General features: G+C 42.4%; 8 protein-coding genes across 15 annotated transcripts; 5 read left to right on the top strand and 3 right to left on the bottom strand.

Moving 5' to 3' along the window:
• Positions 1-1,768: 1,768 nt before the first annotated feature.
• Positions 1,769-34,278, top strand: furinb (furin (paired basic amino acid cleaving enzyme) b). Of its 2 annotated transcripts, none has more exons than XM_071528440.1 (14): positions 1,769-1,861; positions 7,257-7,352; positions 9,405-9,533; positions 9,780-9,856; positions 20,002-20,090; positions 22,492-22,664; positions 24,910-25,122; positions 27,580-27,680; positions 29,437-29,540; positions 29,972-30,089; positions 30,339-30,518; positions 30,987-31,114; positions 31,702-31,830; positions 32,376-34,278. In XM_071528440.1, exons 1-14 carry the CDS (start codon positions 1,832-1,834, stop codon positions 33,074-33,076), a joined length of 2,268 nt encoding a protein of 755 aa, XP_071384541.1. In that variant the 5' UTR covers positions 1,769-1,831; the 3' UTR covers positions 33,077-34,278. The 2 variants fall into 2 exon arrangements, with proteins under 2 accessions (XP_071384541.1, XP_071384550.1); XM_071528449.1 differs by having other exon boundaries at positions 32,383-32,538.
• Positions 34,279-36,114: 1,836 nt separating this feature from the next.
• man2a2 (mannosidase, alpha, class 2A, member 2) lies at positions 36,115-53,032 on the bottom strand. 3 transcript variants are annotated; one of them, XM_071528545.1, is made up of 24 exons: positions 52,942-53,032; positions 50,895-51,788; positions 49,968-50,225; positions 49,712-49,856; positions 48,196-48,367; positions 47,673-47,800; positions 47,166-47,339; positions 46,495-46,681; positions 45,838-46,015; positions 45,330-45,532; positions 44,331-44,513; positions 43,944-44,058; positions 43,753-43,823; positions 43,481-43,646; positions 42,392-42,628; positions 41,957-42,079; positions 41,523-41,637; positions 41,016-41,149; positions 40,599-40,740; positions 40,084-40,217; positions 39,695-39,772; positions 38,887-39,081; positions 38,623-38,733; positions 36,115-38,392 (listed from the first exon to the last, which is right to left on the bottom strand). In XM_071528545.1, the coding sequence occupies exons 2-24, from the start codon at positions 51,024-51,026 to the stop codon at positions 38,240-38,242; spliced, it is 3,534 nt and encodes a 1,177-aa protein (XP_071384646.1). In that variant the 5' UTR covers positions 51,027-51,788; positions 52,942-53,032; the 3' UTR covers positions 36,115-38,239. The 3 variants fall into 3 exon arrangements, with proteins under 3 accessions (XP_071384646.1, XP_071384654.1, XP_071384662.1); XM_071528553.1 differs by lacking the exon at positions 39,695-39,772 and having other exon boundaries at positions 38,623-38,736; XM_071528561.1 differs by lacking the exon at positions 39,695-39,772.
• A 3,170-nt stretch (positions 53,033-56,202) lies between these two features.
• On the top strand, positions 56,203-64,051 carry unc45a (unc-45 myosin chaperone A). 2 transcript variants are annotated; one of them, XM_071528469.1, is made up of 19 exons: positions 56,203-56,344; positions 56,527-56,719; positions 57,434-57,609; positions 57,724-57,813; positions 57,977-58,144; positions 58,486-58,654; positions 58,819-58,989; positions 59,348-59,519; positions 59,705-60,005; positions 60,116-60,210; positions 60,369-60,510; positions 60,951-61,091; positions 61,265-61,392; positions 61,484-61,550; positions 61,640-61,753; positions 61,849-61,964; positions 62,418-62,535; positions 62,833-62,988; positions 63,130-64,051. In XM_071528469.1, the coding sequence occupies exons 1-19, from the start codon at positions 56,321-56,323 to the stop codon at positions 63,415-63,417; spliced, it is 2,829 nt and encodes a 942-aa protein (XP_071384570.1). In that variant the 5' UTR covers positions 56,203-56,320; the 3' UTR covers positions 63,418-64,051. The 2 variants fall into 2 exon arrangements, with proteins under 2 accessions (XP_071384570.1, XP_071384563.1); XM_071528462.1 differs by having other exon boundaries at positions 56,524-56,719.
• Positions 64,052-64,214: 163 nt separating this feature from the next.
• On the top strand, positions 64,215-66,390 carry LOC139651608 (RCC1 domain-containing protein 1-like). Of its 3 annotated transcripts, none has more exons than XM_071528617.1 (8): positions 64,215-64,496; positions 64,670-64,858; positions 64,953-65,118; positions 65,210-65,331; positions 65,427-65,525; positions 65,693-65,863; positions 65,962-65,991; positions 66,172-66,390. In XM_071528617.1, the coding sequence occupies exons 1-8, from the start codon at positions 64,271-64,273 to the stop codon at positions 66,327-66,329; spliced, it is 1,161 nt and encodes a 386-aa protein (XP_071384718.1). In that variant the 5' UTR covers positions 64,215-64,270; the 3' UTR covers positions 66,330-66,390. The 3 variants fall into 3 exon arrangements, with proteins under 3 accessions (XP_071384718.1, XP_071384710.1, XP_071384701.1); XM_071528609.1 differs by having other exon boundaries at positions 64,646-64,858; positions 65,696-65,863; XM_071528600.1 differs by having other exon boundaries at positions 64,646-64,858.
• A 112-nt stretch (positions 66,391-66,502) lies between these two features.
• On the bottom strand, positions 66,503-68,553 carry LOC139651595 (calcium and integrin-binding protein 1-like). Its single transcript, XM_071528573.1, has 7 exons — positions 68,421-68,553; positions 67,997-68,031; positions 67,748-67,847; positions 67,391-67,544; positions 67,089-67,207; positions 66,847-66,935; positions 66,503-66,743 (listed from the first exon to the last, which is right to left on the bottom strand). The coding sequence occupies exons 1-7, from the start codon at positions 68,469-68,471 to the stop codon at positions 66,722-66,724; spliced, it is 570 nt and encodes a 189-aa protein (XP_071384674.1). The 5' UTR covers positions 68,472-68,553; the 3' UTR covers positions 66,503-66,721.
• A 1,159-nt stretch (positions 68,554-69,712) lies between these two features.
• Positions 69,713-79,331, bottom strand: LOC139651456 (titin-like). Its single transcript, XM_071528378.1, has 3 exons — positions 79,214-79,331; positions 69,768-75,730; positions 69,713-69,724 (listed from the first exon to the last, which is right to left on the bottom strand). The coding sequence occupies exons 1-3, from the start codon at positions 79,329-79,331 to the stop codon at positions 69,713-69,715; spliced, it is 6,093 nt and encodes a 2,030-aa protein (XP_071384479.1).
• A 1,995-nt stretch (positions 79,332-81,326) lies between these two features.
• Positions 81,327-83,087, top strand: gdpgp1 (GDP-D-glucose phosphorylase 1). The gene is made up of 2 exons (XM_071528629.1): positions 81,327-81,462; positions 81,717-83,087. Exon 2 carries the CDS (start codon positions 81,825-81,827, stop codon positions 82,920-82,922), a length of 1,098 nt encoding a protein of 365 aa, XP_071384730.1. The 5' UTR covers positions 81,327-81,462; positions 81,717-81,824; the 3' UTR covers positions 82,923-83,087.
• An 8,221-nt stretch (positions 83,088-91,308) lies between these two features.
• Positions 91,309-104,328, top strand: rhcgb (Rh family, C glycoprotein b). 2 transcript variants are annotated; one of them, XM_071528389.1, is made up of 11 exons: positions 91,309-91,639; positions 94,291-94,483; positions 95,356-95,506; positions 96,467-96,614; positions 96,828-96,994; positions 97,153-97,290; positions 97,746-97,882; positions 98,173-98,297; positions 98,682-98,755; positions 99,615-99,682; positions 104,142-104,328. In XM_071528389.1, the coding sequence occupies exons 1-11, from the start codon at positions 91,417-91,419 to the stop codon at positions 104,326-104,328; spliced, it is 1,611 nt and encodes a 536-aa protein (XP_071384490.1). In that variant the 5' UTR covers positions 91,309-91,416. The 2 variants fall into 2 exon arrangements, with proteins under 2 accessions (XP_071384490.1, XP_071384498.1); XM_071528397.1 differs by lacking the exon at positions 104,142-104,328 and adding an exon at positions 100,429-101,639.
• Positions 104,329-112,485: the final 8,157 nt, after the last annotated feature.

Here is a 112,485-nt window from a genome sequence, read left to right as displayed (position 1 = left end):
CCCATTGCCTGGCTTTGATGTTATTTCGAGGCAGGATCCATCTAAGGTCAATTGCTGATTGTGTAATATACTGAAGGTGTCACTTAAGTCAGCACCAACTGTGGTTTTGGCACCAAGCACAGCAGTGTCTCCAGTCCAGTGTTAAGAATATACTGTATATGTAATGTAAGATTACCGCTGTCTGTCCAATCCTGGGCTAATTACTCTTGCTTGGCATATTGACCCATCTGATCCTTATCTGGGAACTTGATTCCAGTTGCCAAAGTTATTGCTTGACTTTCATAAGTCTATGTAGGTTAAACTAATGGGGAGCTGAGCTGAGCAAAGCCTATTTCTTGTGTTTACCCGTGGCAAATGTTTTCTTGCAGTTACTCTATTTTTCATTCATTGATAATCACCCTTTTGCAAAGCTGTCTTTACACAAAAGCAACCATATTTATCTTGTCCACCCATAATTAAGCTTCAAGGGAAATAAAACATTATTTTTGCACATGAAAGCGTAATTCTGAGCTAAGATTGATGTATGCTCAATTTTTGTGGAAATCTTCTTAACAAGAGATTTAAAATCAAATCTTTATTATGGTTATTTGACAAATGAAGTCCAATTGGCTGGAGCCAAGCTCACAGTCTGAGCCAGGAAGCAGAGCTCAGTATCAGTGCTGCCAGACTGGGCCTCTGAGCTCCAGCCTCCTCCAGTCTGGTCGGCTAGCAGGCAGCCAGCCTGCAGAATCAGCCTGCAGCCCCAGGAGAGCCCTCCATCCTGCTGCGTCTGCTCTTCTCCCTCCTCACACACATCCATCCTGCTCGGCCGGCCTGTCAAAGCCTGCCTGCTCTCCCCCCCTCCCTCCCTCTTGTTCCTCCCTCCTTCTCTCCCCCCCTCTTCCTCCGCTCCACTGGGCTTGTGAAGGTGAGCCAGTCCCCAGTGGCACTACTGTACAGATTGGAATGCTTCCTCTTCAAATGGAGGCCGCTCTCCCATGAATACCTATGCAAAGAGAAGCCGGTCAGCTCCTCTTCCTCTTCCTGCGCCCTCTGGCTCTCTTATTTTCCATCTTTTACCATGCACTTAATCTGTGCCTGGCTCTCTGTATTATATCTGCCTTGCTCTTGTGTCAGCTGTCCTTGACCATGACCATGGGAGGGGTTGCTCCAGGTGCCACTTGTTCCAGTTAAGATGAGGTTCACAGAAAGGAAGCACTCCCTGAGGTTTTAGACCAGTCTGGTCACAGCTGTCTCCCCACTGCCTGTCCTTAAAAGCTCTTTTATGAGCAGGAGGTGTGAAGGGGACAATGACAGGAGTATGAGGAATGCTCCACTGTAGCTTTGTAATAGCGACTTTATCTCTAATGGATGTGTCTAATTATTTTTGATGGATGGTGTCCATCCGCAGTCATGTGTAATGGATGTCTTTGTCTGTGTAGGTGCCTATTGTAGCTGGTGTGTGTGTGTGTGTTTTTGTGTGTGTGTACGTGTACGTGTCTGGCATTGTCTCCCATCTTCGGAGGTGCGAGAGACATTGTCTTTGCATGTCTTTGTGTCCGCAGGTAATGTAATAGATGTAAGCGTCTCTGTAGGCACTGGTGTTCAAATGGATGTGTCTGTCTTCAGCTCTCTGTGAAATGAACAGTGCCTGCACATGAGCTCGCGTGCGCATGAATGCCTTTGTGAGCATATCTCTTCTGATGGATGTGTCTGACGACTGTTATCTGGACATCCTGTTGCTTCAGGTGAACTCATTGTATCTATCATTGTGTTTGTGCAGGTTTTTGGAGATTATTATCACTTCAGGCATCACGCTGTGGAGAAGAGGTCTCTGTCTGGCCACAGGGGAATGCACACCAGACTGCATAAAGAACCACAGGTAAGGCAGCTGTTGTCAGTTCTCACACAACTCATTGCAATACTCCATGCCAGCAACAAAAGGCCAAAAGACAGATTGGTTTACACACAAAGAGTGTGGATATCACAGGAGAATAAGGTGCCAGCACCAGTGACAGCTTGTCGAACTCTGTATTCTTTGCAGTCCACACTTATCCCTCCATCTGCCCATCTGACCCACTCTGAGGTACCACATAGTTGTAAATATGCAAAATAAATCCTCCCAAACAACACAACAACAGCTGGGAGATAGGGATGCACGATATGGACAAAATCTACGATATGCGATTAAAATAGTGGATATTGCTATTGCAAATGTCGTGTGATATTCAGTGAATAGTGTGCTATTCTAATGTCCTTCTTGTAAGGAGTGTTACTCTTAAAATGTGTATACTAAGCATGGGGTTAAATTATTTTCAATATTTTTTTATTGATTGTACATTTTTCTTAAATAATCTAGCATCAGCACATATCCACTACCCATACTAATTTACTTCAGTAAACACTTGACCAATAGCTAGATGTAGTCTGTGGCCCCAACATTGGAGTCTAAACCAGCCACTGATTTTGGTGACCTTCACAATGTTGTTCCCATTGTCTGTGGTAATGCAGACTTGCTGCTCCTCCATAGACTCCAGCTACCCAACGCGTTAAACCAATTTCTATATTTTCTCTGCTGTGTTCCTCAGGAAAATAGGCTGTTTGTAAACAACAATTTCTCATCTGTAAATCTTCATTAGTGAAGTGCACAGTGAGGCTCGTGTGCAGCTCTGTTGTTCTAAACCACAGGTCTGTCGTGCTGGCGAAATGCTCCATTTGCTAAAGTTCAAATTCGACTGACTTCTTGCATTTCTCATATAAATCCGGAATAGCAACTTGTGAGAAATCCATACGCAATGGAAGATGGTATCTCTTGACTTATCATATGGAGTCACGCAGGCAAAACTGGCAAAACTCTGCTTAAATGCTGTTGGAGATGTAATTTTTGGACATGCATTTTTCGTACAACTCCCTGTGGTTATTTTTAAGGTGGTGATACAAAGTTAGTTGTGTTACCTCTTCTTGTCGCCACTACTGCTCAACACATTTTGCATAACACCTGAGTTTGTGACACATCTCGTCGGTATCCGAAATGCTGCTATGCAAGTGATGCACCATTCCTTTTCATTACCAATTCCTCTGTGTGCAAATTCTCACCTGTTTCAGTAACATTCTCTCTCTGTTCACGGTCACTCATGTTGTAGAATATTGTACATTTAGTAATGTATATATAGTACATTTTCACCACCGGTTTTTCATGTGTTATCTGTTGTTATTACACTGGTATTCATTGTCTACGTCATGGACATGAGCCAGGAAGGCTCCGTGTAATTGGTCAGAATACGTTTGCAACTGGTTTGCATGCGTAGATTGGATTGTATGACTAAAATGCCCATAACTATTTATTTACTACTTATTTTCTTCTTATTTTAAGAAAAGCCAATATCATATTCACTGCAATGTGAACATTGCAATTTCATTTGCATTTCACATCGCGATGGTGATAAAAAAAAAAATCAATATGTCGCGCAGCCCTACTGGGACTGTTTCTGTGCTTGTGCCTTTTGTTGCCAGCCTTGTAAAAACATTGCTTGCACCTAGAGTAAATGTTAACGAGAGGGGAAAACTGGCATTCACCGGTCTGTTATCCAAAAACATTTTCCACTCTTGAATGTCAACTTCATTTGGACAATAGGTTTTGAAATTACACGCAGCCCAACCAGCAAACTCAGTTACACCTGAAATATTGAAAGTCTACAATTGTCAGCCTCTGTGTTTCCCAGATATACCCGAGTCAGCATTGAAATGCCAGCACAGATATTGTAAGGATTTTGTTTTTCCTAGAGAATCAGAGGTAGGTGGCTGGAGCTGCAGGGGGGGCAGTTATGGAGTGAGAACAGGCATGGGCCATCTGTAGCAAGCCAGGCCCACCTAGCAGAGCCCAAGGTCTTCTCCTGTGCCCAGGTCCAGCTGGCCGAGGAGTAGATGTGGTCTGACAGGCACCAGGCCCCAGGACATCATTAGTGAAAGATGGTGACATTCACTGGGGCCGGTGAAGTCAGGGGTCAGGCTAAATGGATGTTAACAAGGCTGTGGGAGCCTGCGGTTTCGGGGGTTTGTACCTGGGGGCTCGGAGTCCACTGTGGTAGTCGAACAGCTATAAAACTTGCTTTATGATCTCCAAGATCAACAAGATACCGAGATGAGATGCAGTATCGGATGTGGACGGTGACTGAGCCAGGGCTTTGGTCAGTCTTATTGAGGAGGATTTGATGATGCACAGTGCTAGATTTTAGATTTATATGCCATGGTATTGGTGAGGGACAGAGTGCAGAATGAACTGTAGGAGACACTATAGGCCTAATCAGAAACAGCTCAAGCAAAGTTGATATCCTCTTGATCAGAAGCCGGCAATGAATAAAATCAATCTGGAAGATGAAGCTGGGTTTTACTATGTGACTAGATTGCCTATTGCCTATATATATGTACATATATGCAATATATACCATCCAGTCACTTATTTAAAATACATGGCTATGAAGGAAGAAGGCAAAGCAAAAGTACAATTTCATCATTCATTGAAGCCTGAACAGCATAGGCAGTGAGGTGAAGACTATATCTAACATAAAGACAGTTTTGACAGAACAGATTCCATCTCACAGGTCCTTCTCAGTCCAGAGGTCAGTAGTTCAAGTTAATAACACACTTGAACCCCCAGCTATTCAGGGCATCAGGTTTCTGGCTGAGGAACAACAGCTTGTCCTGGGCAGCCTTAACTCCCACACACACACACACACACACACACACTCTAACAGACCGAGCCTCAGGCAAAGCATGACCACAGGCATCATAGAGCAACCTAGGCTGCCAAAAAACACCACAGGATAAGAGAGTGTGTTTCTTTGTTTGTTTGTTTGTGTGTATTCAAATGTGTATTTGTGTGTGAGAGAGCATCTGGCTCTTGAAAAAAGTAGGTTCTGCTTCACCTAGTTCATAGAAAACAGTTTTAAAAGGCAATGAAAACATAATGGCTGGGTTTGGTTTAGTCTATGCTAAGCTTTAAGCTTGTTTCAGTATTTCCACTCTGTAATCCGGCTGCTGTCTCTCACATTACTTCCATTGTCTTCTTTCCTCAGCTCTGTGGTGCTAACATGCTGCTTATCAGCGTCCCCTTTGAATAATCACACGGTGGAAAGATGACATTGGCAGCTGCATAAGCTTTCACCATTATGCTTACGAGGGGTTGTTTGTCATCCCCTCTCCTCACTTTCTCCATGAGGGGAAGAATCGATTTGTTTTGGGGTGGTTGCTGTTGGTTTTTAACAAACTTCAGTTTACTGCTTACTGCACTACTACTACACTCTCTCTCTCTCTCTCTCTCTCTCTCTCTCTCTCTCTCTCTCTCTCTCTCTCTCTCTCTCTCTCTCTCTCTCTCGCTGCAGAGTTAGTCTGCAGCTACAACAGTCCACTGTATCTTCAGGCACAGAGGCCTTATGGTTTATGTATCTCCCCTCTCCATAAACTGTGGAGATAGGGCGATTTGGATCTAAACAGAGGCTGCCTCTCTACCAGCCTTTCTGCATTAGAAACAAGTCCAGAGCTGCCTCTTCCTAGTCTCAGAGCAGGAAAACCCTCAGGACCCGGTGCGAAAGATGTAACAAATAGTTTATAGCTAGAGACAATTATGGACCCAGGTCGTGCGCAGACTCCTAAGTCTCTCCTTGTCTTCCCATGTTTGCTTGTTTGTGCGGTTATGTATGTTTGCTGTCTGTCCATGTCCCGGACCTCAGGGTGGTAGTTATTTATCTGTTCTAATTAGCCCACCGTCAGTCACTTGGTGTTCAGGCAGGGTGGGGTTGGGCCCTGTGCTCTCAGCCATGAAATGTTGCATCCCAATACTTTCCACACACATGCAAAAAAAGATTCCATATATTTTCCATAATCAATCAAACCTTTGTAAAGTTTAGATTACATCGCATCGAATGTCATTTTTTATTATCGAAGTCAGCTTTGAAATGAATGTGCTATTGTTTGACCATTGGCATAGATTGACTATATAAATTAAAATGCATCATTCATTAGATGGTGGTATCTAGATCCGCACAGTATATCACTTGTAGATTTGCTGTGATAATCTCATGGTGAGCAGTGGGCTGCAGTACAATGAGGTCAGTCATTTGAGGTTATGAATGTAATGAAATGAGCTAAATGATAATGAATTAGTCTAGGATCACTTGAACGAGGTTAATAGCTTCAGTCTCTAAGGCAAGGTCTTCAACTAGGCTAGCACCTACACCACCCTTTACAGCTGTATTGAACACATTTTCATACAGAATCATAGGCTTTGAGAGCATGTAATCATGAAATCAAGCAAGCAGAGAAACTGCCCCACTAATAGAAACAACTCTGACAGCCACGAGGAAATCAGCAAAAAAGGAAAAACCCATTTCAAAGGGCTAGAATATTGTTAACTATAAAATTATACTACAATCTGCTAGGCATTGTAAAGGAAATTTAGGCATTTAGATGCACTTTACTTTAGTGTTCTTGCAGCAGCACAAAAGTGGAACCAGTCTAAGCTTTTGTCACCTGCAGTGAAAATTCAGCAAAGGAAGCATTCATCACTGACAATAATAATGCACAACAGCATGTGCTTAATCTTAGCTCACTGTTAGAGAAGATAAGTGGCTCTACCATAATTTAACATCCATCTTTGTAAATACGCTCTATTAGTTGCTGCACCGCATGTTAGCTATCTTTCAAATAACATTTCAAAATGTGTTACTCTTTAGTTTACAATTGATCAAGAATAGGTGCCTATGGTTTCATTGGAAAAAGCATAGTGTGCATTTGTGTTTATCTGTGTGTTTGAATGATTCTCACAACTGTCAGTCATGCTCACAGGGCAAAAAGGGTGTCAAAGCATGTCAAATGTGTATGAAACATTGACATGGCATTTACAATATGTGATATTGGCATTTACTGTCATATTGGTATACCACCCACACCCACTGAGCTGTGCATATTCCAGAAGCCTCCAGCACTTTAAAGCCTACAACTGCATGGTACCCATTCTCCCCCTGCATCTTGGGAATCAAATAAATTAGATTTGCTTCACATCTCTCCCTCTCTTTCTGGTTATTACTTTTTTAACACAGCTGGGGCCCTGTTTCTCCACATCTACAGTCTGCGGGACATTGCAACAAACTCTGAAATTAGAACGTCGTAATAACACAATAGCCTGTGTAGGGGATAAACTGCAAGCAAACTGTGACTTTTTGTGTGTGTGTGTGTGTGTGTGTGTGTGTGTGTCGGTGCACGCATGTTGTTCACCCCAGGTGCAGTGGGCAGAGCAGCAGGTGGTAAGAAAAAGGAAGAAGAGGGATGTCTATGAAGAGCCGTCGGACCCTGATTTCCCCAAGCAATGGTACCTGGTGGGTAATGGTCTCTCATACTCATAGCTTCATCCTCGTTAATCAGTTATTATGGCTATATGTTATAGCTATATGGTAATTTTTCCTGAAATTATGCATTACCAGCCTCATATATATATACTCAAAAAATGTCAAATATATAGCCAATTCATTCCAAAATGGCAAACATAGTCTAATTTGAGCTTTTCACTGTATGAATGTTACATGTTTGTTGCATTTATCAACAAGGAAATTCAACTGCACACATTTAATAGAAGAGATTATGATTTTTGATCATATTCCATTCATTAAGTTCAGCCACTTTAGATTTTGAAGGTACAGATAGATAAGGTTCTTCTCTACATTCAGTTTGGTCAATAGCACAGTCTTGACCTGAACATTTTTAAATCTTTTTGCTATGCCATTATTTCTGATTAAACCTCAAACACCCCCTTATCCAGCTAAGCCAGAGCAGGACTGCACTCAATACTTTCAGCAATACAGAGGCCTGTGAGGATACCTGATTTAGAGCTGTGTTCAATATCACACTGGCAGCAATTATTAATTCCCTTATGGTCAGCCAGATAAGCATAAATTGAATTGCTGTCTTTTGGACTAGCCCTGTAGGTCTTAGTTACATCAGTCCTGTGTCTTCTTATAACACCACCAACACAACGTTTCCTACTCTGACTCAACGGTGTGATGCAAGCTAAGAGACACCAGGATGAAGTATAAAATTAAATGTCATGACACTACTAAACTATATCACCTGTGGAACATCGCATCGCAAATGATAATGGCACTATGTCCGTTTCTCCTTTCGCAGCCTTTCTCAGGGATGCTTCAATTTGCCCTAATCTCCCCCTTCTCCTTTGTATGCACTAAGCCTCTGTCACTGCAAATGGATTAATGACAACATTGACTATCCCAGACATAAATCACCAGTGAATGGGAGCTGTGAAACCACCTCTGCCATTCAGCATTAGACCTCTAATCGCCTGAGGACTTAAACCCTTTCTGCTATTTAACGTATTCCACACAACTCTGACTTGAAAACCAAACAAAGATGGTTTAGCTGAAGGAATATGCCGCTGATGCTGGATAACTCATCTAAAGGTCAGAATCAAAGAGAGGATGCAAGCAGGAGCAAACTAGTCGCAATAAACTATCCTTTTGTGTTGGTTTGTCTGGATACGACTGAGTGTAGACCTGGGCTGCGTCGGTCTGTAGTGAACCATTATTTAAACTGTGTATAGGAATGGTGTCAGTGCCAGCACAAAGCCCACATCCAGGAATTTAAGCTCCTTAGCTAACCACCCTGGCATCACACAGCAGTGCAGCGGCAGGAACTCTGCCCTGTGGAGAAGAATCAGTCGGAAACGGGGGGGGTGGACTGGGGCCTTGGAGTAGCTTTTCCCTCCTTTCCATCTCTCCATCTCTCTCTTTTTCTCTGTAATTTTTTTGTAACTTTGTCCTTATGAAACATCTCTTTCACCTCAAGCACTCTCTCCTCTCCCTACTTCTCACAGCACTTCTCTTTCGTTATTCATCCGAATCACTCTTTACCCTCTGTCTCATATTCTTCTCTCTCCCCCTCCTCTCACTGTTTGCAGAGTAACTGTTATTCCCTGTGTGAGCGAGGCCAATGCTCTCACCGAGATCTTTGACCTCCAGCAGCTTGTCTGTCTTTTTCTGACAGCGAACGAGCAGGATGCTCAGACTTGGCAGTTCAGTCTTGCTTAACAGGCAAACATCCACCGCCTCTAGGTGACGCATTAGAATGAGGTTTTGATTCTTCATGCACTTCCCATGAACTTTCTTTATGTTGTACCTTTCTTTATGGATTTGTTTTAAGTGTTTACATGTTTTTTTTGTATGTGTGTTTATCTTGGAGCAGTTCTTCTTTATATTGCAGTAAGTAAAAGACCTTGCATGCATCAGAAAGGTGATGTAAGATGTACTGATACTGAGAGACCTGTTCTGTTGTTTTGCCCATTAAGTATTTGACAAAGCGTGTTTGCCAGTCACAGCATGATGACAGCTGAACAAAAGCCTTCTTTGGTTTTCTTCCAGTCCAACCCAACTCATCAGGACCTGGATACCAAAGCGGCCTGGGCTCAAGGCTACACAGGGAGAGGTGTGGTGGTGACTATCTTGGATGATGGCATTGAGAAAGACCATCCTGATCTCGTCAGTAATTATGTAAGTCAAAGAATACAAATCAGGGACTGAAAAGCTCACTATTTTGAAGTAGCCCATACCTAAAAAGTACCTATAAAGTGCTATCTTATCTTATCTTACCTTGTGTTATCTTATCTTATCCTTTAAATGTATTAGTTTCAAAAACGTCACAGGAGAAGCTGGGTGAGGATGACTTAGTAACAAGAGCATGGAGAGAAAGAGGAAAGAATAAAATTGGTGTATTACCTTTTGTCACTTCTCTCCCAGGACCCCGAAGCCAGCTATGATGTCAACGATGGCGATGCTGACCCCCAACCAAGATACACACAGCGCAATGAGAACAGGTAATTTGGCAGCAAATGCAGCAATCTGGCAGCAGCATGGCTAGGAATGGATCTTAATTGCTACAAAATGAGCTTTCAAACTTTATGGAACTTTGACAAACTGCTGCAGACATGATTAATTTCAGTGTGAGTGTGGGCCAGCAAATCCATAAAAGGAAAAATAATTTGGTCTTGGCTTTTTTTTTTTTTTGTTATGCTCATCATGCGTCTGCCTTTATTCCCTAGCATCATCTCTGTAAAGGACGTCCCATAGATCTTTGACTCTGCACAGCATCATTATTAGCTCCCTATGAGGTTTGTTGACAGGGACTGAAACTAATGAGAAAGCACCAAGTCCAGTAGGCTTTTGGTCCACTAGTAGCTGAGTAGCATTTGCATTTAAAAAGCAATTATATTAAGTTGGAAAAACACTGGTGCAGTCATACTGCAAAGACTCAAAAGGCTGCTCCCTTTTTGAGAGAGCTTTTCTCCTTGCTTCAGTACATCAGCCAAGCTGCTGTAGCTGCATTTCAAGGTCCAGCCCCTAAAACCCCGGAGCCACTTCGGCACTTATTTGTTGTTAATACAATACTTGTTTACTTGCCCTCACTGATTCAAGCTCTTCCCTTCCAGTCTTTGGTGATCGCATTAAAACACGCTCGTCCCAATTTAATGATGGAACACTAAAGCTGTAGCTAGGGTGAATCCTAAACCTTCCTCCCCTCCCTCTCTCCCTTCCTCCTAAAGCTCCGATCCTCTGCCTTAGCCCAATCCCCCTGCAGCAGATGAGAAGCAGCATCCCGCCTCTGAAATGCGCAGCAGGATTTGTCTCAAATCTCTCCCGTTTCTGGGACAACTGCCACTAAGTCTTTTTGTTGTTGTTTGTTGTTTTTCTCCTTTAGTTTTGTTTCAAGTCTCAACATCCTTGTGCAGTTGGTCAGAGGGAGAAACCGAATGAGCTTAACAGCCTTTCATGAGACTGTAGAAACTATTGCACGGAAATGAAATCTTTTCCACGTAATTGTTCTGGTTTAAACTTTCATGTTCTCTGTCTTTTTAAGCCACTTCTGTTGTACACGTCGCATTGATTTTTTTTCTCTTCTATTCCCCTCTGAAATATGATTTATTTATCTAGTTATTTATTTAAAAAGAGGTTTGCATCACCAAGGTTTTGAGCACATGCCTTGTTTCTTGTCCTTGCCAGCAGCTCGAGCAGCCATGCTCAGCGACCCCAGACCTTTCTGTCAGTTTAAAGTAGATCCCACTCAGTCCTGCTGATGGAACAAAGCAGCACTGTAGAGGATTACTCCCTGCCTCTGGTTCACTTCAGCTCCTGGACTGCTGCATGCTACTACCTCAGAAAGAGACACACATGCAGAACACATAATAAAGACACACTTGTGCACACAACACACACTCTGCACACCCATTTCATTGGTATTGCCAAGGCAATTATTCTGGACGCGATCAATTTATGGGTATGAAATGAGAAGCAAGGGTGTGTCTCTTTGTCAACAGCGTTGAGCTGTGGGTGTTTGGAGTGACCTGTGGAGAAATGATACCCCATGAGTTCTGTAAATCACCACTGAGTAATGCGGACAGACACTGAGTAATGCTCACCACCCCTCCACAATAAGATTATATGAATATATTCATAGGAGAAAAAAGCGCGAGTCAGGGGCGGGCATTCCCCTAGCTGTGAAGGCCAGTTCATTTGTATTGGTGACACGTAAGGCTGATTTTTGAATTTGCATCTAAGAGTTGTTCCACAGAGATGTTTTGTACTCTTGCGTTGGCAGGATTGGTAGATATTGTTGGAGGGGGTTCAGGCTCAGTTGGAGCTTCCGCTTCTCCTCCATTGTGAAGATAGTATGTTGTGGCTGTAGAGGGTGAGGCCAGAGAGGAAGTTAGCAGGACTATCATCAGCTTCTGTGACACCTCCTGTCCACAGCCTGGTTCTATTTCTGCCAGCAAAGCAGCAGAATCTGTATCTGTCTAAACACCTCCACAAGTGATTGGCATCTACTGTAACCTACAGTGCCTTCAGAAAGTATTCAACCCCCTTGACATTTCCCACATTTTGTGGCGTTACATGAATAGATTTTTTGTCACTAATCTACACACAATAACCCATATTGTCAAAGCGGATTGTTTTATTTACAGATTTTTACAAATAAATAAAAAGTGAAAACTGAAATGTTTTCAGTCAATAAGCATTCATCCCCTTTGTAGTGATGCTGCAAATGGAGTTAAATGATAATCCACGAGATTCGTCATGGATCACTATCTTGCTTCTCTGGCACCAGGACAACTAGCATCATGGATCACAGTTGTGCTTCACTATCTTGCTATGCTGGCTCTATGGCTCCCATCATGGGTCATTATCTTGCTACGTTCCTCTATTTATTCCAATCAAACTGCTGTTACTGCTTCTGATAACATAAAATGCATCATCCTATGAGGATCCAGAGGATAGTTCCCCATGTTGTGCAGAGTGTGCAACCAAAGACTGCACCAGGTGATTTCACTGATTACCACAACTTCAACCAGAGAGGAGGAACTAATCAGTGAAATCACCTGCTGTAGGCTTTGATTGGAGCGCCAACCTGCATACTCTCGGCCTTCCATGGCAAACAGTTTGAGACCTCTAATGTGGAACAAAACACATACAGTATGTCTATTAGTGGTGTGTGGTGATGCTACTGTTTTTATTTGTATCTGAATTTGTTCAACGAACCAAATTATTTGTATTTCTATTCAGATAAATCTGGAAGTGAGTGTGGTTTATTTTGAAACATAACAAATTCCTAGGTTTTCATCCTCATTGTAATCATTATCATTGTTGCTATTGTTGAGATATTAAAGCATTCAACTTTTACAATGACCTGTCAATAATAAGAAGTATTAAAACAGATAGTTTGCTTTTTAAAGCTGTATTTAACAAACAACAGCCTTGAGTAACACTAATCAGTCACATTATAAACTGATGTGGGACACTGAACATTTATGAACTGGAGAAAAGAGTCTAGAGATCAGAAGTGCAAACTAAACTTTAACTTTTAAACCATATACTGTATAGCCCACTTTTAGCCTAGACCGCTACAAACCATTTAGACATCTTTTAAGCGGCTAATCAAGGAAAAATTGCTCAATGAGGTGTGTGTGAAGCAGGCAGGAACTCCACCCCTTCCCTTCTGAGTTCAATGCACAAAGCCAGTCAAGTTATTTTCAGTCGAATGTGTTCAACTGTGTCTCCACGACGGTAGGCATACCATAAAAACATCAGAATAATCTTGAAGTAATTCGGGAGGAACAAATGTTTGCGTCAAGCGCATTATTCGCGCTTTGCCGAATGCGGTATTCATAATCAGGAACATCCCTAATGTCGATGTAGGGTCCCACAGATAACCATGCATGTCACAGCAAAAACCACCATGAAGTCAAAGGGACTGTCCTTAGAATTCAGAGGGAATTGTGAGGAGGAAGGGTGTAAGAGAATTTATAAATTGGTGGGCGTTCGCAAGCGCACAGTCAGCTCCATCATTAGGAAATATAAAACACATAGAACTACCCACACTCTTGTTGTCCAATCAAACTGAGGCATGAAGGACCTTGGTCAGGCTGCTCACCAAGAACCAAAGGACGACTCTGACAAGAGTTCCTTGGGTGTGAAAAGAGACCGCACTGGAAGCACAACAGTCAGTGTTGCAGGAGGCACTGTATCCTTGGCCAGACACTGACAAGTGGCTTGTGGGAGAAATGATTTAAGGAGTAAAAGACATTTTTAATTAGAAAATTAGAAAAGATTATTATGAAGCACTTTTATTCTGAACTCTGGCAAGTGTCCCTCAATCTGAATTGAATGTAGAACATGCCATCTACTCGAGAGATAATTAAGTAAACTCCACCTTCAGTAATCTAGTAAAAAGGGTAATTGGATGCACAGGCCTCATTATTAGACTTTATTTGCCAGCACCTAACAGTTTGACAGAAGTAATAGCAGTCTCTAGAGTGGACTGTTTGTTTTTTGGGGAATGGAGAAAGAACAGGAGAAAAGGAATGAAACTGCACACAAAAAAGTTCTTTAATTTCTCTGGCCATCACATAACGTAAAAGAATGCCCTCCGCTGTTTACCTTGAACTTTAGCAATTATAGTCTACAAAGCTGCCGCCCTTCATCAGGCCTGTCTGCTTCTCCTCGTCCTGTTTATTCTGCCGTCGACCACCTGTTAATTTCCCAGACGGCTGGAAGGCGGGAGACAGACAGACGTTAGGAGGTGATGTTGGCAGGGCCGCTCACCCTCAGACCTGATTCCTCTCGCTTCCTATCTGCGTTTGTATCATTAATACACTTTATACCAATCAAGAGGACCATGTGATGGAAGGCTGCTGTTTTTTAGCCAACTTTAAGGCTTAGGCCATGCTGATTTGAGATGGCAGTCCAAGCCCCAATTTACCAGACATCACTGATCACCTGGAGTCCATCAGCATTAGCCCACTCAGCTGTCTAGAGACTGATGAATGGGATGTTAAAGCAGGTGTGTTAGCAGTGTGCGGAGGTACTCCAGTTGAAGTGAGACATTGTAAGCGATCTAATGTGTTTTTCTCATTAAGTTGCCTTGATTGCTTTTAAGCCATTTGAAACACCTTAAACCTCTTTTATTGTCTGGCAGGCTTTATCTTATCTGTTTCCAGTAACCCTCGTTGAGTTATTGCGGATCTCATTTGTTTCATTTATGTCCTTTCAGACACTTAATCATTTGGCTGCGGCCATTTTGACCACAAAAAGCCCATTGAATGCATTGATAAGTTAGTGTCATTTAACTTGGCTGCTGTGCTGCGTAGGCATAAAGCGGATGATAAATTTTATTTGCAGGCAGCGTGGTGGCACAGTGGTTAGCGCTGTCGCCTCACAGAAAGAAGGACCCAGGTTTGATTTCTGGCCCTGGTGTTTTCTCTGGAGAGTTTGCGGGTTCTCCCCATGTTCGCATGAATTTCCTCCCACATTCCAAAGACATGCAAGTCAGGTGGATTGGAGACTCTAAATTGCCCATAGGTGTGAATGTGAGTGATTGTGTCTCTATCTGTGATGTACTGACGACCTGTATAGGTGTGGTTTTCTCAAACCCAAAGCCACAAAATCTCAAATTTGGAACAAACTCATCTGATCTTTGTCTTCCCAAGGATGGGAGAGAGACCAGCTTCCTGGTTGGCCACACTTTGGAGAGATCTCCACTTCACAATCCAGAGTAACCATTTGAACAGGCCAGCCTCAGGCCACAGCTAAGCTGAGTGGAAAATAACCTAATCCTTTTAGCAGCTCCAAGGATCCAGCCCCATTCACTCCCCCTAAAACAGATATCAACCCACAGCGCTATGCCAAGAGACAGATCCTACAATTCAGCCAAACATGGGTTAGACATCAGTCACACTCGGTGATACATATTTGAGCACACACACTCTCTCACATTACTTTTGACTGTGTGATTGTGTTCATCTATACATCTGAGAACATAAATTCCCCCAGCTCCAATGCCTTTTTGTCTTTCGAGCTTTGCGTGGGAAAGAACGCCACGTCAAGATGCATTCCAAACTTTGTTAGTTTCCTTGCTCACCAGCTAATATAGAACATGACTTGAGACTTTTTCACTTGGGTCCACTACTCATTCATCATAGACCTAATCCACCATGCAGCACTTAGCCTACTTCAGTATAATGTCAACTTTTAAGACTGGCTTGCACTGCTCACTGCCCACCTCCCAAGGTGTCTTATGGTGGAAAGGGACAAAGGAAAAACTGCCAGGGTGGGTTAGGGTATAGAGTTAATTAAGGGATGGGTTATAATGAGTGAGCTAAGGTTTGGCATTTAGGGGGTTTGTTTTAGTTTCCAGGCTTAGGTCAGGGTTCATTTACAGGGTTCCATATAAGGATATAATTAGAGAGTGTGTGTGTGTGTCCGTGTGTGTGTGTATGTGCGTGCATGTGTACATGTTACACTGCATCATGTGCAGAGAGACGGCATTGGATGGCATCGCTACAATCCCCTGTAAATGGCAGGGCAAGGTTAACCAGAATATGGTGCCTTGTCCTCAAGCAGAGAGATAAAAGCATTACCTTACTCCGTCCCCCTTGCTGCTCCTGATAAGATAAAGGGGTCACATTGGCTGTGTGAATGGAGCGCCTTTAGTTCAGCAGTCTTTTATCTAAGCTTTGTTGGGTCTTTTCTCCACAGCCTCTGTCTAACCTGTTGAATTGGGTCTATATTCAGTATTAAGCAAACCTATAATTGGATTTCTCACACCTTTAACACAGAGGCTAACAGGTACATGGAGGTGACTTGGACACAGCGTTTAGTCACTGCCGTCTTCCAGCTCACACATACTAATTGTTCAATTAAATGCCTTTGCCAGAGATAAGACTGCACTTTTCTTCAAGTGTTTTGTTGTTTTTCCAGGTCTGTTGCACCAACTTTTACTTTCCCCTGTCATTGAAGCACACTTCTCCATGGCCTCACTTGTCATTCTGTCCTCTCACCCATTTCCAAATCTATTTTAAATGGGCATAGAATGGAGACATCCAGTAAAGTGTCTCGGAAATCATTTCATTTCATGGACGTTTGACAGATAAAAATGTGGCCTCATCGTAAACCCTTTTGTCTGCTCTGGCACGTCTGATCCCCTCTGCACACATTAAGCTGTCTGGCCATTTGAACTGAAACCAATCCAGTCCAATCACTCACACACACACACACCCACACGCACACACCCACATGCACAGAGTAATCAAAACAGCTGTTTGTTGGTCTGTGTGTATGGCCTCTCTGTGAATGGCTAGCCTCCAGAATCAGACATTTAATCATGTGAAAATGGCTTCCCAAGCTTCTGGCTCTGTGTTCAGTCTGCCCATCCTTGCTGGATCCCCTCCCTGGCACCACATCTGTGGCCACAGCTCTGTGGTCTAAGGATATTTGCCGTCTGCAGCACAAAGGCCATTTTAAGATGCTATGGATGGAACAATGAGCTTGCTGCTAGCCAGGAATGCAAGTAGAGCTGTGGGCCAAGCCTGCTGCCTGGCCAGTGCGCTGTGTATCTGGGTTTTTGGCCAGAGTGGACAGTGCCAGGCTTTCCTGTCTGTCTATTGAAGGACGATTAAAGAATGTGTTACTGTGTGAGATAAGTGTTTCTCTGTATTCGCTCGGCAGTGGTGTGCCACCACAGCAAGAAAATGAACAACACTCCTAGAGAAAATGTGGAATGAAAATTGCATCATAATTTAACTAAATTTTCCTGTAAAGCATAAACAAGTACAGTCCTGATGTTCTGTTTATTATGATAAAGTATTCTAAGAAATATGGCTTAAGAAATGCAACCTGCAGTACAGCTCTGAGTGTCAAAATGGGGATGGATGTGCAATAAAAATAACCCCCAAGCACCACTGCTAGGTGAAATTACAGAAGAAACACTGGATAAGCTTCTTGTATTTCTTCAAAAGTGGATCTGATTCTGATAATAAATTATAGTACAGGATTACTCTCTTCACCTATTATAGTTTTTATGATTTTTCTGTTTGGCAGGTGGGCAGAAGTATGTAAATGCAGTATATTTATTGTACTTAAGGTTGCTATCAAGTCACTATTCACTGCTGCTATAAATGCATTTTGAAATAAACTAGTTGGCAGTGCAACAATGCCATTTAACCTCTTGATTGCACTGATAACAATTTAATAGGTTGTGTGATATATTACGTCCTGCCATATGCTGTGACAAGATCCTTGTGTAAGGGCATATCAGTCAGTGAAAAATAAGGCTTGTCAGACCAGTTCATCACTTGTTTAAAAATCACTCTAATGCCTGCACTTAGTGACAGCCAAGGTCATGTAATAAATGACTTGTTATGAAGCGTCATTTAACAACCACCATCCTGCTTTTGTCTCTTGGTGTTTGTCAGTGTGAAACCTGAGCTTGTATTGTTCTCTATTGCAAAAAAAAATAGATTTCCCACAAATTCAGAAGAAAGCAACAGCGATGTGCTCAGTTGAAATTTGTTAAGACAGTGAACAATATTGAAAATTAGCATGTGGGTAATGTATCACAGAGCTACCTAGAGCCTAATCAGGATCCCAGCTTGAGACGCTGCCGTACTTTGACCCTGTGAAATGACTTCGTCCTCTGCCTCATCATCAAGGAGGTGGGGAGATTAAACAAGGAAGTGTGTAATTTCTGGTTCTTCCAAAACAATAACGTGGATGTAATTAGTTGTTGTTCTGATAACATTCGCACAGCACGCCCCAGACAAGGGTAAGAAACTGTGCACTTCCTAATCAGATATCTGCATTGTAATCAGGAAACAATCTTAATGACCTATGGTAAATGCCAAATGCTCGTTCTGTTCCATCCGTTCGCATTCTGATCACATCGCTCCAACACCAAAAGGCAGTGGAACAGATTAAAGCCATTTCATTAATGGTGATCACTTTTTTGCCTGAAGCGAGCCAAAGCTTTAAAGGTTTCAATTTAGATTTTTCACTGTCTTTTATGAAGTCAGTTCTCTAGTTATTAAAGCGTGCCTTTTGGGATGGGGGTGGTATTGGTTTGTGCAGTGTTGGTGTTTTCGATATCCAAACAACACTCTACAGGGGTTAGTTATTGTCGGGGCACCTGTCTGTGTCTGAAACTCAATAATGCTCATAAGTATTGATGAAGGACTAGGTGAATAATTCATGTACATCGATAACATCTCATATTTCATTTGGATGGCCTGCAGCCAGTGACTGTCAAGGTGAAGTCGGTTTTAGACAGGTCTTTGTCCTTTCATGTTTCACTTCAGTCATTTTTGATTGGAAGAGTTTGTATCCACCTTACTGTGGCTTGTTAATATAAGATACGTGTGATGGGAGACAACATTAGTAATCTTTGATTGGAAGAGTCTGTGTTCACCTCTCTGTGGCTTGTTAATATCAGATAAGTGTGATGGGAGACAAGATAATTATCTTTTTGCCTTTTCCCTCAAGGCTTATGAAAGAATTCTACATTGGGCCTAAAAGATAAGGCTTTTTCAACATCAAGATTTACCTCTGCACTTTTGTTGTTTTGCTTTCAAACTACAGTATCTGTAAAAACACAAATCTTGTGTACTCTATTTAAGAATACTGTCTGTCTGGGCATCTGCTCGCATCAGGAGGTTGGGAAATGACGGTGCTTGGAATTGCACGTCGTCCCCGCTCTGCCTTCCATTTTTCATGTCTCTACTGCTTTTTGAAGCAGAAATGCCTTGATATTAAAGAAGCCACAGAGCATATGTGGGTTTGCAAGCTACAACTAGCTACTTAAAAACAATTTCAAATCACATTGTAAAAGTGCAGCTATCAGCCATAATGCATGTCAGACAGGGTGCTAAATTTGGAAAACAAGATATGCATTTCCAATGATATGCATTCCAAAAAAAATTCAAAGGAGATCTACCTCAGATGTTGACATGAGTAGTCAAAGGAAGGGTAGACAAAGTAGTTCTTTAGATTTATCGTTGAGATTAAATGTTCATAATAAAAGAACATTCACATCCTTTCATCATGCGAATATTGCTGCATGAAAAATAGACATGATTTGTAGAAAATGATTCTCTCAAATGCTGTCAACCTTGATGAAGTTTGATACAGAGGAGAGGAATGAAGTGTCTTACACCTGACTGACTGGCCTGAATTTGCCTCTTGATGCTCACGATACCGTGGGGAAAAGCGAATATTATCTAGTGTGTCTTCCATGCTTCTAATTGCTTGTCATGTTCGCCATGAAGGTCGTTCTTCTTTGTGTTGTTATGCTAACTAATCCTTGAATTCTGAGGCTTTTCAGATGAATAGCCCTATAATATAGAGGGCACATCCGGCCTTCTGGCACTCACTGCTAATTCTCCAACACCCATGAGTCTGCAGCAGTTTCAAAAGAACCCGTGGTTTTATGTTTCTCTTGTGAGTGTGGCGTATTTTTAGCCACATTTCGGGAATCTATTTTTTAAGAGCCCAGCAACATTCAGGTGGTTACTGCGCCATATACAATGACCGGATTTGTTCATTTTACAGTCAATATTGAGCTTTAATCTTTCTCCTCTGTCTCATTACTGTCCTTTCATGGCCTCTCTCTCACTCTCTCACTCTTCTTCTCTCCTTCCAGGCACGGCACTCGCTGTGCAGGAGAGGTTGCAGCTGCAGCCAACAATGGAGTGTGTGGCGTGGGTGTGGCCTACAACGCTAAAATTGGAGGTGAGTAAAGCTTGCCACTGGGATGCCAGTAGGAGGTAAAACAAAGCACATTCAAACTGATCAATACACTAGTCTATTTTTTTCAGCTATGCTCTTTGGATTCCTCTAGCCTGTGTCCTGTCTTCAGAATCAGAGTTTTAGCTATGTCTCTACATTTCATTATGGTCCCAATAATGTACATTATTGGTTTGTTATGGAGTAGCGAAATGTAACTAGATTTTTTGTGATACTGAACGTTTTATTCAAACGTTTCCTCTGTAACCAGCACAAATCTTAACTGGCCCCAGCTGCATTTGACACTCAGCCTGCTACAAACTCCAGTCTCTCTCTTGTCAGCTAGGAAAAGGGCAAATTAGATTTCCCCTCCTAGTCCTATCTGACAGAAGAACAACCTAACCTGAGTATGATGTTGATGCCAAAATAAAACCTCTTTAACTCACTTTGCATTTGTCCCCGATTCCACTTACCACTGGGCGTCTATTCACCGTTGTGTGAATCATCTGTTATTAATAGCCGGTCACAGTATGACGCTTGGGGTAGGCTGTTGTTGAAACGTTAATAATTCAGCTGCCAACATAAGCAAATATCCATCAAGAAGATTATTCAAAAAAAACAGCCCAATTAGATTAAACCTGTGATCACAGATTCAGTCTCAAAGTTGCTTTTTGCGTCTTGAATATTTCTTCCGTTTTTAGAGTATTCCAAGGAGGCTTTTTCTAACTTTTGTCACCAAACAATCTGTCAACGACACGACGGCAGCCAACAAGACTCAGCGGAGCCCATAGCAGTCCCATCCACAGATGTTAGCCATAACTCTCCTTCTTTGTCTTCATTACCATTCATCTCCCGCTCTGGCAGCTCATTGGCCCTGTTCTGCTCATACATTATTCCTCTGTGAATCTGTTCATGTCGTGGGGTCACTGGATTGTTTATAAACAGCTGTGGCGTGCTCCCAAATACCAATGGTGAGTGTGTGTGTATGCAAGCACGAGCACTTATGTTTTTGTGTGTGTGTACACTTGTGTGTGTGTACATGTGTGTGTTTTACTTGGGGGGTGGTGGGTGGTTGGCTGAGCCTAATTGCAATATCCTTACTGCTCAATGATTAGAGATTAGTGTGTAACTGCTGTAATTGACCCTCCTTGGCTCACTCAGTCTTTCTTTCCACCTACCTGTGTTTCTCCCTCCTCCAGCACTCGCACGTAGACTCGCTCCCACCTGCTGCCTCCGACTTAGCTGGAGGGGAAGTCACACAGCAGTGTCTTAATAAGGGATTGCAGAGCTGCAGGAAGTTGATGAGAATTGTTACGACAGTGATCATCATTACAGCTGCAATACAGCCTGTGCATAATGATCATCAAGCAAACACTGCGCATTATCACGCCCATTTAGCCCAGTTAAGGTTGTGTTGTTGTTGTTTTTTTTTTTGGTCAGTATTCAAACTTGCATTACGCTGACTCCCCACAACACCAAAATAATTACAGCCTTGGCTCTATCCCCACTGGCGTGTGTTTGTGCCTGCAGGCCCGGGCAGGTTGTCTAGAATGGATTATTGAAGTCTTAATGTGGATGTCGCCAGTCATAGTGGTGCCTCTGAGGTCTGGGGGTCCTCTCACAGTAATGGACCTTATTTGAGGGTGGTTCATTTCACGCCTCTCTGCCGCCATTAATGTTCAGAGCGCTGATCTGAGGCAGCACACTTCAAAGGCTCCGACAGGGTTACGTTCAGGTATGATGAAAGGTGACATTTGGCGCTACCCTGCGGACACACCGCTCTGTTGGAAGCCCTGTAAACTCTGAGCTCATTTGTGTGTGTGTGTGTGTGTGTGTGTGTGTGTGTGTGTGTGTACCCTACCCTACCCTACCCTACCCCACCCCACCCGTCTTCTCCTTTCTGCAGTCTTGTAGATGTGTCTACTTGTTGTCCTTTGTTGTCCTTTCTGTGTGGTTGATGGGGCCAGGTAGCGTCCGTCCTTGGTTTAATGGCCGGCTGGGTTTTTGTTTATGTGACAATGAAAATGTGTATTATCTGTTGGAGCAGCGTATGTGTGTGAGGCAGTGTACAGTTACTCATCAAAGTGTTTTGTTTTTCCTGTGAAGTCTTCTGTTTCTCTTGTTATTCAGTTTCTATTGTGACAGCAGATAAAATGAGAAATTGTGGTCCAACGGATTTCTTTCTCTTCTCCTTGTCTGCTTTTATGACAAGCTTTGTATACATGTCATCTCATGCTGTCCTTTTTATGTTTTTCTCGGGTTTCAACATCTCTGCTCCCTTCTAAAGCTAGAATTCACACCCTCACTTTGTCTTTACCATCTGTCACTCTGTAACTCTTTCCCTAAAACTCTTCATGTCTCCACTTTTGTTTGCTAATCTGTTCTGCATTGTGTTTGCATACAACAGGAGTGCGTATGTTGGATGGGGAGGTGACAGACGTGGTGGAGGCCCATTCTCTCAGCCTCAACCCTCAGCACATCCACATCTATAGTGCCAGCTGGGGCCCAGAAGACGATGGCAAGTCACTGGATGGTCCTGCCAAGCTGGCCAAGGAGGCTTTTCTCCAGGGAATCACTAAGGTCAGTCAGAGCATAAGCTTGGACTTTGAATATACCGACGTCTGCCCGTTTGTATTTCTAGCATCATCATCAGAGTCACTGCAGCTCTGTAAGCAATCCATAAAGAAATTTCTACCAAGCTAGCAAAAACGATGCTATTGGAAAGGTCAGCAAGTCCTTTACTGACAAGCATTCCTGTTACATGAGTTAAGGGAAAAACAGAAAAGGTCAGAACATATTTTCTCCAAATGCTATACAATGATACCAATGTTTAATAGAGGTTGTTTCCTCCAGATATACAGTAGAATAAGACAAGCTCACCTCCCCCGCTAACTGCCCTCTGAATACGTCCTTTTGGGTTGGATGGAGTAAGCCATTAATGAATGTGACATATTATCTAAAGCTATTGTCATCGTTTCTCATGTGTCAGCATGCTACATCAACAGACAGACGTTAGCAGAAAAGCAAAATGGGAGATGGGAGAAAAGAGAAATGGAGGAGCAATCGCTGATGCAGAGCAAGATTTAGATTGAAAGAACCCAGTAATTGGCGTATAAATGAGTGAAACTGCAAATTTTCAATGGAAAAGAATGATTCATATATTGCATCCCAAGTGTCTAACGCTCCGCATATCATGGTGCGTTACTGAGAAATAATTGCCTGACAGCAGCACAACAGGACCTCTCTGGTTCAGCATCTGTTCTCCTGGCATTCAGATAACCTCTGGTGCTCCAGTACTATCAGTTGGCCTCTGTAACCCGCAGCAGAGTCAGGGTCAGGCCATAAATAAAGCTGGGAAGTTTTGGAGCATTACCATCACAGCTTCAAGACTATTTCTGTGGATAAGAAACAGTTCAAAAAGCGTCCAAATACAATTAGAGCCACGATTATCCCAACTCCTTATGAAGGTCATTTGGAAGATGAAGATGTTGGGGCTGTTTCAGCAGATGAAATGGATACTCATTTTGAAACACTCTGTATAAGCTAATTAGCAGCGCTTTTGGGTCCGTGTTTGAACAAGGAAATGCATATGATTACACACTTTCCAAGTTCGGTCAAACGAGGTCCTTTTGTACACTTACGAGCTTAAAATTTCTTTGATTAACTACGCCATAGAAAACAGCGCTGAAACAATGGTGATAAGGAAGCAAAGATTCCAGTGTTTTTGTATTCATCGGATGTGATAAGACACCCAGGCCAGACACAAGCAGGCAGAGCAGGAGACACAAGCATACACAAACTCACCACAAGAAGATTAATAGCAAAACATTCTCGCAGTTTTTTCCCTCAAATACGTAATGACCGAAAGTCTCGGCGAAGGTTTTTCTGTGTATGTAGGCGTGTGTATGTATCGGTGAGTGACTGAGAGGGAGGGAGAAAGAGATGGCTTGCATCTGTCTGTATGATACAATTTGCTCTTTTGATGCAAGCTCCTTAACCACGACTTCTCATCTCCGGCTCTGCTGGAGTTTATGGTGCAGCACAGTGTGGATTCTGTGCTGGCATCAGTCTCCACCATTTCCATTCCCTTTCCTGTTTTCGCTCACCTTATCCATTTCTCGCTTCCTATCAATTGTTGTCATTATCGCTGCCCTCTCTAAGTGGAATGTAAGAGAGCGCTCTCCACTTTCCTTTATCTGTTTCTTTCGCCCCATCTATTTCTTGTTCTTTTCTCAAAATGAATATGTTATCCACCCACTTGTGGCTTCCAAAAAATAAAAAGCACATAATAATTGTATTCTACAAGAGCCAGTGGCTGGGCTGCTGCTGTTACACTTTGATGGAAGACTCAACTTTAATTGTTTCGTTTACTTATGATGGGCCCCAGGTTAATGCTGAATGGAAATGTAACTTGTGAGAAGGATATGTACTTAGGAGATTGGAGTATACAATGGAGCTGCTTTTCCAGATACCATGTTGTCATTTATCAGTCCCCCAAATTATAGTCAGCTTGAGTAGATTTTGTAATTACATTTCTTCTGTTTGTTATCAGACTTTCTGCGGCAGTAAATTGCCTGGCATTATGATATATTAATAAGAGTTATGCCTACAGCAGTTCAGTGTTTCTGAAATACAGCACATAAGTGTCAAGGCGTTTATTGGTTGAGGGAAAACATCTTTGTCAAGGGCAATTTTTCACACTTCAAGCACTCTTGATCTCTCTGTCTCTCTCTCTCTTACCTTTTGTGTGCATGTGTGTGGATTACAACTGTGTGTGATTATATACATATATATATATATATGTATATATATTGCTGTGCTTCAGGGTCGCGGAGGACTGGGCTCCATCTTTGTGTGGGCCTCAGGTAATGGGGGTCGGGAGCAGGACAGCTGTAACTGTGACGGCTACACCAACAGCATCTACACTCTGTCCATCAGCAGCACCACCCAGTCCGGCAACGTGCCCTGGTACAGCGAGCCCTGCTCCTCCACCCTCGCCACCACCTTCAGCTCTGGAAACCCTGGGGAGAAACAGATCGTAGGTGTTAAGACACACACACAAACACACACCTTGAACATCTTTGTCATTGTAAACAAAATATAAACCACAAAAATGTCCTAATAAATAAGACTCTAATACATACTATGGCTTGACAGCTATTGTTTTTAAGTCTGAAGCTGATAATTAGGATTTAGATAGATAGATAGATAGATAGATAGATAGATAGATAGATAGATAGATAGATAGATAGATAGATAGATAGAAAAGAAGTAGCTGTCAATTCATAATATGTATCAGAGTCTTGTTTAGGACACTTTGTCCTATTTTTATTGTTGTGGTATTGTTGTTATTCTACATAATTCATCACTACATCCCCTGGCTAGACTAACTTCTCAACCTGAATTCTGAAACACACATACATTCAGCTATTTCGTTTACAATTGTTTTCTTCTCAAACATCTAGTACACTGTAAATGTCAAGATCACCAAAATAACCATAAGTGATTGTGCTGAAATCTCATTTTTTGTGCTGACCTTACCAGTCATCCAAATGCTGATGCCGTTATACCCCTGAAAGGCCAATATTGGTGCGGCACTATATTGGTCGGGCACAAATACACAGCCATATATAGATAAACCTTAAATAAGACAGACAAGAAAATTGTGACATATATATACACATTTTTCTGCCCTCTTTCAAAGCCAAAAAACAGCATCAACCTGTCAAAAATCGGAGTGGCTGATGTGTAACATACAGTGAGCAAAGCTGACAAACACTGAGAGACGCCACACGCTCCCTTCAAGCTGCTTGTCAGCTGTAGAAAGGCTCGCCTCGGGGACGCAGAATAACATGAAACACCCGCAAATCTGCCATTCCCTCCAAAATTCACCAGAGGCAAGCTGCAGGCAGGCAAACACAACTCCTCAAGTGTGTGAAATCGAAGTAATTTTTAAATGAAGTAGTTGCTCCATATTGTGACTGGTGTTTTAGCAGTCAGAAGCCACCATCTGTTGTCTCGTCGGCTTCTAAGGGTGTGATCACGCCTACCATTTATTTTATTTGGGCCAAACCCTAATGGAAAAGTTAACTTTGGATTTTTGTATTTGGTTAATTTGGGTTCCCACAGCTCAATTATAAGCAAGCCAGGGCTTGTAAACAAAGGTCACATAGACATGCAAGTAGCTTGTTTATTGGACAGAGTTTCTGTAACCTTTCATCACGCAAGGTTAGAGATTTTGCCGGCTGGAGGGAGTAAAAAAAAATCTGATTCCAGTCCCTGTAATTTTAGCAAAGTATGGTGAACTTGTCTCTGCTCTTTGCTATAATTTATCTTCTCTGGTGTTCATACCAATTAGGAACACATGAAAAATGAATATGCTGAATATGAGCATCAGTTGAGACTGCAGTTTGCCCTTGGTTCATTTTGTTATGCTAGGCTTTCCAAGCATTAGTAACTGCCGGCTATCAGTTGTCAACATCTATCTCCTTATACCCATAATACTGTGCGTTTTGGGGTCGTGTCCTGTAATTGGATGATTTGTATTATCCTATCTCTCCTAAGAAACCACACCACAGTTTGCTTGAAAGAGGACAGAGACGACTTTTTCAGGCGGTGTTGGTGCAGTTATTTGCTGTGCACCTGAGTTGGATGACATTGTTCTCACTTACCTAAATGAACTGAACTAGAGGAATATACCTCCAAAACTTAGAAAAGTGTACAGTATGTGTAAGGTACCGTCACAGGGAAAGTTGTCTCCTACTGTAAAAAGCTTCCATGGTATGGCTTGAACTATCCGTTGAATAATCTTAGATTGACACCGTCTCCCAATTCTCCTCAAAAAATGTCTTCTGCTGTCCAACACTGCACTTTATTGGCAGGACAGCTCCCTTGACAGCGTCTCGGCGTGCTTATGTACTTTTCCAAGGTGTAACAGTGGGCTTGTGTATGAACCCGCCTTGGCAGGTAGGCACCTTTCCACTCATCTCATCAGGTGCATTCCCACTCCAGCAGCAGATACAGGCCATTAGCGCCCCAAGCTGTCAGGCAGAAAGTTGCACACCAAGAATCTGTCCCTAACCTTCACAGCTTGCCTTGCCCAGTGGCATCTTGTCATTTCTGATGTGTCCTCTTCTTGACCCAAACAAGCCTCATTAACTTTCTGCCTTTGCCAGAGACCAAGAGCAGAGGTATACCCAATAGTGCTACCGTACTTTGTCTCAACATCCTGCCTGGCTAATCTGACCTGGCTGACATTCACTGCCCCGGCTGTGACCCGTTTGCCAGTGATCCACATACCTTAGATTGAATTTATCTGCTGATTCTGTCCTCCTTCCCATCACCGCTAGCTGCAGGCAGAACTCCCATTGTCGCCAGCCCTCCCCTGTCGAACACTCAACTTCTTCCACCGTGAACTTCACTCAGACTGAAGTGGGAAACTCACTGTGTCATAATAACTGTGTCTCTGTGCACCTCTCCCTCTCCTGTCTCCAAGGTGACCACAGACCTGAGGCAGAAATGCACAGACTCTCACACAGGCACGTCGGCTTCAGCCCCACTGGCTGCTGGAATCATTGCTCTGGCTCTGGAGGCCAAGTAAGTGAGAGTGAAACATCCTTTTTTTCTGTTAGGATGGAACTACTACTTTAGTAGGCTGTGTAGCCAAAAGCGTTTACAGTGCAAAATCAAAAAAAGTAAACACTTTGTCTATTTCACTATATTGTAAACTCCATTCGTTACATTGTACTTGGTGTTTGTGGAGGGTGTGTGTGTGCACGCACACACGTCTGGAAGCGTGCACACGCGTCTGGGAGTGAGCGCTGGCCTCTATCCCAGCCCACAAATTCTTTCCTCAGCAAATTAAGCTTTTGATAATCAGTTAATTAGCAAGGCAAATCAGCAGTTACAGCACACACAGACATCTGAATTCCTTTAGGGCCAGTAGAGAAGATTTCTGCTGTAGAATATCTCTCGTTATCACTCACTCAGGGCTCCAAGTGTCAGAATCCCAAGTTTCTGGCAGCAGCTCTAGTATGTTCTGGTACGGTCATATCTCTAGTTCCATTTGTGTGTGTCAGCCCCCTCATCAGTCAGCAGGCCTCTGCTCTGCATAATTCTCCATATTTCCTCATTAGGGATTGGCTGACAGGTGTCAGATCAGGTGTTACCTCACACCCCAGTTCCAGTTCTTAATAGTATATGCCAGGTATGCCTCCTCGCCATCCCTGTTCACCTTACTGCCATCGGTGATGTTAAGCCCTCAACAGGCCACTGCTCCACAGAGAAGGGTACTGATTTGCACAACTGAAGTTAAGTCTGTCTAGACTATCTCTCACTTTAAATGACAAACTAGGAGGCAATCTTTCTTGGTGAGCAGATCACCTTAGTGCTTCCCCCAGACAGGCAGCAGTAATAACAGGATAGCTAGTATATCTGAGTTGGACCACACTGGAATTCATAGAGATGGAATCATTTAATAGGCAGAGTGCTGTTTCGGCTTTCTAGTGTTTTTTTTGTTTTTTTTTTCTGCCTCTTCAGCGAGGTGACATTGAGTGGATGGGGGTGCTTGTCCATTAATAACAGATGAGAGGGTGCGAGATGTGAATGCTGATGTGGAGGGTGGCGAAGGTGAGGCGCCACAGTGCAATTCTGTGTTTCTATTTCTGTCTGCCATGCGCGGTTGCTCAGAGTGAGCATTAAAGCCATGTGATTCATGGTTTGATTATTTTAACCCGCCGAGCTGCTTTTTCTCTCATTGCCGACTCAAAAGGCTTCTCTGAATACTGCTCTCCTCCGGTGTGCCTCTCACTAAATCTGTAGAAAGAGCTTTTTTTTTTTTTTTTTTATTAGTCTTCTACTGTGCGGAAGGTGACCCATCCCCCAATCCCAGAACTCCTCATTAGAAAGTATCATTGCGGACAGGGCTAGACACGGTCCTCCAGGGTATTGTAGCCACTGTTTTACTGTGTTCCCTGACCTTTCAGCACAATAGGCTGTGCTGTACCTTTTATAATGGTGTTTTACACTGGTGTTAAAACCATAATGTGAACCCATATCTCTGTTATGGTTAACTGACATATCCCTCAGGGCAGAGTATGATCTTTTGGAAACTGTATGGCTGTCCTTCCTGTGCATGTTAAGCCGTATCAGTGTCATTGTCACATTCCAGGTGTGTCTACAAACTATGACCTTCTTCGTATCCTGTAACTCCTCACATTTCCTTTGTGGTATTATATTAAGGTTGAAGTAGGCTAAACCCGGCCGTCCTCAATACGTAATGCTGAATTATGATGCCTTTAGCAATGCCATGGCAGAAAGTTAATACTGTTCCTGTGTTTCCTTCCTTTCGCAGCATGAACCTGACCTGGAGAGACATGCAGCACCTGGTGGTGAGAACATCGCGCCCTGGTCACCTCAGCGCTGTCGACTGGAAGACCAATGGAGTGGGACGCAGAGGTAGGGAATGGCCACAGTGATTAGTCCAAATCAACCACCGGCACCGTCGCTTTGGCATCGCTGTGAGGAATGGACTGTTCATTGCCGCTGACTTTCTTTTTTTCTCTCTCTCTCTATCTATTTATCTCTCTATCTATCTCCCTCTCTCTGTTTCTCTCTCTCTCTCTCTCTCAGTTCAATTCAATTCAATTCATTTCAGTGTTTTGATAAAACATGTTGCCAAAGCAGAAAGAACATAAACAATAAAATAACAGAAAAATAATTTAAAAAAGCAATATTGAAAATAAAAAAATTTGTAATGTACAGTATGAAAAGAAATTGCCTCTATCTCTCCCTCTCTCTCTCTCACTCTCCCCCTCTCCCTCTCCCCGCCACCCTCAACCTGCCACATCTTTCCATTCTCTCTGTATCTGCCTATCTCTTTCCCACAGTGAGTCATTCGTACGGTTATGGGTTGCTAGATGCAGGTGCTATGGTGGCCTTGGCACAGAACTGGACCAGAATGGGGCCACAGCACCAGTGTGTTCACACCATGCTCGCAGAGCCAAGGTTAGCAGGGTGGCTTCGGGTTGTGTGTGTATGTCTGAAATACAGAGTGAGTTTTGAGAGAGCCAGTGAGTTTTAGTGCTCCTCTTGTACTGTCCAGTTCAGCCTGATAAATTTCACAGTTTCTTCCCCTGCTCTGGGAGAAAGGAGCTGGGAGAGTTGTGTGGATTTCTTGAATAGGTTATGGTCTTTGTGCCTGTTTCTGTGTCCACACAACATTAACCACACTCTCTCCACTTATCGACCCCGTAGAGATATCGGGAACAAGCTGGTGTTCAGCGTGAGCGTGGACGCCTGCTGGGGGCGACCGGAGCACGTCAGCTCTCTGGAGCACGTCCAGGCTCGCCTCACGATCTCCCACAACCAGAGAGGAAAACTGGCCATCCATCTCATCAGCCCGCTGGGCACGCGCTCCACGCTGCTTTCCGCCAGGTAAACAGTAAAACACAGCTAGGCCACAGGGAAATATCCCATACACATACCTAATCTTCCTACCCCTGTAAATCTCTCTCTCTCTCTCTCTCTCTCTCTCTCTCTCTCTATCCCTCTCTCTCTGTCTCTCTCTTTCTCTTTCTCTTTCTCTTTCTCTTTCTCTTTCTCTTTCTCTTTCTCTTCGTCTTTGTCTTTGTCTTTGTCTTTCTCTCTCTCTCTCTCTCTCTCTCTCTCACACATACACACACACATATAACCCAACTGGCCTCCAGGTAATAACACATTCATTCCATTTTTGCTGCAGCCTTGGTAAATGCTATGTGCGCACTTGTACTTAATTATATTTGTTCACAAACACTCTCACAGACGCACTCAGAAGTCAGACGCCTAAATACTCTTTTTGTGCCTACTAACTCAAGGAGAATAACTCCTGCAAACAAACACGTTGTCCCTCACCCTCTCGTTCAGGCCGGATGACTACTCCTCGGAGGGATTTAATGACTGGGCCTTCATGACCACTCACTCATGGGACGAGGATCCTCAGGGGGAGTGGACCCTGGAAATAGAGAACGTAGCAGTAAACGGACACGACTATGGTAACACAACGCATCGCCATTATCCTGTCGGCAATCGCTGTCCCCTCATCAACTCAAGTCTTCTCACGTGTTTTCACACTTCTCTGACTCCCCTCTCCTCCTTTCCACCCTTTGTTTCCCATTTCCTCTGTATTGGTACCAGGGGAAAGGCTCTCATAAGCACATCCGGATTAAAACCTTACATAGCTGCTGGGCAGAGATGGATCCATTTGCAAGAAAACAGTCTGCAAGCTTTTGATGAGGGCGCTTACTGTCAAAACTTCAGTCTCTTGGGAATATTTTTTTCCCAAACACTGGGCTACATTTTCTTTCAAAAGGCATAAGGCAGTACTAAATGAGTTAACTCGTTAGGTCCTAGAGCTTTCCTGTGGCACTGTTTACTCTGAGCGGCAGGGGAAATGAGCGAGGCACAGATCTCTTCCTCTGCTTGTGTTGATCCTCCCCCAGTGTTGTGTTGACTTCACTCATATTCCTTGTTTCTCTTCTTTCCACCCCCATATCCTCCCTGCGTGTTTCTCAGCCAGCTCACCCTGCTCCTTCTCTCAGGAGTTTTAACATCCCTCCTGTTCTCCTCCTCTCTCTCCCAGGTGTGTTGAGTCAGTTCACCCTTATCCTGTGGGGTACTGGACCCAGCGCAGTTAACCCCTCATCGTCTGACTTCCCTCGACCGTCCAACAACAGCTGCAAGACTTTTGATGCCCAGCAGATCTGTATAGGTGAGACTATTGGGCTGCTACTGGTACTGAAACCATGAACATGTTTTACACCCCTCCCATTTGTTTTGGCATTAGCACACAGTCTTTGTGATAAAGCAGACTATAGGTCAGACTACGTTCAGTACATCCAGTTGGGAGAGGTGATTGTTGTGAATACGGATTACCCATTTACAAGCCTGTTTTGCGGGCTATGAATATGCACATTGCCGTATGTTACATCAGTTTGAATCAGAGATTGGGACTTATGGAGTATCAGCAGGAGGGAGCAGAACTGTGTCACTGCAAGAGGTGCTGCGCTGTCAAGCAGCTGCTGGGGAGGGTGACTCCCCCACTGAAAGGCAGATGGGGTCACAAGCTCCTCGCTGGTACCCAGCATTTAGACACTCCCTTCTAATTCATTTCAAAGTACTTGTCAGAAATGTAGCAAAAATCTACATTTCAAGAGTCATTTGTTGTAAATTGTTGTTGTGTACATGTTTGTTTGAGAGTTTGTATGAGGCTCAACCCCTACTATGTGTTTGTTATCGCTCTGATTCCCTGTCCAGAGTGCAGCCCTGGCTTCTCCCTCTTCCTGCAGGGGTGTGTGAAGTTGTGTCCCCCAGGCTTCACCTCCGGGCCGCAGCTCCTCAACCTGTCCCTGGAGAACTGGGTGGACCTGTCCTCCGTCCAGGCCTGCCTGCCCTGCAACCCCGCCTGCCTCACCTGCTCCGGCCCCGGGCCGACCGACTGCCTCTCCTGCCCACCTCACAGCCACCTGGTCCTCACCTCCTGCCTGCACCAGAACCAGGTCCAGCGCAAATCCCCTTCCGGCGGGGGGGGGCTCCAGGGTGAGGCATCCCCGCCGGAGGAAGAGAGCCCAGCGGAAGACGACAGAAGAGAAGGAGTCAACCTCCCAGGGCTCAGCATAGCTCCGTCCTCTCAGCTGCCCGTCCTGCTGGCCGTGATCAGCTGTGCCTTCATCCTGGCTGCCTTCGTGGGAGTCTTCCTCTTGCTGCAGATGCGCTCAGGCGGCTCTTCCTGGGGCTGCAGGACCAAATTACCCTCCGTGGAGTCGGGGACAAGGGGAATCAGAGTGGGCTTTGGCTTCGGCCAGGGACGAGAGAGGAAGGCACGGATATGCTACAAAGGGATCCCCACTGTGTGGGGGGATGAGGACATGTTTGCCTATGAGTCTGAATCAGACAGTGAGGAGGTGGACTGTCACAGTGAGAGGACAGCTTTCATCAAAACACAGAGCTCGCTCTAGCACTCCGCTCTGTCTGAGCAGCGGCTCTGATACTGACGCTTTGTCCTGGCTCTCATCAGCGCTGGCTTAGATCTATGGAAGTGAAACATGAATGAGAACCACATAGGCTCAGCTCAATCATCTGAAAAAAAAGCATAGGCCTTACTATCTTACCAACATCCCATCCAAATGCATTAAAGAAAATCAATCATGTATGTTTTTTTTTATTTATTCATTTGCATTTGTTATTTTATCATATTTGATTAACACCTTGACGCTGGATGTATTCATTATGTATTTGCTTTGACACTCAAACACCAGGTTAAGTTAATAGTGTACTGTGGTTTTAGTGCATTATTTTCACAAATGTGGATCTAATTTGACCCCTTCTAATTTGCCCTGCAAGAACCCTGTATCTTAAAAAAGTCAGCCAGTTAAGAATAGATGGTTGATTATTTTATTTCACATTGAAGCTAATGCATTTTCTTTTATTTGATAGTACATTTAAATGGTTTGGTCCAAGGGAAGGAAGGAAGCTGACATCGGGGGGAAACCGTTAGCTGTTAATTAACAATATGAAAAAATTAAATGGGAGATTCAGAATTTCTGCAGGATATGTAGGGATAGTATAATAATGCAGTCTGGAGGCTGTTTGATAAGGACAATGTGGAGGTTGTTCTGTTTTCAATCAAGGCACGGTGGAAATTTGCTGATGCAGCATATAGGCATATGAGATATATCAGTCTCATTCTCTCATTGATTTGTGCAGTAATAGCAGTCTGCAGAGGAGCGTACACCGTTGTTGAATGAAGGGGAAAAAAACACTTAACCCAAAGCTGCTTGTCTGACCTTTTCAACATTTTTCTACTTGGTTGCTACTGGTAAGAAATAAGATCATTTTGTCTTCATTCTCCCTGTAGAGCCTATATTGATTTTGGGGCTTCTCTCCCAGAACGTCTTCATCAGGGTAAAGCGCTTTCCCTTTCTATTGCAAGCACCATGCATTTTGAAAGACAAATGTGTGCTATGTTTCTCATCAAGGACAATGAAGACTTGTGGCCGCACAAGTTGAATCCAAGCCTTTGGATCTAAAGGCCAGAATGGTTAAAATGATTTAAAATGATGAGTGAATGAAGAGATATTGTATTGCATTTTCTATGTTTCTTTTATATCCTTTTTTATTTAACTGACAATGGATGTTAATATTGTGGAGATCAATTTCATGCTGGAATAAAATGACTTTGTGTGTCATGCAGACTTTGGTTTTGGTGTTTACAGTCTGAGTTTAAAAGTTTCTGAGGGTTTTAAACACCTCGAGTATCAGCCAGTACACACACACACACAAACATACACACACAAACATACACACACACACACACAAAGAGAGCAGATGTTTTCATCACTTGTTCATGGCCATACATCACTGCAAGTGTATTTCCTTCACTCCGGGGCGCTGAGCTTTAACAGTGTGCCAGCATTCATCTGCTCCCCACTACCCAGATCACTGCCAAAAAGCCTTCCAGATACAGTTTCCCAAGCCGCAGATTCCACTACAATATGGTGGCCATTAATATTTAAATTAAATTAATATAAATGGAAAAGGTTTGCACACGCCAATAGCAGTACTGCATAGTTCATTAACAGCCATTTTCCTCTAGCACCCTACAGAGGAGCAGGGAGCCGGGTCCATGGGCGATGGTTCATTCATTCTGTGGCCGGTAATTAGATCTGCCGGGAGAATCCGCTGCTCCATTCACTGCCCCCTGGATGGGTCATGCTATGCATGATAAATATGTGTGAAAGTAAATGTGTGTGTGTGTGTGTGTGCATGTCTGTGTCTTAAATCGGTGGAAGAGTCTGAAAGCCACTTATGTACTTGCCATTCACACCCTCATTTCACTTGACTTATGTTCTGAATGGTGTGAGCTTTGATCAGTGTCCATTGTCTGTTCTGCATGTCCTTTAGCTTGGATTAGCTGGTCGGTCTGGCATGGCATTCTCTCTTCACTACTGCCAACTAAGTATCCTTGGCAACAATAAATTATTCAAATTAGATTTATTAAAATACCTAGAACACTCATAAATCACCTCTAGTTGATTTCAAATTCAAAATCTTTTGAAATACATAGATTCACGGTTTATCCAGTCACAGTATTCTAGTATTGCAGAGTCAGGTCTGATTTGTGCATTTGTACTGAACCTGAACTTCAAGGATGGAGTTGAGTCAGGTGTCCTGGCTGGAGCACAGACAGGCTGAGAAACACTGTCACAAATGGCACCAGAGACTGGAGTTCAATGCAGAAGCTGTATCCCCAGGGCTCCTCCACAGGCATCACCCCCCCACCCCCCCCACCCCCCAACTCTGCCTCCCCAGTGCCATTTTGTCACTCCCACCCACACAGGCTCAGTGCATTGTGCTGTCAGTGCAGTGGTGATCACCCTCTGGCCCCAGGCGTCCCTGCCACCACACTCTCTTCCTCCACTGTGTCCCTCAGCTATTTTTCTATAGTGTGAAAAAGAAAACATTTCTCTCTCTGTTCACCTCCTGCTCAGCACTCTCACTAATTGAGTATTCCGCTGCCCCTCAACACCTTTTCCTTGCAGCAGGTTAAAAGTGAGGAAAATCTTTTTGACCGCTGCAGTCAACTGTATGCGATTTACAATGCGAGAGCCTGTACGTCCGTTTCTACACCGCCAGACGTCCTGCCCAGTTTGAAGCCAGGTTATCTCCTCAACAGCCTCCCTGTGTGGGAGACCAACCGCTGACAGTTGAAGCAGCGGATAGGCTAAAAGGGCTGATATCTCTAAGACTTATCAGGACTCGGAGACTCACAGCATTTGTATGCGCTGCCTGTCCTGCACTCTCTGACTCAATGTTGCCCCCTGCTGCTGTACAACAGGAAGGATGAATGATGGAGTCTTCTATTGTTACCATGGGAGACGGGAGAGCAGCATGACAATACACTAAACCTTCATCATCACATTTAAATCAAATGTTTTGAGAGCTGATCATTCCCGATGCGCACAGAAACTGAACAGAAAAGAGAGGAATTGCTCAATGGATTTTTATTAATTCCCCTGCATCTCATCTGTAGTTCTTCTATGTATCTTTTGCTCACAGATAACCAGGAAGAGACAAATACAGGAGAGATCACACCTTCATATATTCCATCTCAACCAACAAAAGACAGTGCTACAACAAATATCACATAAAAAAAAAAAAAAAAAAAACATTTATACAGAGTGACTCAGACACACACACACACGGACAGACACAGTAGGAGAGAAGGTACGACAGTTACTAGACAACAGGAGAAAGTGCAATTTAAGATGCAGTGAAGTCTGGTCTTTCAGAAATGTTTACCACAGCTGGAGGGGAGGGGGAATCCGACGTGCTTGCTGTGGGAGAGTGGCATTTATTGAACTGCGGAAGACCAGACATTACACTATTGGGTCGATACGTAGTTCCAGAGTAGGAGCGCAACAAAGCAGACCTCCTGTGGAAAATGAATAAGATGACAGGTTAAGCGATGGACACAGTGGGCCGGTGTGAGACGGCGACGGCGGCGGGGCGGTACAAAGTGTGAGATATGTCAGGATGGGATGTCTGGCGTCGGCGCTGGGCACGGATGATAACATCTTCCACACCACAGTAAAGGCAGATATGCACCAGAAAAGGCAGAGCGCCTCAAGACTAGCTTTAGGATAAGCAGCATCTGTGGATCTGACATTTTAAAACAAACAAACAAAAATAACTAATTTAAACAAATTTGTTTTTTTAAAGTATGTTGAGGGATCCCTGTGTATGGTTTGATCCAACTTGTTTTTATTAAGAGTTTGGATCTTCAAAGGGATTCACCCTTTGAATGAATGAGGGAGGCAATGATATGACCGAGTACTCTATACACACACACACACACACACACACACACACAAACAATGCCTTGCAGTACGATGAATGGTCCCTGATAGTGTACTCTGTAACCTCTCTACACCCACAAATACTCTCAAGTATTCACATCAACATACTATATTTACACACATACACACACATACCGATATATCTGCCATAGGCTATGTTAATATGAGGTATAGTCTTTGTCTATTCTTCTACTGCATACAGTATAGTACACAAAACCACCCTCTCAACGATGATGTACAAAGCATAAGCACAGGAATGGCCGAGGGGGAGGAGGGGGGCATTTAAATACAACTGAAATTCCCATCGCGGACTTTCCACAGTTTACTGCTCAGGACGCAAAGCTAGAAGAAGCGCTGGGAAATAAAAAGGGGGAGAGTCTTCGGACTATCTACAAGCAAAAATAGAGAACAGCGGGGAACAGTCACCCTTAAGGAGGAGATATGATAACCCAAATCATAAAAAAAATTATTTAGCAAATGATGCTAAATTATTGACCAAAAAGAGACTCTTGGATTTCAACTTGGACGTACAACAGTTTCTGGAGCCGTAGCTTGGGAAGGAGATGAAGAGACCACACATTCACTTCGTACAATTACTCTGCTGCATTCGGCTCAGTCAGAAAAATAACATAAAAAAGACAAAATGCAGTCATCGTTGGATTTTACAAGTACAAAAACAAATAGTTGTGATGTGTTTCGACTGAAGAGGAAGTCCTTCACTGGTAGAAAAAAAAAGAAAAGAAAAAAACCCCATACACCAAATAAAGCTTTGTAAATTGCACTCCGATGCGGCACAAGTCCCAGGTCCCTGTCACTGTGATATTTACATTCAGTAGTAAGTCCAGGATGGAGCAGGGATACAAAGACACATTTAATAAAGTTCTTGAAAAAACAGAACTAAATGAGATTTCTTTTTCGGTAACTACTGCAGTGGAAAAAACAGATACTCAGTCGTATCTGATGAGTGATTCGGCCAGTCTTTTTTTTTTTTTTTTTGGAACAGCTGCAAAATCCAGCAGGGTTTCTTGCTCTCGGAGACGGCCACAGTAACAGCTATCGTCTGCCCCCTGCTGTGCAGTCAGTCCTGTTACAGTGGAACCTGCTTCTCCGAGTTGTGGTGTATGTGGTTCGGCGAAACACACGCCGACAAAACAGAGAGGCCCAGACCCTCTGCGCTAGTCTGAACGTTGGCCGGCCGGGGCCTGGTCTTGGTCCGAGTCTTAGCCTGGTGGGTTTTTATTGCCTCTGTAGTCTGGACTGTCCTTAGCGCAGTTTGAGCTTGAAGGCAGAGATCTCCATGGGATCCAGGCTGATGGTGGAGTCGTTGGCCAGAGGGGCGCTGGAGTGCATCAGAGTCAGAGACATGGGCTGCAGCAGCTGCAGGTCCAGGTTCCTGAACAGTCCCGACACGCTCAGCTACACAGAGAAAGAGAGAAGGGGAGGAAGACCGAGGGCATTAGAAAGACATAAAGCATGCAGGAACGAGTGGGAAGGACATCAGAGACACAGATATGGGGAACGTAGTACGCAGAAAGCACAAAATCTCTTTGTTCCTACATCAAGACTTGAGGGTGTGGAGTAAAAGTCAGCTCCCAGAACATTTATGGTGTTAGTTTGTGTATGTGTGTGTGTGTGTCTGCACTAACCTGTCCTTGTGTGGTGGTGCAGTTGAAGCCCAGGTTCTGAGCCTCCAGGCCGCAGTCTAGGCCCAGCCGGTGAAGAATCAGAGCGGTGTAGGGCGAAGGAGAGTGGGGGTCCTGCTGCTCACACACACACACACAGGACCACCATAAGAGGCAAATGTTAGTTTCGTCAAAACATATAATATGCAAGGTAAAAATCACCAAAACCTATTTGTAGCATTTATTACTGCCACAATATAATTTTTTATTTTTTTTTTCCTTTTTCACCTGGCTCTGGATGCTGCGCAGGTTCAGCAGGTGGAAGTCACAGGGAAGGATGGACTTGAGGGGGGCGAAGGTTTGCAGCGGAGGGATGCCACGCTTTTTGGGCAAGACAGGTAGCGCCAAGACCTCATGGTTCAAGATGGCACTGGTCATGTGACTGAGCACAGATGGGAAGCTGGTTGGTCCAATGTCCACCATCTGGGGGAGGGCAGAGAAGGACAGACGGATTAAAGCCGCTGTAGCAACTGACAATCATTAACTATCAGGACATCAATGACTCACCTCTGGAACTAGTTTAACTCCTTCATTTGCCATTATTGCACTACTTGAGGTAGACTCTAAGCTATAGAATTTACAGACTAACTCTAGTAACAAAAGACACAGTGCTAATCGATTTTGATTGGGATTTTCCATAGATGTGTTACAGCCACAGCCTGCATCGTGATGGAGTGCAACATCACAGTAAAATTAAGAGCATTAGTGTTTCAAAAACAACGCATGATGTCTTGTTGAATGGAGGACCATGGCTGGCCAGAGCAACTTCATCCTTTCTTGCATCAGCAGTTTTAGCAGTGAGTTGGATGATAAAACTGCAAGCAGGGCCTTGCATTTTCTCCCAAAGTGTATCCATTTACTTGATAAATGATATCACTTGTTACTTTCAATGCCGCTGTCGTAAAGATGGACTGTTGTGGCTAAGGCTATGAGGTGGAGGGAAGCAAAAAAAAAAAGGGAGGCTAGAAACTGGAGCTACAGCACAGACTATAATGCAGGCTAGCTAGCATCCTTACTGTTGCCAAGGCAACATTACCTCTTGAACTCCGCCTCTCAAGATTTGGGAGAGGAAAGAACGAAACAAGGAGGAGAGTTTGGCAAAGAAACCATCATGCTGAGGGTAATGGAGTGGAAAAGGAGAGAAGGAGAAAACAGTGAAAGAAATAAGAGAAGAGTGGAGAGGATGACATAAAGACAGATGACGGGGTGATGGGTAATGAAAAAAAAAATATGGAGAAAGGCGTTAATAAACACGGAATGAAGGACGAGACATTGTTCCATTCCAACTCAACAACCTTGCATAGATCTCCAAGCTTATACAGATTTGTTCAATACCACAGGATTTGATGTGGTGTGTGGGAATTGCAAGAGCAATAAACAGCAGTCACACAGGCTCAATGGCCACCTTACTGTCATCTTACTGACCTTGTTGCCGGTGGATCTCCTCTCCAGCAGCAGGCGGAAGCGGTTGGCTGTCTTCTTGTTGTCCTTCAGACCCTGGCCCAGCCCACGATTATCATCCTGCATCAGCCGCCGATCCATAATCACTTCCAGCTGACCTGAGGGAGGCGGGAAGACGACCGCAGACAACAACTTCAATATAAAGCCTGCGTACAGAACCTGCAGACATCAGTCGATGAAGACTTCAAGGCATTCTTCATATACAAATTTCTCTATTTTTCCCATAAAGAGAACCTAGAGATAAAATGGCTTGCTTAATACAAAACATGAAGGTATGAATAGTCCTGTTCTCTGTAAACCTTCTGAGGAAAAAAGACAGTAATATCTACTTCCAGCTTATTCCCTACAAGCCTACTTCAGTCCCGACTGTCGTAAAACTAGAGACAGGATACAAAGAAAAAGGCTGTCCATTTTAAGTAGGACAATAAATTGCAAAAAAAAGAAAAGAGAGAAAAAAGAGAGAAAGAGAAAATCCTGACCATTCTCCAGGCTGGTGACCCCCAGCGACTGAGCTGTGTGCAGGGTGAGGCGGTGATGGCTGTCCTGGATGTACGCCTGACTGGGCATGGGGTAGAAGTTGGCCTGCAGGGGAAGCTTCAGGTAGTGGCGGCGGGGCTGCATCTACAGAAGGGAACACACACACACACACACACACACACACACAGAAAATATGTCAGACACAGCCTGAAGAAAGATGTGAAACTCCACAAGAGACGATTATCAGGTCATGCATAGTTAACCTCCTATGTCTGCAGACACAAAAGAATAGATTCAATCCGTGAACTCAACCTCAAAACGATTATCAGCTAGACATCATTCGCATAATCAGAGATACATAATGTCATATTCTAAAACCATACGAAGGAAAGAAAAAAGAAGTCTAGTGGTGAGCTGACCTGGAAGCCATTGAGGTCTGTGTAGAAGACGTCCCCGCTCTGGATGTCAGTGACCAGTCGCATGGCCAGCTCTTTATTGGTCTGGTCTCTGATGTCCACTGTGGTGGTGATGTCTATAGACAAGCCATCCACTCCTGAGAGGACAAAACCATGAAGAACCAGAGTGAAGGGAGGTGACTGGAAGGGTGTGTGCACTTACTGCCAATCTGTGTCAAACACTATATGCAAATAGTCCTTAGCATTTTGTGTTTGCCTGCTGGAAGAACAAGATAGGTGGGGTTTACCAGCATCAGGACATCTCAGATACCGTCAGTTGAGAAAAAAAAACAGTACTTAACTGAAATGCAAATTATTTCCTGTTATAGTTTAAACATCCTGGCACTCATTGTCCCTTGGTGGCAAACCCCACCCATCTGTTGTCTGAGTAAGCTAAAACAAACCATAAAAACCATTAGCAAATACTATTTGAACGCAGCCCAATTGTACATTATTGTGTGTGTTTATTACCTGGCACATTGTGTATGCGAATGGCCTGTTGAAAATGCTGGTAGTGTGCCACCACCTCCGAGAAGAGAGGCCCCTCCACGACACGCACCACAGGAGGCTCCTTCTGGTTGTAGGGCTGAGAGCAGGAGGTTGCAGAAACATACAGAAAACAATAGAGTCGGGGAGAGAGATAGCAGGAGAAAGGGGGGGGGGGGGGAGAGGAAAAACGTGAGCAACAGCAGCAGTAGCAAGGTGTAAAATTACAGTACTGCAACTGAGCCCCTACACTCCTGTGCATTCTGTTGCTTTTCAGTGAAGGAAAAGATGAAGCAGCATACACCTCTCCCCTAAACCCACCCCCGAGCTCCGCAGCATGATACAATACACAAGGGAGACTCTATCAAAGCCTTATGATAGGCGAGCAAACAGCTGAGATAGAGGAACTGAGCGAACACCTTTGCTTTTCCATCGGGCAGGAAGAGGTACGCCCCGCTCTTGTCCTTAGAGGGGCGAGTGCCATACGTCACAAACTGCATCTGAACCTTCACCTCCTGTGGGTCATCCTTGCGCCGGATACTCTGAGGGATGAAACAGCCACGAGGGGAAGGAAAGAGAGCGAGAAAGATCCAGAAACGGAAAGAGTAAACGAGAGAGATGAAAGAGGCTGTTTGAGTGGCAGCAAGGCACGTCATGTTAACTTTGATCAAACAGCCGAGGTCTGTCGGGAAATCAAACTCCTGTTTTTCGCTCTTTCACTCATCAAGATGAAAGCTAAACAGAGGAGCTGATTCCCCGCTTCAGATATTTAGCGGAAAGGAGTCAAATCAGCAGCTCTTGATCTGAGTGGTTGAGCAGATAAAAAACAAACAAACAAAAAAAAAAACACTGACCTCCAGCAGGCCGGTGGTTCCAGAGAAGCCCAGCGTGAGAGATTGGCTGGTGATGTAGAAGGTCTGTGGGTCTGCCTGCTGCGAGCGGACAGGCAGGGGGTCCACGGCCCGGGCGCTCACCCCCCGTCCCGCCAGCCTCAGCAGGGTGTCGGAGCGCAGCGTCATGGGCGAGTCGGGAGCGTCGTACAGGTGGAACACAGCCAAGCCCAAGGCAGGCAGACGAACCATGAATGTTGCCTGGACAGAAGAGAGAACAGACGTAGATATGAATAAACAAAACCACGCTCGCATAAATAAGTAAACGATGGTTGCATTAATGAACGAATGCAAGCATACACACATAAAAATTTTACAGTGCTGGCTTCTTTTTCTGCTTAATCTCAATGAAAAGTGTTGACAACAAGGCATGTTTAGCACTCAGTATACCAGTCACTGAAAGTTAAAAACATTTACACTTTAGCAAAAGTGTGCTGCAATTAAAAAGGGCTTTCAATGACCCTAGAGATAGGAAAGTGTTTAAAGATGCACGAGGCAACTGGCAGCTCTAAATGGCAGTGAGAGGCAACTGAAAAATTTGCACTTCAATACGCAGAAATTATGTAACATTACATCAGTAAACTGCACACAGCACGCTCATGTTTGCCAATCTGGACATCTGTGATCACTTTTTAACACAGGATAAAAAAGGGATGAAAGAGGCAAAAGATCTAGCCTTGGTGAGTCCAGCTTTTTGTTTATATTTCAGTTCAGATTATATTTTGCTAAGTTTCGACTTATTACCTCCTGTGTTTGGAATAATGTCCATACCTGACACCAGAATTTCATTTGGGCAAATGCAGCAAACCTACAGTGTCTCAGTTAGGGGGATGAGACGCTCTTCTCTATTGCAGCCTCACTTTAAGATTTAGGCTGATGAGGTGGGTGTATTTTTGCATAAAAATCTTGCCTAGTGAAGCGAAAGTTTAAGAACAGGGCTTTCAGTAGTCACATAGAGACAGCTAGAGCCACACCTGGCCTTTCCCCTAACATCTCCTGAGTGCTGCCAGCTAAAAACACAGGTGCTTGGTTCACAGAGCCTTAATCTCTTACCTCAAATACCTCTGCACTCATTTGGCTAGAGGAGCTCCACTGAGCACTCAGCTGCACGGGGAGGGTCTGTCCGTCCTCGGTGAGCACCCGCACCCTGACCGTGTTCACCAGCACAGTCACCACACACAGCCGCTCCTGCTCGACGGGGTTGAACAGAACCAGGTACCTGGTAACAAGAGGAGAGGAGCGATCAGAAGCACAGCATGCTGCAGTGGCTGAGGAGCAGTTAGAAGTTAGAGGAGCTGAGGGATGGGAAGGGATGCAGGTGATACCTGGGTCCTGCTGGGTCCAGCTCAATGAGAGTGCGCTGGGGCATCGAGTCCTGAGTGGCACGCCTGTCATCCTACAGACACACAAAGTTACAGGTCAGGGGGGACACAGATTACCGACAGAAGACAATAGATATGTGTGTGATTCATCCAATTAATTCACTATCTGCAGGTCCCTCTGTGTTCCCCCTCACCGTCTCCAGGAAAGGCTCTGTCTGGTAGAAGCGATAGAACTCTTTGTTCTTCATCACCAGGAAATGAGCGGCATTGATGATCACTCTCTTCAGACCAATCAGTGAGCGCAGTAACCTAGAGAGGAGTGAGAAGATCAATGACTCACTACAGCAGTCACAGTGGACAGCTTGCAATTTTGTTTTAAAATATTGAACAGAGAAGCACAGCTTAAAGGGATTGAAAAAAAATCAAACCAGCTAGGCCCGCAGCTCTATAGATTCATTTACGTTTATTAAGTGGCCCTGAAGTGAAGGGATGAAAGAGCTTTCCATTTAATGAAAATTATAGTCATATTGAATTTGTTTCCATCCATATTGTCATTTTCTTTCTAAGTCTGAACTCCTTACTTGGTGCCGTAGTCGGTGACAACATTCTCCTTTGCGGTGCCAGTGATGCCATCGTGATGCTGGAAGAGGCCGACAGATCGTCTCGCATCGGCTAGTAGTGCATAATCTGAGACTGGGTAGCGCCCTTCCATGCCCGCGTGCCGAGCGTTCGCAACTGCCAGGCTGTAGAGGATCTCTGCCCCCCTGAAGGACATTGACAGGCACTCATCACCGAGGAGCAGTCTTAAAGTTCAGTCAGCTAAAGAGGGAACTCTAGATAGAGACTCGAGATGTCTAGTCTAGATATCGTCTGGGAATTTTCAAAATTTTCTTGCGTGTAAATATCTTATGAAAGCACAAAGTCATCCCCAAAATACTGTCACATTATCGATATCGAGGTATTCGGTATAAAATATTGTGATATTTGATTTTGTCGATATTGCCCAGCCCTACCTGCAACCGCCTTTTTTACTTTAATAGCAATAGAGAGTGTCCACCAGGTAGACTAGAAGTAAGTAGTAAGTATCCGCATCCGCTTTGGAAAAAGGCTGCACTTCTTATTTGCAATGTTCTAACAACATGCACTGAAACCCAAACCAGTGGTTCATGCAACATGCATGCATGCATCTATTGTTTGTTTCTCTAACCTACATCTGTTTTAGTTTTTTGTAAGTTTTACTTTATTTTGATTGTTCACATTAGACAGAAACAGGAAAGATGTCTGAGAGAGAGGGGGATGACAAGCAATAAAGGTCCCAGGCTGAATTCAAACACAGGTACATGGTCTACTGCACCTTAACTAAATGAGCCTGCAGGAAACTCGTACATCTAGTTTACAATGCAAACAAAATGCTGCTCATTAGCAGAGTACAGTGTCTGACGTTGTTATGGAGACAAAGTTCATGTTGCATGACCCACTTGTTCTTTGTTTTTCTACAATACAAAAAAAAAAGAATAGTGTGAACACATCCTAAGTTTTGGGTACCCGTTAACAGTGAAGTGTGATTAAATCCGCCCCACCTGAGGTGCGACTCCACCACTCGGTCCAGGCTCTTGTAAAAGGGCCGAGATGTGAAATAGCCGGTCCAGTAGTGGTCTTCGCGGTCTGCATAGGCAAAGAAGTCTCCACTAAGCACTGGGTAGCCTGCAGGCCTGGATCCCTGCGCCACTCCACCGGCTTTGTAAACAGCATTGAAGTAGTCTGTAAGAGTCCCAAACTGGGCCTGGAGATGCAGTCAGAAACAGGTGAGATGTGCTGTTGATTCAGATCTTACTCAAATATGCAGCTGAACAACAAGAAAAACATTTTTCATTATTATTTATGTCTGTTCCATCTTAGATGGCAACTTATAAACAAAACATCTAGTCGTGGCAGATACTTCTGTCAAGAAGCTGAAACAAAACCAATACATCATTCATTATCACCAAAAAAAGTTCTATACTGAGCCACTTGGTGCAAGGTGCACTGAGATGCACACAAAGCACAACTGGCATCACACTTGTGACAGCTGACAAAATGGCTTCTCACCTGTACATGCATCTCAGGGTGAGAATTCATGTAGTCAAAAAGCTTCTGGTAGTTGAGGTACTGCTGATCCCACTCTAGCGCCTTGTCATAGCGGAAGTCGTCCCCTAGAGGGATAAGAACTACCTTACTGCGGAACAGTTTGGACTTTTTACGGTACTGGTCCAGCAGCAGGTTCGCCCTGTATGAGAAAGAGACAGCGAGAGAAGGGGAGAGAGAGAGAGAGAGAGAGAAAGAGAAAGAGACAGAGAGAGAGAGAGAGCGAGAACAAATTGTTTGGCATCCAAATCGTGCTGCTTTGCATGTGTCCGTTTTCCAGGAAATCACAACGACCTTGGAAGAGGCAGATCAAATTAGACCTGGGAAGGGATTGTCAATCAATATAGTTCAGTGTACGAGAGGTGTTTTCCATTAGCCATGGGAATGTGTCCTTTGGAAAGTTCTACAGATGACATTTTCTAAAACTTGCAACTGACAACTGACTCACAGTGGCTGACTACAGAGCTAGCTAGCGTGACTTCAAGACTATGCAGTCTGTCTCTCCCTCTCTTGTCTTTGGTCTAAGTTTAAGTAACAAAGATCTAGACTAGCAGGCATCCCAAATAGCCTCTTCCACCCTGTAACTGGCTCAGAGGCAAGGCTAACCCCGGCTTGCCTCACCTCTCCGCCACATTGGTCTCCACCACAGCTTTCGGCGGCACCTTCCAGGGACAATTTACCCGACCACCTGGTAACCTCTTGAAATCAAACTGGCAGCAGATCTTAGGGTCAGGCCCGCAGGTGTGAGGCACATCATAGCTGTAGAATGGCATCATGTGGCAAAAGATGTCTGTGCCCGATGACGGGTCTGTCAAAGCAGGAAAAAAAAAAAAGAAAAGTACTCACAAAGATGAAGCCAAAAAAACTTTGTTTTGGCTTGGCTAGAGTTGGCTTGAAAGACTTGAAGAACTTAAACTCTACCATAAAAAAAACCTTAACACCATTAAAAAAAAACAGCTATTGGCATTGTACCTTGCATTTCTGAGCCCGTTTTATTGTTTGGTGGTGTATTTTTTTTTTATTCTCGCATATAACTGGCCAAATGTAGATGACGTGACTTCACATCGAAATATTTCCAGGGGGTACAACAAAAAGAATCCTCAGCAGTCACTTCAGAATTTAAAAAAAAATTGTAGGTAGCCCTTCTAAAGCTATTAAAGCACTGGCTGTCCTTCCAAAATTTCCAAACCCTCACTTTTAAAGGCCATAAAAAGTGGGATGACTCATCCAAAATGATCTTGACAAAGACAAGCACATGAATTGGACGACTGTATTGGCTCTGGTCCACTCACCCCAGGCCTGCCTCCACATGAACTCCAGGCTGCGGGTAGAGGCAAAGTGTTTTTTGATGGAGTAGTGGACCCTCTGGATCAGCATGCTGGTCAGGTTGGCCCTCTTCAGCAGGTAGGGCATGGTGGCACTGTGGCCGAAAGGGTCTATCGCCCACCCAGTGCGAGGAGTTATACCTAGGACAGCATGTGGGAAGACACAATTTAAAGTTTACCTTAAAGTAATGCAAGGAATGCATATGTCTAAAAATTATGCCCCTCAGCAGGTAGCATATGGGGGCACTGTAGCAAAAAGTGTTTATCGCCCACCAAGTGTGAGGAGCTACACCTAAGACAGCATATGGGACGACAAGTTCAGGTTTTACCATCAGGCACTGAGAGGAATTTTAACTTTATACTCAACTGCAGACGTAAATGTAGTGTGCAGAAGGCAAGTTACTAATCGCAAAATTTTAAGCCTTTAGCCTCCAAACCTGAATGAAGAAGTGAGGAATCTAATCCGGCCCATACCTAGGTTTCTCTCCAGCCACTGATGGCCTTCAATGAGCTGGTCTATCATGGCAAAGTAGTGAGCGTTGGCTTCATCCGTCATAACCCAGCCTCCTGTCACAATCTCCACCTGCCCTCCAAGGATCAGTCTGTTGAAGAAAGAGGATTAAGAAAGCAAGGTGAGGATAAGTGAGGGGGGGTGGGGGGGGGATCACATTATCCAGATAACATGCTATTCTGGGAGCATTCACTATCTCTCCATGAATACTTGTGTAAAATACTTAAAGGCAGCAGTGGAACATGTTTACAAGAGAAGCAAGAGAAGATAAATTTGCTCTTGTGCATCATAGAAATCTCAGCTAATTCTAAGACCTGGAGAAATGAGACGGCATTAACTTTAACTTTACAACAGACTGAAAGGTACAGAGAGGAACAGAGATTCAGGATGGGGGTGTTAAGAGTGAGATGATCTCCAGAAGACATGACTGCTGTTTGCCTGACACTGCCTTTCACACTCCATGTGCTCTGCTAAGCTGTGACTCACTTGCGCATGGCCTCCTGCTTCTGAACATCCACACTCTCCCACCACTTGGAGAAGAATGAAATCTCAGACCAGATGAACTTCCTGCGTGGGTCCTCAGCCAGCTTCACCACCATGTTGTTTAAGATATGTTGTGTCTGGTCCGTGAAGTACTTGTCAAAGGTCTTGATCCAGCCTGTCAAGATACAAGACAATTTCTGAGCATTTTCCACAAGTTAGCAGAATGACTGTACACTACAACATGGACTGCATCCAAATCAGTTTACTTCTATCCTCTTTATCTGGCAGGCCGATACCAGGGCATGAAGACAGGTCAGGTAAGAGACACGATTCTGTAGAAAAAGTGCTGCATTGGATCCAAAATAAAACTCATGTTTTATTTAACTAGAGCAGTTACCGTCAGAAAGCTACTTAACAGAGAGTGGTTTAAAAGAAAGTGACTGAAATGCACTTTCCATGTGCTTTTTAAGTGGACCACATGGTACCGCAGCCTATAAATATCCTGTCAAATACTTATCTCACATACGCTAATATATTTTTTACAGAGATCTGTACCGATAAAGCACAAAATCATCAAGAATAGGTTATGTAGAAGCATAGTGAAGGCCTTTCAAATGACCATGGTCTAGTGAACTAGTGACAGTGTGGTCAGAGCAGCTCTGCACAACCAAGCCAGCAGTCAGTTGGGGGTGGGGGGTGGGGGGCGGGGGGCGGGGGGGGTGCTATTCATCGCGGGTCTTTGTAACATTGTGCAACTCTCGCTGCTTGACCTACTTAACTCACCTGTAGTCTACTAAAACTCTCATAGTCCCATCTTTGCTTTGAGAGAGAGGAGCTCATTACCAGTAAAACATTTCAAATGCCTTCAATGAGAACTGACAATACCATTTCTGGTTGCATCATCTCGCCGCCTTATAGAAACCCTGAAGAAGGAATGCTGCAGAGGATGCTACTTGGGACAACCTTGCTGCAGAGTTTAATCGAATGCAGGTCCAAACAACTCCTATTCCTGTTGTTGAGGGACAAAATTTGCAGTTCTCTGCGACCTGACTGTCAACAAATCAATAACTGTCAAGTTAGCAAGCTTGTGGCAGGGGTGGTAAACAAATTTAATGGAAATGTCAGTCTAAAATAAAATCCCAGCCATTCTAATCTAAAAATAGCTAATGCCTCCTAATGCCAATATCTTTCTAATTTCATTGTTTTTGTCCAAGCCGTCAGTCATGTCAGCATTATGCTAATAATAATGGCAACGAATGAATCAAATTTTGAATTTTTGCTGCATTCCGATCCCTAGCCTCCCACTCAGATTAGGGCTCCCAGCAGCTGGCTGGTCCCTTTCTATACAGAAAAGACTAGTTACCCATTTGTTTTCTCCTGCAAAATCAGTCGGAAGTCCAAAAAAAAAAAAAACAGTCAGATCAGACAGGCTTTTAAACTAACTACTAACACATACTCATCATCAAGCTGTGCCAGCACACTGAACCCGCTGAATGTGCGGAATGCTTATGCAACTCACCTGGATCGTTGTGGGAGTGAGGGACCACGAACACTTGCAACGGTTCATTGTCCCACTCTCCAGGGTCATAAGTGATTTCAAAGCCCTGTTTCCACACGCCACCATCAGGGTTGTCAAACTTCAGGAGGGAGTACACATCCAACATCTAAAATGAAACACACACTCGTCAATACCAGTCCTGCATTTGTCCTCTAGATGCACTCTGAAAAGTAGCGTATGGCAACATCTGCAGTGTATAGTAGTGTGGCAATCTTACCTGAAGCTCTGTTTGATCACGGTTACCTACAGCAAATTGGCAATCCTGGGGCTTGACGGCAAGGAAGGTGGGGCGGCCATCGAAGGGTAGCACCCAAGAACCATTGGCACTCCTGAAGGGCAGGTGGCCACTGGGAGACACAGCTCCTGTGTCTGTGAGCTCCATCACAGAGTCCTTTATGTGGCTAATGATTTGGTGGTTTTCCTCCAGGAGCTGCTCCAGCTGCTCTATACGGTTCTGCAGGACTGAGATCTGGCTCTAAAACACGCACACACACACACACAAAAAGGATTGATTACAGAGCTGTATACCTTCGCAAAAAAATCTGTTGTCCATAACCAACCACAATCTGTTGTCCATAACTGAACGGACGCTTACTTTTAACACTAGATTTCTGACCATCTGTAACCAAAAATCTAGAGATTCAGCCAACATAACACATGGCACATTCAAGTTTAAAATATTTCACTAGGCCTTAGTGATACCCACAGCTCATTCAGCATATTTATTGGTGGTAGTCTTATTTAAAAACAAAAATGATACTTCATATTGACAAACCAATGCTGCTACCATAATGATACAGCAGTGGTTGTTTCCATGATGAGTGTTTACAAAACAATATATAGAATGCCTCTCAGGTTACAGGGTGAACTAAATTATGGATATATTGAGGTATATGAATTATTCAAACTAATGTGAACATTGAAATTGGGCCTTAGAGCATTGTTCATGTTAATTTCTGCTTTGATGCAACTCTTTATCAAAGAAAAAAGTGTTTACAAAAGTCGGTGCGTAAAAAGGTATCGCCTCAGACCTTAAAATAGTATCCCATGAGGCATACAATACAACATACACAGTGCCGCAAGAATAACTACAGATAAGGGCTTTGGGACATGATATGTGCACTACTATAGCAATTACTCTTACCCTTGGGAAGTTCCCGCCATTCTGTCGTCTTGCAGGGTCATGTTGGACTCGGTCCAGCATAAGGTAGAGCGAGAACACAGCCACACAGAATATGGCCCCTCCACACACTGTCACCTGTTTCCTCAGCTTCATCTTCTTATGGAGCAGTCTTATTTTCCAAGATTAAAAAAAATATGACCTTGAATGTGGCCTCTCTTCCCAAGTCAATAGAAAAAAGTCCTTGAAAAGCGCAAAAAATGACAGAAGGTAACCAGCTAAACCAGTATTACAAATTATTTAATTCCACGTCTGCACCGCCTCAAGCCTCCACTCACCATATTAGAGACCACAGTGAAGGCGGCTATAGGAGTGGCGGCAATGGGCAAAGGGTACTAAATCAGCAGTAGCTGGCAAGCAGTCTGTCAGCTTTGGCCAAACCACAGCCACCGGTGGGCTCCTTCAAAGTAGCCCTTGTGCTCAACCATCCAGACCTTTGAGATTGCAGGATAGAAAAAAAACAAGCGCCACACAGCAGGGGCTCAAACAGGGAGCCTACTGTCCCCGCAGCATGATGTGAGTCTGTGTGAGGCTGTCTGTTCTCTCTTGGTCCAGTCCAACTCGCACAGCAGCGTCTAATCCTCCGTCTAATACTCTTGTGGCCTCCAGGGCCACAAGAGTAGTGCACTAGGCTGCAGCAGAGCACAGAAAGGGGCTGAGTGAGACCAACTTGGCTTAAAGCAGCAGCTTTTTAATCAGGCCTCAACTCTGCTCAAGGGGCTCCAGGAATTAGAATGAGACAAATGTCACTCTTCTCTCCGTAGCAAAGTGAAATCATATCAGCAGTAGCAGCATGGGCGATGGGCTCGTCCTTGATTACAACTTCAAGTTGAAATCACATCAGAGGATCTTCTTCAGCTGTTAGGAAAATGTTAGTTAATGAATGATGAACCACGCAAAAAGACTTATTCCATCTGCCATCATGAGAGGAAGCACAAGTGAAAGGGAGTGTGTGGGAGAGTGAGAGAGACATGGTTTGAGTTGATAAGTAGAGGCAAGAGGAAAAACAATAAAGCTGAGACTAGTGGCCTGGATTTCTTCTCAGCGCTAAGACAGGTGTTCCCGTTCCCCTCTGTGTGCAAATCCAACATGATCTTAATCCGATCACTTCTGAGGGTGTGACTGATTTAGCTTTACCACAGGGATCTGGGATAATAACCTAGCACCTACATTTACACAGGCTAACTGAACAGCATCGGCATCAGGGGGGGAAACATTATAATTTTGTTAGACCATCTTGCGTTAGATGATGATTCAAATTCACCGAACATGAACGGCTTTGTTGAGCTTCCTGATACAGCTAACTGACTACAGCAGGTCCCGAGTTGCTCCTGTCATGTGGTGACACAGTCACGCTATTCCTAATGCCTTATGTAAAATTCAGAATTACACTGAATATTGCTCGGGCTATTGACCGGAGTTGTTAAGGTTTAACTTGTTTGACTTGTTTCCAGTCGGCTGTCGTTATGCAACTAGCCAGGTAACACTGGGTAGCTTGAAACTTAAGAGCACAACTCAATGAATATTGTGATATTTCTCAATCTTATACAAATTGATATTAGTTAACCCGTCAGTCGCATTACTCCGTATATCTAAGTTTGATCATCGCGGTTACTTTAGATATCGGACGAATTTAAAGAAAGCTTAACAAGCTAGCGCTAGCTAACGTAACGTTACCATGGGGGACATTACCACAACAACTTGACTGGTTTGCTAGTTAGGTTAACACGTCAGCCTTCGCTGATGTATGGATTGTCATTTTAACCACTTGGCCGAGACAGCTAGGTTAACAGCAGGTACCTTTCGTTTTCTGCAACATTAACTATCCATCAAGCCTGTCCAGCGCGACAGAGTCATACCTACACACGGTAGCAAGCCAAGTGTTGGCTAGACAACATTAGGTTATACGTGGCTGATATTTCCTAGCTTACCATTTGCTTTCCATCTAACGCTTGCTAACATTTATTTACGACTCGGGAGCTCTTCGAGTAAATTAATAATCTGACGTTACCCGTCAAAGGAGAGTAATCCGGAAGACTGTCCATCCCAGGAATGTGAGATAAGACTGTATGCTTTTGGCTGCAGACTGACAGATTACCAACTGAACTAGCTAGCTAACACGACTGAGCTGCAAAGCCTTATGGGAACAGTGGAGCTGCGCACACGTCGATGATTGGTCAACAGGCTCAGCAGGTTTTATTTGCTTAGAAAAACAACCAAGAACAACTTGAACGTCAGTGTAGCACTAAAGTTTAATTATTACCAGAACGCTGTCGTTTTATGAGGTAAATGTGAGTGTGCTATCTGAATTCACACAGTGTTTAATGAATAATGGATATGTAATATGAATATAATGGCTATGACTGAATAAGTGACTGCAATCAACTTTTAACCTGAATTAAGTTAAATGCAGCCCTTTTTGGCCTGACGTGCTTTACTGTGAAACACACATCAGCCGCATGCAAAAAAACAAAGATTGTACAAAAAGCCCACAAAAAGAATATAAAAGCTGTTACGAGTATTATTGATAATTCATTAATAATACATTATTAATAATTTCTTGAACCAGCCCACTCAGCCCTCTGAGAGTTAATGTATTTTTTTTTTTTAAATGTCAAGGCATGAAGTCCTTTCATTATTTCCATTATTATTAATTTCACTATGAGTTTTATAGGTTCATTTTCTCATTTAAACCTTGTAGTCACTTTGTAAAACATTAGTGCTTTGTGTTGTTTGTCTTGTATTATTTGTATTTATCATTTTAATAATAATGTATTTCACAGTCATTATTAGGAAATTAGTTAAAAATCAACATAATTCAACATAGAGATGGAGGCCATCAGGACACTATAGTCAACCATAAATCATAATAAACAAGGTAAATCTCACAAACAAGTTATCTTTTTCTGGATTTTAAACATTAACACTTTTCCAACAGCTCTAGTAGCCTATACTTATACTTATTACTGGGCTAAAGCTAAGGAAGCAAAATGGAATGACTTGAAAGTAAGTGAGTAGTATCTACCCTGTGATAATTGATTTGTACAAGCACTGCTAACAAATATTAACAGCTTTCTCAGAAAAAAACATTGGCATGAAAACGTTTCAACTGTGGGGGATTTGAGTAGTGACTAATTGTACATAGGCCTCTAATAATGTGAACATTCTCTTTAATGTTTTCATGTTTGGAGCATGGAAACCTAAACATTCAGAAAATAATATAGACCCAAAAAAAAAAGTGTGCATGAGACGTATGAGCAGTAACTTCCACTTTAATGCAAGCACACACATTGTTCCAATACTCACCTCTTGTGCAATCAATAGTCTACCAGTGGGTTACCAGTGGCAGCTTTTGAGTCAAAGTCTGTGCTCTTTATCTAAATATAATAGGCTCCACCTACATTGCTCATAGCCTATCAGGAAGAAAAAGATCTAGTGTTTGTTTAAAATCAAACAACATTTTAAGATAGATGCTCCTTGTATGTTCAGAATAATAAGAATTTTGGTTTTACGGGGAAAATATTGATAAACGTGGCTGCTCACAGGGGAATATACTGAAGATGCCCATTAGACAAATCACAACAATAGGATATCAACCTAATTAAACCATGATGGAGACTAATATGCCCATCACAGTTACCGCTCCCTCTGGCTTACCCGTCCTTTCTGTGGTGGTTTCATATCGGATGCAGGGCTATGCAAAATGAACGATAACTCCTGGGAGGATTCTCTGTGGGTGGCTACAAGGATTTCTCACATCGCAACAGTGTCAAATGAACCAGAACGCAGATCGATAGGGCTCCAAAGCGGGTCTTGTAGTTGATGATTTTATGGTGTCATTAGCGGGTAAGTCAGTCCTGTCTTGATGTTAATTATGTCACCCTGCTACCACCCAGCATTGTAGCTACTGTCCCTGCTTCTCTGACCTGTTGACCTGTCCTATAGCTGCTGGCTATGAGGGCTCAAACAGTGCTGCCTGCAGGCACTATACCAGCAAAGCATGAACACCAGCCTGACGGCAGTGGGCCCCAAACAACCAATCTACAGGGAAACGACAACCTGAGAAGCCCAGTGTTGTGTTGCAAGATGCATTGTTTCTTTGAAGGTCTTAGGGTGAGGTGCTTTAAATGGACCATTCAGGAACTACTTCTGTTTTTGTGGGAAAGGGAGCTTAGCTGAGACCTCAATCATTTATTAACAGGCTGTGTGGGGCACGACAGAAACAGATGGTATTGTTTTGGTTCTGCTCCGATCTTGAGAGATTGTTGACTTTGTTTTGGCTCTATGGAATCATTCCAAACACAATGCAGGATTGGGGTGTATGGGCTATTATTTACTCATGAAAAGTTGGATTTGGCTCCAGAAAGTATACCGGTGAATGAGGGAATCTTGTTTTGGAAACATAATCTCTTGCATAACAACGTTGTGATGAGGAGGAAATGTTTACACAGCTTTTGATTTTGACTCTCCCGCCACATGACGCTGATGCCTGTGGATTCTCTTGTGGTTCTGCCATGTAAAATATCTCACAGCAAGATTAGCACATAGGAAATATATCAACTGTCCACAATGGATATCTGGTTTTCTCTTCCACCACAAGTCATAGAGCTGCCATGGTAATGGGAGCAACTCTGCGGGTCTACGTGAGCACAAGGTCCCATGGGAGCCACCTGGTCTTAAGGCAAGGCAACAAGAGAGGACACACAACAATAGGGGAGCTTGGCTGTCCCATTAAAAGAGATTGCCTTAGGGGCTGATACAGGAAATTCCATGCCAAGCAACTTCATTATGTTGACTTGCCTCAAAAGGAGATAAAACGCTCATTCAAAGTGGTAGAGAAGGCTGTTTCTGTATATTTCCATCCATTATCTAATAGATTTTGAACTTGTAGGCATATTATCTCCATCCATAGCTTATTTTCATTATATATAGTAGAACATTCTGGAGAGATACACTTTTTCACTTTAAAAATGATATACTAAAAAAATACCCTGATAGACTTGAAGTAGGGCAATGACCTAATTGTCAGCTTAGAAAACTGTTAAAAATAATTCACACCATACTCTCTCTGTGTGGCCTGAAGAATGCCACTGAATGGAAATGTAACCAAATAAAGTACGAGACAGATGGGTGAGAGCAGATACTGTAGCTCTGTGCTCGGGAGCCTCTATGCCTTTTATGGTAATATATCGTAGGGGAAGGGGAGGGGCTGGCGCTGACACGTCATCAGCGTGCTCCCAACACCCGGAAGCGCAGCGAAATGTAACATGTTTAGGCAGCAGCAGTTAGCATAATACTTCCATGGTAGTTAGTAGTTTAGTGAACTAGAAGAATAAAAACAACGTACTGACCACCCTACGTAACGTCGTATTTTGTTAGTCAGCTCGAAGATGAGTGTCAGTGAAAAAGATAAGGTAAGTGTAAGAGCATACTGCTATAAAGTAGCGCAGTTTTGCATTGATAGCTAGTTAAACAGCCATAGCCTAGGGATCAGATGCATCCACAGTCATTTATGTCTGTGGTAACGCTATATAGCATTTCTGTAATCTTTGGCCCTCTGTACCCTGTTCTTGCTCTTTCCTCTCTAACCCAGCAGGACCCTGCCACCCTGAAGGAGGAGGGGAACAGCCTCTTCAAGGCGGGAGACATGCAGGGTGCTGCCTGCTGCTACACCCAGGCTCTGAAGCTGAGTGACAGCCAGGCAGACAGCGCTGTTCTCTACCGCAACCGCTCTGCCTGCTTCCTCAAACTGGAGGATTACACCAAGGCAGAGGAGGATGCCTCCAAAGGTGGGAGAGGGTACAGTCAAGCCACTGGACATTCATAGAGTGCACAAATAAATAAAGCTGCCACACATAAACACACACATACTTTCCATAAATGTCAAAATCTAATCTTAGTTTGATTTAATTGGATTTCAGAGGTGTGACCAAGTCATCTTTGCTCGAGTCCCATGTCAGTCTCAAGTCTTGAAGCACAAGTCTCAAGTCAAGTCCCAAGTCTAAATGTGGATTATTAAGTCAAGTGTCAAGTCTAAATGTAAAACGTCAAGTCAGAACAACTCAGTTGTCCAGTATCAATTTGAGGAAACGTAATGTTTAGGACTTTTCAATGCAGTATCATTTTAATAGTATAAAAACTTGGTACATACATCATGGGAGTTTGATTTCTATAATCAGTTTCAACTTCAATAAATTCAATCATTCCATACCAATTCTAAAAACAGAATTTCAATTCAGTCGTCTGGTGGAACAAATCTCATCACAAGTCTTTTACCCAAACACAAGATCTTTTGTCAAGACTTTAGAAACCTTTTCAAGTAATCAAAGTACAATTCAGCAGAACCCAAGTCAAGTCAAGTCTCAAATCTTCTCTTCATGCATCAAGTCAAGTCTCAAGCAATTAAAATTGTCATGTGACTCGAGTCCCCACCTCTGTTGGATAAAGCTTATGGATGTACATACTGTAGTCATATTGAATGTCGTTGCTTTCTCTCTCCTCAGCTCTTGATACCGACCCAGGTGATGTGAAAGCTCGGTTCCGCAGAGCTCAGGCTTTTCAGAAACTAGGTCGGCTAGACCAGGCGTTTGTGGATGCACAGAGGTGCGCCCAGCTGGAGCCCAAAAACAAAGCTTTCCAGGATCTGCTGAGACAGCTGGGAGCGCAGATCCAGCAGAAGGTGATGTGTCTTTGATGGTTATAGTGGTGAATAGAAATGGAGGCTTGTCTTATCTTTTAGACTATGTTTTGAAGAAGCTATTGCTGATTAGAGTCTTTTCTCTTATCTCTGTAGTCGATGCAGCTGAACTCCACAGACGCTCGTGTGCAGCAGATGTTCTCCCTCCTCTTGGATACATCTGCAAAAGAATCAGATCGACAGAAAGTAAGAATAGTTCATATGGCAATTAAGGCTCATAGTGCTACTGCATGACCAAAATGTTATTGTAATTGACTTTTTATCATTTTTTTGTTTCATTTATTTAATGTGTCTGCAAAGTTCCATGTCAACTTTCAGAGAAATCATGTGATTCATTCATCTATTTCAGGCTGCTCAGAATCTAGTGGTGTTATCTCGAGAAGATGCAGGAGCTGAGCAGATCTTCCGAAACGATGGAGTGAAACTGATTCAGAGGCTGCTGGCGTCAAAGCAGGAGGATTTGGTCCTCTCTGCTCTGAGGACCCTGGTCGGTCTGTGTACAGGGCATCAGTCCAGAGTAAGTGTAACATTGCCCTCTAAATTTAACCATCACGTCATCTCAAAACTTTTTTCATGGGGATGTGAACATGTGATGTTTTCATTCTTGGGGCAGGTAGATAAAATGTACAGGAAGCTTTTCCATAGAGAAAGCTACATTTCTTCACTTTTATTTTTGTGCCTTACAGTTCTTATTCCCTGTGAAGTCAGTTTGAGTGTAGTTTATTGACAGATGTTGGTCCATGTTGATGTCTGTCAGGAGAGATTTTACAGACAAAAAGAGAATGCTCAGTCCTTTGTGTAGATGAACTAATCATCATTTGGCTGTCAGACTGCTGATGTCCATTGTCTTATTCCCAGACTATGGCCATAGTGAATGAGTTGGGGATGGAGCAGCTGTGTGCGGTCATGGGATCAGGAGCCTCCACAGTGTCCCTGGCTGCCTGCCACCTGTTGCAGGTGATGTTTGAGGCTCTGACAGAAGGCATGAAAAGAGAGATCAGAGGGAAAGATGAGGCCATACTTCCTGGTGAGATTGGAATCCAATCATGTTTATATTTCTGAGCTGGCTAAACATGAAAGTACACCTATAACAGATGCTTTCTCTGTACATCATCTCTATGTTCTGTTCTTGAAAATCTTTCCGCATTTTCTGGTAATTTATTGTTAAATGACTGTATGAATTTGACACAGAACCATCCAGGGAGCTGCGCTCTATGCTGCGCCACCTGCTGGAAATGATGCCAGCGTCTAATGTGTCGGGTCCTGGCAGAGACAGCGCCATCAACCTGCTGGTCAAACAAGTGCCCCGCAAGTCCATGAAGAACCCGGACAACTCCCTCACATTATGGGTGATAGATCAGGGTACGAGACGCACCTGCACATACCCTGGAAAAAAATCCTTATGCTTGACGGATACAAGAAAGACTTATTGATATTCAGAAATTGATTTTAAGGTGCCATTGGCATTAGATGTTATGAGAGCATTTCAGTAACAGGGTGAAGCCAACCACTCGACAATTACCTTACCAAAACCTGTCAGGAGCCTCAGGTGCTTCAGTCCTTCCAGTTTTCAAATGTTGACTGAATTCCGGGGCTTTTCAAATTTGCATATGGCTTAAGCCTTTCCAAGTCTGCTGTTGACATTTACTGTAGTCAACAGTTTTTACTGGCACGGCTGTATCCCGGATGTACAGTATGAGCTCTGTTTCTCCTCCCGCAGGACTGAAGAAGATCCTGGAGGTGGCAGGCAGCGTCCCAGAGCTCTCAGACGGCCCGCCTCTCACAGACAACTCCCACATGAGCTGCTCTGTGCTGCTCAGCAAACTCTATGATGACCTAAACAGTGACAATGAGAGGGAGAACTTCAACAAACTATGTGAAGAATATGTCCAGTGAGTTCATTGCCCAGAATTCCCTTCTACTAATTACTAGTTTCGCTGATTCAGGCTGATCAATACCCCAACATCTTGTGAACAGGAAAAATTTGTCATTGGCAGTAAACAACAAAAACATTTGCTTATGTATTTCGCGACTAACTTCTAACCTGATGGAAAATATTGTTGTTTTTTCTGAGCAGGCAACACTTCAGCCGGTCTGGTCTGGACAGCAAGCTCCGGGCCATCCAGACGGTTTCGGTGCTCCTCCAAGGGCCGAGCGACGTGGGGAACAGAACTCTGGAGATGTCGGGCATGATGGATGCAGTCATCTCTCTCTGCGCCTCCAAAGACGTGACTCACCAACAGGTGGCAGTGGAGGCTCTCATCCACGCTGCGGGCAAGGCCAAGAGAGCCTCCTTCATCACCGCCAACGGTGTGGCACTTCTGAAGGACCTCTACAAGAAGAGTGAGAACGACAGGATACGTGTCAGAGCACTAGTGGTACGTGCTGCAACAAAGCATCTATTTAATAAGACTTTTTAGTGAAAGTTTGAGAAAGAACATAGCCAAAATGTAGTTAAAGTAACTGTGGGTTCTGTTTGGTTATACAGGGTTTGTGTAAACTTGGATCGGCAGGAGGGACAGATTTCAGCATGAAGCAGTTTGCAGAGGGATCCACGCTGAAACTTGCCAAGCAATGCAGGAAGTATGTTCCGCCTGTGTTTATTCTGAGGCTCAGGAATATTAAGACCGATGTGTGATGGTCGATCCCACATGGATGCACAACTTGATTTAAAAACGACAGATAAGGAGTTGTTTCCTGGATTTAAAATAAGAGCCGATGTGTATCTCCTTCTCCATCAGGTGGCTGTGTAACGAGTCTCTTCCCCCAACCTCTCGCCGGTGGTCTGTGGAAGGCCTTGCCTACCTCACCTTTGATGCTGATGTGAAGGAGGATTTAGTGGAAGACAAGAACGCTCTTCAGGCCATGTTTGAACTAGCAAAGGTTGAGCACGATGGTCTTTTTTTACCTGACTGTTGTATTTTATCTAAAGCTGCAACTAACGAATATTTTCATTATCAATTCGATTCATTATCACTTATTTAGTCTGACCAGCAGCAAAAAAAAGTATTCTTTTTATAATAATATGAAACAGAGAAATGCAAGCAGATCTTAGAATTTTTTAAGATGTAACAAGCAAATGTTTGGTATTTTTACTTGATAAATGACTAAAAGATTAATCGATTATCAAAATTATAATCGACTAATTTTCTGTCAATCGACTAATCGTTTTAGCACTAACACAATGTCACATTTAGTATGCCGCACCACCATGAGCATTCACACACAGAAATGTTCCATATTGGTCTTGAGAGAGATATAAAATTAATAAATAAAATACATTTTATTGAGCTACAGGAAATGTTTTCTGTGTGTTCCTGCAGTCTGAAGATAAGACGGTGCTATTTGCAGTGGGCTCCACTCTAGTGAATTGCACCAACAGCTACGATGTGGAGAAGCCAGACCCTCAGATGGTGGAGCTGGCCAAGTATGCAAAGCAGCATGTGCCAGAAGAGCACCCCAAGGTGCTGTTCCAGTGTTCTTTTTCCTTTTTTTTGTACATGTAACTAACCTCGCACAATATTGCCTTTAATATCTCAGAATAGCTCCAAACTAGGTGTTCTGAAATCCATATTAAAGTGTATTTTTCTGTTTAGATTAGCTGTTTCACATTAGATTGTTGTCTTTAATGTGTCAGGACTCACCTTCCTTTGTGGAGAAGAGGCTGGTGAAGCTGCTGGAGGCTGGTGTGGTGTCTGCGTTGGTGTGTATGGTCAAACAGGAGAGTCCTGCCCTCACTGAGTCCTGTAGGGAGTGTATCGCCAGGTAGGAAATCCATAGCCGTAACAACAGTATCGGTCACTGTTCTCTCTGCGCTGTTTCTCAGAGTATCTGCTGACTTCACTTCTCACTGCAGGGTTTTCTTGGCTTTGGTGGAACGACAAGAGGACAGAGGCACAGTGGTGGCACAGGGTGCTGGAAAGGTAGAGAACCCCGATATATATGCTTCATGGACCTGCACACTGATTCACACAACTGTACAGGAATTTTACCTTATTGTTTTCCTCCACAGGCCCTGATCCCACTGGCATCTGACAACACAGATTCAGGAAAAATCAAAGCAGCACAAGCCTTGGCCAAAATAACCATCACTTCCAACCCAGAGATTGCCTTCCCAGGGGAAAGGGTGAGAAGGCATACAGTAATAAGTCTCTTCAGTTAAATATATACATCTGTGTAAAGACCTTTTTATTTTACCTTGTCTCACTCTTCTCTCATCAGATCTATGAGGTGGTGCGGCCCCTCATCAGTCTCCTCAGACTGGAGTGCACCCTGCTGCAGAACTTCGAGGCTCTCATGGCCCTCACCAACCTGGCTGGCATCAGTGAGAGACTCAGGTCGGCCACTAGGGGGAAGTCTCTCCTAAGAATACATGTACAATTCACATAGTCAAGTGTGATAGGAACATGCTACAGAAATACATACTTGATTATAGTGTATACATGTATAGAATTAACTGCATAAACTAGAACCTCATTTTAATTATTTGGTTATACTCTTCTTGCAACATTACTTCCCTAAAAGGAAGGTGCAGCTGTCTTATGAATGTATTTTGAGAGGCGAGAGAAGTTTCACTCCCCATTGATTTGCATAAAAAAAATACGAACAGGATCCTGGTTTGGTTTCTCAAAAGCCAAAATGCTGTGAAAACATTTTTACTGTCCTAAAAATTTGAACATTTTTGATCAGTATAATTTGTTGATTGATTTCTCATGGATTCTGTTCCCCAACAACACAAATGTATAAATGTTTAGAGTACCTTTTAATTGATGGAGTAAATTGTTTCACAGACAAAAGATCATAAAGGAGAAGGCTGTAGCAAAAATCGAAGGCTACATGTTTGAGGAGCACGACTTGGTCCGAGCGGCTGCCACAGAGTGCATGTGCAACATGGTTCTGAGCACAGAGGTAAGTAAAGTAAATTCTGTGCCACAAAGCTATAGCAAAGTTAACATTTTATTTATTTATTTACTGTTGTTTTATTACCACTGTTTTCTTCTTTTACTTGTTTCTTCTTTTACTGTTCTTACAGTTATCATTGCTTTACTGTTGTTTTATTGCCACTGCATCTTGTTTGATTTTGATTTCTGGTCTGTAAAACACTTTGTAAACCATTTTTAGAAAGTGCTATATAAATTCAAGTTATTAAAAGTTATTAATGAATATAAACAAATTAATGTCAGTGGGCCTTTGCTTGGTGTTCAGGTGCAGGAGCTGTATCTGGCCAAAGGGAGTGATCGTCTGAAGCTGCTGGTGCTCTACAGTGGAGAGGAGGATGAGCGGCTGCGGAAAGCAGCTGCAGGAACTCTGGCCATGCTGACCGCCGAGCAGCCGGAGCTGTGCGCCCGCGTCCCTGGGACAGTAAGCACACTCTCCCTATCATCACCTCCATCATCCCACACTCACACATTTGCAGCGCTCTCACAGATACAACAGCGATTCTTGATTCCATTTAGGCCCGCACGATTCCCTTTTTTAAGTTTGTTTTCATTCTCTTTTCAGACGAGCCACTGGCTGGAGATCCTGCAGGCCCTTCTGCTTAGTGAAATAGTGGACTTAAGGCATCGCGGGGTGGTCATCGTTCAGAACTTGATGCAGGCAGAGAAGAGTCTGGCTGAGACGCTCATGGAGAGTGAGGCTCTGGAGATTCTCTCTGTCCTGGCCAAGGGAGGAGAGGCAGCGTCGGGCCCGGTCTCCAAGGTAGCCCAGCACTGTCTGGACCAGGCCATGGAGTATGGCATCATCAAGAGCAGGGAGGGAAAGGACATGGGAAAAGGAACCGAGCCCTGAGTGAGGACCATGTAGCAGTGTGTGGATACGCCTGATTGGAGTATAGAAGTACTTCTAGAAACTTGGAACCAGTGAAATCATTTCCCCTTTACCAGAAATCAGTTTTGGTTTGGATGTGTACAAGCTGTTTATTCTGAAATGTTTGTGTTTTACATCATTATATCAAAAACCCTGAAAAGCAGAGGAGCTGAATTTTCATGAGGAATTTATTGAAAATTGCTTATGGAAAACCATCATATTCTGACAGAACGGTTATGTAATCAATGTGCTTTGACTTGCTTTCATTGATTGTACTTATCTATATTAGAGGCACGTTAATCCACATCAAGCAAGAGTGTATCACTCAACTTGGAGACCAAGTACTTTATACATTCTTTACTGAAGATGGTTATTGAACTTTGCAAGCATTCTGTTTATTTGTATCCCTCTTTCCTAAAAAAATACTATTCCTTTGCACACCCTACGTTTTTATTTACCTTCTTGTATTATGATTTTTGCTCTATCACAAACCATTTCATTCACGTAACTTCGACTATTTATGTTGTGTGTCCTTTTATTCTTTTATTTTTTAATTGTTACATCACTACATTTCAAGTCTTTTATTGTTTCTAAATTAGACTTCAAACATCGGCATAAGAATAAAACCATTGTGGCTGCTGAATATTGTCATCTTACTGAGCACACCCATCCTTACGGCGCTGTCATTTGCAGCAACGCAGTGGCGCATGCGCAATCCTTTCCGCTGTGTTCACGAGTGTTTAAACTTTACAGACAACTGCGTTACACGCGCTAAAAACAGCTGCTTGAAAACGGCTCACAATCTCCATGAGAAACCAGCTGGTAGGTCGTTCCGATGAACTGGTTTGGATTTGGCTTCAACGCCTTCGGACAAATACGTGATAAATTGATAAGACGAGAGAGTGGTAGCACCGTTGAAGACGTCAAAGTGATTATTCCAACAGATATTAATAGTCATGTGGATGAATCTGAGGAGGGAACTGGCTGTAAACAAAGTATCTGCAGGAAGATCAGCCGAATCGGAGCAAGCTGGAGTCGAAGAGCATCTTTACATTTAGAAGGTGAGTCTACCAACTTTACTACAGTATATCAACAAATACGTCCTTACTGCATTGAGTTTACACAGGGTGTCAGAGCTTGTAACAGACATGCAAACTATTATTGAAAGCATATCTAAAAGTGAATATAATTATTTGTTTTGTTGTTTCAGGCGATGGCTGTGTGTGCTTCGCAGGTTTTGGCGCAGGAGTCCCCAGTGAGTGCTGTGGCATCTCTGTGTCAGAGAGCCGTGGGTGCAGAGATGCTCAGATCAGTGAAGGACACCTGACCCTTGCTTTCCCAGACAGAGTTGAGACCTGGAGCCAGGAGCAGAATGAGAAGACACGGATATGGAGCATGGAAATAAAAACACAGTCAGAGAATGGTATGCATTAATCTCCTTTGACAACTACCAGGATTATGTGTTAATAAATGTCAGTGTTTCAAAACTATACTCCCTTGTTGCTTTCCTACTCTAGGGCCCACTCTTAATCTCCCATTAGTCCCTGGGGGGTACATAGACACAAAACCTCCCTTCTACCACTCCCTGTCACCACAGCTGAGAGCTGTGAGCCTAGCACTGGGAGCAGAGCATGCCATCCTTCTCAGTGCCACTGGAGCTGTGTACACATGGGGACTGGGCAGGTAAAGTTAATACTCAGACATCTGTGTTTTGGTTTGATTTGACTACCACCTATAATGTGTATTTTTAACAGGCCATGTGTTTATTTTATAGCCATGGTCAGTTGGGGCACGGAGGCCTCACTTCTGAGGAAGAACCCCGGGCGGTGGAGGCTCTGTTGGGGATGCCTATGAGCTCTGTAGCTACTGGGGGCTGGCACTCTGCCTGCATCAGTGGTAAGCATCTTATAGAGACTTATACAGAGGGCAACACAACAGGTTATACCCTCAAATGATGCTAAGAATGACCTCAAAAACACTTTTGTCCACAGCTGGGGGGGATCTGTACATGTGGGGCTGGAATGAGAGTGGCCAGCTTGGACTTCCATCACAGGCTCTGAGAAAAGAGCAGCAAAGGAGTCAACAGCCAGGTTAGTCTATTCCATACCAAATATGCACTATTTGAGAAATAAATTGAACAAGAACAGGATTTCATAGAGATGACCAGTAATGCTGCTAGCAGGTGTGTCATTTTAAAGCGGTGATTAAAGTAACTGATAGTTCAACAACCACATGAAACATTAACTGTGCTCAACAGTAGCGTTGTGCCAAGATGCCAGCAAATCTACATCCGAAGAGCCACAGGAGGAAGAGGAACATGACGATGTGTTCATATCCATCCAGGCATTCCCAGCCCTACTGGACATCACTCAGTCATGTGAGATCAGTACAGTCAGCTGTGGCTCCCGACATACTGCTGCAGTAACAAGTAAGAAATCTCCCCTTACAATGTGTGTACATCGATGTACATTCCTGGCAAGTCAACGTCATTGTGATCTTTATTTTGTATTTCCTTTTATATTTCAGCCACAGGTGACCTCTACACTTGGGGCTGGGGTAAGAGTTTGTATTTGAAACAGTCACCTTATTTTCTTTTTTCTGTCTTGCAAATGTATTTTAACTTTGTAAATAGAACTTGTAAATATTCCAAACACCAGCACCAATCACATGAATCAGTAATGAAAAGATATACTTCAGTCTATGTTGGACTTATCTTTCCTTGCATTATTGTTCCAGGTGAATACGGCCAACTCGGACACAAGACTTTAATGAGCTCTGATGAGCCGCAGTGTGTGGAGTTCTTCAGGGAGAGCAACATGTGTGTGGTGGATGTAGTTTGTGGGGCTTGGAACACTTTTGCTGCTGTGGTCAAGGAGGAAGTAGCTCTGTCTTAAAATATTGCTGACTCTCCTTGGTATTTATGAACAGTGGACTTTGGAGCACATATCATCAGCTGTAAATACCTATGGATTAAATATATTTTAGATATGTATATGAATTCTGCCTGCCCCATTTTGTGTGTCTTAGATCAATAATAGAAAAAAAAATGGTAAGAGAGAAGTTTAAGTCAATATTTTTTTTATTTTTCCTCTGTATAGAAATCTTTAAAAAGTAGGAAAGCTCTTATATTTCACAAATATTACATATAACAGTTCAGACAGTAAAATCCACAGGTAAATATAAATTAAGGCAAATATCTAAAATTGTTCTAATTTAGTTGAAAAATAGCAACCACAATGTGAGAATCAAAGGGAGGAGATCCGTTTCCACAGCCTGCTATAGGTCTTCACAGCACAATCTTGAAAGAACTGTGGAGAAATGTTATTGTTATAGCAATCATAATGAACTAAATTGTGTGCATTGGGTATAATACAAATATTCAATGATAACAGCAATCAGAATACTATTCACCTGACAAAATCCGGTGATCTTGAAATGACGTGCTGAAACTCTGAGAGGTTCACTGTCCCATCCTTGTCAATGTCAGACTCTTCAAGAATCTAAATTATGGGCAGAAAAAAAACAACTGTTAAACCAACAGACACGTCACTATGCGCTGCAGATCGAGCTGCAACCATAGAGGATTGCTTCAACCAGCCAGTGTGTCTCCACCTCGTTTAATCGTTAGAGATGGGACGCCTCACTGAACTCACATTGTTAATGAGCTGTCTCATTTCCTCAGAGGTTAGTCTGGTGTCATCTGTCTCACCGGTCAGGCAGTTAACCAGCTTCTCCAGGTCCCCGCCATCCAGGGTGCCATCATCATCAAAGTCTGAATAAATCAAAACAAAACGATGTCTATTACACAAATCAATTAGCATCAAAATATTAACAACCAACATTAACATTCTATCAAGTTGTCATATTTACAAATCACACGTGTGTGTAATGTCTGAAAGAAAATTAATAAATACTTAAATGACAAAAAAAAAAAACATTCTATCAAGTTAATTACCAAAAATGCGGAACGCATAGTGGGATTTGATTTCCAGAGTAGCAGAGTCGCTGAAGGCACTTAGAAGGTCCAGGAAGTCCTCAAAGGTCAGACTTCCATCTTTCATGTCAGATGTTGAGAATACATGACAGATCCTTTTTCTGAAAGGGTTGGACTGCGAGAGTAGGTGGGAACAGGAACAAGGACAAGGGTCAGTAACACCTTATCAGTCTGATAGTCCTTACAGCACTTCCTCCAAGTACATCACCAGAACACACCAAGCACAGGACAGGACAAGTACAGAATCTGAAGGAAATCCTACTCATGCAATGAAAACATAATGTTCCCTCTGTTTCACATGGTTAAGTCTCTTATCACCTTGAGTTCTGGCAGAGTAAGAATACTCTCCATTGGCACTCTGGGGTTTGGAAGGGCTTTATCCTCTTTGGCGAGCAGTTCAGTGAATCTCTTGTGAGCACTAAACAGAAAACAAAAAATTCTCATTTCAATTGCTCAATTATATTTAGGAACTTACTGTTATACTATACTGTAATTATTACTATACTGTAACTATTGTACTATACTGTAAGTTAACTGTAACGTTATGGCATGTAGTCGGTCACTTACAGAAGAATTTCTTGCTTTGTTAGGAATGTCAACTCCTGAAAGTACAAATAAGCATCATTAGAATAATCATCACAGATGGGCCCGAGTTGGTGCCTCGTTATTTTTTATTCTGTCCATATTGGTACATCTGTACAACTCTGGCTATGTGAGGAAGCCAGTAAGAAAGGTTTGGTAATATTATAACTACATATCAACGATCGGCATGATGACAACGTTATAGCTCCACAAAGCTGTCGTTATACGTGTGTTCGGTTTTCTAGCAAAGACTATGCCTACAGGTAGTTTAAGCTAAATTGGCTAACTTACTGTAGCTATACACTGAGCGTAAACAGAGCTACTCCCTACCATAGACCGTAGTTCCCAATTTAAAGTCCACTAGGCTAACGACGTCAGCAGAGTTTTCAACGTTACGTTACAAACTTACTTGGTATTCTGAGAGCAAATCCTTTCCAAGTTGACTTGCTGTTGTTCCCATGTTGTAATTTTCAGCTCGAAAAGTTATTTGTGTTGAAGTTACTCCCAGTTCCGTTGACAGAAAACTTTTTGCCTTGGATAGTTCCGGTTATTTGCTAGCTACTTCCTTTTCCTGTATTTACGCACCGGTTCCCATAGTGACATATTTGCATATAAAGCGCAACAGGTGGCAAAAATATCTTGTGACGTATATTTTTAGGCACAACTCAACAGGTTTGGACCTCGGACCCACAACTTGGCTGCAGCCTGGGGGTTAGCTTGAGTTACTGTGGCCAGTTTGGTCAACAGAGTGAGATACTCTGCCATCCTCTTCTGTTGTTCATAATGACTAGGCTGATGATAGGCTGTCTTTTCGTTGGTTTTAATTTGGAGATAGAGGCTACCCTTTCTTTACATAACACACCCAGCAACAGCAATTTTTTTTTCACTTTATTGTAGATTATTTGTTTACAAATAGAATGAAAAATCAGGAAAAAACTCAAATCAAAAATTATAAGTTACTAGTATACAAACATTAAAAAGGCAACACTATAACATAATTGCCTTTATGTGGCAATGTATCCAAAGATTATAATCAAAGTGCATTCACTTAAATTGATCTCAAGAATTGAACACTATTCACAAATACTGCATCTAACAGAAGAAAACTGGATGAAGATGAGAAATGGATGAGGATCCAAGTCTTGACAGGAAGAGATGGTGATAAACAGGACGTTGGGAAGGAGACAAGGGAGCTTAGCTTTGCGACTTTGCTAAGCCGACAGTTCTAACTCCCAATTTGTTTGATCTGAAATGAAAAACAAAACTTTGTTACTCAGGAAATAGCATAATGTACATTGAAGCAATTCTAGTGCTTTACATCTAACTCTTCCCTCCAGCTATTCACATTACCTAGACACTAATCCCATCACACCCATTAGGTTATTTGTTACTACTTGACATAGTAACCCTTTTCATAAAGTACTTATGACGTATTCTTTCGGATTGATGTACCTGTCATCTTTGTTCCCTCCTTGGTCTCAGCTGGAACACCAATGCCGTACTCATTTTCACCGGTGACTCTGAAGAAGTAGACTCCTCCCTCCTCCAGGTCAGACACCTTATAGGACAGTCGGTGGCAGGTGTCAGTGAGCCTGCTCCATCCTTTCTTGCTGATCTCCCGCATGTCCACAAGGTAGTTCTTAACAGGAGCTCCTCCCTCATTCTCTGGGGTGTCCCAGGTAATGGTGGCAGAGGTCATGGTCACATCTTTAACTGCAACACGAGTTGGAGGACCAGGGGAATCCAAAACCCTCACGTTCAGGGTCAAACTGGCTTTCCCAGCGGTATTCTGCAGTTTGACCATGTATTTACCAGAGTCATCACGCGTTGCCCGTTCAACTGTGATAGAGGTGACACTGCTGGTGGTATTGATCATTCCTCTGACTCTCAGATCTACATCAGCTTTGTCCCACGTCACACTGGGAACAGGTTTGCCACTGTAGGGCACAGTCAAAGTGAAGGAGCTGCCATCTTTAACAAGGAGCGTCTTCCTCATCTCATTGCTAATGTCAAACATGGGCTCCTCCTCTCGTTCCATGGCCACTTCAGGATCCGTCTCAGGGCTGGGCTCGCTGACACCAATCTTGTTTATGGATCTGACAACAAACACATACTCCACCCCTGATGTGAGTCCAAACACTGCAAACTCTGTTTTATCTGTGTTCATAACGCTGACAGTCCAATCTTCCTCTGCTGTTTTTCTGTATTCGACTCTGTACCCAGTTACAGCTGCTCCACCGTCAAACAGTGGCTTGTTCCATGTCAGAGTGATGGAGGACCTGGTGGAGTCAATCACAGTGGGCTTTGCTGGAGGGGAAGGTAGAAACTTGGGATCCTCTGCCAGGGTGAGCGGGCATGGGACACTGGGATCACTTAGTCCAGCAGCGTTCTCAGCGAAGACTCTGAATTCATACTCGCATCCCTCGCGCAGGCTGGAGGCTTTGACTCGCAGGTCATAGACAGGCTTCTTATTGACGCGGACCCAGCGCAGGCCCTGCTTCTCCCTCTTTTCGATGATGTAACCACTGATGCTGCTGCCACCATCAGATTCAGGTCTCTTCCAGCAGATGGTCATAGCCTCACTGGTTGCACTTGTGACCTCAACATCAGTAGGAACAGATGGGACAGTAAAGGGATCCATGGCCTTGGTGGGCTCACTTTCCAGGGCCTCCCCATCGCCATATGTGTTCACCGCCCTCACCCTAAATAGGTATTCATTTCCTTTGAGCAGCTTGGTGATTTTGCATGTTGTTGCCATCATGTCTCCGTACACCAGGGTCCAGGCTACACGGCTGGTTTCACACTTCTCAACAATGTAGTGCATGATCTCAGCACCACCAGTCTCCTGAGGGGGCCCCCATTTCAGGGTGCATTTCTCTGCTGAGAGTCCAGACACTTCCAGAGGTCCAGCAGGTGGGCCAGGCCTGTCCAGCACCTTGCAGGTGATAGCCTGACATCTGGTACCACCTGTGTTCTGTAGGGTCAGAATGTACTGTCCCGAGTCTTTCCTGATGCTTTCTTTGATAAGTAGAGAAGTGTGTGTCTTTGTTGATGTTACCTCCACCCTTCCCTTGGTGTCAATCTTTCTACCATTCTTAGACCAGGACACCGTAGGGTGGGGACGGCCAGTGATATCGGCATCTATTCTCAGGAGGTCTCCTGCTTTGACAACCACTGCCTGTCTAAATCTGTCCTCCAAGCTAATGGTGGGTGGCTCCACATCATGCTTTACTGTGACAGCTCCGGTGTCCTCAGAGGGTGCACTGAAGAGTTCAGCTGCATTCTTCGCAATAACCCGGAAATCATATTGAGCATCCTCTGTGAGGCCTGTCACATCCAAGTAGGTGTCCAGTAAATTGGTGAAGTTGCACTTAAGCCAGCAGCCATCTGGGAGCTCTTTATGCTCAACAATGTAACCTGTTATTTTGGCACCGCCATCATATTCTGGTTTGTCCCAGGAGAGAGAAACTGAGCTATTAGTTATATTGGTGACCATGAGGTTGCGTGGAGGATCACACTGGTCTCTGGCTGCTACAGGCTCAGATGCTTTACTGCAGGATCCAACACCAGCAATGTTCTCAGCACTGACACGGAACTCGTATATCAGGCCCTCCTCAACGCTTGTTACCTTGAACTGGTTCTCGGTCACTGGGCTCCTATTTAACTTTGTCCACAGAATACTGCTTTGATCTTTGCATTCAATGTGATAACCAATGATAGGGCTGCCACCATCATTGTCTGGCTTGCTCCAAGCAGCCACCATGACAGACTTTGAGGCATGGGCAACATGGAGGTTGGTTGGTGGACCAGGGGGCTTGAAGGGATACTGGGCAACTACAGGTTCAGAGTCAACAAAGTGGCTCTTGCCATAGCGATTCTCTGCAGCAATGCGGAACTGATATTCAGTGCATTGTGTAAGACGAGAAATTTTGATTGATGTTCTGGCAACTGTAGCTGACACAGTCTGCCATATTGTGCTGGTTGTGTCTCTCTTCTCAACCACATAATTGTTGATTTGACATCCACCATTATAATTTGGGGGCTGCCATGACAGAGACACAAAGTCAGAACTCACTTCATCCACAGTGATGTCACTTGGTGGTCCGGGTCTGTCAAAAACATTAACAAAGATCTCAGCAGATTTGGTTCCAACTGAGTTGGTCAAAGTCACCTCATATTCTCCAACATCCACCCTGGTGGCATCTTTGATAATGATCTGAGAGGATGTGTCAGATGTCTGCACATTTACCCTACTTGTCTCCTTCAGTAGGTTGCCATCTTTTTTCCAGGCTACCTCAGGCTGTGATATAGCCTTGAATGGAACATCAATCTTTAAATCATTGCCTGCCTTCACACTGAATGTGTTGCACAGCAAATTAATGATGGGTTCAGCAGTACTGTCCTTTACAGTAACAGGTGCCAATAGGGACTTCGGTTCACTCTTTCCCTTGTCATTCACGGCTGTCACTCTAAAGAAATACTCCTTTCCTTTTGTCAGCCCGTTAATAGTTGCTTCCAGTGCTTTAATCTCTGAACATATTGTCCATTTGTCATCTTCCTTAGCCTGCATTTCTACAACATAGCATGTGATTTTGCTTCCTCCGTCATGATCAGGCTTCTCCCATGAGAGTGTCGCACTGTTGCAAGTAACATCACTGAGAGTGATTTTACCAGGAGGCAGAGGAGCCTCAGAAACCTTGACACCCTCAGTTGTCTCCACTGGCTGTCCAGCGCCAAACTCATTCACAGCCAGGACACGGAAATAATAGAAGCATCCTTCCTGGAGATTGTCAATCTTGTATGAGTTTCTCACACAGTTGCTACAGACACTTGTGAATGCCATTCTAGCCTCCTCTCTCTTCTCCACTATGTAGTGTGAAATCTTTGCACCGCCATCAATGAGAGGTGCCTCCCATGAGATCAATACAGAGTCTCTCTTTACATCCTTCACTTCAAAGTTGGTTGGTGCACTGGGTGAGTCCAGCACTCGAACATTGATGAATGCTGATTTGGAGCCATTGCAGTTCTCAACAGTCAACTCATACTTTCCTGTGTCAAGTCTATTGACATTTTCAATCAATAACACTGTGTAGGAGCTTGTTACCTCAATCTGAGCACGTCCACTGAGAGCACTACCTGCCTTTGTCCATTTGACCTCAGGCTCTGGCCTCCCTCTGATGGTCACAAGCAGACGCAGTGTGGAACAGGCCCGAACATTCACAATCTTCCTCAAGGCAGCATCCAACTCAATCTCAGGTGCCTCCAGTTTCTCAGCTGCAGTCACAGACCTGGGTAAATCCACATGCTCTCCAAGTCCAGCAATGTTCATTGCACGTATACGGAAGTTGTACTCAGCATTCTCTCTCAGTCTCCTCACAGTGTAGTTTGTGTCCTCTACACCTGTGATTGGTGTACATGTGGTCCACTCATCCTCTGCTGCTTCTTTCATCTCAACTACAAATCCACTGATGGTTGCTCCGCCATCATAGATGGGCTTTGACCAAGCCAGAGACACAGTAGTGCTGGAATGGTCAGTTACTTTGGGGTTGGTAGGAGGGCCAGGTGGGTAAGTAGCTTCACAGGCCTTAATATACTCACTTGGCTCACTGGTTGCACCTGCACCTGCAGCATTCTCTGCTGATACTCTAAACTCATAACAATGTCCTTCAGTAAGTCCTGTGCATCGGAAACGCAGGTCGTTTAGTCTTCTCTTGTTGCATTTAGTCCACCTGACGCCATCTTTGTCACGTTTCTCCAAGATGTAGCCATCAATTTCTGAGCCACCATCACTCTCAGGCCTTTCCCACGTTAGCACTATAGAGTCTCCAGTCACAGCACTGGCTTGAGGAGTTGAAGGTGCACTAGGAGTTGTAAAAGGGTTTTGTGCAATAAAGGGGTCTGACTCCAGAGGTTCACCGACACCAAATTTATTCACTGCAGCAATTCTGAATATATATTCTTTGCCAGGCACCAGTTTTGTCACTTTGTAACTGACAGCTTGGATTTGAGGCTCAACCACGGTCCACGAGACGCGGCTAGTCTCCCTTTTCTCAATGACGTAGTGGGAAACACTGGCACCTCCATCATTCAAGGGGTGGTTCCAGTGAAGGTGGCACTTCTCTGCACTGACAACTTTCACCTTCAGCAGCCCATCAGGAGGACCAGGTCTATCCAGGACCTTCACATTAACTGGGATAGATGTAGTTCCACCAATGTTACTGAGGCTCAAGACAAAGTGTCCCCCATCCACTCGCGTACAGTCCCTGACAGTCAGAGTAGTATGAGTGAGGGTGGTTTTGACCTCCATTCTAGATGTACCTTTGTCAATTTCCCTTCCATCCTTCAACCACTTGATCTCGGGGAGGGGCTTCCCCAAGTAATCAGCATCAATAGTAAATGTCTCACCAGCCGAAATAACAGTTACACTCTTGAATTTAGGATCCATGGATGCTGTTGGTGCTTCAATAACATCCTGAGCGGTGATCGTTGTACTCTCAGAGGGTGTGCTCCAAACACCAGCACCATTCCTGGCAGTTACTCTAAACTCATAACTCTCATCTCCTGTCAGGCCTGTGACTGTGAACTGAGTTTCAATAACATTGGTGAAGTTCGCCTTCATCCACCTACCATCGGGCAGCTCCTTCTTTTCAACAATGTAACCTGTGATGGTGCTTCCTCCATCATACTGGGGTTTTGCCCACTGGAGGGTGACATTCTCCCTAGTGATGACAATAGCTTCAGGTTTCCCAGGTGGGTCACAGGGGTCTCTTGCCACGTAGCATTCAGATATCTTGCTAAACGGGCTGACTCCAGCAATATTCTCAGCAAACACTCTGAATTCATACTCAATGCCTTCCTCCAGTCCAGATGTTTTGAAGCGAGCGTCAGTTATAACAAGCTTGTTCAGCTTGGTCCATAGAATGCTGTTCTTCTCTTTGCGTTCAAGGTGATAGCCGATGATGGGGCTGCCTCCGTCTTTGGCAGGAGGTTTCCATTCAACCACCATGCTGTACTTTGACACTGTGGACACAAAGGGGGTGCCAGGAGCGGAGGGCTCAGTGAAAGGATACTGTGCAATAACAGTAGGGGAGCTGATTGCAGTGCTCTTTCCGTACCTGTTTTCTGCAAAAACCCTGAACTGGTATTCACTACCTGTCTTCAGCTTGGTGACTTTGATTGTGGTTCTTACTGTAGTTGCTGACACAATCTGCCATTCTGTAGTTGCAGTGTCACGTTTCTCCACTATGTAGTTGTCTAGCTGGCAACCTCCTGTGTATTCTGGTGGCTCCCAGGAAATGGTGACAAAGTCAGAACTGACCTCATCGATCTTCACAGGCGCTGTGGGTGGGTCAGGCTTTTCAAGAATAACCATAGTAATTTCTCCCGTAACTGCTCCAGCACTGTTGCTTGCTGTGATAGAGTACTGGCCAGAATTCTCCCTGTTAGCATATCTGATACGAAGAACTGTTGATGATGATGTATTTGAAACTTCCAGCCTTGATGTCTCTTTAATTGTCTGACCATCTTTTTTCCATTCAATCTTCGGTGCTGGGAGCCCGGTCACTGGGATCTCTACTTTCAGATCTTCACCACACTTGACAGTGAATGTGCTCAAACTTATCTGGAGTTTTGGCTTAACAGCGTTTTCCTTATCTGTCACAGGGTCAGCTAGGAGCTTAGGTTTGTGCTTGCCCTTCTCAAGAGAACTGGCAAGCTGACCTGGTGTGAAGACACAAAAACATTGAATCAGTGTAACAAAGGATGAGCGCACTGTACAGACTAAATGTAAATGTAATCCTTGTCTGGACACATGGATGTTATGAATAGTTTGGCTACACATTAAATTATTTTAAAAAAGTATAGTTTAAATTTGCTCTGCGTGTATTTGATATTTTAATTTCTTTTGTGTATTCTGTAGTTTGTATTTGGCATCTCAGAGAAAAAAATATATCATGTAATTCATAAGAAGATACTTCTGAGGACATTATTTTTGGTTCAAAAATATTATAATGCTTTTGGTAATTAAAGTTTTTAAACTGGCATTTCTATTGTATTTTTAATTGTTACAATTTAGAACCTATTTAAAATATTTTTTTATTTTAATTTAAAGCAGAACAATGTCTACAGTCTAGACTAGATGGTGATGAGATGAGTGTATGACATACCATGGACAATGAGTTTAGAGGGTGACTGGGAATCTTTTGGGGTGAGCTCTACCTCACGATCCGGTGTCACATTTATATTTAGAGGGTGAGCTTTATCCTCAGCTGTAGTTCCCGTCTAGAAAAATAAGAACAGAAAGAAAGTGTCAGAGAAGAATCAAACAGAGTAGCAGACACTTTATTATGGCAAACAATTTTCTGCCTTATTCTACTGTGACTGATATGACTGTTTTGCTGTTGGGAGGTATATGTTTATTACCATAGTAATATAAAATGTGATCATACATAAAGATCTTGACAAAAAATTAACTTGAAGACTAACTTTAGTGTTAAAAAAAGCTATCATACATTCTAGTGAGTGTGGTCTATTGGTAGTAACTCTTGATGGTGTTAAAAATAACTTTAGAACGGCATGGCAGACCAGAGCGCCAACTGTTCTGCCAAACAGATTAAACTCCAATTTTATCTGACTCATGGTGGCTCTTATATGCTGAAACTTTTACAAAACTTTACGAAAATAAGAAGAAGAGAAGAGAAAGAAGAGAAAGAAAAAGAAGAGAAGAGAAAGAAGAGAAAAAATATAAGAATCAAAAATTGATTTTGAGGAGTCATCAACTATTATTCTTAAAATATTTTTATAACTGAGTATTACATTTGAAACATAGCCTTACTTACTTTATTGTTGCTTGCTTCCATCCTTTGTCTTGCTTGTCCTTTATTATGTGGATTCAAGATGCAGCTACTGCGGTGAGAAGCAAAGCTCAGTGGCAGACATACACAGCTCTGCCAGTCACTGCCTGTTTTATCTTGAAAGGCATGCAGTGACTAAAATAACCATGATGGCTGATTGGCTAACTGGTCAGTCTTGCAAAGTTGGCTTATAGTATATTAGGTCAGCTTGGAAAACTGGGAAGTTACTCAGCCTACTGTCATATTGTACACATAGGCTGTTCATTTTCATTTCATTTCAATGTTTATTTGAATAGGGACAGATACATAGACAGAACATTTAAACAAAAATAATCTGATGTCACATATAACATTTATAGCCTAAGCTAATTTGCAATGTTTGTCCTTCGATGGGCTTTTGTAAAAACACTATTTAAACACCATTTACAGGTGACTTACTATGTGGCTTTATAATTTGGGTGTCCAATAAATTTTTTTGGTAATGCTTTATTTTACAGCCTGCTAATTACAGTGTAACTAGTTTGTAATTATAGAGCACTAATAAAATAACAATGCTGTAGTTACAGGGTAACAAAACAAGAAGTCCTGGAATTAACGGGAAACAATTTTGTAATTATGAGAGGTTTATAAGGTAGTTATGGTGTAACTATTTTTTGTAATTACGGCATACTTAAAATATAATTACAGGGTACAACGTAACGTAATTAGGGGGGGACAAAACAAATGTTATGCTTGTTCCCTGTAGTTATGGAGTAAGTATTTAGACCCTAAATTGTTTTATAAAAGGATTATGAAGGTTTTCATTTTACATTTTATATTAAGGGAGGAATAGAATCCTGTACACTGTCTGTACTTGCAAGATAATTTAATAAGATGTTTCGGTCATCAGACCTTCATTAGGAAAACATTGTATATTATAAAATTGACATATTTGATAATTCATCTCAACATACTGTATATAACATTCAATAAAGCCTGCACACCTTGTACTTACTTATAATAATAATTTGATGTGTATTTTTATTTATTTTTTGCAGAAAACAAGTGGTATATTAAAAGACTCTCACAGAAAAACAAAACAAACACATTTAGAATAAATATTGATTATATTGTTAGTAATAGAGGTAAAGAAAATGTTAATGGCCAACATATATTTACTAATTTCATTACACTTTCACTACTTTAAGCTACAGGTTACCCATAACTGCAGGAATAAAGGTGTGTTTTAAAGAAATGTGCAAAGACACTATAACAGTAGTGTGCAAATAAATGTATTCAAATAAAATGATTCAGTTGTTCAGTTCTGTAAAGTGGATAGAAAGATGACAGGAGTTCAGAAGTGGACTGCAGGTGAGAGGGCAGTCAAGCAGTGCTTTGGCTCATCTCCCTCTGTCTGGCAGGTCTGTTGGAGCGGCGTCTCTGCTGTTGCAGCCACATGGCTGTCAGTAGATTTCTTGTTCTTCTGCTGGAATATGCGGGATAGCCAAGAAAAGAAGCCACACTTCTTATTTGGTTTTGTCGACAGGCTGTCTTTGGCACTGGAACTCTGAGGTCCTGCAGGTTTGACCAGCTGGACGGGTGGAAGTGTGTTTTCCAGGGTCAGACCGGACAGATCCTTGGTGTCCTTTACAGTTTCAACCACAAGGTTTGGTGGAGCTTTGACCTCAGCCTGGATGGCTGGAGCCTGGGACTCCTGAAGCCGGTTGGTTGATCCTTCCTTAAGCAGGTGAATCAGGATGTATTCAGCAAGAGAGAAAGGGAGAGCCTCCTCTGAGGTGGAGTTATTGTCAGGTCCAGCAGAGAGGACAGTGACTTTTGTTCCCTCACAACATTCAGGTTGATGCAGGACGGTCACAGAGCTTTCAGCAGCAGCCTCAATCTGTGCACAAGGGCTGAATGTTTCCCTCTTGATGATAAAAGTCCTGGAGAAACAGCATCAGTTTAGAATCAGCTTTGACGATTGGCTCCCATTCATCAAGCTGATCTTGAGTAGGGGCATGGTGTGCAGTGCCGGCAGCCACAAATGTAGAACTCACTGATGAGGAATCATAGATGTGCTTTTCACTAAGTTCCTCCTCCTCCAGGAGGAGAGAGAGGAACTGCATCAGGTGAGAATCAGTGCTGCTGACAACAGGTTTCCATTTGTCAAGCTGGTCCAGAGTCGGCCAGTGCTGTGGGGAACAGTCAACTATAAATCTAGAGAGATGTGATGAAGTCTAGAGGAGCTTCTCACCAAATCCCTCCTCCTCCAAGTCAAAGTGGGATTTGACCAGTGGCTCCCACTCATCCAGGCAGCCCAGAGTGGATCCACAGGGTGAGCAGCAGTCGGCCACAAATCCAGATGTGTCACCTGGGGGAGCATAGAGGTATCTCTTCCCAACTGTCTCCATGTGGTAGTCATCATCAAAACCATTGGGTGAGTGCTGAAGAAGCCTCAATCTCTCAATGATTTTGAAGTCATCAGTCATTGGAGCCTCATGGGATGGAGCCTCAACAAGACGGAGCAGGTTGGATTGAGCCTCAAGATGCTGAGCTGGGTGGATAGATGCTCCAGCATTTCTTACAGCTGTGTCCTGGGTTATGAGAGGAGACTCTTTCTCTCTGGGAGGAAGGTCTCCTTTGTCCATATCCAAGAGAAGTTTGCATGCTGATGAAGCTGCACTGGCTATTGGTTCCCATATATTGTAGCTCTCAAAACCACAAGCAGGTTTGGGGGCGAGACCAACAGCAGACTGAGGTGAAAGGTCACAGTCGAGCTCAGCAGGAACTCCAGAGAAACTAGAGGCTTCAGCATAAAGATAATGCTCCTTCTTCAGGACTTTCGCAAACATGCAGTTGATGTTTTCATGGCGATCGTCATTAAGGGCATTGAGTCGAGCGACCATTTGCATTGATGCTGAAAGAAATGCAATGGCAACATCTTAATAATCAAATAACCATAAGGCCATCTGATGTAGCTTCATTCAAGGTCAACATGATTCATCATAGTCCATGTAAAGGAATTATCCAACCGCACACTGTTAGACTTTGTTGGCAATTTACTCACATCTTTATTTTTCTTATAACATTTGCAAAAACAAACAACAAACCTAACTGTGAATTTACAATATAAATCAAACTAAGGAAGAACTGGACACAAATGTAAATCTTTCAACACAAACAACTAGTCTATCCTGACTGTCTGTCTCTTGTTTGTCTGTTCAGCAAAATTCTCTGTACTAATCTTTTCCTGTTAAATAATACAATTATAAATACATGTGGCAAGATGGAAATCACTCTCCATGTTTTCCTTTCTAAAAGGTAGATATTGTTGATGTTTCTCCAAATGAATGCAACGTGAGTTTTCTTTCTCAATGTGCAGGTGAACACCAATCAGAGATGAAACTGTGAGTCTGAGTCTGTGTTTAGGACAATCGCTCCTTTATGACACTGACATTCTAAATTCTATGAACTCTGCTGCATTCTGTCCAGCTGCATTATGATTCATCAGATGAAGCTCAGGCTCCAGTAAACTTTGATGACAGAGACGTCTTGCTTCGTACATGGTTTATAAACTACACATGATTAAAAAAAACACATAACTGAGTATTTGGAATTTGAATTAAGATACCATATTTTGTATGTGGATAACATCTATTTAATTGCTAATTATTATTGCACTTTCACTGCTTTAAGCCACAAGTTAGCTCACTCTAATCTTACCTACTATCATATCTGAGGGGATACTTTAGGAAAATAAAAATAGTTCATCTTCAATTCAGCTTTTAAAGTGTAGAATTTCTTTTTTCCAGAACAACCTGTGCATCAACCCATGTAGTTAATAGAACCATGGGTAGCACTTTACAATGGCCTTTTCCCAGTGCATGAACCTTTAAGCACCGATAGAATATGCAGTAATTACGAAAATAGTTCACTGTTTTGGTAATTACGCCATAGCTACCATATAAATCTCTCATAATTACAAAATTGTTAGCCCTTAATTCCCGGACTTCTTGTTTTGTTACACTGTATCTACAGCATTGTTATTTTATTAGTACCCCATAACTACAAACTAGTTACACTGTAATTAGCGGGATGAAAAATAGATTACCCATTTTTTGTGCTCAGCCAGCAAAGAACTCTCCTGAATAAATGAACAATAATAATAACAATATTACTACTACTACTAATAATAATAATAGTTTGCTACTAATAATAATATGGTTGAGAGGGATTGACAAAATAGGCTACTCTCTCTCAAAAAAAAGACTTTATAAGAAAAGCCTCCTCCAACTTTTATCAAATTCAACACTGACCTAAATGTGTAACATAATATAATGAACGGATTTTTTGGGGGGTGGTTTTCATAAGAATATCGTACTTTTATTCTGGAGAGGAAAAAGAAGTCAACCGGAAGTACTTTAATTTCTGCCGATGAAGAAGAGCACGGAGCTAGGGAAGCTGACATGCTTACCGGCCGGTGCCGAAAACAAATGGATAACCTGCGCGGCTGTGAAAGGGACTTCGGCGTGTCTTTTCTTTGACTTGGGACTTAACCTGATGAGTGTGTTTGGTCCCAGATATCGACTTTCACTCAGTGATGTCGTGGTGAATAAACAGGTGGGTAAACTGTCACCTCCAGTCGGTGATTATTTGGCAAACGGCCATCAATTAAAGTAAAGTCAGCTATATTTTAAGGAAAAGCATTCATTTTTGCATTTCCCCACTCTATGTAAGTTACATCAGTTTGATACTGTTTACAGTGATTATGAATTTCTGTCATGAAAATTTTTCAGCCTAAAAAAGTTGAGTTTAGGTGGGTCTACCCTCCACTACACCCCTGATTTGTCAATTTCTGTCCACTGGCTCTTCAGGTGACCAGGATGGTTTCCAAGTGATTCAGCAGGACAATACCACACTGACCAACCACACTGAGCTGTACTGATGAATCTCCTGCCTCTCTGCTTCAACATCAACAAACCATGGCGCTCCAGTTTACATACAGCAACCAGGACTTTGTCACAGATTTGCGTCGGCCCAGTGGAAGCGGGTCCGGGATGGCATCGCCGCCAACAACGTTTGACAAGACTGTAAAAGACGGCTGGACAGACAGGATGCACAGGGGGCTCCTCCGCTATCACCTGGGTGACCTGCAGACGCGTATTCTACCTGGCCGAAACGGCTACGTCGCCCAGTTGAATATCCAAAGAGGGATAGAGAGAAGAAAGCCTCAGGAGATACTGAGCATTCAGCAACAGTTCAATGCCAAGCAGTTCAATTTCAACAAAATCAATCCAGAAGAAATCATATTTGAGATGATAAAGCACACTGGAGGAGGCTCAGCTGTACGTGGGAATGAGCCGTTACCTCGACTCAGTAGGATGATCTTGTTGGTGAATGTTAGTCCTCTGGAGTTTGGACACTGCCTGTTTGTTCCAGATCCCTCACGCTGTTTTCCACAGGTCCTGACCCAGTTCTCCATCCAGGTTGGAATTGAATCTGTGCTCCTGAGCTCGGACCCTGGCTTTCGCATGGGATTCAACAGTCTGGGAGCGTTTGCATCTGTCAATCATTTACACCTACATGGATATTACCTGGACCATGAGCTAAAGATAGAATCTATGCCAGTTAAACCATTGGTTCCTGAAAAGGGATTTTATCGCATAATGGGCTTTCCTGCAGGCTTTTTGTTTTACACAGAGTCTGAGGGTCTGGAGGAAGTTTCCAGGGCCGTTTGTCGAGTCACAGACTTCCTTGTGGATGGTAATACGGCTCACAACCTGTTCTTGACCAGAGGATGCCCGCCGTCTGATTGCATACAGAATGAAAAGGAGCACAATTCAAGAAAAGGTGTGCGTATCGCTGTATGGCCCAGAGTATCCTGCTTTGGTGCCAAAGAGGAATCTGCTTTCAACGTTGCTCTATGTGAGCTAGCTGGACATTTACCATTCAAGAACAAGCAGGACTATGATCACATTACTGAAAAAGACGTGATGGACATCATTCAGAGGTATCTTCTGCCTGATGAAGAGTTTCTCAGGTTGGAACAGCAGCTCACTACTCATTTAATGGATTCATAACCTATGACCAAAGCCATCTTGTGTATGTAACTGCTGTATTGAAATATGATTCTGTTACATTTTGTGCTAAAGTTACAAATTGACTCGGTTAGGCTGATCAATTACACCTACACGTCCTTCATCATTTCAATGCTCAAATTCTTAAATGTGTTGTTGATGTTTGATGAAACCTCAATGAAATAAACAAATTGTCAAGTGGTATCATAGTCTCCATTAAAAGATGAAGAGGCACCCAAATAAGTATATTCCTTATCAATGTGACAGTAATAGACAGATACACACACCAGCTCACTGAGAATTAGTGCAGCATTTTCTGTAGCATAATAGTTATGAATTTTAACTAATTTTAGTATGCTGACATTATTTTTTGCCCTTTGAGACCTGTAACAGGGTTGGGTAGACAGAGATCACAGCTATAGAGTAGATTAGATTAGATCAACTTTATTATCCCACACAGGGAAATTCAATGCGGTGAGACAACAGAGAAACACAAAAGACAGAATTAGAGCTTGCACCCATATGCACGAAAGACAAGCTCCTCCCCTGACTCTTGCTCCTTCAAATATAACACAACTGACAGCTGAGGTGATTAAAATTAAGCAGGTTTTGTAGTCATGTCTCTCACAAAGCTTTAGTCAAGACTAGGTCACCCACCATCATCAGCTGTTTTTACTAATCTCAGCACATGTACACTCAAGCTGTACTGATACGTTGTTCAAACGTTAATTTTCATAGTACTGGCTCATCACAACATGACTCTACACAACTATCCCTTTGTCTAGAAAACAAACAAAAGGATTTATTAGCCAGGAACCTGAACAGCAGATCGAGAGCATTTTTAAAGTGAAGGCCTGCAGCATCTTCCCCAAAACCTGCTGTCTCCCCTGCAGAGTAAGAGCCCACTGAGTGAATTTACCTTGAGTTCAGTTATTTAGTTTCCTATTCACAGAGCGCTTTTGAATCACAGCAGTGTAGTGATACTGCTGAGCAGCATGATGATCAAGATCAAGAAATCACACAAATCTTTTTCAGCTACAATCAAATTTGAATCTGGAAACACAAAACTATAGATAAAGATACATAGATTAACATGACAGTGGCTGTCAGGGCAAAGGGGATCAACATCACACATCATCCTGAGAAATCAACGCTGAGGAGGAGCACATCATCTGCCAGAATGACATCACCAAGGTAACAATGCCAAGCCAAGCAATAAGAGCAATGAGCCTGGCTGCCTGCTCACTCACTCTAATGAGGCGCCTTGTGGGTGAGCAGACAGCCAGAGCAGTGATCTTCTGTATGTTCACCTGCTAACATGATCATTACCTCTTATTGAGATTAAACATTTGATAAAAATAAATATATCTTCTACAGCGATTTTGAGTTGCTTTTGACTTTTCCATTTTAGAAGGTTGTCATGACAAACATTTAGCAGAGTTTTATGATTTTGATTTTGTTGTTTCTCACAAACTTTCATCATCGATAGCTACAAGCTTGACTTCACGCTGTACCTGCTGAGCACCTAATGTGGCCTGAATATGAAATACTCACACATACACATATGCAATGCTCACATATGCATGCATACTACTGTATACTCACGTGTGCAAAATACTGTGTGTCAATGGCCATACAGGTTGCCCGCCCAACCTTCTCCTTCTTTTTCTGCTTAAACTTGGAAATTGTGTAGCCAATCAGATAAGCTGTTTTTTTTTTTAAAGCTTTATTTTAGGCATTTTATGCTTTATTGATAGAAACAGTGTGAGAGAGAGACAGGAGGGTATGGGAGAGAGAGAGGGGAGGACATGCAGCAAATGACCGCAGGCAGGGAAGGACAGAGCCTTATGGTACGCGCTCTACTCAGTGAGCCACCGGGGTGCCCCAGATAAGCTGTTTAAAGCAGTTTTTTCTGTTTTCTCCTAGAGTTCAGAAAACACATCATATAAACTTCACAATGTTAGAAATATGCTCATCCTTATGGTTCCTAGTGATGTATGTTTTATCACCTTTCAACATTTATCATAATATACTCATATTTAGTTTGTTTGCTTAGTTAAAATATTGTCTGAATGTAAATTCCATCATGTGACTTCTTAGATGTTTTGCTATAAAATACCTTCATACTCCACCAGCCACACATTGGTTGAGGCCACAAGTTGCCTCCTGCAGCCTTAATGAGTTTAAATGGGGAAAAGCACAGCATGCCCCTCACTACACAACATCCTAGCAATAGGCTAACAGCATGTTTAGAATTAGTCTATATTTTAGTGTATTCTTATATGGCTATCAATATTACAGCAAGTATGAGTGGACTGATGTCTGTTGTAGGTATGACGAAGGCTAAAGTATGTGGATGAAGTCAGACCTTTTAAATTCTCAACTTGCTGTTTCCATTAAAGCTGCACTAGGCAAGATTTTTCTGTAAACACACACCTGTTTTATCAGACTAAATCACAAAGTGGGGCTACAACACAGAAGAGCATCCCCTCCTGTTGAGACTCCATAGATTCAAATGAAATTCAGGTGTCGGGTATGTACACTTCTCTGCCCAGAGGAAGTGACAAATTGAAACTTAAGAGTGAAATACAAATTAAGCCTGTGCCCCATCCAGAGAAAGCTGGACTCACCAGCATTAGATCTTTTGCCTCTCTCGTTCCTTTGGTCTAGAGCATCACAGACCGGTCGTGTTGGTCAACATGAGCATGCCGTGTGCAGTTTACATAAATCATGTTGCGTGATTACTGGATGTTGAAGTTCAAATTAGTTATCTCTTGCTGCCATTTGGGGCCGCCATCATACAAAGTTTCCTATGGCAGCTGCAGTTTTGATAAATGTTTTAATGCATCTCTGCAGTGGCTCAGCTGAAGTATTTTGGTGGAGCGGGATGAAAGAGACGAGAGCACAGCATCGACTGTGGACTTGGGTTTTGAAGTATGAACATTTTGAATTAAATTATTAATGTGATATTACTTGACTCATGATGTAGCTTGTACTTTATTTAATATGTTTAAATATCATACTGACTATTGCATCTTTGTTTAATCAGAACATTGCTGACTGCACAGTAGTTTACACTTTAATTTAGAATGTTTAGGCTACATTTAACATTATTTTACATCTATTTTACATTTAACTTGTTTTTTTTTCTATTAGTTCCAGACTATATCTAGTCATTGTATCCATTTGTCACCATCATTTCATCATAGCAGAGTCACACTAGTGTATCAGAAGGGCAGCGAGTGACTGTTTATGAGCTTCTGTATTTTCTCCAGAGTCCTTTGTACATGACCTCACCCACATGATACATAGCTACAGGACAGGCAGTTCCAGACCGGTCTCACTGTATACAATAGCCAGCTGGTGTGTATACATTTACCATTTTCCCACACTGACTGTAGTCAGGAACTGCCAGATATACTCTGACTGGTGCTTTTTGGCTTACATTGGACACATGTTTACGTGGACCCCCATGGCCTTCAGTCAACGTTTTTGTCTTTCTCAGGCTTGAGAATCATAAATACAAAACTATCATATTCTCTCTCATGAAATAGGCCACTATGGAGGTGGGACAATGCTGTGCATGTTTTTATCAAGTTCAGCTATCTGCACAATGCATCTTGTTCTGCTGAAACAGAGTGTTATATCAAAAACAATGAATCAGTTGTCATAGTGGTAAAATGGTACAGTAACAGCCTAAATGTATTAATAGGATCACCTTCAATGACCTCCCAGGCATAGTGTACATTTCTATTAGGTACAGGTGTCTGCTACACCTAGACCAGAACAACCCAGCTTTGACAAAAAGCCATAGCTTTTCCAGCAGGATACATTAATTAGAATACAAAATATATTCATGTACACAAATGGGGTGTTTTCTGATTTCTATGAATTTTTATGTACACTTGAATGATTAAATAACTTGAACACATTGTTTTAAAAGGTTGAATGAAACATTTCTGGCAAAATGAATATGCTAAAAATGGTTACGGACAAAAAAAGATAACAAGATAGTTTTGGAGAGAATCCATCTTCTACTAGTGCATCTTGTTGGTTTTAAAGCTTAGGCCACCAATTTTATGACCACTTTTTAAGAACTGATTGTATAGATCATTTTATGAATTTGATTATTCAATCACCCCATATTGGTTAGCCACTCTTATGAATTATAATTTGTTATTAAAATAGGCTGAAGAATAATATACCTTTCTATAAATTGGACCCTTGTTGCCTCCCTGTATGCTGGAGCTGTGATGCTTGACTGAATAAAACCTGTCGTGCATCTTTCTAATGCCTTGGGGGGCCCAGCACAGATGCACATTATTTACACTTGATGCTTGACAGGTTCAACACTATACAGACGAGGAGACAGCATGGCTGTCTCCCCTACTACAAATGAAGGAGTCAATACTGCAATAACCAGTGCTGTAATAGTCTGCCTGTGTGTTTAGCATGTGTGTGTTTAGGCAAGGCAAGGCAAGGCAAGGCACACTTTATTTATATAGCACATTTCATACACAAGGCAAATACAATGTGCTTCACATAAAACAGAAAAAATACATAAAATTACATTAAAAATGAAAGAAAGAAAGATATTGAGCAGTCACTCTCACACTGGTGACACCTCTGGTCAGCCAGTATAACTTCTCTGAGAGTGACTCCCTCAATTTTTCCTCTCAAAAGGAAATCAATTTAGATGAGATCTTGGAGGATTCTTCGAAGGAGCCTAGAGTCTTTCCAGTGGTCTTACCCCACCCTATAGGCAGGCCCCACAGCCCCTATAGGACTTGTAAATGTTCCTGTAGAACAATACACAGATCATCTAAACAATTACAATTATAAACTTCAAGAAATCCTTCAATTCTCAATACAGGTTTTAGGATCCAGTCAGAGCGGATAAATTACTCACCAGAGTTCCTCTAGACTCCTGTTGGGATCCTGTCCGTGACGCCAATTGATGAATAATTTTGTATTAAATAGGTAAAACATAAATAAAAGAAATAAAAGAAATACATAAAGATAACACCTGTTACATCTACATACAGATGATTTAGCAGAAGGCCACAGAGAAAAGGAATGTTTTGAGCCGACTTTTAAAAGAGCTGACAGTGGGAGCACATCTCAGTGCTTCTGGAAGTTTATTCCAGTAATTGGGAGCATAATTACTTAAAAGCAGCTTCACCTGATTTAGCTTTCACCCTGGGAACAACTAACAGACTGGTCCCAGATGACCTCAGAGGTCTGGGTGGCTCATATCCTAAGAGCAGGTCAGAAATGTATGTTGGAGCTAAGCCATTTAGCACTTTATAGACAAGCAGCAGAATTTTTAAATCAATTCTATGGCACACTGGAAGCCAATGCCGTGACCTAAGAACTGGTGTAATGTGTTCTGTTTTCTTAGTCTTAGTCAGAACTCTGGCAGCAGCATTCTGAATGAGCTGTAACCACCCCAGAGTTTTTTTTGGGGAGACCGGAGAGAAGACCATTGCGGTAGTCTACCTGCTGGTAATGAAAGCGCATATTAGTTTTTCTAAATCAGGTTTTGACATAAGACCCCGTACTTTGGTTATATTTTTAAAAATGATAAAAGGCTGATCTTGTAATGGTATTGATATGTTTGTTAAAATTGAAATCAGCATCCATAATAACACCAAGATTCCTAGCTTGGTCTTTACTCTTGAGAGACAGGGAGTCAAGGTGAGCCCTAATTGTTTGCCTCTGTTCCTTAGTACCAAAGATAATTACCTCAGTTTTGTCTTTATTTAGCTGTGGAAAGTTTTGGCACATCCAGTCATTAATTTCCTCAATACACTGAATCAGAGAATCTACAGGACCAAAGTCACTTGAAGAAAGAGATAGAGCTGAGTGTCATCTGCATAATTGTGGTGGTGAATGCTATTTTTCTGTATGATATGTCCTAGTGGAAGCATGTAGAGGTTGAATAAAAGAGGGCCAAGGATTGAGCCCTGTGGAACTCCACATGTCATACTGACCTTTTCAGAGACAAACGGTAGACACAAAGTAGTTCCACCCTTGCAGGTAGGTCTTGAACCAATTTAAGGCTGGGTCCAGAGAGTCCAACCCAATTTTCTAGTCTATCTAATAATATTGTGTGATCAACAGTGTCAAATGGAGCACTAAGATCCAGAAGTACAAGGACAGAAAGCTTGCCTGAATCTGTGTTCATACGAAGATCATTCACAACTCTAATAAGGGCTGTCTCAGTACTATGCCGAGGTCTAAATCCTGATTGGAAATGGTCACAGTGGGCATTTGAAATTAAATAGTTGTTAAGCTGGTTGAAGACAATTTTTTCCAGGATCTTACTAATAAAAGGGAGATTGGAAATAGGTCTGTAATTACTTATCACAGAGGCATCCAGGCAACTCTTCTTTAACAGAGGCTTAATAACAGCAGTTTTGAAAGCATTTGGGAAAACACCAGACAAAAGAGTGCAGTTAACAATTTGCAATAGCTCATTCGCCAAACAGCTAAAAACATTTTTAAAAAAGCTTGTGGGCAGAGGGTCAAGGCAGCAGGTGGACGACTTAAGCTGTTGTATAGTGTCCTCAAGTGTTGTGTAGTCAATAGCAGTAAAATTTGCCATATTACTTACATTATTTATGCGTGAAGGAAATGGAGGCATAACCTTCCTGGAAGCACTGATAGTTTGTCTGATACTCACAATCTTATCACTGAAAAAGGCGGCAAATTCATTACATTTAGCAGTAGAAAGAAGCTCTGAGGCAATTGATGCTGGGGGATTTATCAGTCTATCAACAGTAGTAAAAAGTGTACGTGCATTGTTTGTATTTTCACTAATGATCTTGGCAAAAAGGATTGTCTGGCATTTCTCAATTCTATGTTGTAGTTTTGGAGCTCCTCTTTGTCGATATCATAGTGAACCTGGAGTTTTGTTTTTCGCCATTTACGTTCAGCCTTTCGGCATTCTCTTTTCTGTTGTTTTACAGACATAGCGTTTCTCCAGGGTGCTTTTTGCTTACCAGAGATTTTCACCTTAACTGGTGCAATGTCATCAGTGGTATTCCTAATTTGACAATTAACATTTTCAACAAGGTCATTAATACAATGTGCAGTGGGCATTTGTGACATAGATATTGCGTTCATAAAAGCTGCAGCAGTATTATCATTGATGTAACAATTTTTGGCCTAGCTTGTAGTTCCAGATTTATAGACACATCAAAGAAAACACAGAAATGATCAGATATGGCAACATCAATAGCAGCAGTTTTAGTGATATTGAGACCCCTAGTGATAATCAAGTCCAAGGTATGCCCCCGATTGTGGATGGGCCCCGACACATGCTGAGGCAGACCAAAAGCCTCTAGCATGCTAGTCAGCTCTCTAGCATGGTTATCATTTGGATTATCAATATGGATATTGAAGTCACCCGATATAGCCAGACAATCAAAATCTGTGGAGATTTTGGACAGGAGTTCACCAAATTCGTCAAAGAAATTGTTGGACTGTTTAGGTGGTCTGTATACAGTCAGAAATAAAACTTGAATAGTACATTTCAAAGTAAAAGCAAGGTATTCAAAAGATGTAAAATCCCCAAATGACACCTGTTTGCACTGAAACACATCAGAGAAAAGAGCTGCAACACCTCTCCCTCTCCTGTCAGCTCTAAAAACCTAAAAAAAATAAAATTGGGGGGTGCACATTCAATGAGAACAGCCATTCCAAAAAGACCTATATTTACACCATAATTTAGTGCAAATCTTAACAGCTGATTGATTGATTGATTGATTGATTGCAACAAATCATGGACATTCTATTCACAGTGTGATTGTTTGGCTGTTTTTGTTTTGGAACTCTAAAGAACAGGTCCCCATTGACTTCAGTTGTTTTGGAGAAGGCTGCTACGAAGTTGTGCTAGCAACCTCCCTGTGTGTTATATGGACTAACAAATTTCACCTGTGTTTCATTTGGCATGAGGGTGAGTAGATGATGACAGAATTTTCATTTTTGAGTGAACTATTCGTTTAAGACTTTCTTAAGGTCATGTAATTCCTCTTTTGTACATTATTTAATGTTGTTTTACGACCTTTGTGTAAACTGATGATCATCTTCCTCCACTTTAATCAGGATGTGAGGCATATTCCCACTGTTCGCCTGTTATTGCAAGTTTTAGTAATGGTAGTAGAAGAATTTGTAGATGCAATGCCATTTTTCATATTGTCTTCTAGTTTATCTTAGTATCTTATGAGCAACTAATAGAGCAGCTTGTTAACTGAAGATGTATCACCCCCTGAAGAGATTCTAGTGTATTCCACGTGCTGTAGTGGAGGAGGGAGTGACGAGGGAGTGTCTTCATATTAATGCAAACACACCTCCGCTCAGCTGAACCTGTGGCTGAGATGCTCAGGACCCTTAAAGGTTCTCTGTCACACGTGTAGAAGACAGTTAAATAGTTCAGCTGTCCAACGGCCCTCTTATCCCTCCTTTATTTTTATTTTTTTAAATAAAATCCACAATGGGCTGTATTCAAAGCTTCAGGGAACTGTGTGACCGTCCAAAAAACACCAATGTTCGGCTCAGTCTTCCAGCGGTTTGTTTTGTGTGGCAAACTGCAATGATCATCTTGTTTGGCGTTTTTATTCGTTATGATGAGGAATCTGATACACACTGGATAGAACACAGGAAAGCAAACAATATATCAAGCGACATTGAGAACGACTTCTACTTCAGATATCCAAGTAAGTGAACTGGTGTGACTGCCTTTTCTGTTTTACATGTGTTTTTTTCATGGATAGATTCTCTTTTCCAAATGGATAATTAGAAAAACATTAACTCAAAGATCACTTTTATATCACTTGTATCACTTGTATATCTTTATACCTTATGGGCTGGATGATCAGACATGGATTAAGCCTAGTGCTAGATTAAGATTTAATTTTCAATACAAATCTCTATTGGTTTTTAGTCTAGAACTAGGCTTTATCCATGTCCGAGCAACCAGCCCTATATCTTGTATCTTCATATTTTAACCTTACTGTAATACCTAAATCTTTATACATGCATGTGTATTTGGCTACTTTCTTTCCATTTTATATGATGCTTTATAAACATTTGTCAATAAATCGGCTGTTTTGATTATAGTGAAATATTGTTTCACCTTGAGTTATTATCAGATTATTTCCAGCAGTTATTCCATACTGCTGACAAGGCTCTGACACACAGGTGCACATTTCCCCTGGGTTTTGATTCTCCTCAAGTTTCTTTCCTAGCCTATCCGTATCTTATCTATACAGGCCATACATGTGTACCTCTTTGTTCTGGTGAAAACAGATTTCTTTCATTTTGATAATTTTAAGAATTTGCTTGCAAGTTTTTAATCTAGGGTTGGTTTTAGTCTAAGGTTTGTGTGTGTGTGTGTGTGTGTGTGTCTGTGTGTGTCTGTGTGCACGTGTGTGTGTGTGTGTGTGTGTGTGTGTGTGTGTGTGTGTGTGTGTGTGTGTGTGTGTGTGTGTGTGTGTCTGTGTGCATGTGTGTGTGTGTGTGTGCGTGCGTGTCTATGGGTGTGGTTGACTGTACACTCCCCAACAACCCCCGGTGTCAATGTCAGACTATCTGGACGCCATCTCTGTTATGGTGTTGGATGTCAGATAATAAATGTATTTCCTGACACGGTTTGTTGTCTGGAGACCAATCAGGCCTCATGCAAAGGTCACGGGACCTTATTTCCAACACTTTGACTGTGTCACCTTTCAGAGAGCATCATCTGAGCACCCTCCATCTGTGTTGATAGGAGGACAGTACAGTCACGACTAAAGCCTTTTTGTCTGTGAAGCTATGAAGCATTTGTTCAGTCTGATGTGATATAACATTTAGTACAGTTGGCTGTTGTTGCATATCCTATAAAAGATAATGTTTTAAAGTGCAATAAGAGCCTATTGTGCCCCGAGCTGTGTCAGACGGTTACAGTATTGGGACTGCTTATTGTTGTAAATGATACTGGCTGGTTGATGCTGGTATCCACAGAGAGTGTGTGCTGGTTACGACAGAAATTAAACACTATCTTGTACTGAAGAGAGACCTGTCCCAGTGATTGGTGTTTTTGGGTGACTTGTGTAAACTTTCTACAATAGATTGAGCTCTATTACTGATTTTGGGGCAGATGTTATTCATACTTGTATAGTTGACGCTTCAGCCACATGAAAGCTAGCTTTTGTAAATCTTCAGCTTTTTCATGTTGTTTCACGTTGTTTCAGGCATATCTTTAATTCCTATAAGTCTTAGACACTTTGACACTTTGTTGGTAGATGAAAGATGTTTTCTGAATTCATGTAGTTTGAAAATAACATATCAACAACTAATCAGCGAGCAACAGTATATACATTATGTCCTTGATTCATGTTCACATGATTTCCCCTTTTTCATCCCACATTCCTGCATATCACCCTACACTGTGTTGCCATGTTGTGAAACCAAACTTTCGATATCTGTCCACTGGCATTTCCATTCACTGCAAATTATGTACTTTTAATTTAGTACTTATTCATAACTCAATAGGTTTTTGTAAATTGTTTTTTGCACCCTGATTTGTTATCAGAAATAACATCAGCCATAGAGGTTTGTTTGATGCAGTAAGCAAACTGGTGTGGCTGAGATTGATATTTTTCACCACACTGATTAACTGCTGGAAATGATCTACTTTCAAATTGCATCGGCTCTTTTGAGCCATGATGTTGTTATCATGACAAAGACAGCATCTCATCAAATCACATCATCTTAAATAAGAGAGGAAACATCAACATACTTTGACAGATGATAGAAGGAAGGTGGAATGCAGGATAGGGGAACATAGAATGGAAGCCTTCCCTTCATATATCCAGTAAAACTTGGCCCATTAAAATGTATCCCGCTGACAATGGGTAACTGAATGCCTCTCATAATTCCCATGACCTTTAGTCACAATTGTACATTTTATTTCTATATTTAAATTGCCTCTAATGTGATTGGACTTGGACTGACATAAGCCAACTCATTTCAGAAACCTCCTCTCTCACCCTCTCTCTCTCACCTTCCATTGTTCACACTTATTCATTCATTAATTTTCTTTATCCGCTTATTCTTATTCAGGGTCACAAGGGGCTGGGGCCTATCCAGCATGCACTGGGCAGTGTGTTAGCTCTGTGATGGACAGGTTGGGGCTACCACAGATAGACAGACAATTGCATTCACACCTATGGGCAATTTAGAGTCTCCAGTCCACCTGACTTGTATGTCTTTGGTCCTTCCATCTCACTCTTACCTCCCTTCTACTCCTTTCTCTTCCCTTCTTCCACTCTGTGTCCCAACTCCTATTACTCTCCTCCCTCTCTCCCTCCTGCTGTTTTTGCCCTAGGTTTCCAGGATGTCCATGTGATGATTTTTGTGGGATTTGGCTTCCTGATGACTTTCCTTAAGCGTTACAGCTTTGGTGCCGTGGGTTTCAACTTCCTCATCGCAGCCTTTGGCCTCCAATGGGCGCTGCTGATGCAGGGCTGGTTCCACTCGCTGGACTACACCGACGGAAAGATCAAGATTGGAGTTGAAAAGTAAATGTTCAATTTTGTTCTCAGTGTTTTAAAATGATCCCCTCTTCTTTTTCTTCTTCATTTCGTGATGCTTGAGTAAACTTTGTAGTAGTCTGATCAAATAATTTTTTACAACATTACAAATAAGCAATGTGATTGAACAAGAGGCATTTCACCTGTAATGTTACTGAATTGTACTCATCACAAAACTTATTCATAAACATTTGCATGCTGTCAAAAGCATACATTTAATATTTAAACTCAATTGGTTAATATGTATAGTTGATATGATTTTTTTTTTTTTTTACTTTGACTTTTTTTCTGAAGGCCAAAAAAAAAAAAAAGACAAGCAAACAAAATTTTAAGTACAAGGTAACTTAGTTGTCCACAAGCAATAGGAACTTAAAAAACATGATTTTGTTTTGCGTAACTATTGAGTAATATGTTTGATGGGAATAACAGCCTTGGGATAGACAGGAAGTGGAGAAACCAGTCTGACATGATCCTAGATATTTCCAGGCAAAAGAGATTTGCTGTCTGTGGACACAGCGGTAGAATGGTAAACAGAAACTCATATGTGCAAATGAAGCATTATGATACTGTTGAAGTGCCACCACGTTGTGTGTCAACAGATATGATAGGTGTGTGTGTGTGTGCGTGTGTGTGTGTGTGAGTGTGTGTGTGTGTGTGAGAGAGAGGGAGAAAGAGAGAGAGAGAGAGAGAGAGGTACGTTTACCATTGTTTCGGTGTCCATAATGACATATTGAATCAGTGCATCCTCAGACTGATTAGATTTTGCCTCTTGTATTTGGGTAATACAGATTAAAACACATTTCTCCTCAGATACCTTGTTATATATACTACATTTTGGCTTGTGTTTGTTTTGCTTTTAGCCTGATCAATGCAGACTTCTGTGTGGCGGGCTGCTTAATTGCCTACGGGGCAGTGCTGGGGAAGGTCAGTCCAGTCCAACTGATGGTTCTTACTCTGTTTGGGGTTACCTTGTTCGCTGTGGAGGAGTACATTATCCTCAATCTTATACATGTAAGTTTGACTCTACTTCTTCATACTTTCAGCTATCACTCTGCTCAAACTTTAAAATGTTCAGGTACTTTGTATGACCCTGAACCTGAACCAACTTTTTGATTCTCTTTATAGTTTTTAAAATATGTAACTTTTCTTCTTTTTTTCCTCATAAATACAGTATGAATGGTGAAATTTTCAGAATGCTAGAGTGAATTGTTATATCATTGGCTGGCGATGCAAAAATTCACTCTAGCTGGACCATGGTTGTCAATGCACTTCAGACTTCCACTACCACTGCTCCTACTACTCCTCCTTCTACTGCTACTAATCCCTCTACTCCCATTACTGTTCATTGTTCCACTCCTACTCTTACTAATATTCCAACTACTCCTCTTCCTTGTTCTTCTCCTCCGAGTCCTATTACTCTTCCAACTACCACTCCTTCTGTTACTCCTCCAACTACTCATTCTACTAATCCTTCTACTCCAACTACTCCAAATATTCATATAGCTACCCCTTCTACTCCTTCAACTACTCCGGCCACAGTACAGTGCACCCTAGAAACCACAAAGTAACCACCTAGTAAAACCAAATAGCAACCACCTGAGAACCACTTGTAAAAACCTAGCAACCCCTTATACCACTGACTAACTAGCAGTCACTAGTCATGACCTAGCCACCACTTACTAGCTACATAGCAACCAGCTATTAACACACCAGTAATCACCTAGCAACCACCCAGTAACCCCTTAGCAACTAGCTAGTAACACCCTAGCAACCACCGGTAATCACCTACAGTTTCAACCACCTAGTAATACCCTAGCAACCATTAATACTAACACTACACTATTACAACTGGTACTACTGCTGCTGCTACTACAACTGCTACTGCTACTGCTTATCTCCAGTAACTTACAGCTAGCCCACATATTTTCTCCAGGAAATATAGCTTTCTAGTTTATATTTTCCTTTTTAAAGGCCAGAGATGCTGGAGGCTCCATGGTGATCCACACATTTGGTGGTTATTATGGTCTTGCCATCTCGTGGATGCTTTATCGGCCTAACCTGGACCAGAGCAGTCGCCTGCAGGGCTCGGTCTACCACTCGGACGTCTTTGCTATGATCGGTGGGCCTGATTTACAGTAAAGAATACAGTAAAGCATTGCACATTGGTTATTTATAGTAGGATCGCTTTTGATTGTTTTCTGCTCTTGGCAAAAATCCAGTGCTTCCCATTATTCCAGTGGTATTCTGCTTTTATAGTAGTAATTCAAATTGTGTAATTATGAAATAATGTTTATGAAGCCCTTTTACCACTACCTCCACCGCCTGTCTGTAGGAACCCTCTTCCTGTGGATGTTCTGGCCAAGCTTCAACTCAGCCATCACAGACCATGGGGACGGGCAGCACAGAGCGGCCATCAACACCTACCTGGCTTTAGCCTCCACTGTGCTCACCACTGTGGCCATCTCCAGCCTCTTCCAGAAGCATGGAAAACTAGACATGGTACTGGACAGTAGTGTTGTTATTTATTTTGCCTTGATATGAAGCTGTACTTTTTCTATTTCACCTGATATACACATCCTTCACCAAATAAATGCTTCAGAAATATCAAACTGATACACTGGATTTCTTCTCTTATTAACAAACATTTTGTGCCACAGGTTCACATCCAGAATTCGACGCTGGCTGGTGGTGTTGCAGTGGGAACTGCAGCAGAGTTCATGCTGATGCCTTACGGGTCTCTGATAGTTGGGTTCTGCTGTGGCATCGTTTCCACTTTGGGATACATCTACCTCACGGTATGGTAGCGTTCCCCTTTTCCATTCCACTATTAAAGGCTAAACTTTGTTTTGTTTTTAATTTTTACATTCAGCTATCAACCTTAGTGTCTCCTGCTCTGTAATTGTCTATCAATCAAGTCATCCAGCTACAAAAAAATGTATGACTTTAAAACCACTTTGACACTTCACTGTCATATAAAAACTTAACCAAATGTTTTCCCCTATTATCATTATTATTATTCATATTCATATTCATATTCATATTCTTTTTTTGTTACATCTTATATGTGAAACAAAGAAAGTATAATGTTTACAACTGTAGTAATCACTTGATTCAAACTTTTTGTCTCTCTTTCTCTGTTGTTCCTGTTCTGTCTATTGATTGTCTGAGTATTAAAAACTAAACCAAACTAAGCTAAATTAAAATGTTAGGGTTGTATAGTAAGCTCGTTCATGTGTCTCTCTTCTCTTAGCCATTCATGGAGAAGTATCTGAAGATCCAGGACACATGTGGAATCCATAACCTCCATGCAATGCCAGGAGTCATAGGTGGCATTGTGGGTGCCATCACTGCCGCAGCTGCCACTGAATCAGTTTACGGCCGTGAGGGGTGAGTTCTCCTCGCTTGCAAAAGTGACACCTGTTACAGAGGTCAGAGGTCATGACCTGGCCACCAGTAAATGGTCTGTAAGTTTAAACAGAGCTTAAACAGAGCTTAATTAAATGAAAATTAATGATAGCTTTTAAGTTCTAAACGTGGTGGATAGACGATTGTCAACCAACATTTAAGGAAAAGAAAATTAAATGAGTGATATTTGTATTCTTGTGGCCAAATGTGAACTTTTGTTCTACTGTGTACTTTCCATTTTTTTAAACAAGAGCCAAATCTTTGTTTTGAAGGCTGATCAACACATTTGACTTTGAGGGTGATTTCAAAAACATGGTGCCCACGCGACAGGGCGGTCACCAGGCCGCTGGGATCTGTGTGGCAATCTGCTTTGGTGTAGGAGGAGGCATCTTGGTCGGTGAGAAACACATTTTTAAAAACCAGTTTGATGAAGCACTCTTCAGTTTGCTCTTGTAAATTGTCAGAATGTATATATGTGGGGCGTCCTATGAATGTGACGCCCTGGGGTCGAATCCGGCCCAGGACCTTTGTTGCATGTCATCTCTCTCTACTTTGAACTATCTAATAAAGGCGGTAATGCTAAAAAAATATATATATATAGTATATAGTAGTATAGTATAGTAGTATATATATATATACGTATGTAAATAACTGTGAAGTTGCAGTGGTTCAGGATGTAGGAGGAGTGTGTTTTAGTAAGACGGATGTGCAGGATACATACAAATACAGTGTGTGTGTCTATAGGGCTGACAGCTTTATGATTTGTTTGTATTCTTCTCAGGTTGTATCCTAAGATTACCTATCTGGGGAGATGCTGCTGATGACAATTGCTTTGATGATGAGCCCTACTGGGAGGTGAGACACTAATCTTTAAAGCCAGTTTGAAAAAGGAATATCGATATTAATTCACCCTTCTTTCAGTATTTCATCCCACAAACATTGCAAAATTATATTAATACTAGATTGCATAAAGGTCCCATATTATTCTGTTTTCATAATTTTGTTTTCAAATTTACAATGGCTCACGATAAAATAATGTTCTTCATGATGTTTTGCAAATTAGTTTAGTTCATGTAAAGGGGATTTATAGAATGAATTTAAAGAGTAAGTCCTCACAGGCAGAACAATCACAATATTTCAATATTTCAATTCAAATGAGGTAAACCTGAGTGGAGGATTTCCACTTCATCTGAATTGCCCTGTAAAAAAGGATGACATTTTGAAAATACAATAACTTTAAATTTAACCACTCAAACAAAATCAGATTTTTAGCAATGTCTACATGAAACATCTTTGATCACATGTGTGTATAAATATAAGAAAAATTGAATTCCTATAATGGGGCCCCTTTAAGTTTTTTGAATCAAATTTTGATTCATAATGTAGACATATTTTTAGTTTTGTTTTTATAAAGCCATTGGTCTGGACCTTATTGCTGTTTTAATGTTGGCCTGAGGCTGTTTCTCACCCATACTTCACTGAGTGACATACAGTCACATGTCAGCCAACCGCTATTTACAAAGAAACAGTTCATAATTTTCCTGTCTTGGATGGTGGTATGGCTTTCTGGCATAAATAAAGGGAATCAGATGTTATATGTACCACAAATGATAATACATTTTAACACAGTGCTTTCATTTTGTGCATTTTGTTTGTTATTTTTGGTTCTGTGTTTTTTCCTGAATGAAGATGATTGAATTTTAATTGTTCACAGTTACCTGAGGATGAAGAGAGCATTCCTCCCATCCTGGAATACAATAACCACATGCGGAACAAAGAGGTGTAAGTGTCCCTTTTGCTTATCTGACCTACTGACAACAGGACTCCTGGTCATGGTGATATGATATTCTCACACCACGCGACTGGTGCATGTGCCTTTTGTTGTTATGAAATGAAATGTATTGTGATAAATGTCCTCAAGGTGGCAGCAGATCCCAATTTGCGGTGGCTTTGCATGTGACTCATTGTCATTCTTGTCCCTGGTTGGGAATATGCATTCCTAGTGTTGAATTCAGTGTGAACAGACTGTGAAGAAGAGGTTGGGGTCAGCATGGCAGAAATGTCACGTACACCTGTGAGCGTCGCGGGTGTTTCCACGTGAAGCTCACCTGTGCTGTTTGTTGATAGGGGGTTTTCACAGATCTGCATGTGTGGCTATTCAAAGTGACCTTGGACTTAAGCAACACAAGTCATGTTTGGTCTGGAAATGGAAATGATACTATTAGAAAAAGGGAATTTCATGCATTTATTGTGGGATTCCACAATACTTTATTGTATAATGAATGGGAGAATGTGTTCAGTGCCATCTACCTAGTCCTGTGATATCACAGAATCAACACAGAGACTCCTATAGCCCAAAATTTTAAGAAGGAAGAAGGAAGTTAATTTAGTTATACCTTGGCATCACACTCTGTTTATTGAGATATGTTTAATGTATAAATATTGAATGTTTATTATTTACTCTAGTCTGTCTATTTAATGGTTGTGTCAGTTTCATTGTTTGTAATAACATTTTTTTTTTTTTGCAGAGCGGAATCAAATTTCACTGTGGAGCAGAATTGACGCTAGGTCTTGATCCTGACGGATCTCCCTCTGTAATCCCATGGCCCACCTCTTCTGTATATTCTCCTGCTGGACACAAATATTCATTCAATAATACAATTATTCTACACCCATCAAAAATAGCTATTATCCATATACTGAAAAAAAGTCACTGTCTTAAAATCTTCTTTTTCTTAACTTAAGTGAAAGAATCTGCCTTTGGAATTTAAAATCAAGTGACATTATCTTAATACTAGTGAAGTAATCTGCTTTATTTTAACATACTGTCCTTTGTGGAACAGGTGAAACTGGATAGGAAATTATTTCACCCCATTTGAAGAATTTTTCATTTTTTATTAGACTAAATGATGTGTTAAGATGGATATTTTGCAGTGTAGACTCACAGCTATTTTGTACTCCTCAGTAACATAGACCTATATCAAAAGGTTTGGCAGGACAATAACCATGACTTTAACTCGTCAGACAAAATCATAATAAATACCCTAACAAAACAAATGACTGTGACACTCTGTTAGAAAAGAGAAAGTCAGTCTCATTGTAATTGTCAGAACAAGAACAGCGTTCTTTTTACTTGTTGTCAGAGACAATATTTAGATCCCTAGTTGTGTTTTACTGTGTTTTAGACTCACTTGTGTTCATTTGATCTGAATTGCACTTTAAGGATGTTCAGATGGAGCTTTCATATCTTAGTTTTTTCACCTTGTTTGATTTGTGTCTGTCAAAACATGTGTGTGGAGTAATAACCTGCAGGTGAAATTAAAAATGAATGCACAGAATTCTACCATTATGAACTATTATGATAAGATGTTGACTTCCTTTTCCTCCTTATCTGTATATTTGCATACTTTTGTTTGATTTATCTTTTCCTCATATTGTGAAACACTGAGAAAAACAACTTAAGTGATTTAATTTTGTGTGTCTTCATGGAGAAACAAAGATAACCTTTACATTAAGATGTAATGACAGTCGAGTAGCATGTTACTGAATATGAATGAAAAAAAAAATGAAGAACTGTGATGTTTGAAACTAAGTTATGCTATGCCATAAAAGATATTTTTATCCAGATATGACATATCAATCTGAAAATTTATAATTTTGTCAGTAGTAGATCTGTACATTTACAGAATGTTTTTATCATCTTCTTTTGAAAATTGATCTTGATCAGTTAATTAATGATAAGGTAATTGTGAAAATTAATAAATTGTAATTATTGCAGAATTTATGTTATGTTTATTTTCTTTGGATTTGGATTCAACAAGTCAATTTGGTAAATTCTTAATATTTACAAGTCTATTTTGTGAATTCTTAATATTTACCATTTTGTAAAAAAAAAAAAAAAAAAAGGAGGAAAAAGGACTACAAATGCAAGATTTACTAAAATCAAAATAAGAAGCAGTATGCTTCATATTTTGTTCAGCTGAGAATCCTCCGCAGTCCGCTCTCCAGAGGGGTCAGACCGAGGGGAAGGGTCACACCCTCATCGCTCTCTCGGGACACTAGTGTGGCCAAAAACAAACTAGAGCCCGGCCTCATCATCGTGACCTCGGGTCAAAGGGGAGGAAGAGAGCAAGGTCACTGTCAGGGCTGCACACGTACACTGCAGTCCATCATTTTAAAAATGACAGAGAGAGAGAGAGAGGACTGTATAATAAATTCCTGTGCATTCACATATACTGAGGTACTATACTCCTTGATTTTTAAAGGGATTGGTAGAAACATGGAGGAGTAGATTTATTTTAAGTGAAACAACCCTCCAACAACGTGGCGCCTAGTTTGTCCATAAATATGCCATTTCATTATGCGGTTTATTTCTGTATATCATAAGCATCCAGTCTATCCATCATTTTCTGATGATGGCTGCACCACCGGGAATTTACATGTACTCTGTATTCAGTTCACCTGGTTGTGGCATTTCATTGGTTTAAGAGAGCAGCTCATGGTGGGAGTGTGGATGATTCCCACACATGAGTAGCAGCGAGGAATCCATCTCCTCATCTAGTCTTCTGTCTAACAAAGGCAGGCTTAGTGCTGTTTTCTTTTGTCATCAGTAACGTGTTTGAGTAAAGGAGGTAATGGTGCCACAAGTGCTCCAATTAAACGAGATGCAGCCCTGCTGGGAAGAAAGGGTCCCCCTCCCTGCCCCCGACACCCCCCCCTACACACACACACACACACACACACACACACACACATACACACACACACACACACCGGGCCCCTTCTCAACCCAACCCCCCAGTTCCCGCCCCAACTCTACTCATGTTTATTCATCAGCCACTTAAAGGGCATATGCAGAGGCCTGTTAAAACTAAATCAGACTTTTTTTTTTATGATACCAGGCCTTCCCCTTGGAGGTCAAGGGAGCCAGGCCTTAAGGGCTCATGACACCTTGGGTTCAGGAGCAAGTGTTTGAACGCCCGGCTTTACCCTCCATACTGACCACAGCTATGGCTTCCACTGAAAAAACACAAACTGGCGGTCAGGATTTAGAGGAAGAGAGTGAGACTGAAAGACTGAAAGAGCAGAGTGGGGTACACAGAGTCCGCAGCGAAGAAGAGAAGGTGAGACGGAGAACTTGAGGAGGCGAGGGGGCATGAAAGAGGGAGGGCCGGACACAGAATGAGGCCTCACTTCCATTGCTGATGACTGACTGCCTGCCATCCAGGCTCAATCAAGATCTTTGATTGACAGCTTCGGGGAAGGAGAGGGTGGGAAAGAGGGTTCAGGATGAGAGCTTAGAATGGAAGCTATACAAAACATACTCCCATACAGGGGGCCAGAGAGACGCTCATTAATGATAAAGAACATACCAGGCACTGTATGTTTTCTCTGCATGCCAGTGATGCTGGTTGTGAGTTGAGATTAGTTTGTAATCTGGTATACATCGTGAGGTAGCATATACAGAACACTACAAGACTAAAGGCTTCGTGGGAGGTCGTGTTATGGCACCTCTTGGTTGATTATATTGCGGGTATCTGGATTTTTGTTACTAATATTTTACGGAACTCAGTTTAAGATGAAACCATTGTTCAGAAGAAACAAAATAATATTTCTGACAGTGATTATGCTGTAGGACTTCCCTATTCATAAGACCTTTCTAAACTCACAGATATTTGTCAATCACTCTGTGTTACGACCCCTAAATCATGCCTAGGGTACCAAAGGGAGTAACATAAACTGCATAAAACTCCGCTGAGTTCACTTTACAATTATCCGAGAATGCCTGACGATCCACAGGGGTTAAAGAAGTATTCAGGGACGTATGTTCGCTTCCTTATAAAGAGACTTGTAAAAGCCGCTATTGAAAGCATCCACAAGTCCATAAAACTGTTCATAAACTATTCAAGCACCATACTCTTCTCCCTCTGTATTTAGTCTGCACACGTTTTATGCAGCTTCAGTGTCCCCTAAAGGTTATTCCTTATAGCAGGTGCGTCTGACTTCCGAAACATTTCACATAGTTCAGATCTGGGCTATAATTTGGGGTAATTTTGGTTCAATCCTTCCCCTCTGAGTACCATAAAGTGCATGCATTTCCCACCGTCCGTCCCGTCCCTTTTCTGCTCTGTTTGCAACCCACTGATGAACCTCACTGCTCTGCCCGCCCCAGGTATCCGCGGGCCTCCCCACGCCACTAACTGTCCACAGAGGCTGCTTAAGTGTCCCTATCGGACCACAGTGGAGAGGAACAGCAGATTAGCCATGATCCTATCCGCTCGCCGCTAGCCCCTTCATACGCTCCGTTACACCAGCATTTAAAAGGAGGAGGGAACGCCATTCAGGCCCATGATATGAATCCCAGACGTAGGGACAAGAACAGGGCTTTCACCCGGTTCACAGAAAAGACCCTTTCTGGCACCCTCTAATTCTGGTTGCTACGGGCTCCCGGGTTCAATGGTGGACTCCTGTTGTGAGGGGACAAAGCCTCTCAGTCATCCAGCCATGGTTGCTAGGGGAGGCAGAATGTATGGGGAGGGACGGGCTGCCGTTGTCCCAGACGAAATGTCTCTCTTAAGGCGGGCGGGATCTGGTGATTGACAGGTGGCTACACGCTCCAGTGCGGATCACCCGGGAGGTCTGGGGGGCCTTATATCTGTGACCGTGTGTGTGTGTGTGTGCGTGTGTGTGTGCATAAGTGTGTGTATGTGTCTGGAGGAGAACGACAAGAGTACGGCAGGTTATGTCGGATGAATGGAGGGGTTGAGGACATACAGTAGGTTGGAGAGTATCTGCTGGCGCCGTTTATTACCTGTAGGGGGAGCTCCTTCTGCTTCATATTTGCAGATAGACTTTGAATCGGCCTGTAATAGTCTCCTGTGTTGATGTGTCTGCCTGCATGCCTGGGCCCCACCAGGACATCCATCACTGCTCTGTGCCCCCCGTAACCCGGTGCCCTCGCAGAGCTGTGTGCAAAGCTCCCTCTGTGTCTCTCTCTGTGCCTAAACTCAGAATGCAGCTTGTTTTTTCCAAATAAACTTTAAAGGAGCAAAGACTGTATTGTACATTTTGAATTAAATTCATAAAAAAATTGAATGGCACTGCAATTGTGGAACGAGCTCCCCCCTTCTGTCAGAATGGCTGAATCGTTACCCATCTTTTACACTCTACTTGAATTAACCTATCATGTATCTATCTTCTTCCCCTTGTACTCTTAATAAAAAAAACTATACTTAAAAAAATACTTATTCCTACTGAAGGCTTAGCTGATGAAGACTGTGATATACGGTCGGTTAGACTACTGTTGACAAAATGTACTTATTGTAAGTCGCTTTGGACAAAGGCATCTGCTAAATGACGACGATGATTTTGAAATGTCAAATTAACATCAGTGTACTGCATGTTTCCCACACTGTGCTATGGGTAAGCGGTATAGGTTAAAGCTTTAGGGTGAACAAAGCAGAGAGAGTGCATCATAAATTAAAAGGGAATTTAAGGCTGTGGTTTAATCTTCAGTCAAACCATTTGGATGGATTTGTGATATTTCTGATTCTTTGTGTCTCTCCCGTCTATCCCTTGTGTCTGGGAACCAGCACCCTGCCAGTCTCTAGACATCAGTGCACCCTGATCCCACCCACCCACCCCGCCACCCCCCCACCCCGACCCTCTAGGCCGTGGAGGTGAGCGGGGACAGACAGGGGACGGGGTGGGGATCTGAGGGGTACAACACACAGCGCCGTCTCCCCCTCGGTTAGACGTCTGGGACTGTCTGAGTTCTGCTCTCCCAGACAGGATCCCTTACAGCCTTCAGATCTGGCCCGCGCCCTTCCCCCTTCCCCTTGACCTTGACTCTCTGTCACCGTGGCCCTCCAGACAGGCTGGGGTCAAAGGCTAACACAGCAGCCACACATCAGACACGGTTCGAGTCCCCTGTGTCTGTGTGAATGCTGAATGGTAAATCACCCTAAAATCAGCCTGTTGGAATGTGGCTTTTTGAATTCCTGTAGAGATGGACCCAAAGACCTCAGGGAGGCGGCTAGCGATCGTTGTTAGTAGCTCTGAAAACTGTAAAATCAACTGTTTAGATTTCGCTGTATTTATCCTCTCTCTGTTTCTTCCTGCCAGAATATTGACATGAAGTAAAATGTAGTGAAATCTAATTAAAAAAAAAAACATTTCCCTTTGTCAATGGTTGCCACATGAACTACAGAATGATTTGGTGAATTCTCTTCTATTACGAAGGTTCTAGAATGTAATTCTGCACATTTATGTATTTGATTAATTCTATTAATCTTGATTGTATTTATTTGTGCTATATATGCTTACCTAAGTGTTTTTATGTTGTTCTTGTAAGGTACTTTTATGTATATTGTGTCCTCCATGCTGCCCTCTTGGCCAGGGCTCTCTTACAAAAGAGATTTTTAGTCTCAGTGAGACGTACCTGATTAAATAAATAATAATAAATTTGCAGTTTGTACTGTGTACAATTTGGTAGCAATCAGTTTTTCATGTTTTTCACGTTTAAAGCACAAATGTACAACACCTCTACTTTTACCTTATTCTTACAGATAACTGCCAGTCACAATGAATACTATTTCTGAGCAGCCATGCTAAACATTTCACCTTTTACCTTTGACTGCTGATTCATGCCGTTCAGCCAATCACAGCGGAGCTGCCAGCATGTCGTGACAGATTTGTGAGAGAGGGGACAGGCTTTAGCCTCACATGGGTTTTTGAAAAATGCCAACCCACAGAGTGTGTAGCTCTGATGAGCCGCTCTACGCCTGACTGTGAGCATGCGCATGGATTTGATTGTGTGTCTCAATATGAGTTCATCTCCCTCTCTCTCTCTCTCTCTCTCTCTCTCTCTCTGTCTTTATTCTGTGTCTTTCCTTCCCTCCTTTCTCTTTACCCCTTTGTCTTTGAATCAATAGACAGACTGGCATCTGTGCATTCTCTATCAAAATAAACATGCTAAGGTTCTCTCACTGAAGCCTCTGTCATTCTGTCTGTTCATACATGCAGATATGTAAATCAGCCAATGTCTGTGAAAGACATTTTGCATCATAACAGCCCTGTTCCCTTAGTGTTTGCTATGATATTCTGGACCTCAACCACACCCTGCATGAGGAGAGCAAAGTGCTGCACCACAGGAAGGGTGGCATGGACAAAGCCAGCAGTCACAGTAGAATTAGAGGATTATTTCGTTGTGCCTTTTGTCCTTAGATAGAGACATGGACAGTGATACACACAGGCAAACATAAGCACACTGGCAAACAGCACATAAACAATCACACACAAAGCACCCTCTCTTCTCTCACCTACACACACACACGGGCACACAGGCGCGCGCGCACATACACACACACACACACACACACACACACACACACACACACACACACAGAGTCAGAAGGAGCATCAGTTTGGTTTTACACTGGCCTCAGACCACACAAGCAGAATAACTGCCTCCACTTCCTGTGCCAACAGTCCTTAGTGGGTTATATAACCAAAACCTGCAGCTTATCACCTGTTTCCATTGTCTTTTTATTCCTCTTGGCCTTCATACTGATTCTGAACAAAAACTTCCTACTGTGCTAGATTTTGGTGTGGAGAAAATTCTGTTCAGAATTTCTACATTTTCTCCTTGCTCGAAATTGAAACAGCTCTTATTGAAATAGATGTCAAGAGAATAGCACAAAGAGTGTTATTTTATAAGTATATTATATAACTATATTATGTAGGCTAAGCATTATACAATAGTGTATTTATTTTAGTTAGCTGCCTCTCTTGCTCTTTTTGAGAGGCAACCAAGTCAGATAAAAATGATGCCTCCGCTCATTCCGACAAGATGTTTTAATGGCTCACCGTCATTCTTAATGTCAGGACTGCCAGTAATTTCCAGCGTTTTATAATGGGCACAGCGGGTCGTCTCCAAACTCTCGGAGCGTGCAAGTTTGCGCCACCATTTTCGTTTAACATTTCATGAAAATGAATTCAAACAGATGGCGAATTAATAAACAATTAAGCTTGTTAATTTTTCTCAAAACAGTTATAACGAAATGCAAAGGGAAGTGGGCTGTCAGCGGCGTCCCGCTGCATGCTTATTGTGAAATAAGTCTCAGTCACACATATCTAGGCCCGCCTGTCACACACACCACAGTTTCTTCTTTTCCATTTGGCCTGAGTATGCTCGAATATCTGTGGCAATTCACTGTCATAAGGTACAAATTATCGGTTAGCCTATTTTAAAGTTATTAGAAAGCTTACAAAGACTTTTCTGCAGATGTCAAGGCTGCAAAATCAAATCTAATAGACTCATAACGCTTGTTAGAACATTTAAACATGTCTCTATATTTTCAATTCAGACTATTGCCTATACCAGTTAAAATCCAAACTGACAGTGATTTATTAATGTGCTATGTAGCCTATAATATAGGATTTATAGATGAGAGAAAGCCGGTGACGCGGTCCTGACGCCAGAGGCCTGGCCCTCAGAAGACCTACATTACACCGGCTGTCCATTAACTGTATTACAGCCCAGTTATCATCCCGGGAACGAGCTCCATACCAGAGGCGGGGCACAGGCGGGATTGGCTACACTGTTGGCATCACCCACCAATCAAGGAGGCTTTTATACCGTTGTTGTAAACAGTGATGTAATGGTAAATAAAAAGGTGGTTAAACTATGACCTATGAGCAGCATAAGGCGAACAACGACCAATATAAACAAAAGATCAATTGTATTTTCCCGAAAAAACATTAAGTTATTCTTTCCAGCGCTCAAAACCCTTGCAGAGAGGAATACAGCAATCCTAAAATAGGCTATATTTTACAACACCATACACATATCACAGCACCCTAATAAACAATAGGTCCTATTGTATCATAGTGATACAATAGGAAAAAATGGCCATTACGTAAACTCACTATTGAGTACCAGAGACATACCATAAATCCCTAAAGGAATATTATAGGAATACTATAGCTTTTTTTTTTAGGGAAGACCTGATGTTCATATAACTTATATCAGTTTGATACTACAGGACTTATGTCCTAGAAAGGTGGGTAAGGTTGAAAAAAACAAAACAAAAAAAATGGTGTGTGAGCTGAGTTTAGGTGTGTTTCCCCTCCACCCCTGGTTGTAAACTACAATGAGTTTGTTCGTCTCTTCCAGGATCAAAGTGTGCACGTGGCGCTGTCCTTTCAGCACTGCTTGCTTTGTCCTGCTGGACTTCATTGTTGGGCCATAACTTTGCTACAGCCAGCTCCATAATGAGTAGTAACAGTGAAACAGCTTTTAAACAATTCACTTAATTGAGAAGCTTTTTTCTCTTTATATTTCTTGCATGTCTTAAATTGATGTCAACATTTAGACTGGATCATTTTTACAGCAGCATTTTCCCTTTTTTTTCTTCAGCCTACACTTAGACTATCTCAGAAATCTTACCAAAATAGTTTGGATTAAGCATCAGCTCCTTAGAGGAGGAACCAATTGATTATAAAGAGACCCAGACTCTTTGGAGAGAGAAAGGGGCCCCTGTTGTTTCAGACCAGCTCCTCTAACTTCCCCGAGTGCAGGGGCCCAGTGGCAGGGGTGTGGAGTGTGTGCCTTCAGTAAATGGCTGAAGGCCGACTCTGAAGCGGCGGGGTGGGTGATGAGGAGGGGCCTGTAGGATACATTAAATCAGCCTGATTAGGAGTTTAGGCAAGGGCAGGGCTCAGGTCTGACTGAAAGGCGGCCGGGCAGCTCTTGAGTGATACTATTCACATCCTGGGAGAAAGGTCAGTGTCAGAGAAGTTCACAGGCCCCATCTCCATTCTTATGCTAAAGGATCATATACACACACTAGTTCACTGGCTGGAAAGGCATAAACAGCTCCTTCTGACTTTCCCTCCAAAACGTTTAGGTTCCACGGCTGAGATGGAGGAGAAAGGCTCTGCCTCTCCGTTTCTCTCTCAGCCTCTAAAATGGCAATTTGTGTCAATGTGACATTATTTATCTGAGGATGTTTAGAAAATATCCTGCTAAAGCCAACCTTGCAAAAAAAAATCTTTCATTAATGCTCATTAATATCTGTATCCTTACATTAATGTCTAGATTAATGCCAAACATATCACACTTTGTAAAAGAAAAGACAAATCAGGCAATAGGTTATTTTTAAGCACAAGACAAAAACTGTCTTGTGCCATTTTCCAATCTTAGTTTTTTAACCATTTCCTCTTGTAAAAATTGCCTGTCTGTAACACTTTTCCCTCATATTGTCTATTGATAGTGTTGAATACCCAGTTGTAATTTTTATTAGCAGCCAGGCTGTGTCAACCTGCCATAAAAAGACCGCTCCGTGCCTCTGCCCGTCCATCTCTGAGTCCACTGGTCACTGGGGAATAGCAGGAAATAGCCACTTAATTAGTGGCCCTTGACCTTTGGCTCCGACTCAGAAGGCTCCTGACCTCGGCATCTCTCTGGCCCTGTTTATTGTCCTCTGGGGGACTGTCCGCACCATGACCTCTGACCCCCGCTGACCTAGGGGCTAGACCAACAGGTCCCTGACCAGCTGCCCCGCCTCAAAACACACTCATCAAAAAGCGCTCCTTAACCTAACTAACCGATTCAGGCAATTACTTCTGAGGAAGGATGAGAGGATACTGAATACATAAAGCCATGGCTTAGTATGTGATAAGTCAGGTTTGCACTGTCATGATTAGGCCTATAGTGCTCTTTGACATTTTTTTTAATGAAAAAACATAAAAAACACATATTTGTAGAGCATATACATATTGGATAGCCCATATAATATAATACTTTCTTTAATTATCAACGTCACATCAGTGTATCTTCACTGTGTAAGTTCAGTTTTTACACAATAATTTAAACATTTAAAACTATAGACCCCAGTAGCCTGCAGACTTCCAACCAAACACTACAGAAGTCGATTTCACTAATTGGCTCCCATTCAGGCAGAAAGGGGGGGACTAATCACTGGAATCAGCAGGTGTAGTGTGAATGAAAACATGCAGGCTCCTGGGTCTCTTTAATGATGGAGCACCACTGCTGTAAAGTCTAATTTTTGTTTAAAATAAATGTGCAACCACAGTACTTTTACACTCCATTCACATTTAAGTGAATCATGTCTCTCTCATGAGGACAGGGCCAAGCTTTTGCATTTCACTAATTTCAAATGCAACAAAATTATTGTCAATTTTAACAAAACAAATTCCATATTAAAAAAAATCTATATTATCATCATTTCTCAGCCATGATGTTTCTTATGAATTAAGAGCTTATTATATTCAGCAATCATACACTTTTATGCAACAATAATACTAAGCATGACGCTTTTTTTTATTGCTGAATTAAGGTAAAATGCATTATTATATAACTGAACCCATTATGATATCATCTGAGCATTAAATGTACATAGTTGGTTGTAATTAAATTTAACAAAACAAAAGAAAAGGTAGGCTACTCGGAAGAATTGTCTGTCCCTTTTATTTAGTCCATTGCAAATAAAACGTTATTCGTTTTAAAGGCAAGCCATGTGTAGAAAGGGTCAGCTCTGTTATAATTGATGGCCATATCTGTTTTCCTGTCACTTTAAACGTTGTGATTGCATAAATATAAAGAGTCGGAAATAATCCCCTCTTGACCTTGCTCGTGTCCATCTGTTGTTTGACTCCGGACACCAGATCAGACGGACACTGATTGAGGTCCAGGGTGACAGATAGTTTATTCTGCTGTGTAATCCTGAAACATGATTAAATGTCAGAAGCAGGCCTTTAGTGCATCCTTCAGTTTGGAGTGTAAGTAAACAACACAGTTTAAAAAATATATCTTCTTTTTTTTTCAATCAGTTCATTTGATGATGGTATTTTTATTTTATTTTATTTTATTTTATTTTCAGGCCTATTTATTTAGTTTTGCAAAGCACAGCAAATAGTCCGCATTAACCTAACCATAAAATGCAAAAATAAATCAAATCGTCCCCGTTTTCATTTCACTGCTAATTAAAATATGAAGGCAAGGGACAAAACCTTTCAGATTTTTTTAATAGTGAGAAGGGTCATTTTCCTCACTGAGTCGTGTGGCTGATGAACTTTCCCACACTGATTCAACACACGTTCCTCCGTCTGCTCCTCCTAATTAAAACTTAATGCGGGGTCACCGATACACTTTCTCACACGATCCTCACACATTTCCATGTGAATCTATCAAGAAACCCAGACAAGGTCTGGCCTGCAGGCTGTGGCTTATAAACACAGCCACGGCTCTTCTCTTATTTTAATTCCGCCTTTAAGGTCAAAGACAAAACGCCGTTGAGACCAAATGTCCGAATATATTTGATATCGTTATTTTCCAAAAAGTAGCCAAAGTCAAGGCTTTTATTAAGCATGACATGATGATCTGTCCAAGGTCCTGATGCAGCTAAACACGACCAATGTCACAATCTGTTCATCATCTGCCTAATAACTGTTATTAAATTACAAACTAAAATACTCTATTTCTCTAGTCGCACAAGAAAAAAATACTAATACAAAGAAGATATTTTTATTTATTTTTTTATTCAAAAGAAAGTGTCTCACTT

The sequence above is a fragment of the Centroberyx affinis genome, unplaced genomic scaffold, assembly GCF_046629955.1.
Source record: "Centroberyx affinis isolate AG114_WGS23_722 - 3 ecotype Tasmania unplaced genomic scaffold, CSIRO-AGI_Caff_v1 ptg000121l_1, whole genome shotgun sequence".
In the NCBI taxonomy this organism is placed as follows: Eukaryota; Metazoa; Chordata; class Actinopteri; order Beryciformes; family Berycidae; genus Centroberyx; species Centroberyx affinis.
The sequence above is the reverse complement of the archived record's forward strand: the minus strand, read 5'-3'. Positions and strand labels throughout refer to the sequence as shown.

What these genes read in the sequence shown, in the direction of transcription:
- LOC139651608 (XM_071528600.1), top strand. Translation starts at nt 64,271, where the DNA reads ATGAACTGGTTTGGATTTGGCTTCAACGCCTTCGGACAAATACGTGAT. An exon ending in GCACTCTGCCTGCATCAGTG is followed by an intron (nt 65,332 to 65,426) that starts GTAAGCATCTTA and finishes TTTTGTCCACAG; the next exon opens with CTGGGGGGGATCTGTACATG. An exon ending in CCTCTACACTTGGGGCTGGG is followed by an intron (nt 65,992 to 66,171) that starts GTAAGAGTTTGT and finishes TTATTGTTCCAG; the next exon opens with GTGAATACGGCCAACTCGGA.
- rhcgb (XM_071528389.1), top strand. Translation starts at nt 91,417, where the DNA reads ATGGGCTGTATTCAAAGCTTCAGGGAACTGTGTGACCGTCCAAAAAAC. An exon ending in TGGGATACATCTACCTCACG is followed by an intron (nt 97,291 to 97,745) that starts GTATGGTAGCGT and finishes CTCTTCTCTTAG; the next exon opens with CCATTCATGGAGAAGTATCT. An exon ending in AGGAGGAGGCATCTTGGTCG is followed by an intron (nt 98,298 to 98,681) that starts GTGAGAAACACA and finishes TATTCTTCTCAG; the next exon opens with GTTGTATCCTAAGATTACCT.
- LOC139651456 (XM_071528378.1), bottom strand. Translation starts at nt 79,331, where the DNA reads ATGACTGATGACTTCAAAATCATTGAGAGATTGAGGCTTCTTCAGCAC. An exon ending in ATACCTCTATGCTCCCCCAG is followed by an intron (nt 75,731 to 79,213) that starts GTGACACATCTG and finishes TCTTCACACCAG; the next exon opens with GTCAGCTTGCCAGTTCTCTT.
- furinb (XM_071528440.1), top strand. Translation starts at nt 1,832, where the DNA reads ATGCACACCAGACTGCATAAAGAACCACAG. An exon ending in CTACAACGCTAAAATTGGAG is followed by an intron (nt 20,091 to 22,491) that starts GTGAGTAAAGCT and finishes TGCATACAACAG; the next exon opens with GAGTGCGTATGTTGGATGGG. An exon ending in CAATGGAGTGGGACGCAGAG is followed by an intron (nt 29,541 to 29,971) that starts GTAGGGAATGGC and finishes TCTTTCCCACAG; the next exon opens with TGAGTCATTCGTACGGTTAT.
- man2a2 (XM_071528545.1), bottom strand. Translation starts at nt 51,026, where the DNA reads ATGAAGCTGAGGAAACAGGTGACAGTGTGTGGAGGGGCCATATTCTGT. An exon ending in TCGCATACACAATGTGCCAG is followed by an intron (nt 41,150 to 41,522) that starts GTAATAAACACA and finishes TTGTCCTCTCAG; the next exon opens with GAGTGGATGGCTTGTCTATA. An exon ending in GGTCACCAGCCTGGAGAATG is followed by an intron (nt 40,218 to 40,598) that starts GTCAGGATTTTC and finishes CGCCTCCCTCAG; the next exon opens with GTCAGCTGGAAGTGATTATG.
- gdpgp1 (XM_071528629.1), top strand. Translation starts at nt 81,825, where the DNA reads ATGGCGCTCCAGTTTACATACAGCAACCAGGACTTTGTCACAGATTTG.
- unc45a (XM_071528462.1), top strand. Translation starts at nt 56,321, where the DNA reads ATGAGTGTCAGTGAAAAAGATAAG. An exon ending in CTATGTGAAGAATATGTCCA is followed by an intron (nt 59,520 to 59,704) that starts GTGAGTTCATTG and finishes TTTTCTGAGCAG; the next exon opens with GCAACACTTCAGCCGGTCTG. An exon ending in CCATGTTTGAACTAGCAAAG is followed by an intron (nt 60,511 to 60,950) that starts GTTGAGCACGAT and finishes GTGTTCCTGCAG; the next exon opens with TCTGAAGATAAGACGGTGCT.
- LOC139651595 (XM_071528573.1), bottom strand. Translation starts at nt 68,471, where the DNA reads ATGGGAACAACAGCAAGTCAACTTGGAAAGGATTTGCTCTCAGAATAC. An exon ending in ATTTGCTCTCAGAATACCAA is followed by an intron (nt 68,032 to 68,420) that starts GTAAGTTTGTAA and finishes TTGTACTTTCAG; the next exon opens with GAGTTGACATTCCTAACAAA. An exon ending in CTATGCGTTCCGCATTTTTG is followed by an intron (nt 67,208 to 67,390) that starts GTAATTAACTTG and finishes TGATTTATTCAG; the next exon opens with ACTTTGATGATGATGGCACC.